The 111,555-nt window shown below is 52.0% G+C and overlaps 7 protein-coding genes, 1 long non-coding RNA gene and 6 other non-coding genes across 14 annotated transcripts in view; 4 read left to right on the forward strand and 10 right to left on the reverse strand.

Annotated features, from left to right (window-relative positions):
• The window catches only part of DEUP1 (deuterosome assembly protein 1), a 26,115-nt gene extending 3,478 nt beyond the window's left edge, over positions 1–22,637 (forward strand). Inside the window, exons 4-13 of the mRNA XM_049778025.1 lie at positions 3,426–3,560; positions 5,810–5,923; positions 9,435–9,677; positions 10,706–10,851; positions 14,834–14,939; positions 16,923–17,105; positions 18,628–18,714; positions 19,549–19,748; positions 21,377–21,479; positions 22,461–22,637. Of these exons, the coding sequence (XP_049633982.1) occupies positions 3,426–3,560; positions 5,810–5,923; positions 9,435–9,677; positions 10,706–10,851; positions 14,834–14,939; positions 16,923–17,105; positions 18,628–18,714; positions 19,549–19,748; positions 21,377–21,479; positions 22,461–22,637 (1,494 nt within the window). The remainder of the gene's footprint in view (positions 1–3,425; positions 3,561–5,809; positions 5,924–9,434; positions 9,678–10,705; positions 10,852–14,833; positions 14,940–16,922; positions 17,106–18,627; positions 18,715–19,548; positions 19,749–21,376; positions 21,480–22,460) is intronic.
• A 6,115-nt stretch (positions 22,638–28,752) lies between these two features.
• On the reverse strand, positions 28,753–29,371 carry SMCO4 (single-pass membrane protein with coiled-coil domains 4). The gene has a single exon (XM_049778084.1). The coding sequence runs from the start codon at positions 29,174–29,176 to the stop codon at positions 28,997–28,999; it is 180 nt and encodes a 59-aa protein (XP_049634041.1). The 5' UTR covers positions 29,177–29,371; the 3' UTR covers positions 28,753–28,996.
• Positions 29,372–38,104: 8,733 nt separating this feature from the next.
• Positions 38,105–64,531, forward strand: CEP295 (centrosomal protein 295). Its single transcript, XM_049779015.1, has 27 exons — positions 38,105–38,198; positions 39,910–40,043; positions 40,657–40,857; positions 44,179–44,303; positions 44,802–44,895; positions 47,672–47,767; positions 48,921–49,061; positions 49,190–49,373; positions 49,521–49,694; positions 50,861–51,037; positions 51,310–51,408; positions 51,524–51,633; positions 52,897–53,002; positions 53,775–53,874; positions 53,972–56,000; positions 56,471–56,714; positions 56,921–57,055; positions 57,787–57,860; positions 58,439–58,538; positions 59,029–59,252; positions 60,052–60,225; positions 60,422–60,639; positions 61,347–61,851; positions 61,999–62,133; positions 62,556–62,604; positions 62,683–62,844; positions 64,467–64,531. Exons 1-27 carry the CDS (start codon positions 38,105–38,107, stop codon positions 64,529–64,531), a joined length of 5,949 nt encoding a protein of 1,982 aa, XP_049634972.1.
• LOC126016477 (small nucleolar RNA SNORA32) lies at positions 63,890–64,007 on the reverse strand. The gene has a single exon (XR_007498274.1). It is a non-coding gene; the product is annotated as a small nucleolar RNA SNORA32 (small nucleolar RNA).
• On the reverse strand, positions 64,161–64,229 carry LOC126017228 (small nucleolar RNA Z40). The gene has a single exon (XR_007498863.1). It is a non-coding gene; the product is annotated as a small nucleolar RNA Z40 (small nucleolar RNA).
• On the reverse strand, positions 64,486–64,619 carry LOC126017236 (small nucleolar RNA SNORA1). Its single transcript, XR_007498870.1, has one exon. It is a non-coding gene; the product is annotated as a small nucleolar RNA SNORA1 (small nucleolar RNA).
• Positions 64,620–64,800: 181 nt separating this feature from the next.
• Positions 64,801–64,936, reverse strand: LOC126017230 (small nucleolar RNA SNORA8). The gene has a single exon (XR_007498864.1). It is a non-coding gene; the product is annotated as a small nucleolar RNA SNORA8 (small nucleolar RNA).
• A 591-nt stretch (positions 64,937–65,527) lies between these two features.
• TAF1D (TATA-box binding protein associated factor, RNA polymerase I subunit D) lies at positions 65,528–70,046 on the reverse strand. Its single transcript, XM_049778068.1, has 7 exons — positions 69,996–70,046; positions 69,074–69,452; positions 67,459–67,634; positions 67,186–67,234; positions 66,951–67,099; positions 66,130–66,246; positions 65,528–65,591 (listed from the first exon to the last, which is right to left on the reverse strand). The coding sequence occupies exons 1-5, from the start codon at positions 70,043–70,045 to the stop codon at positions 66,956–66,958; spliced, it is 798 nt and encodes a 265-aa protein (XP_049634025.1). The 5' UTR covers position 70,046; the 3' UTR covers positions 65,528–65,591; positions 66,130–66,246; positions 66,951–66,955.
• On the reverse strand, positions 65,640–65,763 carry LOC126016480 (small nucleolar RNA SNORA18). Its single transcript, XR_007498277.1, has one exon. It is a non-coding gene; the product is annotated as a small nucleolar RNA SNORA18 (small nucleolar RNA).
• Positions 66,764–66,892, reverse strand: LOC126016721 (small nucleolar RNA SNORA40). The gene has a single exon (XR_007498478.1). It is a non-coding gene; the product is annotated as a small nucleolar RNA SNORA40 (small nucleolar RNA).
• Positions 70,047–76,854: 6,808 nt separating the features above from the next.
• Positions 76,855–85,315, forward strand: C8H11orf54 (chromosome 8 C11orf54 homolog). Its single transcript, XM_049778049.1, has 8 exons — positions 76,855–77,015; positions 80,496–80,594; positions 81,229–81,302; positions 81,461–81,562; positions 82,538–82,714; positions 82,805–82,954; positions 83,706–83,822; positions 85,090–85,315. The coding sequence occupies exons 1-8, from the start codon at positions 76,961–76,963 to the stop codon at positions 85,261–85,263; spliced, it is 948 nt and encodes a 315-aa protein (XP_049634006.1). The 5' UTR covers positions 76,855–76,960; the 3' UTR covers positions 85,264–85,315.
• A 2,348-nt stretch (positions 85,316–87,663) lies between these two features.
• Positions 87,664–99,676, forward strand: MED17 (mediator complex subunit 17). The gene is made up of 12 exons (XM_049778014.1): positions 87,664–87,922; positions 89,924–90,090; positions 91,308–91,518; positions 92,926–93,062; positions 93,148–93,232; positions 93,986–94,138; positions 95,396–95,526; positions 96,445–96,629; positions 97,038–97,175; positions 97,366–97,483; positions 98,443–98,602; positions 99,078–99,676. Exons 1-12 carry the CDS (start codon positions 87,673–87,675, stop codon positions 99,287–99,289), a joined length of 1,947 nt encoding a protein of 648 aa, XP_049633971.1. The 5' UTR covers positions 87,664–87,672; the 3' UTR covers positions 99,290–99,676.
• A 962-nt stretch (positions 99,677–100,638) lies between these two features.
• LOC126015549 (uncharacterized) lies at positions 100,639–102,300 on the reverse strand. The gene is made up of 3 exons (XR_007498242.1): positions 102,215–102,300; positions 101,285–101,427; positions 100,639–100,963 (listed from the first exon to the last, which is right to left on the reverse strand). It is a non-coding gene; the product is annotated as an uncharacterized LOC126015549 (long non-coding RNA).
• Positions 102,301–102,400: 100 nt separating this feature from the next.
• On the reverse strand, positions 102,401–106,569 carry VSTM5 (V-set and transmembrane domain containing 5). The gene is made up of 4 exons (XM_049779016.1): positions 106,464–106,569; positions 102,744–103,070; positions 102,535–102,666; positions 102,401–102,463 (listed from the first exon to the last, which is right to left on the reverse strand). The coding sequence occupies exons 1-4, from the start codon at positions 106,567–106,569 to the stop codon at positions 102,417–102,419; spliced, it is 612 nt and encodes a 203-aa protein (XP_049634973.1). The 3' UTR covers positions 102,401–102,416.
• Between the last annotated feature and the right edge of the window lie 4,986 nt (positions 106,570–111,555).

Genomic DNA, 111,555 nt, shown 5'->3' on the forward strand with positions numbered 1-111,555 from the left:
TGAGGGGCCAGAGAGATAGCACAGCCTTGCATTCGGCAGGTATGGGACGGACCCAGTTCAATTCCTGGCATCCCATACGGTGTCCCTGAGCTTGCCAGGAGCAAATTCTGAGCACAGAGCTAGAAGTATCCCCTGAGAATCGCCGGTTGTGGTTCAAAAACCAATCAATCAATCAATAGACTGCTTAAAAAAAAAAAAAGCTTACTGAACTAAAAGATGATTAAACCCTCGGAATAAAATTCTGGTGGGGCCATAGAGGATAGAAGGTAAGTTAGGGCTTCCCTTGCCTACCTGGTTTCTGGACACTGCAAGGCTCTGCAGCCACCAGGGCTTACCCAGAAATAGCTCCCTCCCCGCTCCAAAAAATGAGAAAATGCTAAACTAAAGTCATAATCCAAGCTCTGAAAAGTAAATGGCAAATGGCTATGAAGAATCTCTGCCCAGTGAAAGGCCTTCAGGAACAAAGGGGAAATAGAGGCATTCTCCTACTAGCAGACCTACTTCCCTGCCCAAAATAAAGTTGAAGGAAGTTCTCTTAGAAGATGAGAAAATGACATATGAGGAAATCACTTCTCTTGAGTTTTCAAATGAAGTAGCAAATGAACCTCGTTATAACATAATCTGCTGTGATTCTGTATCTTTTGAGGATATTTAAGACAAGGATGTTGTAAACAGGGCCAAGTAAACACCATAAAAAGAATTAGATTTCTACATCCAGGGGCCAAAGTGATAGCACAGCCAGGAGTAAACCCTGAGTACTTCCCGGAGTGGCCCAAAACATGCAAACCAAAAACTCAAAGAATGTATTCACAAATAGACATAATTTTTTCTAATTCAAAGACAAATGACCAGATTTTAAGATAGAAAAAGAACATTTTTCCAGTAGTAAATACAAATGATCAATTGAAGCATAGAAAAGCATTCCCATCATTAGGGAATTTCAACCAAAGCATAATGACATTCCCCTTCCCACCCGCTAGGATAACTGCTTAGAAAGGTAGTGTGGATGACAGCAGTGTGGGTCAAAAGTGTGTGTGAGAACACGGAGAAATTGGAACCTGGTATCTTGCCAGTGAGACCGGAAATGGCATAGCCACTTCAGAAAACAATCTGGCAATTTCAGAAAGTTAAATTTGCAGATTCTGCATGACCTAGTATTTCCACACTCCCCTGTAATCAAGCAAAATGAATAAGGTACATCCCGTGAGAAAACTAGTTCAAAAGGGTATCGGTACCCCTAGGCTCACAGTAGCCAAAATTCAGAATCAGCCTAAGCCCACAGGGACTGATGATATGACCTAGAAAAGCTGAGTTCTTTATACCCTACGATGCCCTCTGCCCTTAAAAAACATGAGATCTTGCCTCGTAGGACAAAACAGTTGGAACTTACGGTGGTTCTGCTCAGCAAAGTTATTCAGGAAGGAAAAGACAATAAGCAGATACTTTAACTCCTGTGGGACTTAAATCACACAAGCAATTGAGCAAAACACATTAACAAGCTCCTAGATTCTGTGAAAACTAGAGGTCACCAGCACACCAGGGGCAAGGTGTGAGGAGAAAGGAGTCAGTGAACAAGACGATCAGCAGGAGGACATGCTCCTGCTCCACTGATGTGTGAAGCCAGTAGCTCCGGGAACCAACATGTTGACTCAAACAGCAAAATCTCCTGCACACACTCTCCAGGTCACCGTCCTGATCTGAAACCATCACATCTCCAAAGGGAACCTATCTCGGTTTCCATCTGTGGTGACTGGAGAAACGGAGCATGACACTTCTATACCACGAAGTGCTCCTGAGGGGAGCAAAGTACGCTCCAGCATGAATGACCGGAAGTGAAGGGCAGCCAGGCCTTGTTTAATCCTGTGCTGTGACACCATTGAATAAGTGGATCTACAGAGTAGTGAGTTGGGTGGGGCTCTGAGGGCCAGGGAATGGCCTTCTTCAGGAGACGATGAACTTGGATTACAGAGTCATGACAACTTGGTAACAAATTTATAAAATCAATACTTTTGGGGCAGGAGAGATAGCATGGAAGCAGGGCGTTTGCCTTGCATGCAGAAGGACAGTGGTTCGAATCCGGGCATCCCATATGGTCCCCTGAGCCTGCCAGGATCGATTTCTGAGCATAGAGCCAGGATTCACCCCTGAGTGCTGCTGGGTGTGACCCAAAAACAAAAACAAAACAAAAATTCAATACATTTCAAGGGCAGTTGAATTCTGTCTCAGTCAAAAAATTCTACAAGGATAAATATAGAGAGAGAGCAGAGTGCCAGATTTCTAGCAGATAAAATAAACACAACTGTTCATCATTTTATAGTAGCCAGAAACTGGGAACTCCAAAATGCTTGAACATGTGAGTGGTTAAAGAAATGACAGTATGCTAGCCCATGGGGAGATAGAAGTGGACGGATAGCAAGGAATTAGCTATTGTTATGTGCGTGAGTTCAGGAGATTTATGCTGAAAAGGCCGATTTTAAAATGTAATTTGGGGGCCAGAGTGATAGTATAGTGGGTTAAAACTTGCCTTGTGTACAGCCGACCTGTATGTCCCTGGCACCCCTTATGGTCACCTGAGCCCTCTTGCCAGGAACAATTCCTGAGCACGGAGCCAGAAATAATCCCTGAGCACTGCCAGGTGTGGCCTAAAAACAAGTAAACAAACAAAAACAAAAACAACACAAAAAGATACTAAATAGAAAAAACAGACTTGAATTTTTTTTTTTTTTTTTTTTTGGTTTTTGGGTCACACCTGGTGGTGCTCAGGGGTTACTCCTGGCTGTCTGCTCAGAAATAGCTCCTGGCAGGCACGGGGGACCATATGGGATGCTGAGATTCAAACCAAGCACCTTTGGTCCTGGATTGGCTGCTTGCAAGGCAAACGCCGCTGTGCTATCTCTCTGGACCCAGACTTGATTTTTTTTTTTTTTGGTTTTTTTTTTTTTTTTTTTGGTTTTTGGGCCACACCCGGTGACGCTCAGGGGTTACTCCTGGCTATGCACTCAGAAGTCGCTCCTGGCTTGGGGGACCATATGGGACGCCGGGGGATCGAACCGCGGTCCGTCTCCTAGGCTAGCGCAGGTAAGGCAGGCACCTTACCTCGAGCGCCACCGCCCGGCCCCCAGACTTGATTTTTAAAACAAAATTGTTTACTTTGCTCTCTAATGGTTAAAACAAAACTGAACAAAGTTTCACATATGTGAATGATTATTCTACTATGTTGTTAATGATGTCCCAAGTTCACTTGAAAGCCAAGTGGTGTGAAAATTCATGAATTTCACTTAATAACTAGTTCTAGCCTCCCTAGTTAGAATACTTAGTTTTGCTTCTTTTGCTAATCACAGGGATACACAGAGATAAACTGTAGTAACTTTGAGTTAGAAATGACCAGTTACTGAAAATCGATTGCCTTTTTTTATTATTGACAGTTTTCCATGCTAACTAGTAGCTTTGAAAAGCTGAGGCTACACCAGGTGAGACAAGGAAGGTTTCGGAGAAGAGAGACCCTGCACCCCGCAGAAAACATGCCCTTGGAACTCAGCAACTTCAACCAGAAGTTGGAGGTGAGCTTTGTTCCCTGCCTCTCAGCAGCCACCGTCAAACCCTCTCTCACCAGCCTTCTCAGCCCATATTCCTGTGGGCCAGGAGTGAATCAAGCATTCGCTTTGATTTACACATCTTTTGTGTATATCAGCAATTTTTTTGTTTGTTTTTGGGTCATACCCAGCAGTGCTCAGGGATTCCTCCTGACTCTATGCTCAGAAATCGACCCTGGCAGGCACAGGGGACCATATGAGATGTCGGAATTCGAACCATCGTCCTTCTGCATGAAAGGCAAACGCCTTATGCTATCTCTCCAGTCCATATATCAGCAATTTTTTAAATTTATTTTGCCTTGTGATCATACCCAGTGGCGCTCAGGGGTTACTCTTGGCTCTGCACTCAGAAATCACTCCTGGCAGGGATTGAACCCTGGCCTGGCCTGGGTCGGCTGCATGCAAGGTAAACTCCCTAGTGCTGTGCTATCACTTCGGCCCCAGGTATTGTCAGTTTTTTGAGGGCAAAAAAAAAAAAAAAAAAAAAATCTCAGCCGACATCTCTGGGATCAGTTACTGAAACTTCTAATAAATCGGTTAATGACTTTTTATTAACACACACACACACACACACACACACACACACACACACACACACACAAAGTTCTATGGTCATCTTGACAACAGGGCTTGAAGTTTGGGCTTTTCTTTGCTGTCCTCTGGCTCTCAGAACCTCCCTGTCTCCAGTATGAACAAGATCCAAAAAGCTTCCTGTGTGGCAAATGCATTCATTTTAGTGTCTCGCGTCCTAGCTACCTCTTCTCTGAGCCGCTGGCCCACCCTGTGTCCCATCCCTGGGGCAGACTCAAGGCAAATCAACCCTGTAGAATTACATATTAATTATAGAGTCCTGGATGGTGATGGATGGATGGTGAGGCCTTTCTCTGCCTGCCTGGGCCACGCGCCTGCAGCCCCTACCTGCCGGCAGGTCTGTGGGTTCAGGGTAGCAGTGAGGAAATGATCCACAGCAGTCAGATTTCAGGAGACATGAAGCTTTATTACTAATAAGGCCTTAGTCAACATGTGTGGCTTCTAGCTAACCTTTTAAGCAGGCTCCATAAGCAGCCCTGCACCTAAACCTGTCCCTGATAACTCTCCATGCTGCCAGCTCCTCCAGCTGCTTCTTCCTTAATCTGTCTGACCCCCTCACACCCTTGAGGCAACCCTTTTGTAACCTTCCATAGACCCCTCCCAGAAATGGGCTGGTCTGCCTCTCCAGGTGATATCAACATTAACCTAGGGTGGGGTGATACAACCCTGTCTGTGCTCTAACCTGAGCCGAGGACCCCTCACTGCTCAGTTGACTCCAAGCTGTCTCAGGGGTTCCCCCATCTCCAGTGCTTGCCTGGTCCTCAAGCTTCTCCTCCCCAGCCCAAGATGTCCCTTCCGTCTGCATTCTTCCTGGGTCCTGAGGATTCTGGATTCTTTTCTTCTCCTGGCAGCAAGAGGAGGGCCGCCCACCCCTCATCTCTGGGGCTTTCATCTCGGACCTTTACTCTGTATTATCTTGCTTTTAAGTAAATAGTCCTGGGCCCGGAGAGATAGCACAGCGGCGTTTGCCTTGCAAGCAGCTGATTCAGGACCTAAGGTGGTTGGTTCGAATCCTGGTGTCCCATATGGTCCCCCGTGCCTGCCAGGAGCTATTTCTGAGCAGATAGCCAGGAGTAACTCCTGAGCACCGCTGGGTGTGGTCCAAAAACAAACAAACAAACAAACAAAACCAAAAAGTAAATAGTCCTTTTTTTGGGGGGGGGCCACACCCAGCAGTGCTCAGGAGTTACTCCTGGCTATCTGCTCAGAAATAGCTCCTGGCAGGCACGGGGGACCATATGGGACACCAGGATTCGAACCAACCACCTTAGGTCCTGGATAGGCTGCTTGCAAGGCAAACACCGCTGTGCTATCTCTCCAGGCCCTAAACAGTCCTTCTTAATATTTCCTTTAAAATAGATCTTGAATTGGGGCCGGAGAGATAGCACAGCGGTAGGGCATTTGCCTTGCACACAGCCAACCCAGGACTGATGGTGGTTCGAATTCTGTCACCCCATATGCCTCCTCCCCACCCCACCCCCGGCAAGCCTGCCAGGAGCGATTTCTGAGCAGAGAACCAGGAGTAACCCCTGAGCACCTGCCAGGTGTGACCCAAAAACCAAACCAAAAAAAGAGAGATCTTGAATTGAATTTCCTCATGTTTGTCCCTCTAATTTCTTTTCAAGGAATTTAGAGCAAAGTCAAGAGAATGGGATAAGCAAGAGATACTCTACCAGTCTCATCTAGTTTCTGTAGATGCACAGCAAAAATTATTATCTGAGAAGTGTGATCAATTCCAGGTACTTTAGCTAAGCTCGTCTCTGCATGAATGTTTGAGTTAAGGAGTCCTTTAGCACAGGGGACACAGGTGCCAGTTCAGGGAGTGACTCTGCAGGTCTTGCACAAGGCAACCAAGAGAGCAGAGTTGTCTCCAAATGCCCGTTACCATAAAAACTTTCAATATGGGTTTTGAGGGCCGGAGAGATAGCACAGCAGTAAGGCATTTGCCTTGCACATGGCTGACCCTGGATGGACCCAGGTTCGATTCCTGGCATTCCATATGGTCCCCCAAGCCTGCCTGGAGCAATTTCTGAGAGCAGAGTCAGGAGTGACCCCTGAGCTCCACTGAGTGTGGCCCCCCCAAAAAAACAAAACAAAAATAAAATAAAATAATGGGTTGTGCATGTCTCTGTGCCAGTCACTCAGTCTAAGACTTCTGTGCCCCACAGCCTAGACACAGAAATGATGCATCTGAGTATGTAGAGATAAGAACAAATGAAAGGATCCCAAATTCTTTTCTTCATTTTTTTTGGGGGGGGTGGCTCATCCAGTAGCATTCAGGGGTTACTCTGGCTCTGCACTCAGAAATCACTTCTGGCAGACTAGGTGGACCATATGGGATGCCAGAGATTGAACCTGGGTCGGCTGTGTGCAAGCCAAGTGCTCTACCCGCTATGCTATGGCTCTGGCCCCAAATCCTTCTAGAACTCAGAAGAGTAAAGGAAACTCTTCTTTTTTTGGATGGAGGGGGCATATCTGGTGACACTCAGGGGTTACTCCTGGCTATGAGCTCAGAAATCACTCCTGGCTTGGGGGGACTGTATGGGACGCTGGGGGAATCGAACTACGATCTGTCCTAGGTTAGCACATACAAAGCAGATGCCCTACTGCTTGTGCCACTGCTCCAGCACCAGGGAACTCTTCTGTTGGGTTAGGTCGGAACTATCCTCACGCAGGGCAGGGCCAGGTCCCTGTAGTGAAGAGCTGGAGCTGGCCCCATGTAAGTGGTAACAGATGTGAGCAAGGGGCTCTGTCAGAGACTTGGGAGGACCAGGGCAGTTGTCTGAATCATTCTGTGATAGGCCTAGTGAAGTAGACCCAAATCTGTCACGAGCTTTCAAGGCATGGCTAGGCAGAGATGGAAGGCTCTGGGTGCTGTGGCAGAGGAGTAGGATATGCACCATTAATCAAAGCCTGCATTTGGCTTCAATGCTGGTGATACCAGAAGGCCTCAGGCTGGGATAGTGGGACAGAGAAAGGAGGACTGACACTGGATCATCTCATTTCTATGAAGTGCAGGCAGATTGCACAGTGGCCAGGCTAGCCAGTTCTGGGTCTGCTGGGAGGTGGGGTGAGAAGAGAGCGAGAGGCTCAGACCATGAGAGAGGGGCATTGGGAGTCAGTGCGTGAAGTCAGGGGGTTGAAGGGAGTGACAGTCAGGAGCCTACCTGGAAGACAAAGCCACATTGTGAATCACCTACCACCAGTCTGCAGTAGAGAATGAAAAGTCTCGGAACTGTAAATTTTACTAAAACCAGGAAGAAATTGCAGTTCTGTGAGATATACTTTTATGGTTTCCGTCTTCCTTTTATTGTTTACTTGAGTTATGTTATGCATGTTTGCTGAACTAAGCACTGAAAGTAAAATTAATAGTCTGGCTCCAATCACGCTCTTTTAGCTATTTTATTTGAGCATTGTTAACAGTTAGGTGTTTGCCCTTCTGTACTTTTTCTTTTGTTTGCAAAAACATATAAACTATGTGTTCGTGTAAAAGTTGTAACTTTCCCTTTTCTTCCTTTTTTTTATTTTTCTGTTTTTGGGTCACACCCAGCAGTACTCATGGGTTACTCCTGATTCTGTGCTCAAACAGCTCCTGTGGGGGGCTCACGGGACCATCTGGGATGCTGGGGATTGAACCCGGGTCTATCCCAATAGACAGCATGCAAGGCAAACACCCTACCTCGTGCTATCACTATGGCTCCAAACTTTCTTTCTTATAAATGTATTTTTTTAAACTTAAGTCATCAAAAATCTTTCAAATCATTGTAAAGTTTTAATTCTTCAAAGAATTTTTTTTTTTTTTTGGTTTTTGGGCCACACCCAGTAACGCTCAGGGGTTACTCCTGGCTATGTGCTCAGAAGTTGCTCCTGGCTTGGGGGACCATATGGGACACCGGGGGATCGAACCGCGGTCCGTCCAAGGTTAGCGCAGGCAAGGCAGGCACCTTACCTTTAGCGCCACCGCCCGGCCCCTAAAGAATTTTTTTATACTTTATACTAGATACTAGAGTCTAGTATCTAGGAGATACATATGGCAGAATCCTTAAATCATTCATCAATGAAGATTTTATTTCTAGATCTTTGCTATTTACATATAATGAACACCCCTTTATAATAATCCTTAAAACTTAGTATTTCAAAAAGCCTAAATAGAGTCGGAGTGATGGGACAGTGGGTAGGGCATTTGCCTTGCACACAGTCGACCCAGGTTTTATTTATTTATTTATTTATTTATTTATTTATTTATTTATTTATTTATTTATTTTGGGTTTTGGGTCACACCTGGCAGCGCTCAGGGGTGACTCCTGGCTCTATGCTTAGAAATCGCCCCTGGCAGGCACAGCGGATCATATGGGATGCCGGGATTCGAACCGATGACCTTCTGCATGAAAGGCAAATGCCTTACCTCCATGCTATCTCTCCGGCCCTAAGTCCACCCAAGTTTATCCCATATGGTCCCATATGGTCCCTGAGCCTTCCAGGAGTGATTTCTGATCACAGAGTCAGGAGTAACCCCTAAGCACTGCTGGGTGTGGCACCCCCCAAATAAAGCCTGGGTAGGATTGTTGAGCCAAACGAAGGTCCCTTCAGATCTTCACACTTCCGGGTCAGAGGGAGTCACTTCCCATGACTGATTGTGACTCTGGCTAGCAGGGGTCAACCTGCCTCGACTGTCCCAGGCCAGAAACAGAACTTGTTTTCAGTGTCACCGCCTTTAACATTCTTTGATGGCTCTTCGGTGACACTTAGTCTTTTAGTTTCTTCTTCTATAAAGTGTCTGCTCATAAACTTCACTCCCTTTTCTTTGTGTTTGCTCTTTTGTCCTTACTGATGTCTTACAAAACTCATTAACAATTTTTTTCCTTGTTACATATGTTAGCAAATTTTGGACAAAATTTTTGAACTATTTTTTGGCTTATCTTTACTTTTATTTTTTTTTTTAGTCATAACAGACATTTCCAACTACGTGCTGTGAATTAACTCCATAATTTTCCGCTTGATACAGCTTCTACATTTCATTCTTGCCCAATAAAATGTTCTCACTCTACGCCTCTGTCCTGGGGTCATACAACATGTTTTCCCTTCGTGCCATTGGAAATTGAGGTTTCAGAATATATGCATAGGATGAAATTTCCTTATCCATGTAGTTAAAGATGGTTTTCATTCGTCATTCTTTTCTATCTACCCTTAACTGTGTGTGAGCATAAATGTGATCTTTTTCATTTAATCTGCAATTTTCGCCTTTCTCAGAAACAGGCCCAAAGTTTCCAGACTCAGGTGAACAGTAAGAAACAGTGCCCCGAGGACGGCAGCGCTGAAATCCCTCCTCTCATCTGTGCTCCAGAGCCCGGCGTGGAGGCCTGTGAGAGAGATGAGTTCATTATAGAGAAGCTCAAGTCGGCCGTGAGTGAAATCGCGCTGAGCAGGAGTAAACTGCAGGATGAGAATCAAAGGCTCTTGCAGGAGCTGAGAATGTGCCAGAGGCAGTGCCAGGTGAGGGTGATTCTCTTTTTAGGGGGGGCTTGGAGGAGCCTCCTTGGAGGTGCCTATGGGGTGGGAGGTCACCAAGGGTGCAGCACTCAGCTGTCACTTAAATTAGGGAAGTTTTCATGAACACACATTTGTGCGTTTACATTCTCTTTCAAATTGACAGTTTCCTTACATACAGTGTGTGTGAACCCAGGACATGACCGTATACAGTCAATAACTTGGTCTGTTTTTGCTTTTGTTTGGGGGCCCTTATCCTCTGACACTCAGGGGTTGCTCCTGGCTCTGCTCTGAGGAATCACTTCTGGTGGTGCTCAAGGAACCATATGGGATGCTGGGCATGAAACCCAGGTCAGCCATGTGCAAGGCAAACAAAACAAAACAAAACAAAACAAAAAATGATAGTACTCACTGTACTATCGTTCTGGGCCCAATGATTTGATCTTTCTTTGTCTTTGCCACTGAGGACAGATCCTATGTCTGAATCTTTAATGCTGGGGACATGACAAGAGCTCAGTAAACTTCTGCTGAGGAAATAAGTGAAGGAATAAAATTCTATAAGACGGGGTCGGAGCGATAGCCAGTGGCAGGGCGTTTACCTTGCAAACAGCTGACCCAAGACAGATCTGGGTTCGTGGCCAGCATCCCATATGGTCCCCGAGCCTGCCAGGATTGACTTCTTTTTATTGGGAGAGGGCTTGGGGGACTATATGGGACACTGGGGGATCAAACCATGGTCCGTTCTAGGCTAGCGCTGGCAAGGCAGATAAATGCCTTACCACTCTGAGCCACTGCTCTGGCCCCCAGGAGTTATTTCAGAGTGCAGAGCCAGGAGTAATCCCTGAGCACTGCCCGGTGTGACCCAAAAACCAATCAATCAATAAAGTTTTAAAAAATAAAGTCTGTAAGATGAGCTAGAGAAGGGATAATCTCACAGTTCAATACTAGTTTAAGTCAAAGTTAGATATGTGTCAGTGCATTTTATGTCATGATACCGAAATATGAACACTGAAGTGACTTGTGTCTTCGTGCAGGCCATGGAAGCAGGACTCTCAGAGGTCAAAAGCGAGTTGCAGTCACGCGATGATCTCTTGAGGATCATAGAAATGGAACGAGTGCAGCTGCACAGAGAATTATTAAAACTGGGCGAGAGTCAGACTGTGCAGGAAACTAAACGAAGGTAACTCCATGTTCCTCATTCCAGCACCTGAAACTGCAAAGCAAGATATTTCAGTAAAAGGATTACTTTAAAAAATTTATTTAAAAAAAACATTGATTTATTGGTTTTTTGAGTCACACCCAACAGCGCTCAGGGATCACTCCTGGTTTCTGTACTCAGAAATCGCCCCCTGGCAGGCTGGGGGGACCATACAGGATGCCTGGAATTGATCCAAGGCCCTCCCGGGGCCTCGGCATGCAAGTCAAATGCCCTACCGCTGTGCTATCTCTCCGGCCCCCAGGTTTAGAGTTTTATACCTGAGGATCTGTGGCAGAGCTCTGCTAGGACATTTGCCCATCTGAGACCCTGGCTCACTCCCTGGTGCCAGAAAAGAGAAGAGTTTTAGGTCTGAAATTAGAATTAAAAGTCTGTGTTGGGGCCAGAGAGATAGCATGGAGGTAAGGCGTTTGCCTTGCATGCATACGGTCTGTGGTTTGAAAATCCCGGCACCCCATATGGTCCCCTGAGCCTGCTAGGAGTGATTCCTGAGCATAGAGCCAGGAGTAATTCCTGAGCACTACCAGGTGTGACTCCCCCCCCCCAAAAAAAAAGAAAAGTTTGTGTTGGGGCCAGAGAGATTGCAGATTATGCAGTATTGCATATATGCAGATAATTGCAGATATGCAGTAGGGCATTTGCCGTGCATGTGGCCGACCCACGAGGGACCCGGGTTTCGATCCCTGGCATCCCATCTGGTCCCCAAAGCCTTCTGGGAGTGATTTCTGAGTGCAAAACCAGAAGTATCCCCTAAGCACCACCGGGTGTGACCCAAAAACAAAAGCAAACAAAACAAAAAAAAGTCTGTGTTAACATGCTGCTAATTATTAGTGTCAGATACCAATGGTTGATGATAATGAATATCTTATCTTCAAAATGAATATATTTGCTTATGGATGCTTTTATGCTTCAAGGTTTTGTAAAAAATGATAGCTCAGAGCTGATACTTAGATATGTTGATCAGATTTATCCTCTTTTTGATTGCCTGTAAACCAGCTGTTAACTTTTATTGTTGAAAATGTTGAAAATGAAAACTCCTCACATCATTAGGAAGAATTATTGTTCAGACAATCTCTTTCTCTTCTTTTATTTATATTTAGTTATTTTGGGGGTGTTTTGGGTCACATTCAGGGGTGCTCAGGGATTACTCCTGGCTCTGCCCTCAGAAATCGCTCCTGGCAGGCTGGGGGACCATTTGGGATGCTGGGGATCAAACCCAGGTCGGCTTTGTGCAAGGAAAATACCCTACTCACTGTGTTACGGCTCCAGCCTTTTCTTTTTCTTTTATTTATTTATTTATTTATTTATTTATTTATTTATTTATTTATTTATTTATTTATTTATTGGTTTTTGGGCCACACCCGGCGGTGCTCAGGGGTTCACTCCTAGCTGTCTGCTCAGAAATAGCTCCTGGCAGGCACAGGGGACCATATGGGACACCAGGATTCGAACCAACCACCTTTGGTCCTGGATCGGCTGCTTGCAAGGCAAACGCCGCTGTGCTATCTCTCCGGGCCCGGCTCCAGCCTTTTCTCTTCTTCAAAATATTTAGATGTTATATGCTCTGACCACTAAAATGTCACTGCTGAGACATTCTCCGTTCAGAAATAAACTCCTCCTCCTCCTCCTTCAACTAACAGCATTTTAACAATTGAATAAACAAGTGGTGGTGAATATTTTATTGAAAATGATTGTATAGGTTTCAGTTTTTGTTTTTCAGTTTCAGTACCGCACACATCAGTGCTTAGAAGAGGCTACTTCAGGCTCAGAGCTTGGGGTCACTCCTGGTTGTGCTTGGGGAGACCGTATGAAACCAGGGATCAAACTTGGCCTCCAAGATCCAAAACCTGATCTTGTCTCATTTATCTGTCTCCAGCACTCGTGGACTTTGGGGGCCTGGCTAGCATCTCTTGCCGCTCTGCTTTTTGCCTCAGATGAGAAATGCAGATTTCTGGGAGGGAACCTGCCCCAACTCCCCCGGGTCAGGAGGCTCTTGTCAGCCAACCTACCAGGCTGGCTCCATGGAAAGAAGTATCCCCGCAGTGACTCTAGCTCCAGTAGGTATGTGTCCTTTGCAAGGCGCCAGAGAAAACTGTGCATGGGGCATGAGGTCTGGCAGAGACACTTTAGAGAAATATCTCCAGGAAACAACCTGGAGTATGAGGTCCTTAGTCTTATTTTTTGTTGTTGTTGTTTTATTTTTTTATTTTTTGGGGGGTTCGCACCCGGCAGCGCTCAGGAGTTACTCCTGGCTCCACGCTCAGAAATCGCTCCCGGCATGCTTGGGGAACCATATGAAATGCCAGAATTTGAACCACCGTCCTTCTGCGTCTAAGGCAAACGTCCTACTGCTGTGCTATCTCTCCGGCCCCCTTTTTAAAAACATTTATTTTGGTTTTGGGGCCACACCCCGCAGCGCTCAGGGGTTACTCCTGGCTCTGCGCTCAGAAATCACTCCTGGCAGGCACAGGGGACCATATGGGATGCCAGGATTCGAACTACAGTCCATCCTAGATCGGCTGTGTGCAAGGCAAATGCCCTACTGCTGTGCTATCTCTCCGGCCCCCACGGTTGTTTTCTAGAAGTCACACTGCAGCATTCATCCTATTCTCAGAACCTTCCAGTAATGTTAAGGTTTATTTAGTTCTTACTCTTTTTTCTTCATAGAAGCTCCTTAGGCTGGTATGTCCAGAAGGTTATTAATAGAGATTTCAACATCTCTTTCCCATGTGACGAATTATAGTTTCTCGAGATCATAACAGTAGGACTTTATCCTAGCAAGATTATGTTTTGCTTTGTTTGCATGCCCTATTCCACTTTCATGTCTTTTACTTGCTAAAATTTACCAGATTTCTTGAGTTTTTTTGCCAGTCAGTTGAGCATTTCACTGCCTAAAATTGCTTAGGAAGAAGTGAATGCTAGGAAGTTGGGCTAAAGAGAGAGTATAGCAGGTAAGGTACTAGCCTCGCATACAGTCAACTCAGGTTTGGTCCCCAGCACCTCATATGGTCCCTCAAGCCCTATCAGGAGTGAGCCCTTAGCACAGAGCCAGGAGTGAGTCCTGAGCACAAATAGGTATGCCCCTCACCAAAAACAAAACAAAAACAAGGTAGGTATTTTTATTATTCTCTTCCAAATCATAGACAGTAAGAAAAACTGGGGGCTGAGTGATAGCATAACAGTAGGGTGTTGGCCTTGCACACATCCAACACAAGATGAACCCTGTTTGAGTCCCAGAATCCCATATGATCCCCGAGCCTGCCAGGAGCGACTTCTGTACAAAGAGTCAGGAGTAATCCCTGAGTACTGCTGGGTGTGACCCCACCCCCTCAAAAAAAAGTAGGAAAAACTGAAGACTGATCCTGAAATCATGTTTAGAATACTATTAAAATTCTCACACTATTTTACTGAGATGTAAATAAAAGGAAAATGGAAAAAATAATGTTCATGGCACATCTATTTAATAAGAAACATGCTTGAATTTACAAAGATTGGCATCCACCAAAAACAAGTGACTGCCAAAACTGATGAAGGATTATTCCGAGGGGCAATTTTGCAGTCACATATACTTTGATATATACTGTTTTCTATAATTAAGAAGTCCATCATTTTGGATCAGCAGTAGATGGTCCCCTCAGACTTCTAAAAATGCCCCTTTCAAAAAACGGAGCAAACCAGCTGAATTTCCCTTTTTAAACAGATTCCCAGATCTTTTATTAGGGGATGCCACCTTTTCTGCTCGCAAACTCAGTATTCTACCAATTTTAAATGTAGAATTGAAATTGCTCATTAATTGCTATCCTCCTTCTCCCTAGGGGGGAAATCTCTCTCAGTTCTTTAATCCTTTCCAACAAGGTAATGACCTATTTCTGCCACAGAGAGTGGTCTGAATTAGCAATCATAATGCATCCAGCCGAATATAATTTTTACTCATTTTAATTTGTAGATTTGAATCATCTTATTCCCCTTCTATTAAAGATCCAGAAAATAAAAGGAAAGAGCTGCTTTCAGTGATCTCAGATCAACAAAGTCATGAGAAAGAAATGAACACGGTATGGAAAATAATGGGCTGTTTTCTTCGGGTTTTTACAGATCGAAGGGATAGGAAAACTGTCTTCCAATACCTTTTTCTCTTCAGCATTTCACCCAACATTTGAAAATTGCTCAAAGAAGTGCTTTTAAGTGCTCATTAAATGTTCTAACCACACACATAAAAATAAAGAACCCCAAGATTATTTTTTTCTTTTGGTTTTAGCCATACCCAGCAGAGCCTGGAGACTACTCCAGGCTCTAAGCTTGATTTTCAGTGGGGGTCAGACCTCGGGCTCTGCAGCATAGCCCCAGGCAGCCCTGGGGCCTCTCTCAAGCTATTAAGGAAAACAAGTTTTTGTTTTGTTTTGTTTTAGGGTTTGGGACCATACCAGGTGGCGTTCAAGGGTTACCTCTGGCTCTGTGCTCAGAAATTACTCCTGGCAGTCTCGAGGGACCATGTGGGATGCCAGGGATAGAACTAGTTTGATTGCAGGCCAGATAGCACAGCGGTAAGGCATTTGCTTTAGACGCAGAAGGATGATGGTTCGAATCCAGGCATCCCATATGGTCCCCCGAGCCTGCCAGGAGCAATTTCTGAGCGTGGAGCCAGGAGTGGCCCCTGAGTGCTGCCGGGTGTGACCCAAAAACCAAAAAAAAAAAAAAGGAACCAGTTTGCTTGTAAGGCAAAGGCCCTACTTGCCGTGCAATCAAAAAACAACTTTTTTTTTTTGATTTTTGGGCCACAGCCGGTAACGCTTGGGTTACTTCTTGGTATGCCCTCAGAAATGGCTCCTGGCTTAGGGACCATATTTGTCACGGGGGGACCAAACTGTGGTCCATCCTAGGTTAGCACATACAAGGCAAATGCCCTACCAATTGTGCCACTGCTCTGGCCCCCCCCCCCAAAAAAAAAAAAACAAGTTCTTAAAGGAGCATAAGCCATTTCTGCCTAGCTTTCAGAGCTGGAGCCTTGAGGATGTTAAAGTCTAGAACTCAGGATCTGCCACCCAAAAGACCACCAGGGAGACAGGCAGTAATGTAAATGCAAGAGAGTTTATTCTAACATGCTGGGGTCCAACAACTCCTAAGAAATGAAGACCCCAAGAATGGCTCATATGTCAAATTTAAAGGGATACCAGATCCAGGCCAGATCTAGGGTGCAGTGTCATCTGGCTATCTGTGTCTATTGCTACAGACCAAGGAAGCTATCGTCATTTGACCATCAGTCAGCTGCTGTTTAGCCTTTCAGGGGTCTCAAACTCAAGGCCCGCAGGCCGCAAAAGGCCCTCCGTACAACATTTTGTGGCCCTGCCCTAGAGGAATCTTTTTTGTTTTGTTTTGTTTTAGTTGTTTGGGTCACACCCCCCAATGTTCAAGGCTTACTACTGACTTTGCACTCAAGGATCACCCCGACTTTGCCTCCTGCGGCCCCCAGGTAAATTGAGTTATAATTATTATAAGGCTTATATGGATGCAGTTCCTGGCATTTATCCCTAGGGTCTGGTTCCAGGAACTGGCTGTTCTTCTCGGCCTAGTGTTTCTACCTTAAAACTGCAGCCTGTCATGGCTGCACTTAGGCTCACAGCAAAGCCCAAAGCCAGGTTTACAGCAATTAGCTTCCTTAAGCAAGCAGAGTACAGAAGCCAAAGCAATGTTATCTCTAAGCAAAGGCACCCATATTCTAACCTCAACATGTAGGTTACAGTTAATTCTAAATCTTAGACTCAAACAAGGGCCTCTCGGCTTTGGCCAGCTGTTGCGTCTACATGATGTGCGGCTTCTGTCTGAGTCTGAACTGGGCACCGGGCTGGCTGCCGCTTCCCCCCACTTCTGCCATGGGAGCAGTAGGTGAGGAAGCACGTGAGATGAGACAGAGAGGACAGAGACTGGAAGGAGAAGGAGCAGTGAGTCTGTAGAAACAGATGTCAGATGAAGCTGCCGGTTTGGGGGTGGGAAAGGCAGAGTCTTGAGTGCCCACCCCTGCAGCTGCCCCTGTGTTGCAGCCCAGAGGCCCACTGTACCCGGAGGTGGAGCAGGAGCAGATGCGCTCAGAGATCTCCGCACTCACTGAGGAACTGCAGCATAAGGAGCAAACCATCGCGGCCGTCATGAAGAAGGCTGCCCTGCTGGAGCGGCAGCTCAAGGCTGAGCTTGAGATCAAGGAGAAGATGCTAGCCAAGCAGCAGGTGTGCAGGCCCTGCGAGCTCGGACCCAACCCTCCCACCCTCCCTCCCTGTGGGCCCAGTGCCCAGCACTGCCCCTGCCCCCTGGGTCCGTGTCTTCACTCCTTCCTCTGGAAATGCAGGAAATACGTGTGGAACTTACTATGCTGTAAGTTCTCATTTGCATTTGCTGTGATGTGGTGGAGACCAAGGTCTCTGTCTCTGTCTGTCTCTGTCTCTGTCTGTCTCTCTCTGTCTCTGTCTGTCTCTGTCTGTCTGTCTCTGTCTCTCTCTGTCTCTGTCTGTCTGTCTGTCTGTCTGTCTGTCTGTCTGTCTCTCTCTCTCTCTCTCTCTCTCTCTCTCTCTCTCACACACACACACACACACACACACACAGAGTCACAGTGCAGGCTGGGATCGCACATCAGACTGACCCTTTGTTTTGTCTTTCCTTTGGGAGTCACCCCCAGCAGTGCTCAGGGCTTTCTCCTGGTTCTGCACTCTGGGATCACCCTGGCAGAGGTCAAGGGAACAACTTACAGGTGCCAGGGGTTGAAATTAGTCAGCCACATGCAAGGCAAGCAGCGTACTTGTTGTGCTATCTTTAAGGAGAGTTTCATGATTAAATGCTCCTGAGATCTTTTAAAAGGGCAGAAACAATGGGTCCCTCAAGTAGAAGGAATCAGAAAAGAGTTGCTGTATTTTCCGGCTTATAAGACGACCCTTCAACTCATGAAAAACTTCCTAAAAATCGGGAGTCGTTTTATATGCCGGTATATGGCATGCTGAAACTTATTCCAGCTTCAGGGACGAGAGATCTGCCCCCTCTTACTTTTTATGAAGTAAGCAAGACAAATTCAAATCACACAGGAAAGGAATTTCTCCAAAATAGTAGACCAAACTACATCAGACATGAGAGTAATATTTTACATATTGTAAAATCAGTTTGTGAAGAAGTAATTAAACGAACGACAAAGTTTCAAGCATTTCCTTACAATTGTGATTCTTCTGGTAACAGTTTGCACAGAATAGAAAACAAGGGCCTGGAGAGATAGTACAGTGGTGTTTGCCTTCCAAGCAGCCGATCCAGGACCAAAGGTGGTTGGTTCGAATCCCGGTGTCCCATATGGTCCCCCGTGCCTGCCAGGAGCTATTTCTGAGCAGACAGCCAGGAGGAACCCCTGAGCACTGCTGGGTGTGGCCCAAAAACCAAAAAAAAAAAAAAAGAAAAGAAAAGAAAAGAAAACAAGATGGGGGGATGAAATTGAAAGGAACAAAATGGGCTATTAATGTGAGTATCGTTTTCAATAGTCCACCTACCCACCCCCAGCAACACCCCTGCAAAAATAGAACATGAACCTTGCATTAAGGTTGCCAACTACGATGACTTTCAGTAAGAGACCAAGGGGACCTGGTCTGTGCTGATGGCGACAAAGAAGCGTTTCTGCTTTGTACTTAGAAAGTCTGTGTTTTAACAAAACGATGAGAAAAGCTTCGAGGTTTTAGTCTGAGTCTCTGCATGTCTCACCTGTAAATCCCCTTCCAGGTCTCCGATATGCGCTACAAAGCTGTCAGGACGGAGAACTCGCACCTGAAAGGAATGATGGGTGACTTGGATCCAGGGCGGCTCATGGTAATAAGCTGCAATCTCTCCCTGGGCACTCACTAAGGCTTCAGAAAGAAAACTTAGATTTGTTATGTGGCAGAATCCCAGAGTGCAATAGTGGATCCATTCTGAAATAATTAGAATGGAAAAGCACACGTCGTTAGTGCTGAACATTTGATGTAGATAAGAAACAAAATCATGGGGCCGGGCGGTGGCGCTGGAGGTAAGGTGCCTGCCTTGCCTGCGCTAGCCTAGGACGGACCGCGGTTCGATCCCCCGGCGTCCCATATGGTCCCCCAAGCCAGGAGCGACTTCTGAGCGCATAGCCAGGAGTAACCCCTGAGCATCACTGGGTGTGGCCCAAAAACCAAAAAAAAAAAAAAAAAAAAAAAAAAAAAAGAAACAAAATCATGACATCACTGAAAAACGGTGGTTTTGGGGCAGGAGCAATAGCACAGCGGGGAGGGCATTTGCCTTGGCTAAAGCCAACCAGGTTGGATCCCCGACCGACATCCCACATGGTCAAACCCCGATCCTGCCAGGAGATGATTTCTGAGCACAAAGCCAGGAGTAAGTAACCTCTAAGCGCTGCTCAGCATGGTCCAAAAATCAAACAAACAAGAATAAGAAGCAGACTGGGGATAAAATACAAAACCCATATTTTCCCATCTAGTCTGGAAGTAGGTCAGGTTCTGGGACAATGGTCCCAGGCACACTCTGCTAGTGAGGGGTGAGGGTGGGCAGGGCAGACCAGGAGGCATGTCACTAACCCCAGGGCATCTCCACTTTTTGTCCAAACACAACACCCTCATTCTGTCCCTCAGAACCATCTTCTCACCGAGGCTTCATTTCATCCCCTAGAATGTCGACTTTTCCAACAACAATCATTTGCGGCACACATCCATTAACAAGCTGGAAAGTGAAAACGAACAGCTGCGGCACGACCTCCTAAAGCTTCGGGCCTCCGTGAACCCGACCTGGGCTTACCAGAGCGCCTTCGAGGGAGCAGGACTCGGTGGCTTCTCCGGCCACGGCCACGCAAGGGACAAGAATGAGAGCAGGTAGAGGCTGGAGCGATAGCATCACAGAGGGAGTCTTTGTTTTGCAAGTAGCTATCCCAGATTCGATCCACTGCATCCCATATGGTCCCCTGAGCCTGCCAGGAGTAATTTCTGAGCACAGAGCCGACTTTAAGCCTTTCAGCAGTGAAGTGTTTGGGGTTGGCCTGGTCTATCTAGGTGCATTGTTTGATGTGAAAGTTGTAGATGCTTTTAAAATATAAAGTGAGGTCACACCCCATAGGGTCTCAGATAGGCATTTTCTGGGCACTATTAGATGTGGCCCCCAAACCAAAATATTAAAAAAAAAAGTGAATGGGCAGAGAACCACCATAAAGTTGGAGTTGCATTCATCTCACGAGGGGGTGATGCCTGCCACATCACACAGACTTTCTAAGTACAAAGCAGAAACGCCCATTTTGTTCCTTTCAATTTCATCCCCCCCTCTTGTTTTCTGTTCTGTGCAAACTGTTACCAGAAGAATCCCAATTGTAAGGAATTGTTGTAATTAGCCACACACAGAAACCTATGCTGAGGAGGGAGCACCGGGTACCACTTCAATCTGGAGGCCTTTGCACTCACACTCTCAGCATCTGGCCTGCCACAGACTTGACCAGGGGAGCAGAACAAGTGCACAGGGACGTCTCGTGTCCACCTTGTCCAGGCTCCTTGGAGCGATGGGGAGGCCCATCTGCATACAAGAGCTTTTTTTGAGTGGAGCTTCACGTGCTCTTAAGAGCCTCAGTTCCAAGCTAAGTCAGTATTTCAGCCATAGAGTAGATGAAATTTTTAGAGTACAATAAAAATATTTATGGAGTCAAAATTATTTTTCCAGACTTGGGAGCTGCTGTGCAAACAGTGTTCTTGTGTGCTTATGAACACCCAGCACAGGTGATCACTGCATCAACTCCCCAGGCCAGGTCTGCTGACCAGTAGCTATGGGCTTGAGTAAAAGCCTAAACCATCGCAGTGACCCTGCTCTGAAGCCAGGAGCACTAAGAGAAAGAGCAGTTACCATCTCCAGCGACTGTCACACACATTTGCTAATTTGGGAAATGGAACCACACGGTTCCCTCAGTTTCTCCTGACAGATGAGGATCGTCATCAGGTTTCTCTGAGAAATATGGGGGAGCCAGTTTCAATTTCTAGCAAGCCATATGGTCCACCCCCTAGGGTATCCCGAGCACCGCCAGGAGTAACCCCTGAACGTTGCTGAGGGCGGCCCAGAAACAAAGCAAAACCAAGTGATTCTCTAAGGAAAGCGAGTGAGATGAGAACTGTGCAAGGGGCTGGGCGTCCAGAGACTCCGGCTCTTCACTGCTTGTGATATTTTTCACAATCTGGTCTTATGTGGTTTCTTTAAGCTGCAGAGGGACAAAGGGAAAGTTCAGGAAGGACACGGCAATATTAACTCAGGCAGCTGAACATCTGTACAACTATGTCCTGGGGGTCTGGGGAAGCTGTGGTTCTGGGGGTGGTGCAGGCATCGGGCACATGTCGTAGCATCTTCAAACAGACTGCAGCGATCCATCAGGAAACTGATAACTCATTATTGATAACTGGCCTATCGTTTCCCCAGCTAGCCCGTGGCTTCAGGAATTGGGCCACGGTGACCGTCTCTTCCCTTGTAGGCTCAGCCAGGACCAGGAGCCAGACAGAAGTGTCACACCTTGCCTGTCCCCCCTGCTCTTCCCGTTAAAAGAAATGACCAGGGAAGAAGCCGTCTTCTCCTTGGTAAGTGGAGGGGTGCTTTGCCTCGAGACAGAAGGCGTTGACAGAGGGACCAACAGTCACAGAGTAAGGCAGAGTGCAGCTCCCGAACTAAGTCCAAGATAGGTCTGATGTCTCAGTGGAAGCCTTCAGCCCCTTTGACTCTGGAGTGCAGGCAGGTTCTGCAGACTGGGAGAGGTGCTGTCTTCTGTCGGGCCCTCCACCATCAGTGACACTCACTGCGCCTGTTAGAACAGGCACATGTGCAGATCCAGACACACACACACACACACACACACACACACACACACACACACACACACACACGAGTGGCATATGTCCATCAGCATTGAGCAGTGTGAGATAATTCACAAAGGGTCAAGCAGGGGGCTGGAGAGATAGCATAGAGGTAGGGCATTTGCCTTGCATGCAGAAGGACGGTGGTTCCAATCCCGACATCCCATATGGTCCCCTGAGCCTGCCAGGAGCAATTTCTGAGCGTAGAGCCAGGAGTAAACACTGAGCGCTGCCAAGTGTGACCCCCCCCCCAAAAAAAAAAAGGCCAAGCAGGAATTCAATCTCTCTCTCTCTCCCTCTATTTCTTCCTCCCTCCCTCCCATCCTTCCTTCACTTTTGGGGCACACCAGGAATATTTAGGGCTTGGTCAGGGACCAAATATGATGCCAGGGAGAGAACCAGAGTAGGCTGCATGTAACACAAGAGCCTTCCCATATCCCTGGCCCCACTTCAAGCCCTTTTTGGAGTTCCCATTTCCAAATCAAATCCAATTATTGCTTTCCCAATAAACGGAGCATGTCTTAGGTCTTGGGGTCAGGAATCCCAGCCCCTGCATAGCAGCTAGTCCCGTTTTTTTGTACCATTTATTTTCATGAGCAGTGACCGGGCTCCGGACTCAGACCCTCCTGTGAGAGCTGCAGGTTTGGCAGTGAGGGGCAGGAGCCTGAAGAGCTGTGCCCCCACCTGATTTCTTTCTTTCTCTTCTAGTCTCCTTCCGACATCTCCTACCCGGCATCTCTGGCGGCACAGCAATTCCTTCAGGAGGAAGAGAGGAGAGCGAGAGAACTGGAGAGACTTCTCAACACACACATCGACGAACTGCAAAAGCACACAGAATTCACTCTTAATAAATACACCAGGCTAAAACAAAACAGACACATATGAGCTTTTCCAGGTGTTTATTTGCCCTCCCCACCCTAAGGGGAAAAAAAAGCCCTGGCCAAATATTCATAAAGCCAATTAATGAAGCAAACTTTGATGTCTTCGTGAGTAAATCGTTTCTCTAAGGCAGCTAGGAACGAGCATTTTTCCTGCATTGCCATAACAAGTCGTTCATACCTAGGGTGACCCCAAAATAAACACGACTACTCCAAAAGCAGTTGCCTCTCCCGTCTAAGGCATATTTTGGAATCGTAAGTGCAGTTTTCCTCGCTCAGATCACATACCAGAGAATCACCTTCTCGAACAGCACAGAGCAAAGGCAGTGCTGGGTCACCAGGGTCACGAGCAGCTCAGCTGACCGGTTTGAGAACTCAAGATTGAATTTCTTTTTAATGAAAAATATTCAGTATTTTAAATTATGTATATATTCTAACGTTTTTTTATGGAAAAAAATAAAGTTTCAATGCCCCCATATCTTCCTTTGTAATGTCTCTGTCTATACAATAAAGGCCATGAAAAGCTACTCATGCATGGAAAGAATCTGTGCTTGGGGGCCCGGAGAGATAGCACAGTGGCGTTTGCCTTGCAAGCAGCCGATCCAGGACCAAAGGTGGTTGGTTCGAATCCCGGTGTCCCATATGGTCCCCCGTGCCTGCCAGGAGATATTTCTGAGCAGACAGCCAGGAGTAACCCCTGAGCATCGCCAGGTGTGGCCCAAAAACCAAAAAAAAAAAAAAAAAAAAAAAATTATCAGTCCTCCTTGGCAAAAAAAAAAAAAAAGAAAATTACTTTCCAGTCCTTTAAAAAAAGAAGAAAAGGACCGGGAGAGATAGCACAGCGGCGTTTGCCTTGCAAGCAGCTGATCCAGGACCAAAGGTGGTTGGTTCAAATCCCGGTGTCCCATATGGTCCCCCGTGCCTGCCAGGAGCTATTTCTGAACAGACAGCCAGGAGTAACCCCTGAGCACCGCCAGGTGTGACCCAAAAACAAACAAACAAACAAAAAAGGATTTGTGCTTATGGCTCCTGCTCTTCTCTTGCTCCAGAACCCAGCCAAGGTGGAGAAGCTAGAAAGCATCAGCCTTGGCAACATGCTCTTGGAGTAACCTTTTGTCAGTGTGATGAAGGCTGCGATATTTTCTGGACTCGAAAGCCCAGTCTATAAAGAACAGTAATGGCAGTATTATGGTTGCTCTTGCCCGAGCACTTTGTCCTCAGTGGTGGCTGAGGAAGCCTGGCAGGGAGTCCAGGGAACCCAACAGCCCCAACTTTTCTTCCGTGAAGCACAATTCTGGGCCGGAGCTATTACACAGCAGGGAGGGTATTTGCCTAGCATGCAGCTGACTTGCGTTTGATCTCCAGCACCCCATACGGTCCCAAGAGCATTACCAGGAGTGATTCATGAGCGCAAAGCCAGGAGTAGCCCCTGAGCAGCACCGGTTGTGGGTCCAAACACACACCCACACCCACAATCTGCATTGATTGGAGTGAAACAGAGTGAGATGGACACACCATCCAAGGAAGAAGTTCAGTGCTGTTGGCAGAGCTGACAGCTGACAGCTGGGTGGTTTGACCCTGGATATCTTGGCTATGCAGCCTGGAAAGCCAGTGGGACAGGATCCTGGTTTTGCAGTGGACGCTGCTGAGTAAGTTGGGGTCCTGGCAGGCCTGGGGCAGTACCCCTGGCAGCTCCCAGCATCATGTCTGGGTATGTGTAAGGAAAGACCACCTGGGTAGCTCAGTCAGTCTCCTGCAGTGCCCTCAGCACAGCTAAATGGGACCAGGAAGAAGTCACAGCATTATCATATATCATTTTGCAATTTCGAACCCAGACATGAAGAAAACAGCATGTATTATTATCTTAGAAAAAGCATTTTTGGGCCTGGTGAGGTGGCGCTAGAGGTAAGGTGTCTGCCTTGCAAGCGCTAGCCAAGGAAGGACCTCGGTTCGATTCCCGGCATCCCATATGGTCCCCCCCCCCCCCAAGCCAGGGGCGATTTCTGAGTGCTTAGCCAGGAGTAACCCCTGAGCATCAAACGGGTGTGGCCCCAAAAACCAAGGGGGAAAAAAAAAAAAAAAGAAAGCATTTTCAGGAAACAGTAACAAGCTTCTGCAGGTAGGAACCAGGCCAGACTGTACATGAGAACCAGGCTCCGATGGGCCTGCCTGCCTGTCACTACCAGCTGCTGGGGACAAAAGGGCCCTCTAGTGGGCTGGCCTGGCTCCAACATCACCAGCTACCAGTCTGGAGCTCCACCTTGGTTCTGGTCACTTCTCTGTTGCATGCATGGCCCAGCCTGTGTTCAGTCACCTTGCCAGGCAGCAGCTCCTTTCTGGTCGCTCCTGACCTGTCCCTCAAGGCCTGTCCCCGCAGACAGGGTTCACAGAAGATGTGAGGATGCGGACTGCAGGTGTCTTCCCACCTTTTCTGCTGCTCTAACTCTCCAGCCTGGTATAATCTATTTTCTTTTGCCTGCCCTTTGGGGCTGCTCCTGCTTTAACTGGGGTCACCCAGTGCTCATGAGGCCACACACAGCCTCTCTTGAGGTGCTTACGAGGACAAGCTCACTCTGGCAGCTCTGTGGATTCCAGTAGCGGAGCCGGTTTATCCCAGGTTCAGGCCAGTGGGGACCGCAAGACACCAGTCCTGCCTTTAAATTTCATCTGACATTTCTTCTCGACTTTTCATCACCTCTGTAACTTTTGGCTTCATATTTAGCTTCTCTGCTATTTGGTTCCATTGTGGTTTAAGACCTGCAAGTGTAGGGCCAGAGCAATAGCACAGTGGTAGGACATTTGCCTTGCACATAGTCAACCCGGGATGGACCCAGCATCCCATAGTGTTCCCCAAGCCTGCCAGGAGCGATTTCTGACTGCAGAGTCAGGAGTAATCCCTGAGCACTGCTGGGTGTGGCCCAAAAACCACAAAAAAAAAAAAAAAAAGAAAAAAAAGAAAAGAAAAGAAAAAGTGCAGGTATGGGGCCGGAGTGATGCACAATTGAACCAGGGTTCAATTCCCAGCATCCCAGCTGGGCTGTCCAGGCGCTGGCTGAGGCCCAATCACGCCCATCTCTGCTGCTCTGTCCATGTGCCACAGGTCTCAAGTCTGGGCTATTGCGTGCTAACTGCGGCAGGCACAAGAGTGACTTGAGGAGGAACCTCGTCTCCTCCAAGTAGGACAAGAAATCCAAGGGCTCTCACGAGTTCTGCTCTCTTCCCCATCCCCTGCTTGACACCTCCCCCTTCTCCACCCTAATCAGAACCTTCCTGTTAGGTCCTGAGTTTCTGGAGGTCAGAAGTGAGTCGATGATCCTGGGCTTCGAGGTTTGCGCTTTCAAGTGTATGAAAGTCACCACAGGATGTGCATGTCCCAGAGCATGAAGGCCCGGATGCACCAGAATAATGTGGGTGCAAATCCACAAACTACAGTAGAGCTAAACTCTGGCTTTGGGGAGGCTGAGGAGGAAGCCTTGGACCTTACAAGCTCCCTCCTGCTGCTTGACTTGTTTTCAGCCTGGGTCTCCGTTAATTTTGGCTGCTCAGGTTCCTGCTGTTCCCTCTGTCTCAGACTTTGTGGGACTTGTCTGGGTGCTCCTTTGTGCTCACTCAGTCACGGAGCCTGATGACCGGCCGGCCGTGTGTGTAGTGTCAGCGGCAGCACTGCTCAAGTTTACGGGCTCCTCAGCGTCAGGCAGGTCCCTATAAATGGCACTAGATCCCAGCCGAGAACCTGCTTCTGTTCTAGTCCACACTCCACTTCCCAGGTCTTCCTGCTAAATGGCTCATTTCCGTAGCTGGTTGACACCTGACCTTTCCTTTCCTCTCCTTCCTGTTTGGCAGTGCCTGTGGCGACAGGAACACTGATGCGTAATAAGATAGATTCAGAATATGAGTTGCCTTTGTCAGGAATATATGTAATGCTGTGTCGTATCAGGTGTAGTCGCTAGTTACATACTCATGAAACAGGATTACAGCTGGTCTATGCAGTCACGCGATCTTAGCAATAGTCAGCAGACACCAACCTTTCCTGTATTGAGAATTTAACCCATGTACTGGCTGCCTCTTGCTCCCTAAATTGTATATTTAGGAACTTTCAAAAATGCAGCAGTTAGCAATAGTTGCCACAGGGTATAGGTGGCCTGAGGAATGTGGGAGAGGAGGCCTTGTGTAGTGGTCTGGCCTCCGAGGGATTCCTCACCTGACGGACTGGTACTTGAGAGCCTGCCCTCACCCCAACCCGACTATCCCCCAGCAGTCAGGCAAGGATGCTACTCAGTGGGAATCACTGAGGCGGAGGCCTTGACTTGAGGAGATGGAGGCCTGGCACCCCCGGACCGGTCACGTCTGAATGTGAGGCAGAGCTGATGCATGGCACACACCAGGCCTGGGGGCCCTGGGGACTGACCCAGGAGGGGCCACACCAACATCACCAGGCCCTGCAGCCCAATAGGATGGAAGCAGCTCTTTAGTCCCAGATGGATTGTTTTTGGACAAACCGCAGGCAGTACCTTGCACGCAGGAATCCTGATGGGCTCGGAAGACGATGTAAGATATTCGGGGATCAAACCCAGGTTGTACGTGTGCAAGGCAAGCACCTTCACCACTGAACTATCACTCTGGCCTGTTGATCCTGTCGGTCTTCTGTGACATATAAATTTATAAACTGTCCAATCTTGGGAACAGTGTTGACATCATGTTGGTTTGTAAGTGTGAATGTTTTTTAGGGTCACCACACCATGCCCACCAGTGTCCACTAGACCCTTCCAGTCCCTCTACCCGCTATCCCGTTACTTTCATTTGTTTCGTGTGTCCCTGCATGCCACTGTGAAAGCACGCAAGTGCTGGTTCTCTCCCTGACTTGCTGTAGTACAAGTACAAAGTCACTCCAGTCCTGCCCTATAGTAGCAGCAGGCTGAATTGACCATATTTGGGGTTGGGGGATCCTACATGGTGCTCAGGAGATCTGCCCTGTGATTCTTGGCTGAGTCATTGCTTCAGTGCAAGAATGTATAGGCGATATAGGGTGAGACAGCACAGCGGTAGGGCGTTTGCCTTTCACGCAGCCGATTCGAACAGAAGGTGGTTCAATTCTCAGCATCCCATATGGTCCCGGTGCCTGCCAGGAGCGATTTCTGAACACAGAGAGCCAGGAGTAACCCCCTGAGCACCACAGGGTGTGACCCAAAACCAAACCCAACCAAACCAAAAAGAATGTATAGGTGATGTGCAGCCTAGGCAGAGGGGGTTGGAGGGGGGAAGCTGGGATCAGCCAGATCACCTCAAAGCACTGGAGGCCTCCAGGGCTACACGATGGTGATGGGCCACAGCTGGTTGTGCACTTGGCCTGTACCATGCCTACTTTGCTGTCTCCCAGCCTTGCACTGGCTATGAGTTCCTGCTGTCATGGCGCTGAGATGGCTCCCAGACCTTGCTTTAAGTGGTACCAGGAACACGGCTCATGGTTGGTTCTGAGTGAAGGGGACATGGAAGGCCGCTGCCCTGTGGACAGTGGATTGTGGGCACGTCCACATCCTGCCCCACCCAGGCTGGAATGGAGGCCAGGAATCCCAGTGCAGGACCCCAGGCTGGACTCACTGTTTTTGCTGACAGGACCAAAGCTCCCTGGCACCTGTTAGCAGGAATGTCCTGTCCAGCCTGGCTGGAGGTGTGTCTTGGAGGCAGAGCAGAGGGAGAGGCAGCATAGACAACAGCCTCAGGACCCCAGGGATGCCTTGTTGTGTTTTAGGCTCTTACCTCAGAAGCAAAATGCAAACACCCCCACCCCCCCGCTTGCTGATCACAGGAGCCACATTTCTCAACCTGTCAGTCCGTCCTATCTGTCAAATCTAAATCTAAATGCCTATCCCCAGGGTTGGGTAAGAAACAGGCAGTTGCTGTTCCTTCTGGGAGGAGTGACCTGGGCCCACCACCTGGAGGGACATGGTAAAGCCAAGTCAGACGGACCCTGCAATGGGATCTGGTTTCTAGATGACATCCTATGTCCTCTACGGCAGCCTCCAGGTCTGAGGTGGGTAAACGGGCTGATGTCATGCCTCGACCCCCGGAAGCCAGTGATCACAGCCAAGCTACAGTCGCCCTGCGGCACAGGTGGCACTTGGTTCAAGCAGTAGCTCCTTTATTCAAAAAAATAAATATTTCCCCTCTGCACAGAGTGCTCTGGACTGCCAGGGAATAGTCCTGTGGAAGTGGGCAGGATGGGTCATGGTGCCCATGCTGAGGGCTGCGGTGGGAGGGATCCAAGTCTCAAGGCACATGAAATGACCATGGGCACAGGCCACTTGCTGACCAGGAACCCCATCTTCTCCCAGTCAACAGAAGTGCCGGCTCAGTAGGGCAGCCCAGTCACTCGTTGTTGGTGGGACGTGTGGCCATGTAGACGAAGAGCACGAGCAGCAGCACCAGGACAACCAGTGTGGGCAGCACCACTGTGCCAATCTGCCGCCGGGCTTCCTGCATGGCCTGCTTCCGTTCCTTCTTGTCCCTCGACGTCTCCTTCTTGGGCTTCCCCTTGAGCTGCCGCATCCTTCCAGGGGCGCTGGCAGGGTGTGTCCACAGGGAAGAAGCAGGGGCACCCTCTTTGTGTCTAGGAGAGAGGACAGCATGAAGAGGAGGCACTGGGTTCCCGGAAATTCTATTCCCCACTATGCAAAGGCTGGGAGGGGCCGAAGGGATATACCTGCCTCCAGACCCAGATCAGTAGCATCAGCCATTGTGAGCCATTGTGCTGCACACCTGGACCAAGTAGACTTGGCCCTCTCGGGCTCCCACCTCTACTCACCCTCATGTGCATGAAGATAGCCCACACACCAAACTCAGCTGCTCAGGACCAGGGAAACGAAAGCCTCAAACTCAGGGTTCCACTGTCCCACCCCCAGTGACCAATGGTCAGTGCTGGGATACCAGAGGGGACAGGACTGTGCATCTTTTCTGGACCTGTTCACATAAGACTATGTGCCATAGTCTCAATGCATGTTGCTGAATTGTTCTAACTCACATGGGCCCACGAATGTAGCTAGAACCAGTCTCAGGCCTGCAGAGTTTCAGCCTCTTGACAGTCCACCCCACATGACCAGTGCCTACTCCCCACTCAGGCCCAGGTAGGGGAGAAGCAGCTAAGGTCTCCTTCAGCTGCTGGCCATCAGGGGAGAGGCGACACACTCAGGGTTTTGATTTGGCCTATTCACATTTCTCAAACAAGAAATGTCAAGGAAAGTTGAAGGTATTTTGCTATCAAAAAAGGAGCTTTCTGGCAGCAAACCTCAGGTTTTAGGGAGGTTGAGCGAATTCCCCGGCTTTGGAGCACTCTACTTCTTACGGGCCTGGTGATGTTCTCCACAGACAAGCTTGGCTAAATGGGGTCTGGTCAATGGCAGGCCATGCAGTGAGCCAGAGAGGCAACAGAGAGGAACCTCTGCTTCCTGATTCTCAAGTCCTGAGCGAGGCAGCCAGAGTTGAGAAAAACTACAAGGTGAAGAAACCTACCCCATTGCAGATGGACAGAAACAAGGAACTCTTTAAGACCCTTCTGTCTCTGGAAGAAATGGCAGGAACTGCAGAGTGGGGAATGGGCAGAGCACCCAGAGAGGGGAGAGCCCCCAGGTCAAAGGCAGCCAAGCACAACAACCCTCCATACCTCTGAACCCCTCTCCAAAGGACAGTGTGGCCTGGAGGGGAAGTGAGGGGAGTCTTGGGAAGAGACCAAAAGCCTGTCTGTCTTCCTCTATCCCCAGCAGGTGTCCACCCATGCCCAGGGGCTGGTATATGCCCTGCTCCCAAGCAGAGGGTGTCCAAACACTCCCTAATTTCCTTCCACAGCAACAAAGACCATGCCAGACCAGCACACACAAGTCTACATTGCTTCCTTCCAGCAGTGACCTGGGATCATTCAACTTACATGCACACACACAGTGTGCAGTGGGGACTTGACTTGACTGTTGTGAGGCCTCGTTGGAACCTCCCACGTCAGCTCTACTTCACTGGTCACAGCTTTCCCTATACTGAGGGAAGGTCTCTGCATTGGCTGATGGCCCTGGAGAACAGGAGGGTCAGCACCGACCCCCTGGCTGCCTCTGCAAGATGCTTCCTCACACCTGACCTTTCTGTACTTTCTGCTGGCTGTCCTGCCCCACATGACTGAGGCAGGCTTGGACTCTACAATGAATCCATTTGTCCCTCCACCCCCCAACCCTGACAGCTGTTCTTCGATAAAGCATCAGTGTGTTGTACTGACCAACACCTCCCATAGGGCAGGGGAACGGACTTTCCCGTCCTCCAGATGGTGGTTCAGGGGCACCATGACTGAGTGGAGACCCAATCCCCAGCTGTGGGCAGGGGTGGCAAGGTTGTGCCATTGTACAGTGATGTGCACGATGCCCTGTCAGTAGCAGTTCGGCAAATAGTGCCTAAAAGAGAGAGTATCTGGGGCTGGAGAGATAGCATGGAGCTACGGCGTTTGCCTCGCATGCAGAAGGATGGTGGTTCGAACCCAGCATCCTATATAGTCCTGAGTTTGCCAGGAGCGATATATATTTGGTTTTTGGGTCACACCCAGCAGCACTCAGGGGTTACTCCTGGTTCTGCGCTCAGAAATTGCTCCTGGCAGGCACGGGGGTGCGGGGGATTTAAGATGCTGGGATTTGAACCACCGTCTTTCTGCATGTGAGGCAAACGTCTTACCTCCATGCCATCTCTCTGGCCCCAGGAGTGACTTCTAAGCATAGAGCCAGGTGTGACCCAAAGACCAAAAAAAAAAAAAAGAGAAAAAAAATCTATCTTTCAAGGGGCAGGAGGGAAAAGGGACACTGATGGTTGGGTGGGATTGCTGCTTGGACACTGTACCACTGAGAATCATGAATAACTTTGTATTTCACACAGAAGCAGTGAAGAGCTTGTGGCGTTTTCCTTTATTTGGGAAGTCACACATCTTTGGCTGCAGTCACACCCAAACTTTCCTGACTCACACTCAAACCTTTCTTTTTGTTTTAGTTTTTGGGTCACACCTGGCTTTGCTCAGGGGTTCCTCCTGGCTCTGTGCTCAGAAATTGCTCCTGGCAGGCTCGGGGACCATATGGGATGCCAGGGATTGAAGTTCTCTGACTCCTCGACTCCGACTCCACGGCCCTGGATGGAACCCGGGTCTGTCCCGAGTAGGCTGTGTACGAGGCAAATGCCCTACCGCTGTGCTCTCTCTCCAGCCACTCCAACCTTTCTGACTCCCACCCGTGCTACAGCAAGAAGGCGCTCCTGGGCCCTGCCCTATCCTACAGCCAGCATGACAGATGCAGGTCGGAGCTCAGGAAGCCGCCACCAGGGAGCCAGCAGACTAAGTGGCCAGCGTGTGAGACGGTGCTTCCCGAAGTAGCAAGCAGCACCTGGGCCAGCTGATGCCAGAGGGCAGCACCACCTAGTGGGGAGCCCCACCAAGCCCGTTTCCAGCACCGGGGAGCGCTGAGCCCACCCACTGCCTCGGTGCTCTGCTGGGCAGGGGTGCCTGGGGAGGAAGCTAGAATTCCCGAGTCTCTCCGCCACACGGGAAGACACCTGGCCCCGTTGTGCAGAGCCCAGGCCACGGACAGGCTGGGCCGACGGTTCCTGTGAGACCCCAGGGGAAGTGCGAGACGCGCACACATTTCTGGACCTGATTCCTGACACGCTCTGGAAGCCGCAATCCAGATGCGGGGCGGCGATCCCTTACGGGGTCAGTCCCTGGTACTCTGGGCCCTTCGGTCCCGGGCAGGCGGGGCTGAGGTGGGTGTGAGAGGGGAGGCAGGGGGGTTCTCCCTGTGTGCTGAGTACCCGAGGGGAGTAGGGGCCAGCGGGGCCCAGGGCAGCCGCAGTCCCTGGCGCCAGGGGCCACCTGCATGCCCTGGGTCTGGACTCTGCCCTTTGGCGCGGGTTCAGGCGGACACTGGTCACCCGGAGGACACGGAATGAAAGTGACAGCGGGCCCGGTGACAGGAGGCGGAGAGTGGAGGGCCTCGCCTTGGCCGAGGTGCGGGCTCCGAGGGGCCAGAGGGGACGCAGCTGCTCGGCGGTCCGAGCGAGACAGGCGCTCCCGGCCACCTGCGGGCACCCGGGAAGTTCTGGGCCGAGTCCTCCGGGGTCCCAGCCCTGCCACGGCCGCCCCGCGCCCCGAGACGCTGCACGCGCCCCCGAGGCCTGGCCCTCCGCTCCCTCGGGGGCGACTCCCCGGCCCTCCTCCGCCGCCCGCCCTCACCTCCTCGGCCTCCGCCTCCGGCCCGCTCCCGGCGCTGATCGCCGCCGCCGCCGCGCCGGGTGGACGTGGCGCCCCGCGCGCTCCCGCCTCGCGTCTCCTCCGCCGCCCGCCCGGAAGTCGCCGCGGGCCCCGCCCACTGCCCGCGCGCAGGGCGACGCTCGCCTCGGCCCCGCCCTCCAGCCCCGCCCACTCCCCCCCGCCGCGCGCTAGGCGCTCGCCACGGCCCCGCCCACTTCCTCGCCGCGCGCGACGCTCGCCTTGGCCCCGCCCACCGAGCAGGCCTGCCCCAGGGCAACCTCGAGGCGCCCAAGCCGCGCGCAACCGGACACACGCAAGCAGCACCGGGGCCACCAGCGGGCGCGCAGACAGGCGCAGACGGCCACGCCTGGCAAGTCCCCGGCCCAGCTCCAGGGCCTCGGAGGGACGGCTCAGGCCCAGCCTGCCCTCCCCGTCCGCGCCCTCCCGGCCCAGAGCCGCAGCACAGCGAGCAGCGAGCGCTGGCCCCGGTTCCATCCCCCAGTCCACCAGGGCTTACTCTGAGCGGCGTCGGGCCTCAAGCCCCCCAAAAAGGCCCAGCGCTCCTTAGCTGGGTTGCAGAGGCAGGGCTGACAGCAGCCGCACACTCTCGCCCAGGCGAGCAGGGCTCTGCAGCGGGCATCACGACAGCGCCTGCACTACAGGCAGCTCTGCGGAAGCAGAGGCTGGAGGATCCGGCCACTGGCAAATGAGCACATAGCCACCCCACAGATGGGGCCCCCTCCCTCCCTCCACACACCACCCTCCTCAGCTGCTCACCTGCTGAACACAAACTGGAGCATAAATCTCGGCCAGCAACACTGGGGAAACACTGTTCTGGAAGCGTGCGTGGAAGCCGTGGGAGTGCAGGCCCATCTGCTCACTGCCCGAGCAGGGAAACCAGCAAGAAATCTGGAGCCAACAGCAGCACCAAGTGCGATTAAAATGTCTCTTCTGGGTCTGGAGACAGAGAGCATAGTGGTAGAGCATTTGCCTTGCGCGCTGCTGACCCGGGTTCCATCCCTAGCATCCCATCTGGTCCCCCGAGCCTGCCAGAAGCGATGTCTGAGTGCACAGCCAGGAGTAACCCCTGAGTGCAGTCAGGTGTGGCCCAAAAACCAAAATGAAATGTCTTTTCTGCTGTTGTCCAAGCAATAGCACAGCAGGTCAGGCACTTGCCTTGCACTCAGCCAACCCGGTTTAATCCCCAGCATCCCATGTGGTCCCCAAACCTGCCAGATGTCATTTCTCAGTGTACAGCCAGGAGTAAACTCTGAGCACCACTGGTTGTGGCCCAAAAACCAAACAACCAATAAACAAAACAAAACGAACAAAAACGAAACAAGAAATGTTTTCCTCACTGGTAGTAAGATATTTTCCTTTCCACTTGCCAGTGACTGTAGTAGCCTCTACAGTAGAGGTGGAAACCCAGAAACAGGCCTATGCCCGGTGCTTGAGGGAAGAAGCAGGGAATGAACTCATGGTCTTTTGCCAATGAGCCACCCCCAGACCGAAAGCAAGAGTTTCTCTGGGGCTCCGGGAGCCACCACCAGTGTTTCCTAGCAACCATGTCCTTGTCCTTGATCCCAGCTGGGTCAAGGAACCGAAAGGCAAGTGTACGCGTGCATGCCAGAGAGCTGAGGGAACTAACTTCCTATTCTGGACATCGTACAGTTCTCTTTCCTGGGACACACGGTGTGGCTCAGTGATGGAGCGCATACCCTGCATGTGTGAGGCCCAGGCTCTATCCCAAACCTGCAAGAGAAAGTTCTTTCTCAGGCAGAGGGGGACATACGCAGGGAGCAGCCAGGAAACCACCCGCACACAAGTGCAGCAGACTGTGCCCTCACAAGGATGAAGCACAGCCCAAACAGGCACCCTCAGACCCAGGAGTAAATGCTACCCACAGGGGTGACAGGTCCTGCTGATGGGGAGGAGACAGCCAGACCAAGCTACCTGTGGGCTGGAGGTCAGTCCTGCATCCTGGCACGGAGAGGTCAAAGGAAGCACAGAGATGGCCATGAGGCAAGCAGGGGCGCTCAGCTAGCTTGCAGGGCAGCCTGGTGTGAGCGAGGCACAAGTCAGAGTTCAGATGCCAGGCCTTTCCCTACCTGTGGGTCACTGGATGTTTCTCCCCAGTCCACGTCCCTTCCAGAGCTCCCCGGCTTGTGGGGGATACAGAGTCACCCCAACCTCAGAGACTCTAGGCACTACCTGGAGGGATCCCAGAGCTGTGGAGGCCAGGAAACCAAGGGTGAAGTGTGTTCATGGGGAACATACACAACACCATGAATTGCATATGAAGCCATAACACATGGCCCGGAAACAAGCAGAGGGGACAGATGCCCGATTCAAGGAGGCATGCCCACAGGAACGGTCAGGGATGGTGGTAGGGGACCCCGGTGTCCCAAGAAGTTGCCAGATGCCTTCAAAGGAGTAAACTGGGCACCACCACTGCTGAGGTGCCACAATCCTGGAGGTCCCATTTTTCAGCTCATTTTTCACGCATTTTGCTTTTCAATATTTTCACAAGTTCAAGGGGGGACGAGAGGTGACACAGTGAGGAAGAGAAAGAAACAAGATGTGGCTGGTCTGGTTGTTTGTATCGATCACACAGGTGGAGGGAGTCACAGCCCTCAGCTTCTGGGGTGGAGGGTGGAACATGGGAAGAGGGCAGTGTGGAACCCTGGAGTAAAGACCAGGCCACTACGCAGAGAGAGGGAGGCTGAGCCAGGGTTGGTGACATGGGAGACAGAGGGAAGATCTAGAAGAGAGGCCGTGAATGAGGAAGACGACAGAGGGAAAAGTGTACCAGAACTATGGGAAGACCCAAAGAACCACAAAGCAAGCCCGTGTCTGGCCAGCTCTGTGGTGGATAGAATACTTGATTCAAATACCCGGCACCATACAGGGTTCCCTGAGTTCCACTGCAGTGCCCCCAGCACCAGGATGCCACAGACTGACCAATCGACCAGCTGGCTGAGCACAGCTGCTGAAAGAGCCACAGCCATTGTGCACATCCAGGCAGGCTTGGCTGGAAGCAATAAGGAACCAAAACAGACTACTGTGCACGAGCTTTGGGGGTCTCAGAGCCACAAGCAGGAGTGGTGATGCCACAACAGATATGATGTTCTATCCAAACTGAAAAATAAGTTGTCTTTGCAATCACTAAGCCACAGAATTTCTGCACAGGAAATAATAAGTTGAAGACTTGGAGCTTCCTTATTCAACCAATATTTGAGGACTGGAGCAATAGGACAACAGGGAGGGAGGGCGACTACCTTGCATACAGCCAACCCAGATTGGTCCACCACATCCCATATGGTCCCCCAAAGAGTGAGCCTGAGCATGGCGCCAGGAATAAGCCTTGAGCACAGGAGGGTATGGCCCATAAACCAAAAACAACAACATATTTGGGCAGTTCTGTGTGGCAGGTGACAGAGCAAGAGGACTCCAGTCTAATCCAAGGCCAAGCAGCTTGCTTCAAGATTTACTTTATGCAACAGCACAGCAGTAGGACACTGGCTGGCCTTGCACACAGCCAATCTGGGACAGATCTGGGTTTGATCCCCAGCATTTCATATGGCCCCTCGAGCCTACCAGGAGTGATTTCTAAATGTAGAGCCAGGAGTAACCCGAGTGCCGCTAGATGTGGCCAAAATGAAAACAAACCAAAAACACTTACCTTTGAAGGTCACACTCAGTCACAATGGCTTGTCCACGGTCCCTAGGGCAGGTGCTTCCCTGGTGAAGAGAGAAAAAGCTTGTTTCAATGAGAGCTACTGAGTATAGGATGTCTGGGGAAACTCACTGGGCAACCCGAAAGCCTAGTCCAGGGGTAGGCAGTGCCAAGGCACCTCTCTGTGGGGAAGGCATCTTGGGGTCGTCTGATGGGGCTGCTGGGGAATATGTTCAGCATGAAAATATCCCCCCCCCCCAATACATGCCACAGGAAGTGGGGGTAAGGAAATGGGAGTAAGAACCTAAAGGTTGAGGACAGGGACAAAACTCCCAGCGCTGGTTCCATGCTTCACTTACAAGAACTCTTGGCCATGCCATTGAGCCTCTAGCGCAGCTCCTGCCTCTGCAGGGTCCAGGCAGGCTGGGGTCATATGACTTCCTCTCCTCTCCGGTCCTGAACGGTGTCTAGGCTCCCAGCTTTCCTTCACACATGCCAATTCCAAATGTCATCACCCCCTTCTGCAGCCTCTAGGAAACCATGTGCCAGCACGAGCCCGACTGTGCCCAATTGCTCATCTCTGGTCTGACCTTCTGGGTCCTTGCAGCTCATCATTCTGAGCAGAGACGTCACTGATTGGGATGGGGGTGCAGATGTCCCGTGTCCTGTGTCTCTCCTGGCTGGAGGCACCCACCACCTTCATCCTCATCCTCTTAAGTGGCCTGCGAGGCCAAGATCACTCTCCCCTGCGTCCTTCATGGCTCTGCCCTAGATCTATCTCCTGCTGGGCTGGTGCCAAGTAGCCAAGTTGGAGGGCAAAGTGCTTCAAGTTCGTCTCCCCATCATCCCTGTTGGCTTGGAGGGGCTGTTCTGGGGTGCAGGCAGGTGCTCCCCTGCAGAACCCCCTGACCTCTGCTTTCCCTGATGCCCCCCAAAATACTCCATCCTGGCCATGCACCTGCCACCATGCACCACCCAATTCTCTCTCCCGACTCTCAGAGGCTTAGAACTGAGTCTCTACCAGGAATCCCAATGGCCGGGAAGGCCTCTCGTCCGACCGGGACACCCCCTGGGCCCCCCAAATCCACTCCCCGCCCTGACATTTGGATGCAAACTCGAGGCGAGGCTGGGAGGCCTGGCCGCCAGCACCAGCCGCACCGCAACGCACGGGGCCACGTCGGGCAGCATTTCCCCCCACCAGACAGACCCTCGCATAGCTGCGGGAATAGATCCCGCCTGTGGGTCCCCCCCAACGCGCGCCCCAGGAATCGCGCACAGAGAGCGGAGCCCCAAGCGCAGGAGAAGGCGGGCAAGCCGGACAAAGGCAGCGTCGGCGTGCGCGTGCGCGAAGAACGTGCGCGTGACAAACGGGCGCGTGTCCGCGGTAAACGTACGCGCGCGCGACGCCGTGCGTAAGAGCACGTCGGCAACACTTTCCCGATAACCCCCCGCGGCTCCAGGTCTTCCCGCGGCTCCGCCCCGCCATTGGCGGGCCGTTTGAATGGCGGAAGTGACGTAAGGCCCATCCCGCCCCCCGCGCATGCGCACGAACGGCTGTTGGGACGCTGCTCCGAGGTCTCCCAGCTTTGAGCAATCCCGGGGGCATCCGGCCTCCTGCGGCCTCGCGGAGCGCGGTGAGTGTCGGGCGGAGGGGTGCAGGCAAGGGGAGCTCGGATGTCGGGGTACACAGAAGGGGTGTTGGGCGGTTGGGGTACAGGGAAAGGTTGATCAGGGTGCAGGGAAGGGGTGCTGGAATTTTGGGGTACAGGGAAGGGGGCTGGATGTCTGGTTGCAGAAAAAGGGGGCTGGAGGATTAGGGTGCAGGGAAGGAGAGCTCAGAGTTAAGGGTGCTTGGATGTCTGGCTGCAGAGAAAGGGTGCTGGAAGATTGGGGTGTAGGGAAGGGGTGCTCGGATGCCTGGCTGCAGAGAAGAGGGCTGGATTCGCTAGAAGATTGGGATACAGGGAAGGGATTCTCAGAGTTAAGGGTGCAGGGAAGGGGTACTTGGATGTCTGGCTGCAGAGAAGAGGGGCTGGAAGATTGGGGTGCAGAAAAGGGGTGCTCGGATGTCTGTCTGCAGAGAAGGGGTGCTAGGAGATTGGGGTGCAGGGAAAGGGGTGTTCAGAGTTCAGGATGCAGGGAAGAGGTGCTCGGATGGCAGGGTCCAAGGAAGGGATTCTCGGAGGAAGGGTGCTGAGGTTTGGGTGTTGGGAAGCACCTCCAGTGTGAAAGGTGCTGGGGACCTCTGCTGCACAGTTGGCAGGTGGAGGTTCTGGGGCGCTTTGCTCACTGAGCTCTGGCCCCAAGCCTGTCTCTTTGGTGGTGGCCTGGATCCCTGCCTTGCACCATCCTTGGTACATGAAAGTTTGGCCTGGCTCTGCCATCCCAAAACTGAGCTCTGCACATTGCGGGGACACTCCAGGGCTTAGCTGCAGTTCGCACATCCTTTGCATATCCTCCGATGTCCTCCCATCCCCAGCTGTCACACTGCATCTCACAGGCCTGTGAGGACTGAGACGGGCCAGAATGGGGAGCTGTGCCAGTCAGGAGGGCAAAGTGTGCAAGCCCAGAGTTCCTAGTCACAGTTGCCAAGTGGCCTTTGTTTCTCTGGACGAAACAAAGGCTGGTACGCAGCCTTGTCCCTATAGCTGGGCGTTTGGTCATATGATGCAGAGATTTCTCCGTCCCCCTGAAGACAAATAGTCCATGAATAAAGGGATTCAATGCTGGTGATTTCCCGGAGTCCCAGAGTTTGAAGACGAGAGTTTTCTGTTGACCTACATCATTTGGGCTCAATGTGTCATTAGAGATGGCTGCATAGAAACAAGTTGGGCATTGTTTATGTGAAATAATCTTTATTCACTTCTATGCACTTCCTCAAATGTGAAGTGCACTTGAAACTTCTTTTCTTTTTTGTTTGTTTTTGGGCCACACTTGGTGGCGCTTAGGGGTTACTCCTGGCTCTGTGCTCAGAAATTGCTCCTGACAGGCTGGGGGACTGTATGGGATGCCAGGAATCAAACCAGAGTCTGTCCGGGGTCAGCCTTGTGCAAGGCAAACAAAACGCTGGACCACTATGCTGTCTCGCCAGTCGGAAGCTTCTTTTCTAATCCTTGCTACCCTACTTTTGTTTTTGTTTTGTTTTGGGGCCACACCTGGCGATGCCCAGTGGTTACTTCTGGCTCTGTGCTAAGGAATCACTGCTGGTTGTGCTCAGGGATTATACAGGATGCTGGGGATTAATACGGGTCCACCTCATGCAAGAAAAGCACTGTATCAGCAGTACTATCGCTCTAGCTCCTGCTTCCCTACTTTGATGGACTCGTTTCCTCTTTGAAAACTTAGAACCTTTATCTTTGCAGTGCCCAGAAATGAAAAGGAAGGTGGTGAGTGCCGGCAGGCTGAAGCTGAGTCCGAATGAGGAAGCCTTCATTCTAAAGGAAGATTATGAAAGACGACGAAAATTGAGGCTGCTGCAGGTAGGGTTTATTTTACCTGCTTTTTCTTGTCTGACTGAGCCTCCTTGTCGTTGGCCATTAGTGTTCTGACACTAGAGACCATAAGAACCAGCTTACCTTTAAAGTTCTTCTCACCTGCCTAGCACCCTGCTTTCTGCATCTCATAGAACATGTGGGAAATAGCACGAAATGGTGACTAGATGGAGGAGTTTGTGGTGGGCTTATCTGACCCAGAAATCACTGGGAAAGAGTAAAAGATGATGAGAATTAGAGGGGAGGACTTCCCGGAAAAGTTGTTAGTGTAGAAGAATGATTCGTTTCTAGGAGCCTTTTAGGAAGAAATGGTGAGGTTTTGGGGAGCCTGTTGATAAGGGCTGTTATACCCTAGAGCTTCCGATAGGGGCTCTGGGGGAAAAGATAGCAGTCAATGTGTCAGGGAGCTTGAGAAGTCAGGTTCAAGTTTTCGTTCTTTCTACATCACTCAGATTTCTGCTCCACACACCTGCCTTGTCCGATGTGAATATTTCTAGGAAACGGAGGAGCTTAAGAGGATGCTGAGAATTCCTGTTTCTAAAATGTTTTCTCAAAAAGATTGAAGGAAGCCTCCTTTCATATCATGACCTTGATTCTGCAGGTTCGAGAACAAGAAAGGAGCATCGCTTTCCAGATAAGAGAAGATATAAAGCGGAGGAGAAACCAGCAGTTAGTTCATTTGGCAGAAGAGCTGAAGACAGAATGGGAAGAGTCGCAGACTCAGAAAATAAAGAAGCTGGAAAAGCTGTATTTGGCGAGCCTAAGGACGATGGGAGAGGGACATCAGCAAGCCAAGGAAAATGTAAGTGATGCCTCTTTGGCCATGTATGTGGGAGGAATATTAGTTCAAAGTAAATCATGGGCTGGACAGATAGTATAGTGGACAGATAGGACAGGGTGTTTTTATTTGTTTGTTTTTGTTTTTAAAGTTTCTTTTATTGTTTTGTGAAGCAAGATAGGTTTTGTTTTGTTTTACTTTTTTGGGGGGGCCCACATCCAGACGCTCAGGGGTTATTTCTGGCTATGCACTCAGAAATTGTTCCTGGCTTGGGGGACTATATGGGATACTGGTGGATTAAACCATGGTCTATCCTAGGTCAGCTGTGTGCAAGACAAAAGCCCTACCACTATGCCATTGCTCCGGTCCCAGGACAGGGTGTTTTTTTCTTTTGGATTTTGGGTCACACCTGGCTGCACTCAGGGGTTCCTCCTGGCTCTATGCTCAGAAATTGCTCCTGGCAGGCTTCGGGGACCATATGGGATACCGGGATTCGAACCACTGACCTTCAGCGTGCAAGACAAATGCCTTGCCTCCAGCCCCAGGACAGAGTGTTTTTGCCTTGTATGTGGCTGACCTGGATTTAGTCCTTGACATCTCATATGGTCCTCTGAGCACCATGAGGAGTGATTCCTGAGAGCAAAGGCTGGAGAAAGCTCTGAGCAGCACTGTATATGGCTTCAAAAGGGGTTGGGGGAACAGAGGCCAGAGTGATAGATAGCTTAGTGGGTGTTTGCCTTGCATGTGACCTACCCAGGTTCGATCCCCAGCATCCCATATGATTTCCTGAGCCTGCCAGGAGTGGTTTCTGAGTACAGAGCCAGGAATAACCCTGAGCACTGCTGGATGTAGCCCAAAAATGGATGGATGGATGGATGGATGGGTGGGTGGGTGGAAGGAAGGAAGGAAGGAAGGAAGGAAGGAAGGAAGGAAGGAAGGAAGGAAGGAAGGAAAAGAAAGAGAAGAGAGAAGAGAAGAGAAAGAAGTGGGCCAGTGCTATAGAGTTGTAGGTAGGGGTAGGGTATTTGCATTGCATGTGGGTGGCTGACCGAGTTTCAGTTCCTGGCATCCCATCTGATTCCCTTGAACCCACTAGGAGTAACTCCTGAGCACTGCCAGGTGTGGCCCAAAAAGAAAATAAACAAGCAAACAACATGCATAGTTGTACCTGGCCTAGGATGATGCAACACCCATCTTTTCCCAGTCACCAGGGAGAGTGGCCCCTAAGTAGTGAACTGGAATTAGGCTCTGAGCACCAGGAGATGCTAGCTCCACTCCCCACCACTAAGGCGGGGGGGGGGGGGGGGGGAACAGCAGTTGCAGAACTCATACAGCACATACACAGGGCCTGGACTCACTCTGAGCTCCCAAGAGGGGTGACCTCGATCTTAGGAGGGCCGGAGAGATAGCATGGAGGTAAGGTGTTTTGCCTTGCATGCAGAAGATCAGTAGTTCGAATCCTGGCATCCCATATGGTCCACCGAGCCTACCAGGAGCGATTTCTGAGCATAGAGCCAGGAGTAACCCCTGAGTGCTGCCGGATATGACCCAAAATACAAAAACAAAAACAAAAAAAGGCTCATCTGAGAAAAATGCATTCACACGTTGGCCAGTCTGAGTGCTTCGTAGATTTAGTAAGATTGGGGAGGCAGTTGAGTCACATGACGAGTATTATTTCCTCCCAGTTCTTCACTCTCTGGGAAGTAAGACCTGGCCCCCTCCCCAGTCCTCACCCACTCACCACCACCTCATCAGATGCAGCCACATCACACAGTATGGCCAAGTCCCCGCCTCACAGCATCGTGGTTCTCACTCCCGAGTGTGTGGGATTGTGCTGGTGTCCGGTCTACTTTGTTGCTTTTGATTCATGGCTGGAAAAAGACAAGATTATAGGCCCTGGGTCGAGCTCAGCTGGCAGAAAAGCCGGCCTCAAAGAAGGTGAGATCTTAGCTGTGAGTTGCCAGTGAGGCAAAGAACAGAATGTGCCAGTCGGGCCTTTCCCTGAGCCCTGGCTTAGTCTGTCGAGAATGGTCTGTGTGAGCATTGGCCCAGACCCCGGAGCTCATTCTCTGAAGTTTCTGAAAGATTCTCCCTGCCGGGACCACTGGATGATCATGTCTGACGTTTTTTTCTTTTTTTAATTGGTTTTGGTTTTTGGGCCACATCCAGTAGCACTCAGGGTTTACGCCTGGCTCTGTGCTTAGAAATCGCTCCTGGAAGGCTCAAGTGACCATATGGGAGGCCGGGAATTGAACCCAGGTGCAAGGCAAATGACCCTCCACTGGGCTATCTCTCTGGCCCCTGAAGCTTTCTTCTTGGTTAATAAGGACACCTGATGGTCTCAGGTGCATTGGCAGGGAAATAAATAAGGACAGAACTAAATATCCAAGCCAAAGTCAGCAACAGTAGAATCAAGGGACCTAAACTTTAATAATCTAAACTCAAAGGGGCCTGTTACTCTGGCAGGCCAGGGGGCAAAGGGTGGTGGGATAGGACGCACTCTGGGTCCATGGGTGGAAGGAGGTTGACACTGTTGGTGGGAAGGGCCCTGACTCATTATATACCTCAAATTCAGCTAAGAAGGATTTTGTTGTTAGAGATAAAACAGAAACAAACAAAGAAAAACAGAAAAAAATAAAAAAGGATTCTTTTGGGGCTGGAGCAGTGGCACAAGTGGTAGGGCATTTGCCTTACACAACGCCGGTTCAGGACAGACCGAGGTTCAATCCCCCAGCATCCCATATGGTCCCCCAAGCCAGGAGTGATTTCTGAGCACATAGCCAGGAGTAACCCCTGAGCGTTAACGGATGTGGCCCAAAAACAAAAACAAAAACAAAAAAAGATTCTGTTGATCATGATTGTTTCAGTAAAATTAAATTAAATTAAAAAATACCAATCATTGGGGCCAGCGAGATAGCATGGAGGTAAGGTGTTTGCCTTCCATGCAAAAGGATGGCGGTTCGAATCCCATTATCCCATATGGTCCCCCAAGCCTGCTAGGGGCATTTTCTTTTTTCTTTTTCTTTTTGGTTTTTGGGCCACACCCAGCAATGCTCAGGGGTTACTCCTGGCTATCTGCTCAGAAATAGCTCCTGGCAGGCACGGGGGACCAGGGACACCAGGATTCGAACCAACCACCTTTGGTCCAGGATTGGCTGCTTGTAAGGCAAACGCCGCTGTGCTATCTCTCCGGGCCCAAGAGGCATTTTCTAAGCATAGAGCCAGGAGTAACCCCTGCGCACTGCCGGGTGTGACCCAAAAAACAAATATATATATATATATATATATATATATATATATATATATATATATAGCAATCACCTGAAGTGATACATGTATTTCTAGGAACCTGACTTGGATGCTCTGGAACAGCAAGCAGTAGAAAGGAAAAGGAAAGCGGAGATCAGGCATAAAGAGGCCCTGAAAGTGCAGAAAAGTCAAAAAGAGCAGTTGAAGAAACAGCAGACCAGGTGAGCAGTGAGGATCTCTGCTGTGTCTGCCCATGAAGTTGGCTTGGTGAGAGGCCGAGAGACTTGGGATATCGATGACCAGACAACAAGGTCATGTGTTGGGGCCACTAGGAACCAGCGAATGGGGTGGTCGGGCAGAGCGGGGTTGGGGAGAGAGAATAGGCCAGAGAGGCGGGAGTGGGGGGAAAGGAGTGCTCAGGGCCAGGGTCCTGCCTCCAGGGTCTGGCATTTCTGCAGGTTCATGTGTCCCCACACTGTAGCGCATAGATCTTTTGCGGGTGCCTCTCCCAACCGCTGTGGGTGCAGTTGTGGGCTTCAGAGACAGCTGAGCAGCCACACTGGTCCCTGCCCCATGAGGGCACCTCAAACTAGCCTTTGGTGCAACCACAGAACAGACCAGCAGCACCAAGAAAGCGGCCTTGTGCCTTGTTAGCCCCAGGGTGGGCCTGAGGCTCCGGCCCATTTGTGGGTACACAGTCTCTGTCCCCCTGTTCACAGGCACCTGCAGGCCCGCCAGGACGCACTGCTCGTGGAGAAGGAGAGATCAGCCAGAATGACACGCCTGCCACCACCGCCACCTTCTCTGTTCGAGGTGTGTGGCCTGAAGAAAGTACAGGAGTGTCACCAATGAGGCTTCAGTGCAGATCGCCCCTTTCCCGTGCTCACATAGGACTGTTGGCAGAGGGGTTTGACAGCCCGTGTGTATCGGGGACGTGTCAGGACTGAATTTCACACCTTTCGAACCAAGATAGTAGTAGCATCACTCAGTGTCCAGTTCGGGTTCAGTTGGCCCAGTCATCTCGAACCACTGTTTGAAAAACTAAAATGCTTTAATTTTGTTCGTTTTGTTTGGGAGTCATTCCTGTCGGTGCTCAGAGCTTACTTTTGGTGAGCTCAGGGAACCTTTTGGGGTGCTGGAAATCATAGAATCCAGGTCAGCCATACGCAAGGCAACGCCCTTCCTGCTGTTGTCATCCCTCCAGCCCCAAGCTTGTTTGTTTTGGTTTTAAGGCCATATCCAGCAGCGCTCAGATGTTACTACTGGCTCTGCACTCAGGAATTACTCCTCGCAGGCCTGGGGGACTCTATGGGATACTGGGGATCGAACCTGGAATGGCTGCTTGCAAGGCAAGCACCCTCCTTGCTGTGCCATCACTCCTACCCCACATTTCTTTCTTTTTTTTTTTTTTTTTTTATTTTTTATTTTTTATTTTTTATTTTTGGGCCACACCCGGTAATGCTCAGGGGTTACTCCTGGCTATGTGCTCAGAAGTAGCTCCTGGCTTGGGGGACCATATGGGACACCGGGGGATCGAACCACGGTCCGTCCAAGGCTAGCGCAGGCAAGGCAGGCACCTTACCTTTAGCGCCACCGCCCAGCCCCACATTTCTTTCTTTACGGGACTGAAATTGAGGAGGTCTCTTGGCATTTCTCTTGCTGTGCTTGGTGAGTGGCTCTGTTTTTTTTTTTTTTTTTTGAGGGGGGGTTGGTTTTTGAGTCACACCCAACAGCGCTCAGGGGTTACTCCTGGCTCTGTGCTCAAAAATTGCCCCTGGCAGGCACGGGGGACCATATTGGATGCCGGGATTCAAACCACCGATCTTCTGCATGAAAGGCAAACACCCTACCTCCATTCTATCTCTCCAGCCTCAAGGCTTTGTTTTTAAGAGGTCTTGGTTACCTCCTTCACATCAGCCTCTTGGGGCAGTGATTGAGGTGGCTGTCACCATTCTCTTCAGAAAAGCCACTTCGGGGACACAGGGGCTTAGTGTGTGTCTGCACGTTTTTCCCTTGGGCTGTGTCTGTCATTCGGGCACCCTGTAAGCTGATGCTCTCACCACTTGCTTCCTTGCTGCACCATCTGCCGTGCGACACTTGATCCCTGGGATCCAGGAGGAAGACTTGGATTTCAGTTGCACTGGAAGGCACAGTGGAGTCTGACCCTTTTCTTTCTTTATATTTTTTTTATTTTTTATTTTATTTATTTATTTTGGTTTTTGGGCTATATCCGGTGGTGCCCAGGGGTTACTCCTGGCTGTCTGCTCAGAAATAGCTCCTGGCAGGCACAGGGGACCCTATGGGACACCGGGATTCGAACCAACCACCTTTGGTCCTGGATCGGCTACTTGCAAGGCAAACGCCATTCTTTTCTTTTAATATCTATTTAAGCACCAGGATTACAAACATGATTGTGTTTTGGTTTCTCCCCTACACCAGTGCAACTTTCCCACTACCAATGCCCCCATCTTCTTCCTCCACCCCCTGCCTTATTCGAAACAGGCATTCTATTTCTCTCACTCACTACCATTGTCATGATAGTTGTTGGTGTCTAAAGAATATAATGACTCGGGCTGGGAGAGATAGCACAGTGGCGTTTGCCTTGCAAGCAGCCGATCCAGGACCAAAGGTGGTTGGTTCGAATCCCGGTTTCCCATATGGTCCCCTGTGCCTGCCAGGAGCTATTTCTGAGCAGACAGCCAGGAGTAACACCTGAGCACTGCTGGGTGTGGCCCAAAAACCAAAAAAAAAAAAAAAAAAAATATATATATATATATATAATGACTCATATTTTTATGGAATATTTACTTACATATATATATATTTGTGTGTGTGTGTGTGTGTGTGTGTGTGTGTGTGTGTTTTGGGTCACACCTGGCAGTGCTCAGGGGCTACTCCTGGCTCTACGCTTAGAAATTGCTCCCAGCAGGCTCGGGGACCATATGGGATACGAACCACCATCCTTCTGCATGCAAGGCAAATGCCTTACCGCTGTGCAATCTCTCTGGCCCCAGAACTTTTTTTTCTTTTTCTTTTTTTTTGTTTAGGCTAGTCAAGTGAAGCAGTGGGAGTGGAGAAGGAACAAAGAAATCTGTAACTGGCTGTGACCAATTAATTGTAAACACCACTGCACTTGGGCCAGCCAGAACTTATTTTTCTTAATGACAGTTCATGCCTCTTTTTTTGTGCCTGTTTTTGTTTTTATTTGGGGGCCACAGCTGGCAGCACTCAGGGTTCAGTCCTTCCTCTGAGCTCAGAAATCACTCGTGGTAGGTTTGGAGGACCCTATGGGATGCCGGGGATCGAATCCAGGTCTGGGAGCAAGAGAAACCTCTCTACCCATTGGGCTATCACTCCAGCCTTGAATCGATGCTTAAAAAAAATGAACCGCCCTGGGCCCGGAGAGATAGCAAATCGGCGTTTGCCTTGCAAGCAGCCGATCCAGGACCAAAGGTGGTTGGTTCGAATCCCGGTGTCCCATAGGACAGCCAGAAGTAACCCCTGAGCACCGCCGGGTGTGACCCAAAAACCAAAAACCAAAAAAAAAAAAAAAAAAAAAAGAACTGCCTTTGTGTCTTCTGGTTTTCAGAACATCGATGTCAGTAGGATTTCTTCGGTGAAACCCAGCCGTGCCTCCTACCATCATCTCTGCAGCCTGGTGAGCCGGGAAGCTGACACAGAGCAGGTGAGCGGTTGGTGAACTTACCCACGCCTCTGCCCTTTGTGGTTCGTGGACTCATTGAGTATGGGGACCCCAATGACAGGGCTGCCCTCTCTCTGTCCTACTTACCTGGAATTGCTACATCAGGAGTAGTGTGAGTGATTCTGAAACAGGAAGGAAGTTTGCTGGCTGTGGAGGTGGCTGCATGTTTAGGACACTTTCAGGGTCCTTCAGGTCTCGTGTTGGCTTGGCGGTGCTTGGGAGACATGGTGCCGAGAGTCAGATCGGCCTCTGGTGGGCTAAACAGAGTCTGGGCTCCAGCCTTTGAGCACCTCCTGGCTGTCTATAAACAAGTCCGAGAAGCCTAACTAATGTCACAAGCTGCTAACCTGGCCCCATAGACTCAGCGGACTTGAAAGGTTTGGAGTCCCTTGTTCCCTGTGTGTTGTGGGGAGACTCCTACACCATGTTACCAGCTCTGCAGCTGTTTACCTTTCATCGTCATCTTCAGTTCTCTGCAACTGTTTGTTTTGTTTTGTTGGCCGGCTCGGGGACCATATGGGATGCCGGTATTCGAATCGCTGTCCTTCTGCATGCAAGGCAAATGCCTTACCTCCATGCTATCTCTCTGGCCCTCCCTGCAACTTCTTTATGTAGCCAATCGTGACATGGCAAATGTGCCGGGTAGAGCACATCCTTGGGCCTGAGGAGTGTGGCTGACAAACCATCAGAGCTCTCATTATCTTTTTCTCCTGGTGTGTGTGGAGATGTTTGTGGAACAGTTAAAATCACTCTTACACTTAAGTGTTTGTGCCTGTTTTTGTTTGTTTGGGGCCACACCCAGCAGAGCTTAGGGGTTACTCTGGCTCTGCTCTCAGAAATCGCTTCTGGCAGGTTCAGGGGACCACATGGGATGCTGGAATTCGAACCAGGGTCAAATTGTGTTGCCCGCGTGCAAGGCAAACACCTTACCACTGTGCTATCGCTCCAGCCCTGGATGCCAGGAATCAAACTGGGGTCGGTTCAGGGTTGGACCCCTGCAAGGCAAATGCCCTACCGCTGTGCCATCACTCCAGCCCCTAGATACCTTATTTTTAAGTTGATTAGCTAGTCCTTTGGTTGGGTTGCTTGATGTTCTTAACTTCTTTTGATATGCCATGGATTGACCGACCGCTAGCCAGACCCTCATCTGGCTGCCGAAGAAGAAGTGGAACGATTGGCTGAAGCCCAGAAGAAGTTGTCCCAGACGCAAGCCGAGCACAGCGAGAAGGCCCACAAACGTGGCTGCCAAGCGCTGAGGAAGATCCACTTGGCTCAGGTTCAAGCTGGGGCGGGGTGGTGGACACCAGGTTGTGCAGAACACTCAGAGGGAAGGAGGCCCTGGCCTCCTGGCTCTCATGGCTCTGTCCCTGCCCTGCTCACTGAGTCGCTTGTTTTACCCCCAAGAACCAAGAGAAGCTGCTGCAAGAGCTCCAGCGGCTGCAGCAGGAGGACCTGGCACGCAAGAGGCAGCTGGTAGCCCAGATGCCAACCCAGCTGGCTGAACTGCCTTACCGGCGCACCGAGGCACAGGAGGACCGGCAGCGAGAGCTGGAGTTCGCCTTCGAAGACTTATACAACGCTGACCACAGTGAGGGCCCGAGGGGTGTTTCTAGCATGGCTTTGGGGGGCTGGGCTGGAGGGTACCGCTGAGCCAGGTGGTGCTGGATATGGGCACATGAGAACTTGCGACCAGAGGACCCTTGGGATGACCTCTCATATGACTGTGCTTTGGCAGAGGCGAAAGGAAACCTGGTATTGCACCTGGAGCCGGAGCCTCTGCCCACTGCGGCCAACCAGGTCCGAGACGAAGAGCTGGACCTTTCCATGGAGCAGGAGATGCCGATACCCGAGGAAGCTTCAGGCCCTTCAGCGGTGGACGAGGAGCCCACGAGTTCCAGCGACACTGATGGTGAGAGCTGCTGCGGGCTCAGTGGGAGAGGCCTGGCCGCGCCTCAGAGCTGCATTCTCTCCCCGGAACTTCCATCCTGGCCCAGGGTCCCAGTTGCTTCTCCTGTGTGCTGTGGAAAGAAGCTTAAGCAGCAGTTTGTAGGATTGGTTTTGTTTTCAGGCACACCAGGTGATGCTCAGGCTTAACCCTTATTCTGCACTCCTGGCAGAGCCTGGGGAACCTTATGAAATGCAGTAGGTCAGATTTGGGTCAGCTTTTGGGCAAAGCAAGTGCCCTCTCCATTATAATATTGCTCCAGCCCCACAGCTTGTGTTGTTGTTGGTTTTTTTTTTTTTTTTTTTTTTTTGAGGGGGGCACACTTGGTGACACTCAGGGGTTACTCCTGGCCATGCGCTCAGAAATCGCTCCTGTCTTGGGGGGGAGCATATGGGATGCCAGATATCGAACCAAGTTCTGTCCTGGATCAGCCTCGTGAAAGGCAAACGCCCTAACGCTGCGCTGTTGCTCCGGCCCCCGACTTGTGTTTTTTTAAAAGTGAAGTCTCAGGGCTGGAGTGATAGCACATTGGCAGAGAGTTTGTCTTGCATGCAGCTAACTGAGGACAGACCCAGGTTTGATCCCCGGCATCCCATATGGCCCCCCAAGCCAGGAATGATTTCTGAGCGCATGGCCAGAAGGAACCCCTGAGCGTCAACGGGTATGACCCAAAAAATAAACAAAACAAACAAAAATCCACCTGGATCTCACTCCACTGGCCCCTTCCTGGTTGGTAATTAAAAGAGGTTTCAGTTTGGGTTGGCCTGGAGTGGGACCATGAGGTGAGAAGCCCAGCCAACTCCATGATTCTCTCCTGACTGGCTTGGTTTATTAATCCGTGTGACCCTGCTTCAGACCTGTTCACTTGGGGTTGGAAAGAGGGCACGAGGGCTGATTTCACACCATTTGGCAAGAAGGAATATTTGTTCCTGTCAGCGTGGAGCCTTGAAGTTTATGCTGTGTGCAACCTCTTGGATTTACTTCATTTGAAGTTGAACAGTAACTCTTGCTGGTCATATTCCTGTGATCGGGGCTGACTAGCTTTGTACGTGAAGTCGTGCTTCTGTGTTGCCGCATGGCTCGGTCTTGGAGGTGCTCACAGCGCTCGCTCTTGTCCTTCACTCCCACAGCAGTGAAGAGCCACCCAGTGCCTTCGAAGGTGCTTTTCAAGAAGCTGCTGAATAAGATCCGAACTCAGAAGTCCCTGTGGACGCTTCAGCCTGGGTCTGAGGAGGAGAGCGGCCTGCCCACGAGTGCCAGGGACAGCAGCAGCCGGGATCCCATGGCTGGAACAGAGACGTCCGCAGGTGAGGGGTCGGGGGCGGGGGGCAGTCAGGGTTGAGACCCCCTCAGTCCAGGCAGATCCTGAGTGTTGGGGATTGGACAGAGGGTGTGAGTGGGGGTGCTGCTGTTCCTGTGACTGCTTGTGTGTTTGTTTATACGTGGGCAGGTGCATTTGTTCCATGACTGGGAACTAGATGTAGGTGTGTGGACAGGAACATATTTGTGCGTGGCTTCATGCGTGGGTCCAGGCACACTACTTGAAAACCGGCAACACTGCCAGCTTCCTCTGTTTTAGCCACCCAGAGTGAGGTCCCAACGAGTGACTCGGAGCCCCCAGTTGTGGAGTTCAGCCTGCCTTCCCGTGAGCCTGAGACCGGGCCTGCAGTGGGGGTAGGTGCGTGTCATGGCCCCATAGCCCTGGCCTTTTTGAGTGGGTGAGCAGGGCTCTGCCTTGATGAAGGCCTCAAGTGAGGGCCCCAGGTGATGACAGCTTTTTGGGGGGCTCTCAGAGCAACAGGAGACGCTGCCTAGCCCTGCTGTGGATGCCAGCATGGACTCAGTGCTGCTTCACCCGCAGGAGGCGGCCGCCCGGATCCGCATGGCTGCACGGCAGAAGAAGGTACAAGGTCGCAGGGTCCCATGCCCATCTCAGGGTGGCCTCCAGGTTTTTGTGGGCACAAAGCCCTTCCTGCTGCTGCTACTGGTTTCCAGATGTGCCGGGGCTCCTGGTAATGGAACCGGGAAGGGCTTAGAGGGCCTTTCAGAGGTGTTTCCCATGTAACTCAACAGCCCTCCAAAATCCTGGTGTCTCCTTTTTTTTTTTTTTTTTGCTTTTTGGGCCACACCCGGCGTTGCTCAGGGGTTATTCCTGGCTGTCTGCTCAGAAATAGCTCCTGGCGGGCACAGGGGACCATATGGGACACCGGGATTCGAACCAACCACCTTTGGTCCTGGATCGGCTGCTTGCAAGGCAAACGCCGCTGTGCTATCTCTCCGGGCCCATCCTGGTGTCTCTTGCCTGAAGAGGGTCTGCCAGAGCCCACATGGCTGGGATCTTAAGGACTGTTGTCTGAGTTCTAGCATACTGAGCCCACAGCTCCACAGGCCCCTGAGAAAGTCTTTCTTTCAAAAGGACACATTTGAGGGGCTGGAGCGATAGCACAGCGGTAAGGCATTTGCCTTGCATGCAGCCAACACAGGACAGACCCTGGTTCGAATCCCAGTATCCCATATGGTCCCCCAAGCCTTCCAGGAGTAACTGACTTCTGAGCGCCTCCGGGTGTGACCCACCCCCCAATAAAAAAGGACACATTTGAATTCCATCTCCTAAACTACTTTAGGCCTGGACTCAGTGCAGAGGTTGGAGGGTGGCTTTGTGCCCAACGGGCTTGGGGCCATTGGTTCCCAGGGTTGAACCCGGATCACACCCCCCCTCTGTCCCCAGCCCCCACAACTTCACACGACACTTTGTTGTTGATATAATTAGTTTGCCTGTAAAGAGTGGTCAGAGCGCCTATGTTGGCTCCCTCTGCTTCTGTGAGTCGATGCTGTTCTGCTGCCTCCTCAGATGGGCCACAGCAGGGCCAGGTGGCAGAACCTTCTGGAGCCGTGGAAGATGCCTTGAAAGCTGCCTGAGGGGTTGTGTTAAGCACCAGCCACTGACTGATTCTGTCCCCATGTGGGAGTCCCTGTGGCCTCCCTGGGATGGGACCTGTGGTTGCTGGTCCTGGTCTGGCCGAGTGTGAGGCCTTCTCAGACCTTCCAGTGAGGCAGTGTTGGAGGCCAGTGCTCCAGTCAGCGTAGGGTCGAGCTCGGTGGAAACTAGACATGCCGCTGAGCTGAGCCTAGGCCGCTGGATAAGTCTCAGCTTCCCATCACCCAGATCCTGGAAATCGAAGAGCAGAAACAAAGGCAGCTGGAACTGCTGGAGCAAATCGCGCTGCAAAAGCTCAGACTGGAGCATGAAGGCCTGAGAGCCCAGCGGGAGGAAGAGAGGACGGTAGCCCAGCAGGAGGAGGTGGGTGGCAGCACTGGGCCTGGGGACACCTCAGTCTGGAGGGAGTGAATCTGTTTCTACGTGTGGATAGTGTGTGTGGCTGTCTCTGCATCTATCTATGTATGTTTCTATGCATGTATAGTATTTACATGGCTGTATGCATGTGTCCATCTGAGTATCTCTGTATATCTGTGTGGATGAATGTGTCTTTGCGTGTGGATGTGTCTTAGTACCTGTGTGTGTATTTCTGTATAGTGTATGAAAGGTGGGGAATGTCTCTGTCGATAGTGGCCCAGTGGCTTTTGTTTTCTTTTTTTTGTTTTGTTTTTTGTTTTTTGGGCCACACCTGGTAACGCTCAGGGGTTACTCCTGGCTATGTGCTCAGAAGTTGCTCCTGGCTTGGGGGACCATATGGGACACCGGGGGATCGAACCGCAGTCCGTCCAAGGCTAGCGCAGGGAAGGCAGGCACCTTACCTTTAGCGCCACCGCCTGGCCCTGTTTTCTTTTTCTTAAGACGTTATTTTTCTTGTGGTGTAATGATGTTTGGGCCTCCCCTGACTGTGCTAGAGCTTATTCCTCGCTCTGTGCTCAAGGATCTCTGGCGGGGACCATATGTGGTGCCTGAAATTGCATCCTGGCCAGCTGTATGAGAGGCCAGAGACCTCCCTACTGTGCTCTGGCCCCAGGACTCCCTGGGAACTTCTGGCAGAGCAGGGTCCTTGGGAAAGAGTAGGTGTGACGGCAGCTTTGTCTCTCAGGTCAGCTCCTCATCCTCCTCGTCGCCGTTGGGACCCGGGGCTGCTGAGGATGACCACCGGCAGAAGATCCGCTCCTACCAACATCATCTGCTGCGGCAGAACAGGTGCCCATGGGTGCCTATGTGTGTTAGGAGGGGGCTCGTGCTGCCATGTCTTCAGCCCCTGAGCTGACTGACAGGCCGTGCCATGTCTTCATGCCAGGCTCCACCAGCAGTCAGTGCAGATGGCCAGGAAGCGGCTGCTGGACTTCCAGAGCGTGCTGAGAGGAAAGCATGCGTCCACAGCTAGCGCATCACTGAGCTCCAGTTGCCACACGCTACCATCCCTGGTACCTGGCACCCCATTCCCCCTGCCCAGGTCTAGGAGCACAGGCCAGAGCACCAGTGACTCTGTCCCAACCCGTGGCCTGGAGCCAGGTCCCTTGGCTGCACCCAGCCAGGCTCACTTAGTGCTGAGCAGGGCAGAGCCCAGCCTGGGGCTTCCTGGGGCCCTGGCCCACCCCACACTGCCCGCAACATGCAGTGCCAGTGAGGACAGGTCTTCTGGGCTAACGCTGGCATCCTCCATGCCCACGTGCCACTCGCTGCCTACCACCTTGGTCGGTACAAGCCTGGCCAAGTCCTTGCCTTCAGACACTCTGGCCGTCCAGTGGGACCATCTGAAGCTGTTGCAAGAGCAGTTGGACCAGCGGAGGGCACAGCTGAATAGGCAGACAGGCAGTGGAGGGCAGCCAGGGGACCTCCTTCTCCTGCCACAGGCCCCCCTTCCTCCTGCTGCGGCCCCACCCTCTGCCCTCCACAGTGGCCTCTCTGGGGGCCCCCAATCTCAGGAGACAGAGCATGGGAGGAAGGCCCCAGAGGTGCCTCCCATGGACACTTCACATGTGGAGCTCCGCCAGGAACCCAGCTCATCTCTTCCTCCTCCACCTTCTTTTCCTCTTCCTCCTCCACCTCCTCCTTTTCATTCTTCTCTTCTTCCACCTCCACTTCCTCCTCCAGCCCCTCCACAGCCTGGGGCCAGCCCTCTGAGCATCCAGCATCAGTTTCAGCCCCTGCACAAGTGCCTCAAGCTACTCCAGGCCCAGCTGGAGAGGCAGCAGATCGCCCTGCAGACCCGACACCGTGCCCAGGCCCAGCTCCTCGCTCAGAGACCCTGGGACCCTGGGCACATTGGTGCCCGACTCCCGTCCAGCCTACCCATCCCTACTGAGGAGCTGCATCTCCCTTCTGGCCCCCTGGATGAGTTTCTCCGTTTGCCAGAGGAGATACACCTGACGCATCGCCAACAGTTGCCCGTGCTGGAGGGGGTCTCGGAGACCAAACCAGAAACCCAGGAACCTGCGCGTGAGCCCAGCCTAGCCCCAGTCCAGGCAGCAGCATCTGAAGAGCCCCTGGAGCATGTGTCAGCCCCTTTCAGCCACACCACGTCGCCCCCAGGACTGGAAGAGCTTGAGAAGCGATCCCAGAATGAGGTCCTTGCACAGAGCAGTGTGAAGGGCGATCCCAAGAGGCCAGACACAAGCGACATCCTCCTCCGGGACCATGAAGTTCTGCCCTCTGCACCCGCCGGGGCCTCATCTGTGCCTACAGACCTACCCTCTCAGGCCACAGATTTCCGAGACCCTCGGGAGTTGCCTCCTGTCCCACTGGACCCTGGCCCCAACCCCAGGCGGGTCTCCGAGCTGCAGGACCGGCTCCAGGCACTGTCATGGCTCCTGCAGCCTCAGCAGGGCCAGCTCCGAGCCCTCCAGGAACGGCTGGCGGCCCAGAGGGAAGACCTGACCGGGACCATGGGAACAGAACCGGAGGATGGGGCTGTGTCCAGTGCATCACTGTCATCAGAATCTCTGTCCCTCAGCCTCAGTGGTCTGGCGACTCTGCAGGAGCAGCTGGGTAGGCAGAGCAAGGCCGTTGGTGCTCAGCAGGCAGATCAGCAAGGCCTGCAGACAGAGCAGGTGCTAAGAGCAGTGGGGGCTGAGTGTACCCCTGACTCTGGCCCCCTGAGTGGGTCTGAGCTTATGGCACTGCAGGAGACCAGCGAGCCCGTCCTGGCCACTTCTGTGCCTTCCCCATTCCTCCCTCCAGTCTTGGCTGGAGTCAGGCTTATGGACCCCTACGACTCAGGCCTATTCAGCAGCGAGCATACAGGTCAACTCTGGGGGCTGCAGAGAGAAGCCCCAGGACAAGGGCAGAGGCCTTCAGCAGCCCCGCAGGATCCACCCAGCACCCAGGTGAGTAGCTAGCTGTGTGGTCGCCTGGCCTCCTATAGGCCCTGGGGGTCCAGGTTGTGCTTCGGTGGCTTTTCTTGGACCTGACGGTCACGGTTTCACCTACATCCACTGGGATTCTGCATTTTGACTTGTGCCTTGGGACCCCATCAGAGGTGCTAGTTCTGTGATGGTTTCGTCACCCCCTCCAAGCATGCCCAGCACATTTTTTTAGTGGGGATGTCACATCTGACAGTGCTCAGGGGTTACTCCAGGCTCTGTGCTCAGGAATCACTCCTGCCTGGCAGGCTGGATTGAACCTGGGATTGAACCTGGGTTGGCCACATACCAGACAAAAGCCTTCCCCACTGTGTTGTCACTCCCACCCTGATACACGTTTGTGGCCTTTAATCATCTCACCCAGAGTGACGGATGACCTGTCACTGGGGGCCGGCTGTCCCTGTGACCTGCCGCCCCTGCCTTCACCTTTGCAGATGTGCACGCCCCTGCAGTGGGCTGGGGTGCTCTCCAACCCATCGTCGTTCTCTGCTCCCACCATGGGGCCCTTCCCAGGCCTGTGCCAAGCCCCACAGCTGGCCCAGCCGCCCCCGGTGCCCCCGCCCAGGACCCTGCATCGAACACTCCCCAAACCGCCCCTGTCCCGAGTGCAGGGTGGGCTGGAGCTGCAGCAGCACGAGCTCAGCGCCATCCAGGAGGCCGAGTCCTCCATGCTGCCAGGTACCACAGGAGGGACTGGCTCGGCTATGCGGTGGGAGGGCGCTTTTGGGGTGAGAGAGTGTCAGGGTTCATTCCTGGCTGGGCTTGAGGGGCCAATATGGGTACTGGGTGACCTAACCTGGCTGGGCCATGTGCGAGGCAAGTGCCTCAATCCTCCTATCTCCAGCCCATGTGCGGAAGTTGATGATTCCTCCTTTGCCTCCCAGCTAACCTGGATTCTGACCAGGACAGAGACCCCCTGAGAGTGTCCATTAGCCGAGAACACAGCGTCCTGGGCGGTGCCCAAGCCGAGCCTCCGTCTCTACTACTACTGCCGCCAGCCTTCGAGGCTGCTGAGGCAGGTGAGGAGAGCAGCCAACCTGTCGGTATCATCCAAGCTGGGAAACCCACACTTGATGCTCTCTTCCTGATTATTCAGGGGCCCTCCTGCCTCAGTGCTCAGGGCCCTTCCTGACAGTCTTCTGCAGGCCGTGAGCTCTGCAGGCCTGGGAGTCTCTTCCCCTCCACAGAGCCAGGCTAGGTTGTTTTGTTGTTTTCTTTTTTTATTATTTTCTATGTTTGTTTCTTTGGTGTATGGGGTGCCGGGGATTGAGCCCTACTGCTGTGCTATCACTCTGGCCCCATTGTTTTGTATTTCGATTTTTGCCCATTACCCAGTTGTGCTCAGGGCTCACTCCTTTATGACCCCCTGAGCCCACCATATGGGATGCCAGAGATCAAACCCAGGTCAGCCATGTGCCAGAGGTGCCCTTCCTGCTGCCCTATATCATTCAACCCAGCGAGACGCAGCTCTATTACCAGAAGCTGAGGGAAGAAGCAGCGTCTGAGGATGAGGGGTTTTGTCCTTTTATATTGATTCACTAGGTAAATGCTGCTTAATTCCCAGGTGGACGCTAATGCTTGGTCCAGGTCTTGTCTTCATTCCGGTAGTCATGATCCCTTCTGACCTGAAATGAGGTGGTAAAGGAAAATTAACTCCCCGTAGAGCGGGCCCCAGGCCCCACGCTGCACAGAGGCTGTCGCGATACTCTCCCTTCCGCCCCGCTGAACGAGAAAATTGTTGATTTTTCAGGGAAAGGAGCAGAAGCCCAGCGGCCCGGTGCGGTTCCCAGCTGTATCGTGGGGGATGCCGTGGAGTTACAGGAGGTGCGTTGTGGGTGTGAAGTTTGAGGAGTGTGGGGTGGATGTGAGATGCTTGAGTGTTCGTCTTCATCCTTCACATGCACAACCCGAGCCTGTTCCGGTGGTGCCCAGATCTGAGTCTGCCTGAAGTCTGTGTGTGTGTCTGTGTGTGTCTGTGTGTTTGAAAGAGAGAGAGAGAGAGAGAGAGAGAGAGAGAGAGAGAGAGAGAGAGAGAGAGAGAGAGAGAGAGAGAGAGAGAGAGAGAGAGAGAGAAGGAAAAGGAAGAAGGAGGGGAGGGAGGAAGAAGGAGGGAAGGAAGGAGGGACGGCGAGATAGCACGGAGGTAAGGTGTTTGCCTTCCATGCAGAAGGATAGTGGTTCAAATCTCGGCATCCCATATGGTCCCCCGTGCCTGCCAGGGGTGATTTCTGAGCGTAGAGCCAGGAGTAACCCCTGAGCACTGTTGGGTGTGACCCAAAAACAAACAAACAAACAAACAGAAAGAAAGAAAGAAAGGAGGGAAGGAGAGAGGGTAGGAAGGCAAACTCACTCTACACGCTGGTTCCTACCCTGTGGTCTACTAATACCTTCCTGCATTTTAGACTGAAGCTCAGGAGACACATCACGGGCCACTGTCAGTCTCTATTTCTACTGGGAGCTTCTTCAGTTCCGAAGACACAGACTTGAGCCTTACAGATTCAGGTAAAAATGTCATTGTGTGTTGTAAGTGCCCGGAGGGCTGCTGGCACCCGAGAAAGCAGACAGTGCCTGGGAGACCTTGAGCAGTGCTATGTTTCAGTGTCCTGGCAGTGCCTGGAAACATTGGCCTGTGGATGCCAGGGGTGCTGGCCTCCCCGCACCCTTAGAAGCTGCTTCTGCCCCTCCCCCATGTGGCAAGAACTCCGGCAGGCCCAGGGATGCACCAGAGCAAACAGCTTTTCTTTTCTTCTTGGGTTTTTGGGCCACAGGTTACTCCTAGTTCTGCACTTGGAAATCGCTCCTGGCAGGCTTGGTGGACCATGTGGGATGCCAGGGAGAGAACCCAGGTTCGTCCCGGGTTGGCTACATACAAGGCAAACACCTTACCGGTGTACTATTATTACTCAGGCCCCCAAACAGATTTTCTGCATCTCTGAACATCACCGAGCAGTTGCCAGCCATGCTGACCCTGTGCACTTATCTCGGATTTCAGAGCCTTTTCCCCAGCTTGTGGACTCTGGGCCGCTGAACGAGGCATTAGAGCATGTTTTCCGCCCGAGACCTGACCTGCTGGATGTGGCCACACTCCTGCCACAGAGAGCACATGCACACGGGGACACCAGACACTCAGCGGCGGCTGAGACGCCGGCCATGCTGGGTAACGTGGCCCTGTGCATCTCAGCAGTGTCCCGGGAAGTGGTTGCTGCTGCCCATGCAGCAGAGCGGAGGGAGCCCCCACACACACACACATGTCCAGCAGGACTGGGATCAGAATAACTACCAGCGGGGTGGGACGTCTCTAGCCACGATCTTAGAGCACCAGCAGCACTGCGGTGACTGTAATGACCTCTGAAGTCAGGCCAGAGACTGGACAGGGCTTAGGGCCCTTCCGTCGTGTGCAGCCACTTCTGGTTCCATCCTGGGCACCTTTTGTGTCCCCTGAGGTCCACTGGAATGGGCCAAAGTCCCCTCTGCTCTCCGATAAAGAGTTTAGGGTGCCGGTGAGATAGCATGGAAGCATGGAGGTAGGGCATTTGCCTTGCATGCAGGACAGTGGTTCGAATCCCGGCATCCCATATGGTCTCCTGAGCCTGCCAGCCAGGAGCGATTTCTGGACTTAGAGCCAGGAGTAACCCCTGAGCGCCACCAGGTGTGACCCAAAAAACAAACAAACAAACAAACAAAAATTTTAGGTCAGATGAAATGGAAATTTAGTCTGGCAGAAATGTGATTCCGTGAGAGCATCTTCGTCAGAAATGTGGATCCAGAGCAATAACCACAGGGCGGAAATCATTTGCCTTGCATGCACTTGACTTGGGTTTGAACCCTGGCATCCCGTATGGTCCCTGGACCTGCCAGGAGATATTCATGAGTGCAGTCAGGAGTAATACCTGAATGCTGATAGGGGTGTCCCAAAAGAAAAAAAAAGAAACAGCGGTGGGTCTTTTGAAAGTAATAGGATTTGGTTGGTCACCTAACAGCCCACGTGTGGATGTTCCCGGCCTTGGTTTTCTAGGCTGGAAACATCTTACTTCTCTTTTCCCTCAAAATCCCAGAAGTTGACTTCGCAGACTTGGAGCTGACTTTCCCAAACCTCCACCAGCAGTTCTTCGCTCCCCTAGAGCCACACCCAGATTTTGACGTGTCACTGTCCTGTGGGATGTTCCGAGACAGCCCGGAGCTGTCCCAGGTACTGGGGTGTCTGCCCGCAGCACTGCACACTTGACTGAGTGCTGGAGTCCAGCTGCTTCCCTGTAGTGCCAGGCACTGCACTGAGGTGGGCTGCCCGGGGACGGCCCAGCCCCTCTCCCCAGAAACACTGTCAGAGCAGGAGCTGGCACTTGAGTACCAAGGGAGAGGTCTCAGCCTTTGCCCTGTCTTGCCAGGACTCGGAGTGTTCCCCTGCCAGCTGTTCCAGCCTGCCTTTGTCCACCAGCTCGGACTCCCAGACGGCACTGAGGCTCCACCCTCCACACCTCCCCACAGCTCCACACTTGGCTGCCGACCACTGTGAGGGTGTGTATGATGCAGAGAAGGGGCCCCGGAGGCTGGGTGACGCCTTAGCTCCTGCTGTGCCCTGCTGCCCTCTGCAGCGTGCCCAGTTGTGCTGCCTTGTGAATTTAAAGAATAGTTCCTGTGGGAGCCACAGCTATAGTACAGCAAATAGAGTGTTTGCCTTGCATGCTGCTAACCCGGGACAAACTCAGGTTCGATCCCCAGCATCCCATATGTATGGCCCCCTAGCCTGACAGGAGCCATTTCTGAGCACAGAGCCAGGAGTCACTTCTGAGCAGCGGTGGCTGTGGCCGAAAACCAAAAAGGAATAGCTTCTGTGAGCCAGAGTGATAGCACAGGGCATTTGCTTAGACACCGACAACCCTGGACGGACCTGGATTCAAGCTTCAGCATCCCTTATCCCCCAAACCTGCAGGAGTGATTTCTGAGCAGAGCCAGGGTGTGGCCCAGAAAACAAAAACAAAAGAATAGCATCTATATCTAGTGGAAGTCTTTTGTGGAAGTCAATAAGTTTCAATGCTTTCTAAATCCGTGTGAGATCCGCACCTTTTCTTCTAAGTCTTCTAACCCGAGAGCAGGGACCTTCCAGCTCACATTATCTGTCAAGTTTTACAGCTTGTATTGATGACCTCAACGTTTTGGGGAGGGGGTGGCATGCCTGTTTGTGCTCAGGGCTTACTACTAACTGCTAGAAATGTTTCAAGGGACCATATGAGATGTCGGGGACTGAACCCAGGTCAGCTGCAAGCAAGGCAAGTGCCTTCTCTACCCGCTGCTCCTAACTTCTTCATACAGGTTTGGAAGCTTTTCTTTAAATCTCCTTCCAGAACAGTCCTCACTGGAAAGGCAGCAGCACGCAGACCTGCCCAGTGTTCTCAGCATTGAGGCAGGATTCAACTCCCAACTCCTGGGCATTCTGAAACACGGCTCTGAAGAGTTGGAAGCACCACAGAGTATTCACGGTCAGCACCCCACAGGAACCCTGCCGAGTCTGGCCTTGCTGGGCGGATTCCATCAGCTCCTGTCCCCACTGGGTGAGGACCACACAGGAACCCAGCTGTCGGGAGAATCGGTCGACCACCTTGGGGCCCACACAGGAACCTCGGGAGAACTGGGTGACCACCTCGGAGGAGGCAAAAGCCAGCTCTGTGAAGCCTGGGAGCTGCTTAAAAGAGCCGAGGCCTCGACGCCACCCACTTTGAGCCACATCAGCTCTGCTGAGGGTCCAGGGCAGCTGGCAGGGCCAGAGGTCTCAGTGAGCTCTGGCTCCTTGTGCTTCCAGAGCCACATTCCAGTCTGGGTGAGTGAGGCTGGCCCTGTCACTGCTGGGCCACTCAGCCTCCTGCATCCCGGGCTGGCCAAGTATTAGCTTGACATGGGGTGGGAGCCTGGCTCTCCATTACACTGTCAAGTTAGGTCTCACCCTGACACTGCTTTAATGACTCAGGAGACAGACTCTGGCCAAGGCATAATGGAAGAGCCTGAGCTCACCCTGGTGAGCATCAGTGACACCAGCATCAGCGAAAAAGACTTTGGGGCCTTAAAGCTTGAAGAGGATGAAATTGAGGCCCAAAGCATTCGGGTAAGCAGCATCCTCTTAATCTTACACCATACTTTTTTGTTTGTGGGCCACATCTGGCAGTGCCCAGGGATTACTCGTGCTTAGGAAATCACTCCTGACAGGCTTGGGGACCTATGATCAAACCTAGGTTGGCCATGTGCAAGTCAGAGGCCTCTCCCACCCTCTCCTGCCACATGAACTGGGCAGACTCTCTGTGCAGCCCCTTGAGCTCCCAGTAGCAGGTGGAAGAAAAGCTTAAAGTTCTTCCAGTGTAAGGTAAACCAGTGACTCATCCTGAAAGTGCCCATACCCCTCCCCAACACTGCATTCTAGAAGGTAACAATGCGCCCATGACACCACCACCCAAGTCCCCTTAACAGAGCAGCCATATAAAGTATGAGTACCAGGGCTGGTGACTGCAAAGGATTCTGCATCCCCTACAGGACACTCACCTAGGGGCAGGACACAGGCACCACAGAGCAGAGCGTTCAGGTGAGTGCCTTCCCTCCATCATCCCCATTCAGTGAAATGGGCACAGCAGCCTGAACAGCTGAGCTTTTTTCCCAATAGCTACTTCCCCACAGCTCCCAGTTTTGCCAGGGAGCTTGCAGGAAGCGTTCCTGACCAGAAACAAGGCGTTCATAGAGAGGTCTGCCCAGCGCCAGAAGGAACTGCGACTGCGGAGTAAAACTCGGTCCTGGGAGAACTCAAAGAGCAAAGCTCTCAAGCCAGGTTTTTTTTTTTTTTGTTTTTGGGCCACACCCGTTTGACGCTCAGGGGTTACTCCTGGCTATGTGCTCAGAAATCACCCCTGGCTTGGGAGGACCATATGGGACACCGGGGGATCGGTCCATCCGCTTGCAAGGCAGACACCTAACCTGTAGCGCCACCTTCCCGGGCCCCTAGCCAGGAGGTTTGAGTGGGGTTTGCTCATGGACTCCCCCACCCACCCTGCTCAGCAGTCTTCTTTATCTTACACTGGGGGTTTCCTACTCAGGATCTGAGAATTGCCTCAAGGGCACATGCAAGATGGGAGCTTCACCTCCACTAGAGGCAAGGGCCTCCTCGCACCAGAGGGCCTTAAGGTATGTCTGTGAACCTGCGCCTCTTCCCCCAAGCGAGTTGAGACTGTCACCCAGTTGAAACCATACACCTCCATGTTTTTGCAGGTCATATAATCAGATAGCTCAAGTCAAACAGCAAAGGGAAGACAAGGCCAGGCAAGATGGTTATTCCAGAAACAGAGCAAAAGAATTTCACAAAGTACGGCGAGGCCCTCCTAAAGACTCGGGCTCACTGGGGAGGATAAACTACTAAATTCTATTTTTTATCTCCTCCACAGAAAGCCCTAGAGAAACTACGAGCCAAAAACACATACTGACATGAAAGTATAAATAAAGTTTTATTTAAGTCGCCACCCTGCGTGCAGTTTTCATCATCCTTCACTCTGGGATGCCTAGAGAGAGCAGAGCAGGTTTTCAGGCAGGGGTGGAGATGTGGGGAGGGCAGCATGTAGCCCCGCAGAACAAACAGCTGCTCCCTGAGCAGCTGCCGCGTCCTGAGGTCTGTTACTCTTTGGTCACAGCGTGAAGAGCTCCTGGTCTTGTCCAAGAACTCTCTTTGAAATGACCAGTCTGAAGGCTCAGCTCGGGTGTATACATACCTCCTCTCTGACCACCTTCTGCCTCCCCGCTGAGTCTCAGCCCTGTAAGGAACAAAAGCAATCATCACCCTAGGGACTGGCCAGTGCCAGACCAGTTCCACAGAATGCTGAAGAGAATGTCCCCCTCTGACTGAATGCTACAAGGTAGCAGAGACAAGCCAGCAGGTGTTTTCTCTCAGGTCATGTCCACAGCAATCCAGAAACTGCATTCTAAAAGCCTTGGTAATGACCTTAACCTTTTTTTCATCAGATTGTCTGAAGCAAGGGAACTAACTCACCAAGGAAGGTGGTTGGCTTCTGGGAGTCTGGAACAGAAACAAAACAGCGGATTTAGGGTCACACTGCTGGTCGCTGGTACTGGGGAGCAGGCTTGCCTCAGCCTGGAGGACGTTCAGAAAGGCCGTTTCACTCAGCTCCTTCAGAGCAGTTGAACATTGTGTTCATCATAACATCTGTCGCACAGCATTAGAGCCAGACCACATGGTGGCGGGTTCCACCGTGGGTTATTAGATGCTGATAACCACACTGGTTGGGTGAAGACCGGGAAGAGGGGCTAGTGGGTACCTGTCTGCAGTGGATCTATCCGCAGTCTTCCGAGGATCTACTGTCCTAGAAGTAGAAGCAGCATATTAGTAACTGTTACCATCTCTTTACTATGCTCCTGTTTCCTCCTCCTCCCCTCTTTCTACAGCGCCCAGGCCGCATATCATTCATGTCACAGGTCCCATTGTCACCACAGCAACACGCCTACTGTGATGGAAGCATGACCTGTGGGTCAATGTGGCCACATTCACTTGTCTGGGCGGCAGTAGCAGCCGGGCCCACACCTACTGAGAATGAGGCACAGGCCACCAGATCTGCCCTGGAGGAAAGGGAGAGGACAGAAGCCTTACATTATCTTCAGGGTCATGTGGCCTGGGCAGCTGCTGCTCATTCAGGCACCCTGGGAAGAGAACAGAGCTCCATTACTACTTCTTCAAGGCTCCACTGTCCCTTTCCAGACCCACTGCAGGGAAGGAAGCCAAGGGTGTCTCAGTAAAAATACCAGGTTTACTAGCACAAAGCTGAGAAAACCAACGATGCCAGACACTGAATTTCTGTTGCACTGTCCTTTGAACACCCAGCAGGATGTGCTGCTGGCTGCAGATACCATACAGTGCCCCGTGCATCCACCCTGTCTGGACCCCCAAGGCAGTCCAAGGACCAATGCTGAACAGTCAGGATGTCACTTCTCTTTCCCTGATTCGATACCAGGATCCAGAGCAGAGCACTGGGTTTCTACACTTCTATGGATTTTTTCCTACAAATCATGAGCGCACTCCTGCTGGTACGCTGAAGTGTAACAGACAATAGAGGTGAGGCACTGGACTTGCATGTGGCAAGTTTGATCAGTATGGACTCAAACAAAGCAAAACACAGCAGTCCCCGTATTCCTCCCCCAGCCTCCCTGGTCAGCCAAAGAAGGCAACAATGCCAAGACCACCCTTCTCCATCTCCAAATGCCAGCCGTCCACTCACCTCAAAGCAAGCTGAGGTCCAATCATTGCCACCTAGAGAACAAACCAGAGTCGAGTGAAGCAGAGGATTCCCAGCTGGTTGGTGTGCTGCGCAACCCTGCAACGCTATGCTCAGCTTGGTCAGAGGGAGTCTCGCGTTCACAGCTTATCACCCAGCAGTTGAACAGAACATTCATCATGTGAACTGAGCTAATTCTGCCCACCGTCACTCACCACGTGACTGGGAATGGCCAATTCAACCTACCTGGCTATCGGGCCCCATACTCTATCCAGCAGAGCTTTCTGGAAGGTCCCAGCACCTAGAGAAAGAAACCCTGACATCAGCCCTCCTTCCTGCTTGGGCAGCTGCCTGTCGGGCAGCCATCTCCCAGGCCCAACAGGTGGGCTGAGCATCAGGCGAGCCACAATTCTCTCTGAGGCGTTTCCAACGACAAGGGCTTACAGGGAAGCCCCATCGGGATAGACCTCAACCACAAGTACAAGGGTGCAGAGGGAAGACTAGTAGGTCCCAATCCTTTGCTCGGAACGGCCTCGCTATCTAGCCCAGTATGGCAGAAGAACAGCACTGACCGGGAGTTGCCCAAGTTTATTTAGAAACAAATCATTTGCCAAGTGTCAGCTGGCGATGAAGCCGAGGAATTAAATTCAGTGCAAATAAAAAACACGCAACTGTTCCCAGATCACTATGTGATTTTTGGGGGGGGTTCTGCCCCAAGATTTTCAGGACTCTGACATATAAAGTACAGAGGTCTAAGGGCACATGGCAAGGAAATGAGGGTCCTCTCTGGTGTTAGAAAACGAGCCATCCAGGGCAGGTGCTAGCATGGAATGACATACCTGATGATTGCGTCTTTCTCAGATGGAACATCACCCAGGATTCTGAGAACTCACTCAAGTCGTGGAGCCTCATGTCTGAACTATGCTGGCAGAATGGTCAGATGTCTGTGCAAAGATCTAGAAGAAAGTTTCAGAGTGTTTGGCACTCATAATCACCAATCCACCAGCTGAATTTCCCAAAGAACCTCTAAGACAATTGTTTGGGACACTTGCTTCATATCCTACTACCCTGACCAGTTTTGGATTCATAGAATCTCATAATGTAAGATTCAAAACACAACGGCACAGTAGGTAGGGAATTTACTTGCCTTGCACAGGACCAACCAGGCTCAATTCTTGGCATCCCATATGGTCCCCCACGCCTGCCAGGAGTGACCTAAGTGCTGCTAGGTGTGGTCCCAAAACAAAAAATATAATTCAATCCTAAAGGAACAGCACAGCAAGCAGCCCCCACCCAGGTATAGCCCCAAGCATCCCACAGGGTCCTAGAGTCCACCAGGAGAGTCCCTTGAACACAGATTTTTCATCCTGAACCCATCTGTCCACAAACCCACTTCACATTCCAATTTTGGGGCCAGATTGCCAAGTTCCGTGCCTGCTACCTGCCAGCACTCTAGGGTTCAGGATGGCATACCATGTTCCTTCTCATCTGTATCAGGACTCATACCGAACAATGAGTTCTGGGTTGCAAAAGAGGATTTAGTTTTTGCACCTGTCTCAAAGTCTCTGTCCATGAGTCAAGACAAAAACACATACAGGTGCTAGGCAGTTGAGGTGGGCAGGCCCAAAGCTTGGGGGGGGGGGTTTGTCCTGCCCCTTACCAGATTCACATCTCCTTTGGCCTCTCTGGCCGCAATGGGAGGGCTTTGGATTTAGCAGTCCTTTTTTTAGACACAGATGCTGCTTCCGTCCACCCCTCTTGTACCATCTTCGTTGGTAATTCAGAACTTATTATGAAAGACTCCTTTTCCTGCAAAGACACCAGGATTCAGACTGCGCTGGTCATCGAAGCCCTAGTCTTCAGATAAACCTGGAGACAGTCAAAATGCCACTCACCACCAGCTTAATGTCACATTCATCTTGTTCAAGATGTGCTGGATCTTCCCTGTTAACAAAGTTTAAATTTAGTGGCAGTTACAGGAAAACTGTCCTAGCTAACAAACAAGTATGTCCCGCACATCCTTCTGTCCAGATCATAAGCTTAAATGTATCCTAAATGGACCACTGTGTGCCCACAATTTAGCAAATTGGGATAAACAAACTTAACATATGGACAAGCATCACAATACTGAACTGGACTTGTACAACTGAAGAAAAGTACCAACTCACTCTGGGTCTTCAATAGGAGAAATGGACCCATCGTCGTCCAAGTACTTGTAGTGACGACTGTCAAAATCCTCCTTTTCTAAATCTTCACCGACATTCATTTGCTTCAGGGACTCTTTAAGATGGTATTCATATTTGAGTTTTCCAAGGTAGTTGAAAAATCCTCTTGCCACTGCTTGCTGTTAAATGGAGAAAGTAAGACATTTTTAAGTCATGACCTTACAAAACATTTTCTCTTCTTTCAAATGTTTCAAAACAGCAAGGACAAGAATTCTGAAATACTGGTTTTGATTTAAAGGCTGTCGTGGGACTGGATAGCACAACAGTTAGTATTTGCCTTGCATGTGGCTGACCCAGGTTTGATTCCTAGCACCACATATAGTCCCTTAAGCCTTCCAGGAGCGATTTCTGTGAACACTCAGGAGTAACCCCTGAGCACAGCCTAGTATGGCGCAAAAACCATATAAACCTATAAGGAAATGTAGGGAAAAAGCAAGACTGACATACTCCGGCTGGAGGACAGCAGGCAGGATATTTGCCTTGCACACAGCCAACGTGGATCCAATCCCTGGGTATTCCATATGGTTCCCAAACCATACTAGGAGTGACTCCAGAGCAGAGGCAAGAATAAGTCCCTGAGCACTGTAGACCCCCCAAAAGCTGGGCAGATAAGCAAAATAAATCAAACATTTGTTATATACATGCTACCAAACTTCAAAAAAGGAACAGAAATTCCTGGCCCTGTTTGGCAAATAAACCTGGGTTGACTTGAGTGCAAGACAAGCAAGCACCCTACCCCATCCAGCACTATCTCAAGTCCCTATGATCAAAATAGCATTTAAAATAAACTCAGTATTCACTAAAATCACCTTAATACTTGAAAGAGAATTTCGATCCTCAAACCAATCATAGGAATGAATCTGAATAGGAACTATAACCTCTCACTTAATATTTTTTTTGGCTTTTGGGTCATAGGCCGGAGACAGCAGGTCACACAACTAGAAGTGCTCAGGGGTTACTCCTGGCTTTGCATTCAGAAATCATTCTGGCCCCCTTTATAATTTTCTGGTCACACCTGGAGGTGTTCTGCTCTGTAATTACTCTGTACAGTTGTTCTAGAGAACATCTGGGATGCAGGGATCCAAACCCAGATCAGTCATGTGCAAAGCAAGCCCCTACACTTCCCACTGCCACTGGACTATTGCTCAGGCAATTCCATTTCAAGCATTCAGGCTCTGAGCATTATCAGATTATTGGATCAGACTCAATGTTCAACTTCCCTAAGGAATCTGGGCTGCTAGAAGTGGGGTGGGAACCTGGACACAGGGCACCCCAGATCTGCACTGAAGAGCCATGGGTGGCTGGAAACAGGTGGGGCCCACCAGAGGATGCAACTGCTGGCCCTGTGAGGCAGTATCTAAGGAACACAGGACCACAAGGGTTTGTTAGAGAGAATCAAATCAAAGCCCAGACAGGTTGTGGACATCAGCATCTCCAGGGGGTAAATGCCCACACCCCAGGACTCAGTGGAGGTGGAGCTTCTGCAGCAAGACGAACCTAAGTCTAAGACAAAAATGTTCAGAGACCATGAACCCTTGACTGTGAACCACGGACCCACCTCAAAGGATAAAATTTTTCGCCACGGTAAAGATTTCCCATCAGTCTCTGATTCTCCAAGAGGAAGCCCAAATTCTTTGTCTTTAATTTGTTTCCTTTTGATCTGAGAAGCTCTTCTGTTTCTGCTTCCTTCTGGTCTTCCCCTGGGTCTTCCTGTTGGCTGGTACTTCCTTCGCTTCCTACGTTTCTTTCTTTCTTTCAATCTTTGGAAATATGCTGTTATACTCAAAGGTCTAGGCTCTAAAGAGTCACTCGATGAATCTTGTGTTTGAGCATCTCCAAGTGAGGGGACAAACTTACTAGTGGGGTTTCTTCGTTTTTGTCCAGGAGAGGAAGAAACACACTGGGTTTTAAATAAGCTGCTCCCCGAGGAGTTAACACTAGGAACAAAGGAAAGTGCATCTTGAATTACTAGCAACATCTATTTCCTCTTTTCCCACACCCTGGCAGGAACTAGATAGGAATTACCTACATTCTTACCAGAGAAATACAGATTTTTGGGGGGTCACACCCAGCAGCGCACAGGGGTTACTCCTGGCTTTATACTCAGAAATCGCTCCTAGCAGGCTCAGGGGACCTTATGGGATGCCGGGATTCGAACCACCATCCTACCCACTGTTCCAGAAATAGATTTCAAGTGTTCCTATTGTCCAACTATATTGGAGTAGTTTGCTAACAAATCTAACACTTGCAACAATAACCATTTTCCTTTCCCACTTCCTTCCAAGTGTTACCACCCAACTTGCCTGATGTTTCCCTTCGTACAAAAAATTGTGGGGCCGGAGAGATAGCACAGCGGTAAAGCCTTTGCCTTAGATGCAGGACGGTGGTTCGAATCCCGGCATCCCATAGGGTCCGAGTCTGCCAGGAGCGATTTCTGAGCACAAAAAAATTTGTTCTGGGTTCTAAAACTATGTACTTACCTTTCATTCTCATCTGAATCAGATGCTGACGCAGAGCCAGGGATATTCATTCCTGTTAAGTCTTCAAATTCATCTCAAAATTGCTCATTCCTGAAAGAGACATCAATAAATGCACTTTTCAGGGGTGGGAGATGGCCAAGCAGGGAGGGAGTTGGAATTTGCGTTGCATGCAGCCCAGCCAGTTCCATCACGGGCATCCCACTGGGTCCCCCAGAGTCCACCATGCATATTTCCTGAGCACAGAACCAGGAGTAACCCGGGAGCGCTGCCGAGTATGGCTCCCCAAACCTGGTAGATGGATCACTAACAGGACCAGACATGACTGTGCCAGATCTACACGGCCAAACGCTTTGGAAACCAAGGGGAGATAGCAGCGAGTAGGCCCTGCAGGCCAGAGTTCAGCCCAGCCGCCTAGTTCCTACCCTGAGCCTCTCTAGACCACGCGTTCCTGGCCCCATCGCGCCCCGGGTCCACCTTGGGGCCTCGCTCGTCCCCGCAAGCCGCCCGAGCGCAGAGCGTGGAGGAGCCCGGAAGCACAACACGCACCTGCAACGCGGGGCGAAGAAAGGACGACGGCAACCGCGCGGGCCTCTTATAGGCCGCCCAAATCTCGCGATGCTTCCAGGTAAGCGCCCGGAAGCAAATGAGGCGGGACTTCCGGGATGGGCGGGGCCATCTCGGGAGGCGGGGAGTGTATGGGCGGGCGTGACCAATCGGGCAGCGGAAGGGCGCAAGGTTCAGGAGGTGCGGCCATATAAGGCGCGGGGCGGACGTTCGGGGCGTGGCCAACCGGCCGCGGAAAAGCGCGCGACTCTTTAGGAGGTGTGGCTAATGGAGGGCGTGGCCCTCTCGGGGCGTAGCCAATCAGGCTCGGTGTTCAGAGTGTGGTCCGTCCTATTTGGGCGGGGCTATCGCGGGTGGGCGGGGTTTTGGGCGTGGTCGACCGACAGCTGAAAGACCTCGTGCTCTAGAGGTGCGGCCAATTGAGGGTCGTGGTCATCTAGGGCGGGACGCTCTTTGGGGGTGTGGCCAATAAGGCCGCTGGAAGGCGCCGTTTCGGGGCGTGGCCATCTCGGGGCATGGCCAATCAGGAGCGGTGTTAAGGTGTGTGACGTCATATGTGGGCGGGCTTTACGGCGTGGCCAACCGGCAGTAGAAAGCGCTCCTGCTCAGGAGGTGTGGCCAATTTGGGGTGGCCATCTCGAGGAGGGGCGGGTACTTGGGGCGCAGCCAATCAGAAGGCGCCTCATCCGGGGGGGGGGGTGGTGTTCATCTTGGGGCGTGGCCCTCGCGTGTGGGCGGAGCTTGGGGCATGGCCAGCTCGGCAGTTAAAGGTCCCTGGCGGAGCCGAGTGCTGCAGGGTCCGGCGGAGACTCGGCTCCTCCCCTCCGGTGAGTCCTAGGCGCGCCGAGCTGGGCGCAGACTTGCGAACAAGCACCGCGGGGCTCGGGACGGCCCTGGGCTGGGCGGGCTGGGCGGTTCTTCGGCTGCGATCGCTCCGGCTCAGCATGCCACGCTGCCCCAAGCCCTGCGCTCTGAGAGCCAGCCCCGCACCCCTGACCCCAACCACCGGGGATGACGCTGCCGCCGGGGTGGGCTGTGCCCTGCAAGGCTCTAGATCGCGCTTCCTTCCTCCTTGGAGCTCTGCATCTCCCAGACACTGGAAGCTTCTGCACCCTGTGGCCCATGCCAGTGGGTGACAGTGGAAGGGCCTGGCATATGAGGCATGGGCATCTGGGTAGGCCCAGTCCAAAAGGCTGCACCAGGGCCAGGGTCACAGTCCAGCGGGGAGGGAGGGAATCTGCCTTGCATGTGACCCACCCGGGCTGGGGGGTTCCATCCCTGCACCCTGAGCATCTCCGGGCATGAGGCCCTGAGCACAGAAGTCAGGAGTAAGGCCTGAACACCACCACGAGGTGTGGCCCCAAGACTAAAAGAGAAAAACTCTGGACCAGGGGGCAGAGCGATAGTGTATGTAGGGTGTTTGCCTTGCACACGAACAACTCGGATTTGATCCCCAACACCCCATAGGTTCCCCGGACCCTACCTGGAGTAAGCTCTGAGCACAGAGCCAGGCGTAAAACCCCTGAGCGCAGATCGGTGTGACCCAAAACAAAACAAAAGGCTGGATGAGAGAGTTCCAACTAAGGCACTAGGCTCCAATAGGCCCTAATCTCCGAGACAGATGGTTCCTGAGCACAAAGTCGTGGGTACCCCCTCCCCAAGAAAACAAGCAGATGAAAAGGCTGGGCCCTGTTTACAGTGTGAAAATACAGTACTCTCTTTTGGTCCTGTCTCTCTGACCTAGGGTGATCCTTCCTTTCAAACGCCCCTCGGAATTGGGGCTGGAGAGAGCCAGCTAGGTATGGCCATGCCTTGCCTGTACTAACCAGATTTTCCTCGCTGGAATCACATGGCCCCTGATCACAGCTGGGGGCAATCCTAAACTAGAAGCAGTGTGGTATACCCACTACCCCTTCTCAAAGACTGAACTTCACTCAGTCAGAAGGATCTGACAAGTACTCAGGGCTTACTCCTGACTCCACTCAGGGGACATTCCCAGTGCTGCCCAGGGCGACCATATATGGTACCAAGATGAGCCCACTGTATTATCTTTGGGACTAAAGAGTGCTGTTTTATTTGTGTTTGTTTGCTTTGTATTTGGACCACACCTGGCGGTGCTTGGCATACTCCTGGTTCTGCACTCAGAAATCACTCCTGGCAGACTCAGAGGACCACATGGGATGCTGGAGATCAAATCCGGGTCCATCCTGGGTTGACTGCATGCAAGGCAATGCCCTACCGTTATGCTATCACTCCGGCCGGCCCCACGCATGCTATTTTAAACCATTCATTATATTGTGCAGTAATAATCCTAAATAGGAACATAAAGATTGCATTCACACAGAATCAGATATGTCTGGACTTATACTTGGCCATGTGTTTCTTGTTCTAGTAGATCAGAAGAAATGCCAGCGCCTTACAAAACTAACCATGCAGTCCGCGTCTCCATGTACTTCCATCTGGGGCAGGAGAGACAAGTCAGCATGCAGGACACTTATCCTATATGGGGCCAACCCCCGTCCAATCCCTGGCAGCCATATGGTCCCCTGAACCCTTCCAGAAGTGATACCCAAGCAGAGAGCCAGGAGCAAATCCTAAACCAAAAGTCACAATGAACAAGTTTTACTTGTTCTGTTCAGGATCCCACACATATAGGTCTTGCTGTGGATGGTGCCAGGGATCTCGTCTCTAAGCACTTAATTGTTTCTTGTTGCTACTGCGCAGTCAATGAAACGTGAATGTACTTGTGGAGGCAGGAGTTACTCCATACCTTGTGGTGATCAGAGTTGACTCCTGGCTCTGCACTCAGGAATCACTCCTGACTTGGAGAACCTGATGAGATGCCAAGGTTCGAACCCAGCAGCAGATTGGCTGCAGGTAAGGAAAGTGCCTATCCATTTGTACTATCATTCTGATAGTACTGATCCTGTTCGGGATCTTTTTTGTTGTTTTTGTTTTGGGGCCACATCCGTCAGTGCTCAGGATTTTCTCCTGGCTCTGCACTCAGAAATTACTCCTAGCAAGTTGCTGTGCTATCTCACTGGGACTTGTTCAGAATCGCTAACATAGTACAGTGGGTAGGTGCTTTCATTAAAAACATCTGACCTGGGACCAGAGAGATAGCATGGAGGTAGTGTATTTGCCTTGCATGCAAAAGGACAATGGTTCGAATCCCAGCATCCTATGATTCCCCCAAGCCTGCCAGGAGCGGTTTCTGAGCGTAGAGCCACGTGTGACCCAAAACCAAAAATAAATAAATAAATAAATAAATAAAAAACATCTGATCCAGGGGCCAGAGAGGAGAGAGAGCACAGTGTTAGGGCATTTATTTGCCTCATACATGGCCAACCCAGGATGGAACCAGGTTTGATCCTGGCATTCCTTATGGTCCCTGAGCCTGCCAGGAGCGATTTCTGAGTGCAGAGCCAGGTGTGCTCCCCCCAAAAAAAACCCACAAAAACATCTGACCTGACTTTGATCCCCAGCACCCGCAATCCCCTAACCCAGTGGTGGGCAACCTTATTTTTTTCAACTGAGCCAAATCCCACCAAAACCACGATTGAAATGTATTTTGAGAGCCACATCGGGCGTGCACTGACAGAGGCTAGGAGCAGAGTCCTGACTCCTGGAGCGGCTGCTCGGCACACAAAAGAGCCAAATTAAAAAGTGGAAAGAGCCGCATGTGGCTCGTGAATCGAAGGTTGCCGACCACTGCCCTAGCCCACTGGGAATGGTCCCTGAATACTGTGAGGTGTGGCCCAAAATGGAAGAAAACTTGCATGTTAAGGGTAAAATCTTTCAGTGCTCCTGAAGTCTCACCTACTACTGATTCAGTGTGAGGAGGTATTCATTAACAATTTAATAGGAGCTTAGAAGCACCTCTCTGAGGAGGGCTGCTTTGCCTCTTGGGCATTGGCAGTGCTCACTTCCTGCCCCTCCTACCACTTTTATTTGGGGATTTTGTGCCGTCCTCGTATTTCTCTTCCTGTGCTTGCTCCCTCCTCACCTGGATATTTGAGGTAAACTACTAATCACAGTGTAAATTGCTTAGTATAAAATGTATTTGGCATAGTTTGGTGAAATATAAATCATAGTTAATTTTTGAGAATAACTGGATATTCAAGGACTGAACTATTTTTTTTCCTTGTTGCTTCTTTTTTTTTTTTTTTTTTTTTTTTTTTGATTCTTTCTTTGCCTGGCTCTGGTCAGTACTTACTATTTTCTCTGGGCTTAGGAATCACTCCAGGAGGACTTAGAGAACTGTATGGGATTCTGGGGACTGAACCTGGATTAGCTGTATGCAAGATAAGGGACCTACCCACTGTATTATCTCTCCAGCCCTGGAACTGAACATATTAATGTGATCATTTGTACCAACGAAATATGTTTGCTTTTAAAAGTGAACATTTGATTTTAAAAGCTAATAATTTGGGCCCGGAGAGATAGCACAGCCACGTTTGCCTTGCAAGCAGCCAATCCGGGACCTAAGGTGGTTGGTTCGAATCCCGGTGTCCCATATGGTCCCCCGTGCCTGCCAGGAGCTATTTCTGAGCAGACAGCCAGGAGTAATCCCTGAGCACCGCCGGGTGTGGCCCCAAAACCAAAAAAAAAAAAAAAAAGCTAATAATTTGTAGGCCTTTCCAACTTTCCTATTAATTCAGAACTGTTTTAAATCGATGAAGCCTGTTAATTTTTTTCTGTTGTTTTTTAAGGGACCACACCTGGCTGTGTGTAAGGCTTACTACTGGCTCTGCATTCAGAGACCATTCCTAGAGCATTGCCTAGGGGGTCATCCTGGATGCCCGGGATCAAATCCAGGCTGGCCATGTGCAAGACACCCACCTTACTCCCCTCTGTGCTATCTCTCCAGCCCCAAATGTCATTTGTTTTGCTTTTAGTCATTTGGCTCATCTCCAGCGCGGCTTAGGCTGACTATGGCTCAGTGCTCAGGGGTCAGTCCCCGACACGGCACCAAATGCTGTGACAGGGATCACACCCAGGTTGGCAATCTGCAAGGCTAAATACCTTACCTGCTGTACTCTCTGGCCTCAGTTCAGTTCTAGCCTGATGTATAGTGATAGAGGGCTGGTGAGATAGCTCATACCCAGCACTTGCCTTGCATGTATGAGGCCTCAGGTTTGAACCCAAGCATTGACTCCTAAGTCTGCATTTTGGAGAGGTGAGGGGCAGGATTTGAATCACACTCAGAAGTGCTCAGGATGCTCTGGCTGTGTGACCAGGAGTGGCCCTTGAACCCTGGCTGTGCATGCAAAGTAAGCACCTTGGTCCTTGGACTCTCTTGACCTCAGTCCTTCGTCATAAATCTTTTTTTTGTTTTGTTTTGTGGGTCACACCCGGTGACGCTCTGGGGTTACTCCTAGCTATGTGCTCAGAAATCGCTCCTGACTTGGGGGACTGACCATATGGGATGCCGGGGGTTTGCATCGTGGTCTGTCCTAGGCTAGCGCGGGCACCGCTCGCACCACTGCTCCGGCCCCTCATAAATATTTTTTATTTTATTTTATTTTGGTTTTTGGCACTGGAAGTGCTCAGGGTCCTGTCTCTGTGCTCAGAAATTGCTTCTGGCAGGCTCTGGGGACCATATGGGATTCTGGGAATCAAACCCAGGTCTGTCCTGGATCGGCCGCATGCAAGGCAAACATCTTACTGCTGTGCTATCTCTCAGGCCCCAGCCTTTAGTCACAAATCTTAATGACCATCTTTTCTATCAGGACCACTGAAACTAATGATTAGAAGGCTATTGAGTCAGATTTGGGTGTTCAGCTGCTTATTTTGCAAGGAGTGAGCTGGCCTGGTGTTTTGTTTTGTTTTTGGATCACACCAGCAGTGCTGAGGGATTGAGTGCTCCTGGCTCTGCGCTCAGGAATCACTCCTAGCAGGCTGGAGGGACCATATGGGATGCCAGGGATCAATCTTGGGTCAGCCACATGCAAGGCAGATGCCTTCCCCACTATGCTATTGCTCTGTCTGCCTGGGTTGCGCTGGTTGGGCCCCTGTACTGCCAGAACTGCGAACAGGGCACAGGGCCCAGAGGAGCTCCAGAGCACTGCTGGTGGGGCCTAGCTCCCTTTAATAACTGAAGAAAGCAAGAACATTATTCGGGATAGATCTACATTCAAGGCAAGGGCTCCTGGGGCTCCTGGTTGGGCCTTTCCTCTGCCAACTTTAATGGGGAGAGTCGGTAGGCAGGGCTGGCGTCACTCGGGTCACTGGAGCTAGAAGCTGTGGCTGTTTTTCTCTGCACTCGGCTAGCTGACTGCCCTTTGCCCCTGACACCTGGACTCTGACTGTTCCCATCCAGGCGGGGAGCACTGCGTGGGCTCGTGATAATCCCTCCGCAAGAGCTTCACTGGCAGGCCTGGCAGCGACAGAGGGGAAAAATGTCTTGTGCCGAGTATTCTTTCCACGTGCCAGATCTCCAGGAACTTGGTGGAGGTAAACACAAGAACCGAACTTTGTGCTTTCGTGCTGGGCTGGGGAGAGAGCTGAGGGGCAGAGAATATGCCTAGCACATATCCCAACACATACATCTTGCCATTCACTAGCATAAATACATGCGCAGCACATGTTCCTAACACACATCTAGCTCAGCATTTTGTCTCTGGCTTAATAATGTTCCAAATTGGCTATGCCTGGAGATGCTCAGGGGTTCTGCACTTAGGGATTATCGTATATTTCTTACCGTAGACGCATTTACCCTCCCCCCCCCCAAATGATGCATTTTATGGAGCGAATGGTGCCTGGAGCTGAGGCCTGAGTGCAGGGGAGAAGAGCATCTAAAAGCTATGCATCTTGGGACCAGAGAGATAGCGTGGAGGTAGGGCGTTGCCTTGCATGTAGAAGGATGGTAGTTCGAAACCCTGCATCCCATATAGTCCCCTGAGCCTGCCAGGAGTGGTTTCTGAGCATAGAGCTAGGAATAATTCCTGAGCACTGCCAGGTGTGACCCAAAACAAAACAAAACAAAACAAAACCCCCAAACTATGCATCTTATGATCAGGAGCATCTCTTAGAGCAAAAAATACGGTACTCCTAGTAGTGTTCAGGATACCATATGGGATGCCGGGGATTGAACTTAGGTCGGCTGCATGTAAGACACGTGCTCTCCCCACTGTGCTATTGCTCTGGCCCTTGAGAGCCTTTCCTTTTTTGTTTTTTTTTTTGTTTTTTTTTTTTTTTTGGGGGGGGGGCCACACCCAGCGGTGCTCAGGGGTTCCTCCTGGCTGTCTGATCAGAAATAGCTCCTGGCAGGCACGGGGGACCATATGGGACATCGGGATTCGAACCAACCACCTTAGGTCCTGGATCGGCTGCTTGCAAGGCAAACGCCACTGTGCTATCTCTCCGGGCCCTGGTGTGTATTTGTTTTGGGGCCATACCCAGAGGTGTTCAGGGCTTACTCCTGACTTTGTGCTCAGAAATTACTTGAGTACAAAATACAAGTGTCATCTAAATTCTAGCTTACTGGGGAGTCTGTCTGTACCTAATGCTGTTTGGATTCATCCCTGGATCTTGTGCTGGGGGACTGGCTGGATGGGGATCAAACTCAGGCCTCTCACTTACAAAGCATGTGCTCATCCTACAAACTCTCCCTTGTCTTGTTATTAATTTTCACACCCTATCTAGGAGGAAGTAGTAAAACAGAACTGTAGTAGTTCTACCTCTAAGTTTTAACTATGCTTGTGCACGCCTGCAGTCCCCCATGCATGCCACCCAGCATGGCTACTGCCCACAAGAAGGACTTAATGTGCACTGCCTATGTTCCTGGGTTTGGTTTTTGTTTTTGTTTTTGCTTTTTCGGCCACACCCGTTTGATGCTCAGGGGTTACTCCTGGCTAAGCGCTCAGAAATTGCCCCTGGCTTGGGGGGACCATATGGGATGCCGGGGGATCGAACCATGGTCCTTCCTTGGCTACCGCTTGCAAGGCAGACACCGTACCTCTAGCTCCACCTCACAGGCCCCTGTGCCTGGGTTTGGGATCACTTCATGAGCCTGGAGAGCATGACCTGACAGACCAGTGGCTAGCCGTGTGTTCTGGGTCATTCAGTCTACAGAACATGCAGTGATCCTTGGGGTGTCCTTGATTTGGTTTGCACATATGTCCCTTGCATGAAGGTGAAGGAGAAGATTCCAGCCCCTCAGAGCCCTTCAGAACTCGCCCGTGCCTTCCCTAGCCCATATCTCAATCCCAAAGAAAGCCTCATGCTACCTTGAAGACTAGTGCTGGGAACACACGTGATACCTACAGTGTTCTTGTGTGTCCTGTTCTCAAGGACGCTGTTGTGTGTAGTGGTCACTTTCATACCACCTGATTGTCTGCTCTGAGGGCTGGAGAGAAAATACGGGGTTTAGCTACTTGTGTTGATTGCGGCCGACCCCAGTTCAATCCCTGACACTGAATATGGTCCCCCAGCACCACCAAGGGTGATCCCTAAGCAAAGCCAGAAATAAGATCCAAGCCCTGGGGCTGGCGAGGTGGCGCTAGAGGTAAGGTGTCTGCCTTGCAAGCTCTAGCCAAGGAAGGACCACGGTTCAATTCCCCGGAGTCCCATATGGTCCCCCAAACCAGGAGCAATTTCTTTTTCTTTCTTCTTTTTTTAAATTATCTTTATTTAAACACCGTGATTACAAATATGATTGTAGTTGTATGATTACAGTCATGTAAATAACAGCCCCTTTCACCAGTGCAAGATTCCCACCACCAGTTTCCCAGATCTCCCTCCTCCCCACCCCACCCACACCTGTACTCGAGACAGGCTTTCTATTTCCCTCATTCATTCACATTGTTATGATAGTTTTCAGTGTAGTTATTTCTCTAACTGCACTCATCACTCTATGTGGTGAGCTTCATGTCATGAGCTGCACCTACATAGGTAGATGGGGAGAAATAAGGTTTGGGACTGAGGCAGTAAAAGATTAGAAATGAGCCTTGTAGGGCAGTATCAAGGTCACAATACAAGATGGATATTATGCATACATAAACTATATGCATACAATACTATCAATAGGAAACTAAGGAGAAAAAATTCCCAGTGACTATCCCAACATAAACCAGTGCTAGAATGGCCCACCCTCCTCCCAAAGCACATTCCCATTAGTGTAGGGAGAGGTAGGGGGAAAGCCTGATGACCCCTATAGAGTCCACCTGGACCAGCACCCAGGAAGGCCTGGAGTCCAGGGGAGAAAGGGGGACGGTTGGGGGCCTGCCAAGGATCCCAGTACTCCCCAGGCTAGGGAGAAGGCCTCCGGCATGGGGACTCCCCAAACCCCATACCTGGCAAGAGCTGGCCTCCAGAATCAATGGAGAAACCGGAAACCAGATATCTGCCCGCCCTCCTCCCCATGCACCTCCCCCCTGGAGTACGGAGGGAGGGGGAAAGCCTGAGGACCCCTAAGAGTCCACCTGAACCCATTTCTGGCCATCTGAGCTGGCACCCAGGGAAGGCTTAGAGTCAGGGGAGAAAGAGGGGGATGGCTAGGGGCCTGCCAAGCCTCCCAGCACTCCCCAGGCTAGGAAGAATTGCCAGGGGCAATTTCTGAGAGCTTAGCCAGGAGTAACCCCTGAGCATCAAATGAGTGGCCCGAAAAAAAAAAAAAAAAAAAAAAAAAAAAAAAAAAAAAGATCCAAGCCCTACCAGGTGTGGTCTGGAAACAAAAAATAAATAAAGTAAATACTTCTGTTTAGCTGACATCTGAAATTCTCTCATATTCAAGCAACTAAAGTTATTAACATCAAAGCTTTGAGAATTTTAAGGGGGCACCTGTGGTTTCTGAGCTAAACTGCTTTTTGGATTTTATGTCTCATGTCTAATGATCTCATTAAAAAGACCATTCTCCCTCCTTTGTTAGGTCTAAAAACATGTGTCGGTAGTCTTGACCCACTGCTAACTGGCCCTGTTCCTTGTCTCCCTTAGTTCTGCAGAAGGGACTAAAAGCTAACTTTGCTGACGTCCAGGTGTCTGTGGTTGACTGCCCTGATCTGACCAAGGAGCCTTTTACCTTTCCCGTAAAAGGTAAGGAAGTTTTTCAGTTAGCTCTTGTTTTTAAGTCTTAACCTTTTTCTCAAAGTGTTTAAGAATGATTATTCTTTCAGGGCCAGAAAGATAGCCATCAGACTAGCTACTCTTTTTTTTTTTGGATGGGGGGTTGGTTTTGTTTTTTGGGCCACACCACAGTGCTCAGGGGGGTTACTCCTGTCCAAGTCGGTTGCCTGAAAGTCAAGCATCCTACCCACTGTACTATCGCTCCAGTCCTGAGACTGGCTCAGGGGAACATACAGGATTCAGGGAATCTACAACACAAAGCTATTTTTATGTTTAGAATATCAAGATGTGGGGCTGGCACGGTGACGCTAGAGTAAGGTGCCTATCTTGCCAGCGCTAGCCTAGGACGGACGGCAGTTCAATGCCCCAGTGTCCCATATGGTCCCCCAAGCCAGGAGTGACTTCTGAGCGCTTAGCCAGCAGTAATCCCTGAACATCAATGGGTGTGGCCCAAAAACCAAAAAAAGAATACCAAGATGTTTTCAAAGTGAACAATATTTTAATTTAAAAAATCAAGAAGTGTTATCAGGCATTTCATACTGAAGTTAGTTAGTTGCCTTATTTTAAGAGGTATTTTAAGAGGGTTTTTTTGTTTTTATTTAAGGCATCTGTGGGAAAACTCGAATAGTAGAAGTCGGAGGCGTCCCTTACTTATTGCCACTTGTCAATAAGGAAAAGGTATTTCTTACTCTTTACATCCTCATGAAGACCACAGAATCCTGATTCCTCTTCTATCACTGTCCACTGCAGCAAGACAATGTTTGCAGACTCAGGAATACAACGTGTAACGAGAAACCTGTGGAAGTTACAACCTAAATATTTTTCTTTTTGTTTAGGTTTACGATGTAAATAAGATCGCAAAAGAAGTCAAGCTTCCTGGAGCATTTATTCTGGGAGCAGGGGCAGGCCCCTTCCACATCCTTGGTTTCAACTCTGAGGTCAGCATGCATCTGTAGCTCCTTATTGAGCTTCATACTTGGTTCGCCTCTTTCCCTTTCTTTCCCTGTCAGAACACGGAGGGGAGGGGGGAACGATAGCACAGCGGTAGGGCATTTGCCTTGCAAGCGGCCAACCCAGGACGGATGGGGTTTGATCCATGGCATCCCATACGATCCCCCAAGCCTGTCAGGAGCTATTTCTGAGTGTGGAGCCAGGAGTAACCCCTGAGTACCGCCAGATGTGGCCCCAAAACAAAACTAAGAGGTACAATAAAAAATGTAATTTGGGGCCGGAGAGATAGCATGGAAGTGTTTGCCTTGCATGCAGAAGGTTGGTTGTTTGAATCCGGGCATCTCATATGGTCCCCCGAGCCTGCCAGGAGCAATTTCTTAGTGTAGATCCAGGAGTAACCCCCTGAGTGCTGCTGGGTGTGACCCCCCCCCCAATGTAATTTAAGGGCCGAGCAATAGCACAGCAGTAGGGCTTTTGCCTTGCACACGGCACAGGATGGACCCTGGTTAGAACCCCGACATCCCATATAGTCTCCCAAGCCTGTCTGGGGTGACTTCTGAGTGCAGAGCCAGGAGTAACCCTTGAGTGTCACCAGGTGTGACCCAAAAACCAAACAAATTTTTTAAATTATTTCTAAATATTTAATATTTGCATCTAAAATACTTAATGTTTTCTTGGTTTTTGGGTTACACCCGCAGCGCTCAGGGGTTACTCCTGACTCTACACTCAGAAATCGCTCCTGGCAGGCTCAGGGAATATGGAATGCTGGGATTCGAACCACCATCCTTCTGCATGCAAGGCAAACACCTTACCTCCATGCTATCTCTCCAGCCCCACTTGATGTTTTCTTATTAGGTCTTGATATAAAATGTTGAATAAAATAAATACTGGTTCTTCAAGATGGACAATCCAAGCCTGGATCCACTCCTATTAACTAAATACCATATTTCCTTTCTTTGCAGTTTATGCCAATTATCCTGACAGAAAGTGAGAACAACCCTCCGATAAACGGGAGCTACATTGCTCGGATTAACCCAGAGGACAGGGGATGCCTCCTAGAGAAATACAGTGACAAGTATCCTGGTTTCGGTTGTGCGTTACTGGCTAATCTTTTTGCCAGTGAGGGAAAACCTGGAAAGGTAAATTAGAGGGCAGCAGTAAATAATTTGGACTCTGTTTCCTGAAGGTACAGCCTAGAGCAATGGCAGGTGCACCTGTCTCCTCTCTAGGTCATTGAGGTGAAAGTCAGACGAAGAACTGGGAAACTGAACTTTGTGACCTGTCTGCGGCAGACCATAGAAGAACACTACGGGGAGAAGCCAGTGGGGATGGGAGGGACTTTCGTGGTCCAAAAGGGAAAAGTGAAGACCCACATCATGGTAAGGGGTCAGGGCGGCAGGGGGGAAGGGGCACACACTTTGCTTCTGAAGGTTCTTAAGACATGGGGACTGGGGCCCGGAGAGATAGCACAGCGGCGTTTGCCTTGCAAGCAGCCGATCCAGGACCAAAGGTGGTTGGTTCGAATCTCGGTGTCCCATAGGGTCCCCCGTGCCTGCCAGGAGCTATTTCTGAGCAGACAGCCAGGAGTAACCCCTGAGCAATGCTGAGTGTGGCCCCAAAACAAAACAAACAAAAAACAAAACAAACAAAAAAAAAGACAAGGGGACTGGAGCCATAGGCAACAGGGAAGGTACTTGCTCTGCACACAGCCAACCCAGGTTCGGTCTCCGGCACCCCGTCGGATTTTCTGGGCACCACCAGGAGTGATTCCCAAGGGCAGAGTTAGGTGTAACCCCTGAGCATCACCCAAGAGCAAAACAAAACAAAATAATATATTTTCAAATCATAGAAGAACAGAAACTCATCAGATAATCAGTAGAATGTATGAGAGGGTTTCATGTCCGTTCAGTGCTAATGTGGGGTCGTAGCCCACAGTCTCAAGGTTCTCCCAGCTGGCTTGGGGCTTGGGGCTTGCTTTTGGCAGTGCCATGTTAGCCAGTTGGAAAGTCTCCTGTGTGCAAAGTGTGTGCTCTAGCATACTTGGCTATCTCACTGGCACTAACAAAATCAGACGGAATCTTAAGCCCCAGCAATGGCAGACATTTTTCTCTTTCCCCATCTCTTCTGTAGCCAGCAGAGTTTTCCTCTTGCCCGCTGAAGTCTGATGAAGATGTGAACCAGTGGCTGCATTTCTATGAGATGACCGCACCTCTGGTCTGCTTGCCAGTGTTCGTCTCCAGAGACCCAGTAAGTCTGTTTCCTTCATGCTCCAGTATAGAACCAGTAAAACAATAATGCTCAGTCTCTCAGGTATCCCATTAGCATCAGGCATGTTACTACTTGAGAACAAGAGTAGTCTCCAGAATTACCTTGAAAGGTGAGGGAGTAGGTAGCTAGAGTCAAGGCCAGGGAAGACATTTAACAGTGAAGAAATGAGTGCACAGGCTTTTACACAACATCCCATGTCATGTTGTTAAACAGTGGATTGGTGCCGGAGCAAAGCAGGGAGGGAAGGCATTTATTTGCCTTGCATGCAGCTGACCAGAGTTGGATCCTGGGCATCCCATCTGGTCCCCTAAGCACCACCAGGAGTAATGCACTCCCGTAATCAGCTATACTTTAGCTATACAGCTAAAAAAGGGGGGGAGGGCAGAGCGGCGGCGAAGCGGTAAGCCGTCTACCTTGCCTGCACTAGGAGGGACCATGGTCTATCTCTGGTGTCTCATATGGTCCCCCAAGCCAGGAGTGATTTATTTTTTTATTTGTTTGTTTGTTTTTGGTTTTTGGATTACACCCAGCAGTGCTCAGGGGTTACTCCTGGCTTCATGCTCAGAAATCACTCCTGGCAGGCTCGGGGACCATATGGGATGCTGGGATTCGAATGGATGACCTTCTGCATGAAAGGCAAATGCCTTACCTCCATGCTATCTCTCCGGCCCCTTCTTTTCTTTTCTTTTGGTTTTTGGTTCACACCTATAGAGCTCAGGGATTACTCCTGGCTCTAGGCTCAGAAATCGCCCCTGGCTGGCACAGGGGACCATGTCGAATGCTGGGATTTGAACCACCGTCCTTCTGCATACAAGGCAAATGCCTTACCTCCATGCTATCTCTCCGGCCCCAAGGGAGCATTTTCTTTTCTTTTTTTTTTTTCTTTTTTTTTGTTTTTGTTTTTGGGTCTCTCCTGACTCCATGCTCAGGGGTCACTCCTGGCTCCATGCTCAGAAATTGCTCCTGGCAGGCTTGAGAGACCATATGGGATGCCAGGATTTGAACCACCATCCTTCTGCATGAAAGGCAAATGCCTTACCTCCAAGCTATCTCTCCGGCCCCAACACAGGAGCATTTTCAAGAAGAAACTTCTTACACTGTTTGCCTGGGTGAAAGGTAGCAATTATTGAATGTTCTTTTCATCACCTGAAATTTAAACCTTGGGATTATCTACTTAGAACATAAATTAAGAGGTTTTCTCCTCCCTGAGAACATGAGCTTTCTGACAAGGGGTCCTTTGTCCTAGGGCTTTGACCTGCGACTGGAGCACACTCACTGCTTTAGCCACCACGGTGAAGGTGGGCACTATCACTATGACACCACGCCCGACACGGTGGAGTACGTAGGCTACTTCTCGCCTGCCGAACTCCTCTACCGCATCGATCAGCCCAAAGAGACCCATTCCATTGGGCGGGATTAAGCCAGCTCAGACTTGTTTAGCAAAAGAAATAATTAACCGAGATGGAGTAACATCAATACTAACATAAGACCCACTAGACATGATTTTACTAATCTCACTACTTAATTTTTTTTCTGGATTTTGGGCCACATTTGGAGGTGTTCAGGGGTTACTCCTGGCTCTGCAACTCAGAAATCGCTCCTGGTAAACTCAGAGGACCATATGGGATGCCTGAGATCAAACTGAGATCTGTCCTGGGTTAATGGACTGCAGGGCAAAAGTAGTCCTAGTGCTGTGCTATCACTCTGGCCCCTAATCTCACTTTTTTTTTTTTTTTTTGGCTCACACCTAGCAGCACTCAGAGGCCACTCTTGGCTCCTTGCTCAGAAATTGCTCCTGGCAAGCTTGGGAGACCATATGGGATGCGAGAATCAAACCTGGGTCCATCCTGAGTTGGCCATGTGCAAGGCAAATGTCCCACCACAGTGCCATCTTTCTGCCCCCTGAATCTCACTACTAAAACCCCATTTCTCTTTTGAATTTTTGGGTCCCATCCGGGGTTACTCCTGGCTATGCGTTCAGAAATCACTCTTGGCTTGGGGATCATATGGGATGTCAGGGAATCAAACCACTGTCCATCCTGGGTCAGCCACGTGCAAGGCAAATGCCCCACCGCATTTCCATCGCTCTGGTCCCTAAACCCCATTTATGTTACCCTTTTTGGGGGCCCAAATCAGATGGACCTGAGGAATCTATGCTCAGGGATCACTTATGATTGGGCTCAAAGGACCATACGGGGTTGCTAGGGATTGAATTTGGGTCAGAAAGCACCCTACAAATTGTACTACAGCTCCAGCTCCCTTTTGCTTTTTTGTTTTTGTTTTTGGGCCATACCCGGCGGCACTTGGGTTACTCTGATTCTGTGCTCAGAAATCACTCCTGGCAGGCTCAGGCCCAAGTCGGCAGTGTGCAAAGCAAACGCCCTACCATGGTATTATCACTCCAGCCTCTATTTCTGAGTATTGTGAAAACAGTTTTGAAAAATGTTGATTTTCTTTAGGATTTTTTTCTTTTGCCTAAACTAGCAGTGCTGGGAGACCATGTGGAACTAAGGCTGAACCCAGTGACCCTATGTGGGAATCACATATTCTATGTATCCCTCGGAGCTAGCTTAATGTTTAATGTGTTCTTACAGTCACATTCTTAAGATATTTTTTAAATCAGAGCCTCTTTTAGTATTTTTTAATGGAATAAAGTAGTGAGAAGGAATAACTTTATTCCTCTTAGTGACACTGACCCACACTTGAAAGTTTGCCATTTGCCTTTCACAGACATTAGTGCCTAGATGTCTAGCTTCAATCTCTAATGGATGCACTTGGGTGATTATTTTGCAAGAAGAGAAAAAATAAAATCGCATCAAAATGCAGCGCTGATGCTTGTTTTACCAAATAAGTGAGATCAAACATAGCCACTGCCTTACTGAGACAGAAATCTATAGTTTTACTGATTATAAGGTAGAAAATTTCCTTGATGATCTTGTGCTACTCTTTAGCCAAAACTCTCACCTCTCACCTTGCCGAATGTCCCAAGCATGCAAATTAGTCATTCTTTAGCACTCTGCTCATAAGCAACCCACAAAACATGGTCTTCTGGTTGCACTGACTGTACATGCCCTAGCAATCAAAATCCAAAGATTTTTAGTAAAAGCATTAGGCTGAAGCAAACTACTTGTCCAAAATATTTGCAATGAACCCTGAATCTGCGCTCAGGGACCCTCCTAGGGCCTCCTCCATGGCCCGCCTCTCGAAGCGAGCCAGGCCCACTCTTAGAGGAGGGAAAGTGGAGCGAGCGCTAGGGAGGCTCAGACCTTTGACGGCGCCTCCCGTGAACCTCTGCGCAGTCGGCAGAGTGGCGGAAGTGTTGGGTGCCACCCTGTTTTGGGCCTCTGCGCGACCCGTAGGCCGGCCGGAAGTGCGTCCTGTGCTGCTGCTTTGTGAGTCTGCGCGACCCGTAGACCGGCCGGAAGTGCGTTCGCTACCGCTCCCATAGCGTAGACTGACCGGAAGTGTGATCGGTGCCGCCCCCGAATCATGGACTGCCGGAAGTGTGTTTTGTGCCTCCCTCCCCTGAACCTCTTCGCGGTCCGTGGGCCTGCCGGAAGTGACGTACCGTGAGCCGCCTCGCGGCCCGCAGGCATGCCGGAAGTGACGCCATGCGGGCCTCCTCGCGGCCGAGAGGCCGGCCGGAAGTGTGGTCCGGCGCGTGCCCCTCTTCCCGTGAGCCTCTGCGCCCGTCCCCGCGTTGCGTCACTTCCGCTCTTCTGTTTCCTGGTACCGTTCCCCGGCCCGTCCGTCCTCCGCGGCCCGTCCGTCCGCGCCTCCCGGTCTCCGCGTCTCCGTCTCCCCGCATCCGCCGCCATCCGCCGCCGCCATGTCGGGGGTGCGCGCGGTGCGCATCAGCATCGAGTCCGCGTGCGAGAAGCAGGTGCAGGAGGTGGGCCTGGACGGCACGGAGACCTACCTGCAGCCGCTGTCCATGTCGCAGAACCTGGCGCGCCTGGCGCAGCGCATCGACTTCAGCCAGGCGTCGGGCTCGGGCTCGGACGACGACGACGCGGACGGCGCCGACCGCGACGCGCACGACTGGGCCGGGGCCGGCGCCGAGCCTGACGACGACGAAGGTGGTGGACGAGGGGCCTGGCGCCGTCCAGGGTTGTGTTGGGGGCCCAGGAAGCCAAAGGAGGGGGCCAGGGGGCGTGTCCGCCTGGTCCATGGACTTTTGGGGGACTGGGCAGGACAGTGGAAGGAAGTGGGCGTGGGGATGATGATGCCAGTTGCCAACCCTGGGAAATGTCCGCGATTCGGAATGAATGGGAAGGGCCCTGGGGGGCCTGCGTGGAGCCCCCGATCGAGGGTATGCACCTAGGGATTGGCACACACTCAGAAATCGCTCCTGGCAGGCTCAAGGGGGCACCCTATGGGATGCCATGTGAGATTCGAACCACCTTCTTCATGCAGTGGCATGCCAGGCAAACGCCCACCCTCCGTGGTATCTCTCTGCCCCCCTTCCCCAGACACCTCTTTTGACTCCCTGGCAGTGCTCAGGGCTTACTCTCTTTGGCTCTGAGCTCAGGGATCACTCATCCAGGGTTACTGGGCCCAATTGTGGTGCCTGGTATCAAACCCAGGTTCGCCGCACACAAAGCAAGTGCTTACCTGCTCTGCTGCCTCTCTCTCTCTCTGCTTGTCTCCCCAGGGTTATCAGAAATGTTATGTCAGCTTCGCTGCCTTAGGGGAAGGCCTTTGATTGTTTGGAGGCTCACCGCAGAGAAGGCTGCCACAGAGATGTGGCTTGTATGTCCAACACGCTTGGTGTTGTTGCTCCAAGTACGGGAGGAGAGCAGGAGGCGGTCACACTGCAGCCTTGGGGACCCAGAGTGATAACACTGATAGTAGGGCATTTGCCTTGCACGCTTCTGACTTTGGGAAGGACCTGGGTTTGAATCCCAGCATCCTATATAGTCCCCGAGCCTGCCAGGAGTGGGCTCTGAGCACAGAGCCAGGAGTAACACACACCACCCCCCCAGCGCTACAGGGTGTGACCCAAAAACAACAAAGGAAAAAAAAAAACACTGTAGCCCTGGAATATCTCTGGCACAGTGATTGGGGATGCCACTTAGCCCCTGGGGCCACATGTTGGAAGTGTAGTCCAGGTTTACATCACTGTTAGCACTCACCTGTGCTGGGTGAGGACTAAAGGAAAACTCTTTATTATTTACGTTTCTATTTCTTAAGCTCTATGAGGAGAACGTGAATTCAAGAAATTCAGTGTAAAAGGTGATGTTCTTAAAGCTATTTGAAGATGCATTATTTGTTATCTGAGTGCTAGTGCAGGTTTTATCTTTTGGATTTTTTTTTCTTTAGTGTGTTTCTGTAGTTTGGAAATTTACAGTCATTGTTTTAAGAGCTAAGGTGAACTTCTGGAGAAGGGCACAGGGCATTTCTATCATACACTGTCTACCTGGGTTTGATTCCCAGCATCCCATATGGTCTCCCGAATCTGCCAGGTGGAGGGACCCCTGACCACAGAGCCAGGAGTACACCCTGAGCACCACAAGGTGTGGCCTAAAAACTAAAAGAAAAAGCTAGTAAAGGGGCTGGAGCAATAGCACGCCGTAGGGCATTTGCCTTGCATGCAGCCAACCTGGGACGGATCCGGGTTCAATCCCTGGCATCCCATATCGTCCCCCGAGCTTGCAGGAGCGATTTTTGAGGGTAGAGCCAGGAATAACTTCTTGAGTGCTGCCAGGTGTGGCCCAAAAACCAAAACAATCAAACAAACAAACAAACAAAAAAGCTACTAGGAAAAGATTACTGGAGAGGCATAAAGTGTGGATGAGATGACATTATCATCCCATGCATAGCCTGTGGAAATCGGACTTGAGATTTGTTTGCACCAAGGAATGCTAAGTAAATGGTTTCCAAGATTTGAGATGGGTTGGCCAGGATGAAAAAAGGGGCCAAATATTGTGGACAGTCCTTGAGCCCAGCTCTGTGACACCCCAGCGCCACCCAAGCAGCAGGTGTCACCAGGCGGAGACCCGGGCCCCTGAAACACCTCCAGGCCCGAGCCCACTGCTGTCTCTTGCTCCTGACCAGGTTCTTGTCACTGTCACCCCCAGGCTTGGTCCGACTGCAGCCCTCCCTGTGGCCCTGGGACTCGGTGAGGAACAGTCTGCGGAGCGCCCTCACCGAGGTGTGTGTGCTCTACGATGTGCTCAGTGTCGTCAGGGACAGGAAATTCATGACCTTGGACCCTGTCTCCCAGGATGCACTTCCTCCCAAGCAGGTATGGGGCTCCCCAGTCTTCTCGTGCCAAGTCCAAGGAAGGGCGGGCTTTGCCCTCAGACTCATGCATGAAACCATCTCCTCTGCTTCGTCCTCCACACGTCCCGCCAGATCCCCATTCATGAGGGGCCTACTGGACAGGCCGACTCCCAGCGCTATGGGTCCTGGGCTCTGTATTCAAAACTGCTTCTGTCCCGCTGCTAGCTGCATGTTTTATTTAGAAGCATTAATCACCGATTCCTGGCAGTAGTGAATGTAGGTAAGAAATACCTTTCGGGGCCATAGAGATAGCACAGTGGTAGGGCATTTGCCTAGACTGGACCAATCCAGTACGGACCCAGGTTTGATCCTCAGCATCCCATATGGTCCCCTGGGCCTGCCAGGGGGCAATTTCTGAGTGCAGAGCCAGAAGTAACCCCTGAATGCCACCAGGTGTGCCCCTCCCCCCCAAAAAAGGAAAGAAATACCTACTGGGCTGGAGCGATAGTGATAGGAAAAAGGATATTTTCCTTGTATGTGGCTGACCCGGGATGAGCTTGGGTTCAAGCCTCAGCATCCCATATAGTCTCCTGAGCCAGGGATGATTTCTGAGCACAGAGCTTTGGGATGTGGCCCAAAAACCAAAGGAAAAAAATAAAATACCTTCCGTTTCCGAGCAAAAGGTTAAAGAAGGTCAGAGAAGGCCCCTCTGAAATTGGGTGACAGCTGCCCTCCCCTCCCGGAGGTCAGAAGGAAATGGTGCCTACACTAGTGGATGAAGAAGTCTGGACAGTGCATGTTCATCTGTCCATCTTCCAGGAGACAGTGTGAGGGCTCCCAAGAAACGGCCATAGGGACAGCACAGCGGGGAGGCTCTGGTCTCTCGTGCAGGCACTTTATAATCTCTCAAACACTGCCAAGAAGGGTCCCAGCAGAGAACTAGGAGTCATTCCTGAGCACTGTTCGGTGTTACCCAACCCCTACGTGCTCAGGGGACCAGGTGCTGTGTGGATCCAGCCCCGTCCGCCCCCTTCAGGCATGCATGGGGTCTCGCTGTGGACTCCGCAGCCCTGGCATCATCAGGAAGCTCTGGCAGGTGTGCCCTTGCCCCTTTCTCCGCCTTCCCTGTAATGCCCACATTTTCTCTCGAGTAGGCGCTGTGTTGGTCAGACAGCGTCCGTTTCTGAGGTCGCTCACGCACACCAGCACACAAGCACACTCTGGGTGGTTTTGCCTCAGACGTTGCAGCTGATCTCCAAGAAGAAGTCGCTGGCCGGAGCAGCCCAGATCCTGCTGAAGGGCGCCGAGAGGCTGACCAAGTCCGTCACAGAGAACCAAGAGAACAAGCTGCAAAGGGACTTCAACTCAGAGCTCCTGCGGCTGAGGCAACACTGGAAGCTGAGGAAAGTGGGCGATAAGATCCTAGGGGATCTGAGCTACCGCAGCGCAGGTACGGGGAACTCTTCGAACTCTTCGGTGCCTCTCAGAGCTGCACGCACATCTTAATCCCGGGGAAAGGCCACAGCCGTTCCTCTATCCCATGATCAGGGCTGCGGCAGGGAAACTGGCCAATACTCTATCCTGCCTACTGGTGTGTCAGGATGACCCGGTCCTTTGTGTAAGCTGCTGAAGGCCAGTCAGAGGCGCTGCATGGGAACTAAGAACACGTGATCAATACTCATGGCTCCTCGGGTGGGATCTTGTGGAGAGACAGGAGATGGCTCATTTCTGATCCTGGGAGTACTCTGTTCTCCTGGTCAGACTGCTGTTCAACAAAATCAGAATAGTCTGAGCACTTTGCCTGTTTCTGTCTGTCTTTCACCCATGATCATAAAAGATTTGATTATGGCTAGAGCGATAGCACAGCAATAGGGCGTTTGCCTTGCATGCAGACAACCCAGGACAGACCCGGATTTGATCCCTAGCATCCCACATGGTCCCCCAGCCTGCCAGGAGTAATCCCTGAGTTAGCTGCCGAGTATGGCCCTCCAAAAAAAATTTTTTTTATTATATTCTGGTTTTATCAAAAATTTCATTTAGGGCCCGGAGAGATAGCACAGCAGCGTTTGCCTTGCAAGCAGCCGATCCAGGACCAAAGGTGGTTGGTTCGAATCCCGGTGTCCCATATGGTCCCCCATGCCTGCCAGGAGCTATTTCTGAGCAGATAGCCAGGAGTAACCCCTGAGCACCGCCGGGTGTGGCCCAAAAAACCAAAAAAAAATTTTTTTTTTATTTAACTGGGCAACCAAGAGCTCTTTTTTGTTTTGTTTTGTTTTTTGGGGATTACATCCAGCAGCACTCGGGTTACTCCTGGCTCTGCTCAGAAATGGCTCCTGACAGACACATATGGGATACCAGGGTTCAAACCACCATCCATCCTGGATTGGCTGCATGCAAGACAAATGCTCTACCACTGTGCTATCCCTCCGCCACCAGGAGCATCTTTTTCTTTTTTGGGGGGGAGGGTGCCAGACCCAGCAGCGCTCAGGGGTTACTCCTGGCTCTGTTCTCAGAAATCGCTCCTGGCAGGCTCGGGGCACCACATGGGATGCCGGGATTCGAATCACCATTCTCTGTATGCAAGGCAAACGCCCTACCTTCATGCTATCTCTCTGGCCCAAGAGCATCTTTTTTATTTGTTTGGTTTGGAACCATACCCGGTAGTATTCAGGAATTACGCCTGCCTCTGCACTCCGATAACTCCTAGCAGGACTTGGGACTGTATGGGGTAATGGGAATTGAACACAGGTGGGCTGTGTGCAAGGCAAGCCCAAGAGAAAGCTCCGTGTGTAGTGCGTGTGCAGTGCTGGTGCTGGTCAGCGTGTAGGCCATTGCCCTGTATTTCTCGCCCCACTAGGCTCTCTCTTTCCCCATCACGGTACGTTCGAGGTCATCAAGAATACGGACATCGACCTGGACAAGAAGATCCCCGAAGACCACTGTCCCCTGGACGTCCAGATCCCCAGCGATTTGGAGGGCTCCGCGTATATCAAGGTATTTATTCACCAGGTGGCTTTGAGCTGCATCCTCTCCGGGCCCAGCTGACACTCTCACAGCCCCATGTTTCTCACTTGCTCAGGTTTCAATTCAGAAACAGGCTCCAGACGTGGGTGACTTGGGCACAGCGACCCTGTTCAGGCAGCCCGCGCCGAAGGCCAAGCCAGGTACTATTGGGTTCTGCCCTTGACTGGTCTCTGGTATGGGGATGGGGGCTGAGTGTTGGGGCCACACTCAGCACTGCTTCGTGGCTGCTCCAGCTTGGGGGACCAGACTGGATTTGGCCCCATGTGGGCTGTGTGCCTTAACCACTAGGCTGTTTCTCTAGCCCCTGCTGCTAGAGAAATAAATAGAAGTGGGTGGCCTGGAATAAGGGCTGTTGGAAATGTTCTCTGGGTGCTGTGAGAGCAGAGCAGAAATCTCTGTGCAGCTAGCTGTCATGATGCAAGAAATAGGTCACATTCACTCGCTCCCAAGCCTGCAGAAGTGCCTGCTGGAATATTATCAGGAACACATGAAAGCCGAGGTTACAAGGGCTGGAGAGAGCGCACAGGGTTAAGGTGCTTATCTTGTACACATCAGCTCAGGGTCTGATCCTCGGCAACCCCATAGTGTTCCTTGAGCCTGGCCAGGAGTAAGCCCTGAGCACCACTGATTGTGGTCCGAAAAAAACAAAAGAAAACTCAAGAAGGCAAAACAAAGAAAGTTGCCAAGTGGGAATGTATGTACTCTGAGGAATAGAAATGTAGGTTGCTCCCCCACGATTCAGGAGACTGGTCCCTGAGAACCCAGCGCTGCTACGCATGCGTGTGAGTGAGCATGAGCTTCTGGGCCTTCCAAGTTAGCACAGAGGCTGTTGAAGGAGGAGGAGGAGAGATGCAGCATGGCCACAGACTCAGATGGGGGCCTCTGTCTTTCAGGCTCCCCACACTGGCAGGCCAAGTTAGAAGCAGCACAGAACGTTCTGCTGTGCAAGGAGATCTTTGCGCAGCTCTCCCGAGAGGCCGTGCAAATCAAGTCCCAGATCCCTCACATCGTGGTGAAGAACCAGATCCTCTCCCAGCCCTTCCCAAGTAAGAGACTCCTAAGGGGAGCACTGGTCGGGTGAGCTGGGCAGATGCCATCCCTGTGTGCATGACAGTGTGCGGGTCTCAGCGGATTAGATGTAGCACTACCAAGCTACGTTCCGTAGGGCTCATACTCAACTGTCCCAGGATTCCATGCAGGGGCTCAGGCTTCCAGGCTGCTTTGTCTCTCCCTAGCAGGGTTCCAGGCTCCTGCCTTCCCTTCCACCCAAGAAAGACATCAGAAAATTCTGTTTAGGGGCCGGAGAGATAGCATGGAGGTAGGGTATTTGCCTTGCATGCATAAGGACGGTGGTTAGAATCCCGGCATCCCAGGTGGTCCCCTGAGCTCTGCTGGTGTGACCCAAAAACCAAAAGGAAAGAAAAAAAAATTCTGTTTAGGGGTTGTTGGGCGTTTGCCTTGCATGCGGCTGACCTGGTACGAATCTATTTCGATTCCTGGCACCCTGTATCGTCCCGAGTGTGCCAGAAGCGATTTCTGAGTGCAGAGCCAGGAGTAACTCGAGTGCTGTGGGGCATGCCCAAAAAAGAGAGAGGGAGGGAGGAAGGAAGGTAGATAGATCTCTTTAGTGTCTTGAAAGCTCATTATCCTAAATTTGCTGGCATGGGATTTTTTTGTTTTTGGTTTTGGTTTTGGTTTTTGGGTCACACCCAGCAGCGCTCAGGGGTTACTCCTGGCTTTACGCTCAGAAATCGCCCCTGGCAGGCTCAGGGGACCTTATGGGATGTCAGGATCTGAACCACCGTCCTTCTGCATGAAAGGCAAACACCTTACCTCCATGCTATCTCTCCAGCCCCATGACATGGAATTCTAAGAGTTTAAAAGCTGCCTGATTTCACTCAGAAATTGACTGCACTTAGTCCTGTTCATGCCTCGTAAATGAACTGTGAGGAACCCTGCCTGCTCTGCCATGTTCAAGGCAAATGCTGTAGATGTGATATCTGTCTGGCCCCAGGAGTTCCTCTCAGGGTTCGTCAGAGGAAGAGGGATTTGGAGTAGACCAGTGTCCCAGTCCTCCCGGGAGTGAGCAGCTCCGTGTACATGCAGGCGTGTTCAGGGGAGGTAGAAACAGTACGTGGCTTCTGTTGGTGGGTCTGTGAGCTGAGCCAGCAGCCTCCTTAGACAGGCGGGTCCCCAAGATGGACTGACAGCAGCTCAAAGGTGCTCCCCAAGGCCTGGGCTATTACTTCTCCACGAAAACCCTTCATGTTCTCTGTGCTTTCTTCCTGCCTTCATTTGGGCAGACCTGCAGTTGTCGATTTCCTTATGCCACTCCTTGAACGACAAGAAGTCCCAGAAGGCTGCTGCTGACAAGCCGATTCCGGAGGACCATCTGCATGTCCTAGAGCATAATTTGCATCTGATGATCCGAGAGGTAGGTAATGTGGTGTGCCAGGGCCTTGGGGATGTTAGGAGCCACCGTGCCGGCTGTGGGGGCCAGGGGAGGGCTGGACCACCCTGTCCCCATCCTTCTCCTCTGTAGGCCCTGCTCGAGGAGGCATTAGCGGGCCCAGTTTTGCACTGGTCCAGTGAGGGTAGGTCCTCTGAGACTCCTCCCTCGCCCCTCCCGCCTGTGCAGGAGAGAGTGGTGGGGTGCTCACTGAGCTGGCTTGTTGGGAGGCCATGCCCTGTCCAGCATGTGTGTCTGGCATAGCAGACTCCCTGTAAAGGTCACTGAGCAGCTCAGTAGAACTCCAAGTCCCACCTTCCCTGCTGGACTGGGCCCGAGTTCTGGCAGAGCTGCAGCTCACAGACTCTGAGGCTCTCAGGGTTGCTGTCACAGGCCTGGGATGGGAGTGACCGAGCAGCACTTTCCCCGGCTGTGTGTCTCTGTGCTGCTTCACTTAAATGTGAGAAGGCCAGTATAGTAGACCCTTTATGTGTGTGTGTATGTGCGTGCGTGTGAGAAGGCCAGTATAGTAGACCCTTTATGTGTGTGTGTATGTGCGTGCGTGCGTGTGTGTGTGTGTGTGCGTGCGTGCGTGCGTGTGTGCGTGCGTGCGTGCGTGTGTGTGTGTGTGTGTGTGTGTGTGTGTGTGTGTGTGTGTTGCCACACCTGGCCAGTGCTCAGGGGTTACTCCTGACTCTGCACTTATAATCACTCTGGTAAGCTCAGAGGGCCCTATATGATGCTGGGGATTGTACTCAAGTCAGCTGTGTGTGTAAGGCGAATGCCCCCCCACTGAGCTGTCTTATCGCTCCGGCTCCAGGGAGCTGCGACCCCAGTGGGATGGGCAGGCAGGGCTGGCCGGGCTGGACTCGTGACTCACGCTGCCCCCCCCCCCCCCTGCAGTTCCACAAGCAGACCGTGAGCTCCATCACAATGCCTCACCCTGCCAGCGCTCCTTTCGGCCACAAGAGAATGAGACTTTCGGGCCCTCAGGCTTATGACAAGAACGAGATCAGCTCCTTACAGTCCAGCGAGGGCCTTCTGGAGAAAGTCATCAAGCAAGCGAAGCACATCTTCCTGAGAAGCAGGTGAGGCAGCAAGGTGGTGGTGGCTGGCCGCCACTAGTCCCCTGTGTTAGCTTCTGCGCTCGGTTCTCTCCAGGAAAGTGGAGAGAGAACTTCTTGCTTCATGGGGTCGCTGAAAGACCGGGCACTCTCGCAAGTGAATTGGCTGGTGTTGGATCTGGGGATGGGCTTCTCTCGGCTCCTCTTCCTTGGCCTGGCCAGGGCAGCAACCCAAGGCCTCTGGCCGGGAGCAGGAGTCCTTGTGGGTCTAGCTGGTACCTTGGTCTGGTCTGTCGTGACAAGCCAATCTGAGTGAGAAGTGGCACAGAGGTGGGCTGGGCCTCAGGGTGCTGCCCTCCTCCCAACACCCGTCTGAGTGTGGCCTGCTTCCCCAACCCGTGATGGCCACCGTGGCTATCTTGTCCCCCACAGAGCGGCTGCGACCATCGACAGCCTGGCTAGCCACATTGATGACCCCCAGATCCAGGCGCACTGGTCGAACATCAATGATGCCTGCGAGTCCAGCGTCAAAGTGCTCATCACGTCCCAGGGCTACGAGCAGATCTGCAAGTGAGTGAGCATCACCCGAGCCAGCTGGGCCAGTGGGGGCTTCCCAGGGCAGGGCTGGTGTTGAGGGTAGCGCACAAGGTCTCCAGACTTTCTGCTACTGCCCAGAGAGCTTGGAACAGGGTGGGGTTCGTGCGGGGCCAGTGTCTCACCTCACCCACTTGCATAAACCACCTCTCACTGCCCCACCAAGGTCGATCCAGTTGCAGTTGAACATCGGGGCTGACCACATCCGTGTGGTGCACCGAGACGGTCGGGTTATCACGCTGTCCCACCAGGAGCAGGAACTTCGGGACTTCCTCCTGTCTCAGGTGACATGATCCGGCCTAGGTGTCTTCTGCCCATGGGTTTACCTGGACATGCCGAGAGGGAGGACCAGGTTCGAGAGGAGCTGCTCCAGGTGTCAGCCCTTCCCTGGGCCACAGCTTGGGCAAGTAGACCTGTGGCCGAGAATAGAGGGAATCCTGCCCTCTGGAGCAGCCAGGACAAGCTCCCATGAATGACCTTGTGCTGAGTTCTGTCTGGGTCCAGGTCAGCTGCCCTGCAGTTCTGGGCAGACATCTGGACTTTTCCTTCCTCTGATGAGTTGAGGCAATGTTTCTGCCATCTGCTCCCTGGTTTCGGGCAGGGGGTCACTCTGACATGCTGGTGTGTGTATGTATCTCACACCACCAAGCAGGACGTCTTGTTCCCACTTGCTTCCTGGTGCCAGGTAGCTGACATGCTTGGAGGAGGCGTGGCTTCTGCTCTTCTTACCCGCTGATAGCCGAGGTGGACCAGGAAGTGTGTGGGCTGCTCCACCCCAGCTGGCATCTTGGGATTGGGAGTCTGGGGAGTGGGGTCCACACCCGGTAGGCAAGAAAAGGGTCCCAGGTTCTTGCAGGGCCTTTGCCTGTAAGGGATACATAGGAACACCCAACACTACTATAAGAGTGTGTCCACCCAGCCGCTGTACTGGGCATGGGATGATACTGATGACCAGACCCTTGGACCTCCGCAGTCACCACCCTAAGACACAGTTGAGGAAGAGCACTAGTCCCTGAAGCTCTTCCTAGACTTGAGCCCAGGAGAGGCAGAGGGCTGCAGAGTGATATCTGCATGGGGCCACTTCAATTGGGCCTGTCAGTGAGATCCGCATCAGTGGGCTGGGGCCTCACTCCCAGGCCAGAGTGCCCAGGGAAGCACGAGTCAGGCTGAGCTACCGATGGGTCAGCAGCAGGCCCTGATCTCAGTCATACCCGTCCCAATCAGCCTGTTCTGCTGCCCACAGATGTCCCAGCACCAGGTCCACGCGGTACAGCAGCTGGCCAAGGTCATGGGCTGGCAGGTCCTGAGCTTCAGCAGCCACGTAGGCCTCGGGCCCATCGAGAGCGTCGGCAACGCCTCAGCCATCACCGTGGCCTCCCCGAGTGGTGACTACGCCATCTCAGGTACGTCCAGCCCTTTGCCTGTCCTGTGGGGGTCAGTCAGGCGCACGTGGCCTTCAGGTACCTGGGGTGGATCAGTGACCCCTGGCTCAGCCGCTGTCAGGTTCTTCCCAGCGGAGTGCAGGGCCTGTTTCTTCCTCCCAAGTCACAGCCCAGTTCTTTCGTGGCTTGGTCTGGCGCCCCTCACTCCCTCATCACTTATGCCGCATTCTCTTCTTACTGGCTAGTCTAGGGACCGGACCATGTGGTGGACATCTGGGGTCCCCGAGCCTTCTTCCTTTTATTAATCTCCTTTCTGTTTGGGGAGCACCAAGCCCTCCTTGGCCATTCCGCAGCACCTTACTCCAGCGGTGACTGTGCCTGAGAATTCCCAGCTGGCCTCGCCAACACTTAGCGGCCTGACTCAGGCACGTTGGTCCACAGTGGTGGGACTGTCCAGCCTGGAACTTAGCATGTCGCTGATTGGTTTGCTCCACAGTTCGGAATGGCCCTGAAAGTGGCAGCAAGATCATGGTGCAGCTTCCCCGGAGCCAATGCAAAGACCTGCCGAAGAGCGATGTCCTTCAGGACAGCAAGTGGAACCACCTGCGAGGCCCCTTCAGGGAGGTGCAGTGGAGTAAGATGGAAGGGCGCAACTTCGTCTACAAAATGGAGCTGCTCATGTCTGCACTCAGCCCCTGTCTGCTCTGACGCTGCTGCTTCCCAGTCAGGGTGATGGAAACTCGGGACTTGAAGATGCCCATCACCCAGAAGCACAAGGGAGAGAGATCTTCCAGAGAAACTATCCTAAAGAGGAATGAGCCAGTGTTTTGCATTTTGGTTTTCTTTTTTGTTTTTTTGGGCCATACCCAGCGGCACTCGGGTTACTCCTGGCAGGCTCAGGGGACCGTATCTAATGCCGGGAATTGAACCCAGGTCTGTTTTGTGCTAGCTGCGTGTAAGGCAAATGCCTACCACTGTGCTGTATCTCCAGCCCCAGTGTTTTGCATTTTGGAACTCTCACTTTGTAAGTGGCGAAATGCTTTGAATGCAGGAGATTAAATACAGTGATTCCCTTTAGTTTGGAGACCACCCAGGTGCTACTCTGGGGATCAGAAGGCAGTGCCCTCCCCGCCATACTATTGCTCCAGCCCCAAATACTGTACAGTGTAGAGAGTCAAGTATAGGAATAAATAAAAATGCCTTTTTAAAATGAGGGTTTTGGTTTATGGATCACACCCGGCAACGCTCAGGGCTTACTCCTGGCTCTGCACTTAGAAATTGCTCCTGGCAGGTTCGGGGGACCCTATGGGATGCCAGGATTCAAACCACTGTCCTTCTGCATGCAAGGCAAACGCCCTACTGCTCTGCTATCTCTCTGGCCCCTTAAAATAAGGTTAACCTGAAGTGTTACTAGCTTCAAATGGGCTTCTGTTTGGTAAACACAGCATCTGGGTGAATAGCCAGCCTTAGGTCCCTGATGAGGTGTCTGCTACCTGCTGGTCTCATTCTGTTTTGGGGGGGTCTAGAAACTCTCAGTGGAAGAGCTAGTGAGTGGGGGTGGACCCACATGCTGCACCCACCCTAGCACCTCAGCCATGGCCCTGGGAGGGCTGGGGAAGGCAGTGAGCAGTGGTTAGCACACCAGGCCTCAGACCCCTCCCCAGCACTGGGTGTGGCTCCAATATGCCTGTTAGGTCACAGTAGCTTGGGGTCCTGCCAGCGCCAGCTGCTATCCTGTCCACAGAAACGCACCACCCACCACCACCTCTCCACGGGCCAGAGTGATTATCCCACCAGGCCGCCTTGTTTGAGGGGCTAAACTGCATTCTGGAAACAAGTTTCCTAAGATGGTGTGAGCTCCCTTCAACGGGAAGCACTTCCGGCCTCGTCTTGACTGCGAGGGACTGTGTTTTCATAAGTGAAGCTTCTTTCTCTTCCATAAGAAACCCCATAAGGAATTTCTACTGTGATTGGAAGACAAGTTTTTACAAGGACTTGTATTTTTTTTCTTTAAGGAAAATGGCTGGTAAGCCTTAAAGTAATCCCTTAACATCCATGTGCCTGTGTTGCTTCCTGTCCACTAGAGAGATGGTGCTTCCTCTGTGGATGTCAGAGTTGCTCGGAGGCTGTCACTGTTCAGGCCACCTCTGCTGGGGCCAAGAGGTGCTTCTGAGTGTTCATGAACTCTGCCTGCACGAGCTCAGAGGGTCCTCTGAGCATCCTAAGGAGTCGTCCCCCAAAAAAGAATCTGTGGCATTTCCTCAGGGTGGTTTCGGGCACCTCTGGTCGTTGAGCCCGTGGTTGGGCCACAGCAATGTGGTGAGTCCTGGTGTCTCTGGGTCAGACCCGTCTGCCGCTGGCTAATGGCTGCTCAGGAGAAACCTAAGAAAGGAATCCCCAGGAAAATCAGAACTTGCCCCGCAGGAAGGGGGAGTCACTCCAAGGCTGGGGACCATGTGCTTCTCTGGCACAGATGCCCACGTGCCATCCCCCTTCCCCCTTCAGTGTTCTGTTTGGGGACCGTGTATGCCAGGACTGGCCCAAGACCCATCTGCAGCCAGCTGCATGTTTGGCCCAAGTCTTTTTCTCCATCTGAGACACTTCAGAGCCCGACTCTGTAACAGTTGCAGGAGCCAACACAGCACAATCACCTTCTGGCAGCTGCACCTCCCCCCCCCCCTATGAGAGACATGGTCTGCTCACCTCTGGGTAGTCTTGTGTCCCTGTAGTTTTCAGGAGCCATGTGCCAGGCACATGGGAGCATCAGCAACTGTGTGCAGGGTTCCGGAAGGGTTCTGAGCACTAGGCCACTGTCTTCTGCCATACTCTTGGTGCTGACGCCGACACTTGGGAAGTGGAGAAGTTTTCATGTGAAGCTTGAGGTTGGACTCACGGGGACATGGAAAGAGCAGGTCCAAGAGATGCAGCCAGGCCCTTCTCTCACTGCCCCCCACCCCTGTCAAGGCCTTTCACTCCAGGGGGGGGGTCCCTGGGCCCAGTGAGAGACCATGAACCCCCAGTCACATAGCCATAGTGTGCCATCTGCACCGCAGGTGCCACCAGCACCCAGACTCCATCATCAGGACTGACTCCATCACTGGCACTCAGACTCCCACCATCATTACCCAGATTCCATCATCAGTCCCCAGTACCCGGGGACCTGGATTCCTGACTGCAGGTAGGCTGGGTGCTCACAAGGCGATCTAGTAGTGGCTGAGCTTGTCAAATCCTCCACATGTCCCTGCAGGTAATATCCCCTGAGAAGCCAGGATCAGAGCTGCCCACACAACCCTGCCTATGTGAACCTTCCTTGAGGCAGCCACAAAGTGGGCGGGATACCAACTGGCTTCCCAGACAGACACCCAGCCCTGCATGGAAGGCGGAGTCTGAAGAGAGCTTGGGTTCCAGCAGGGTCCGCCCGTAAGGCATCACGGTAATGCATTCGAAGATGCAACTGGTGAAGGAGCAGGGAAAGGACAGGCACCACCAGAAGGGGGTCTGCCAGCTGGGGAACACTAGTAGAGGGGCTAGCGAGAATTCCAGCCCTGGGCACATCTGGGAGGGAGAAAGGGAAGGACGGAGCTGAGTGCCTCACAGTCAGCCCAGCACCAAGACTCAAGGAGGCCAGCAGACCTGCTTCCTGCCCTTGCGGAAAGGCAGAGCTGCAGCCCACCCTGTGCCCCACCAGTCTTGGACAGCGAAGCTCCACACCAGTCTGGCGAGAGGGATGGCCTAATGGCTTCTGCTCCCATCCAGGGCACCGATCCAGCAATGATCTACTGTGGCCTGACTATCCTGGCGAGACCAGAGTACCAGGATGTCGCATTCGGTCGAGCTAGTAAGCCATGTCCTGCAGCTCCACCCGCTCTGTGCTGCTGCCACCTGCAAAGTGCATGGCTATGAGCGTGGCTGGACATGGGTGGGGGGCTCCCCTCCCCAGGCCCAGGCCTCACCTGTCAGCAGGCGCTGCTTCCAGAGCCGGCCACACCTGTTACACACCCAGAGGAGGCCCGCCAGCACAGCACCCACAGCAGTCAGGAAGGCCAGCACCACGGCTACGAAGTGCAGGTCTTCATACAGGACTTCTGTGGGGAAACCATGGCTTACCTGGGCCCAGCCCCCAGGGCACCCCTCATCCTGGTCCTCATCCACAGCCACTCACCAGACACATGCAGTGCGACGGTGCCCAGGCTGCTGCCTAGCAGCTGCTCAGAGACAGTGACCACGTAGACACCAGCGTCGTGGGGACCCACCCGCAGCAGCTGCAGGGAACCGTTGTCAAAGGTGCAGACGCGGTGCTGATGGCTGGGTGCCACGTGGGCCTGCGTGCCCGGCTGCCAGGCCACGATGCGCTGGGCGCCCTTGTGGGACGCATATCTCCACTCGATGGTGGGCACGCCAGGGCAGGAGAAAGCCACGGACAGTAGCACGTCCTCGGCCACGGTGGCGTTGATGGCCACCTGGGCCACGTACAGGGCCACCCCTGGGCCTGCGGGGGACGTGCTGGTGAGAAGCCATGCTCAGGTGGATGGTCACTCCCCCCCACACACACACATATATACACAGACACCAAGGAGGCCTTGGGGCCTTGGTCTAACGGAATGGATGGGGCAAAGCTGTCCTCTCCAAAATCGGCCTTGGGACCAACAGGCAGCGTGGACTGAGGGAAGGGGACACAGGTTACAGCTGCCACCTGCAGGGACACAGGGTCTATAGCTCGACCTTTCTGGACAGAGACTGGCCTTGAGAGCTGATAATGGTGAATTTTCTCTAGGTGGTGGGAGGAGCTGTGGCTCAGCCTTGCCAGGATTTCTTGGACTCCACAGTGTCAGCAGCTGGTCCCACAGCCCTGCTGGGACATCTCTGCTGTGTCTACAAACATGATGGTTCTCTGCACATGTGTAACCCTGTCCCCAATTCCTGTTTCCCTAACCTCGTTTTTTGAGATGTTAATCCCACCTGGATGATCAGACCCGCCCACATCTGGGTGGGAAGTCCAATAAAGAAAAAATGCCGGCTAGCGAAGCAGCAGAGAGCTCGAAAGGGAGACATGGAATAAAGGGAGAAGCAGTAAAAGGACAGAAAGCCATGGCAGAGAAAAATCTGTGAAGATGGCCCGGAGAGATAGCACAGCGGCGTTTGCCTTGCAAGCAGCCGATCCAGGACCAAAGGTGGTTGGTTCGAATCCCGGTGTCTCATATGGTCCCCCGTGCCTGCCAGGAGCTATTTCTGAGCAGACAGCCAGGAGTAACCCCTGAGCAACGCTGGATGTGGCCCAAAAACCAAAAAAAAAAAAAAAAAAAATCTGTGAAGAATAAAAGTAAGCTTACTCTGATGGAACTTTGACTGCTTGTGAATTATTTCTCTGCTGTTACCCCATGTCTTCAGACCCATTGCCTGAGAGATTAGAAACACCTGGGGCAGCCTCACCCAACACGTGGACTGTATACTTCGTATTTGGGGGGTGTCACATCCAGTGGCACTCGGGGGGCTGCTACTGGCTCTGTGCTCAGAAATCACTCCTGGCAGGCTCCGGGACCCTATGGGATGCCAGGGATTGAACCTGGATCCATCTCAGGTTGGCTGCATACAAGGCAAACATTCTACTGCTGTGCCCCCATATACTTTGTATTTTCTATTTGAATCTACACACATGCAGAAGTGGGCCCCAGCAAACAGCTGCACCAGAGATCCAGCCACACCCCATTCACTGGTGCCCCCTTTGACCTGTCCCTATTTCTCATGCTTCTCCCCATGAGTGCCCCTCTCCCAGAGACCAGCCTGGTGACTGGCAAGAATACAGAGATGCAAGGCCAGAAAGATCGCATGGAGGTAGACCGTTTGCCTTTCATGCAGAAGAATGGTGGTTCGAATCCTGGCATCACATACCTGAGCCTGCCAGGAGCGATTTCTGAGCATAGAGCCAGGAGTAACCCCTGAGCACTGCCGGGTGTGACCCAAAAACCAAAAATATAAAATAAAATAAAAGAAAGAAAGAATACAGAGATGTCTGCTGCAGGCAGAAGGCCACAGATGGATCAGGGCAGGCGGGAGGGAGTGTGAGTCCCAGCTCAGTCCCTGCACCAGCAGAGAGATATCCACAGTGTGTCTCCTCCCGATTCGGCATTTCCTAAAATTGCAAAACGGGGGGACTGGAGAGATGGCCTGATCAGCTGTGCTCAACCTTACTCCACCATGACCCTAAATACCTCTAGGAGCCAGGCCTAAGAGCACAGCTTAAGGCCAGAGCACTACCAGGTGTGTCCCAAACACCAAAACAAAAAGTCAAATTCTATGGGGCTAGAGTGATAGCATAGCAGGAAGAGAATTTGGTCTCTGGCATCCCATAGGGTCCCCTGAGCCTGCCAGGAGTAATTTCTGAGCATAGAGCCAGGAGTAACCCAAGTGCTGCTGGGTACGGCCAAGTACCTGTGTTGCTTGTTTTTATTCACTTGGGGGCCACATCTGATGATGCTCAAGGGTTACTCCTGGCTATGTACTTAGGAACCACTCCTGGTAGGCTTGGGGGACCCTATGGGATGCCATTGTTACAAAGCAAGCACACACCCACCCCACCCCTCAAGCTGTACTATGGCTCCAGGCCCGAAGAGCCAGTGCTTGTTGTATGCAGGAGGCCCCAAGGTGCTTCCAGGCTCCCCAGGGAGACTCCAGACTATCAGGCTGGCCCAAGGCAGCTGCTGAACCCCAGTGACTGAGGGAAAATGGCTCAAGAGGCAAAGCTCGTGCCAGCCTGCATCCAGCCAAAGCATTGCCAGGGTGGCCATGCCTGAGCACGATAGCCCCTACTGTCAGCCCCACCGACTGGGCTAAACGCAGCGAACTTGAAAGGGGAAAAAATAAGATTGAAAAAAAATGTTCAACTCCAGAAAATTTCAAGCCAAGTCTGAGGACCCACCTCACTCCTGGCCCGGCCCTGCCTGTCCTCACCTCATGGGGCGAGGCAGATCCAACCCTCATGGTTAAATGAATGGGGCAGCCACTCCTGCTCCCAGGCCAGTCTCTATCCCTGCCAAGAGCCCAGAGGCACTGGGGCTCAGCTGGGCTACCTCCTGGAAGCTTGCCGGCCCTGCCCACCGCCCAGGGCCTCCTCCTTCGGACCAGCTAAGTGGCCAGTGAAGTGTGTTTGAGAACAGAGGCTGCGCCTGCTGTCAACCATCAGGAATAACCGGTCCGAGGCACAGGCAGAAAAGGAGCTGATCCAAGAGCGGCAAACAGCTCCTCAGCCACAAACTGCCGAGTGGACAGGAAACCATTTGTGCCTCAGATAGCACAGAGAGGCAGATGCAGGCGAAGCCCAGGTCCCAAGATCTCCCTGACACAACCTGGGGTGCCAGCGCCCATGACGCCTGGACGTCTCTACATGGGCAATGCTGTGTCGCTGCTGATCTCTGGCAGAGGGTGGTGCCCGAGGCTGCCAGGCAGGATAAACAGAGATTCAATTCAGATTTCTCAGTCACTCCCTGAGATGAAATATTTTTATTTTTATCGCCGGAGCAGTGGGAACCCTCTGAGGTGTGGACAGGTGCATTTTGTTGTGTAGAATGGGGCAGAGGAGCCCAAATGGGGAGCAGGGCACAGGAATAGGGATGACAAAGCATCTGCCCCACATTCCCACAGTGGCAGCTCAGGTCCCTGGTCACAAGCGTCCGGGGCCCTCAGCGCCCTCTGGTGGGCCAGGCCAGGCGGGACCACGGTGCTAGTAGCCCTGGGGTCCACAGAACCAGGACTGCAATGGGCAGATGTGGGTAAGGCCTGGGCTGAGCTGACTGTGCAGGGTGTGGCCCCCAGCTCCCACAGCAATCTCTTCCCAGGGGCGAGGGGAGGGTGAGGAGAGGCACCCCCCAGGACCCCCTGAGCTTACCTTGCAGGCCACAGGCCGCCCCCAGGCAGAGCCCCAGTGGGCTGAGCCAGACTCCGCAGCCGCCAAGCCAGTGCCGCCAGTGCCCCGGGCTCCTCACCAGCCTCATGAGCCCGGCGCAGCCCTGCGCTTCTCCAGTGTGCACTTCCCAGCTGCAGTTCCTCCTGTGGCTCCTCCTTCCCCTTCTCCTCCCCTGCGGTCATCCCCTGGCCCTCCTCCTCCTCCCCCACTCTGGTCCTCCAGGGCACTAAATGCAAATGTCGTGCTGTTGTTTGGTTGAGCCAGTTCCCAGAAAGTGAGCAGGGCAAGAGAGGCAGTAGACAGACAGACAGACAGACAGACAGACAGAGATGGGATGGAAAGATGCCCCACAAGGGCAGAGTGGCATCCCTCCACGCCAGGCCCTGGTGCAAACTCACTGGGTGAGAGGAAGCAAACAGAGGGCTCCAGTGACCCTGAGAGACAAGAGGGACCATCATGATCCCTCCGTCATTTGGGGACTGCCTGTCACACCCACTGGAATTCAGGGATTCTGCCAGGCAGTGCTTGGGGGACATAAACAAGTCGGGCGCCTTAACCCCTATAGCATCTCCCTGGCCAAAGAAGGCCTGGAAGGAAGGAAGGAAGGAAGGAAGGAAGGAAGGAAGGAAGGAAGGAAGGAAGGAAGGAAGGAAGGAAGGAAGGAAGGAGGAGGGAGGGAGGGAGGGAGGGAGGGAGGGAGGGAGGGAGGGAGGGAGGGAGGGAGGGAGGGAGGGAGGGAGGGAGGGAGGGAGGGAGGGAGGGAGGGAGGGAGGGAGGAAGGGAGGAAGGAAGGAAGGAAGGCTTGAAGAGGAAGATGTGAGCAGAGGGGGACGAGAAAAACTTACTTAGTGACCTCTCAGTGCAGCTCTCGGACAGGCTAGGGGTGTCCACAACTTGTCTCTAAACCCACCTTCTTTCCACCCACCCAGTCCATCCACTAGTCTGTCCCTCTCATGCACCCACAATCCATCCATTATTTTTTTTTTTTTTTTGGTTTTTGGGCCACACCCTGTGACGTTCAGGGGTTACTCCTGGCTATGCCCTCAGAAGTTGCTCCTGGCTTCTTGGGGGACCATATGGGACACCGGGGGATCGAACCGCGGTCTGTCCTAGGCTAGCGCAGGCACCTTACCTCCAGCGCCACCGCCCGGCCCCAATCCATCCATTATTGATCACTCACCTCTCAAATGCACTATGCACCACCCACCGACCCCCCTCAGTCCACCCATCCAAGCTCACTGAAGCAAGCTCGAATGGGTGTCAGTGATCCTGTTATGAGTTTGGAGGGCCCTGGCAGACCAAGAGGAAGGTGCTCTGTATCGGGGCAGCAGTGGGGTGGGGTGGGGACCTGGACCAGTCTCTGCCCTCCCGAAGACTCTTCCACCTACTGTTTTTCCTTTTCTTTTTTTTTTCTTGGTTTTTGGGCCACACCCGGCGTTGCTCAGGGGTCACTCCTGGCTGTCCGCTCAGAAATAGCTCCTGGCAGGCACGGGGGACCATATGGGACACCGGGATTTGAACCAACCACCTTTGGTCCTGGATTGGCTGCTTGCAAGGCAAACGCCGCTGTGCTATCTCTCCGGGCCCTTTTTTTCCTTTCCTTTTCTTTTTTTATCTTTGTTTTGTTTTTGTTTTTGTTTTGTTTTTGTTTTGGGGTCACACCCGGCAACGCTCAGGGGTTCCTCCTGGCTCTACGCTCAGAAATCGCTCCTGGCAGGCTCGGGGGACCATATGGGATGCCAGGATTCAAACCGCTGTCCCTTTGCTTGCAGAAAAACGCCTTACCTCCACGCTATCTCTCCGGCCCCTTCTTTTTTTGGGGGGCCACACCTAGAGGCGATCAGAAGGGGTTACCTCTAGTTCTACACTCAGAAATCACTCCTGGCAGGGTCTGGGGACCATATGGGATGTCGAGGTTTGAACCCAGGTGGGCCACATGCAAGGCAAACACCCTACCAGCTATTGCTCCAGCCCCCACCTACCTGTTTGGTCGCCCTGGGTGGCTCTTCACTCCTCCTGTGAAACTGTGTGCTCATCATCCATCTTCCCTCCTGATCCAGCCTCCCCTTCTCCACACAGGGATGTTGCAGCCAATGCCCCTACCCCCATCTTTAGGATGAGCTAAACCAGAGTAGGACAAGTGGGGGACCTGATCAGCTGTGCTACTCTGGCCCTGAACCCCCATTCACAGGGCCCTGCTGGTTTGTTGTCAGGAGGCCCCACGGCCTCATGACCCGGAGATCCAGTCTCATTCCACAGGGCAGGGGACATACTTTTTCCCCACTGTTGTGTATGTAAACATTTCAATGGGATTATTATGTTACTGACCCTATCCTGGTTGGTAATTGTGCCCTACCCTAGGGTGTGACCTGGCATTCTGCTCCCACCCCAGAGTGGTACCTGATTCTCCTCCCACCACTGGGTGGTACCTGATCCTGCTCCCATCATGGGGTGGTACCTGATTCTGGGGTATAAAAGCAAGGGTCTGTGGAAGGTGAGGGGCTTTTTGGCTGAAACTGATGCTGAGGCTTTTGGCTTCAGTCTTGTCCTCCCAATAAAGCTGATATTTTCACAAGCCTGTCTGCCTGCTAGCCTTTTACCCGACGCATTCACCTCAGAACCGCCGGCTGAACAGGGTAGCAGACGCGTGCTCCGAGCTGGAGGAGAAAGACCTCATCCTCCATCCCTCCATCAGTCAACCCCATCAAGGGCAGTATTGCAACACCCACAATGACCTGTGACCGCCCGACGAGGGACCTTTGCTGAGTTGCTGTGGCAGGGAGACAGACTGTCCTGGAACCTCAGGGCAAGAACTCACCCATGGTTCCAACCCGGCCACACACATCTGCAGCTTTGTAGATGCTATCGTACCCATGCCTCAAAGCAACCCCATGAAAATCCAGCAGAATACACTGGTCCTGGGTGTCCAGCACTCAGGTTCTCTCTATTCTGAGCCGTCCAGGCCAGGCCCGGTGAGCCGTTTGCTTCAGGCCGGCGCCTGCCCTGAGCTCAGCATCAGGCTTTGGAGGCTTCGTGTCAACTCTAGGTCCTTCTAGGATGAGCCAGGCAGGGTGACTGGGGGCTGATCTTTGGGCTCTGACTCCTCCCAGACGGGTCAGTCTGCTCCTCCCAGAAAATGGAGCCATTCCCTAGATGGCCGCTAGAGGAGGCACCAATAGTGTGCCACAGAAAAAAGTGGCAGGCACTGGAAGGGTTGCTCAGAGCTCCTTGTCCTTTGAGAGGGTTAAGGGCCAGGGTCATGCACATGGCTGGGCCAACCCAAGGGGTGAGTTCGGGGGCTGCGGTCACCTGCACCCGGAAAGCCCGTCCCACTGCAGATAGGAGGCAGGCACTGGCAGACTTTGCAAAGGGCCCTGTCCCCAGTGGCAGTTCTCTGCATGCAGGGACCAGGACAGGCTCCACCAGGAAGGCTCCAGAGGACTTCTCCTTCCCTGGTGACCCCAGGGTCCTGTCCAGCCCTATCTGGGGGACACCTGGAAGGAACTACCTGGTGCTGGCCCTGGTAATGGCAGGGTGGGAGGAGCCGTACCTTGACAGGGCCAACCCCGGCACAGATGGCAACCTCTGACTTCCTTCCTCCCTCCTGACAGGTCTGGGTGCTGGGGCACGAATGAGGCCCCAGAGGGAACTGGAAGCGGTGGAGACGGCCACCCCTGGGTTGGTTGATGTGCAGAAAGGAGCAAGTGCAAAGGAGAAGTCATGGAAACCGTTTATTACATCCAAGGTTAAGGCACAAGGAAGCAGCAAAGTCTGGGGACTCTTTGGCTAATCGATATCATCAACAACTGTGGAGGGGACAGCAATCCCCGCAGGAAACACAGACCAGCCCTCGGTGCTAGCTGCCTGGCACCGAAGCCCCCTTAGGACAGACAGTGCCTTGGCAAGACACTGGTCATGGGGTCCAGGGCTGTCCCTGCTTGTGGACAGTCCCCACAGTAGGGCCTTGGCAATGCTCCAGCTCCCTCCTGCCCAACAAATAGTCAGTCCCGCTCACATGGTGTTGAGTGGTGGCAGGGACAGTCCCTGGGCGGCCAATCCTTCCCCACAAAAACATTGCCAAGAAGGGGCCTGTGCTAAAGCTCGAAGGTAGCCCTAATGTCTTGATACACACACACACATACATGGACATATGCACACACAAATGTACACACGTGTGTAATTGACACTGGTGTGGCACCCGCAGGCCCTGTCCTCCCCACTGGGATCCTTCTGAGAGGGGTTGGGGTCCCAGCACCAGCCACAGGGGGCCTCGGAGACAGTAGGCTGACCCAGAGCCCAGCTGAGAGAAGGGGAATTTTCGGGGTGATGCCCTGGGGCAAGTCTGGGAGTCATCTGACACTGGGACATGCCATCCATATGATGGGCACAGACATCAGCTACCACGTTTCTATCACCATCCTGGCCCCTGCCGGAGGAATGAATGTGGCAGAGGGAGTTGGGGGTTTTCAGTTCTAGCAAACAACCTTTTACTTAGCACCAGCCTTTGCCTGCTCTCAGCTCCTCAGCTTCAGGAAATTTCATAATTATGATCTTCCTCAGGGCCATCCAGGGGGCAAACAGGTAGAATAAAGCCCCTGAACAACCGCTGAGACAGGGAGGAAAAACAAAATGCAGTGGTGGGTGTTTGCAGTGCCCAAGGTCAGTGGGTGGCTGGGTGTGCCCACACAAGGCCCTGCCCTTCCCAGCCTGCACCTTGGCAGGAGGGAATCGAAGCCTTTGCCCCTGCCCCAGAGAGGCAGGACCCCAGCTGCCGGGTACTTGCAAACCCACCCAGTGAGCTCCCTCAGTCCAAGTTCGGCTCCCTGTGATCCACGTCGCTGTTTCTGTTCCAAGTCCAGACCTCACTGTGGCTTCCTCACAATTCCGCGTCCCCCAGAGCAAGACTTGCCCACCAAGAGCACCCTGAAGGTTCCGATGAACTGAATCTAGACCCCTCCCCACTCTAGACTCTCCCTCCTGTCATGGATTTCCACCAGTGCAGCCAGAAACACATCCAGGGTGGGCAGACTGACTGCACTTGGAGCAGCCTCTCACACTGCGGTGAGACAGCCTC

This window comes from Suncus etruscus, chromosome 8 (genome assembly GCF_024139225.1).
Source record: "Suncus etruscus isolate mSunEtr1 chromosome 8, mSunEtr1.pri.cur, whole genome shotgun sequence".
Lineage (NCBI taxonomy): Eukaryota > Metazoa > Chordata > Mammalia > Eulipotyphla > Soricidae > Suncus > Suncus etruscus.

Bases quoted from the DNA above. Each gene is read 5' to 3' on its own strand.
- C8H11orf54 (XM_049778049.1), top strand. From the start codon at position 76,961: ATGTCTTGTGCCGAGTATTCTTTCCACGTGCCAGATCTCCAGGAACTT. The intron at 81,303-81,460 runs GTATTTCTTACT...CTTTTTGTTTAG, and splicing joins CACTTGTCAATAAGGAAAAG to GTTTACGATGTAAATAAGAT. The intron at 82,955-83,705 runs GTAAGGGGTCAG...TCTCTTCTGTAG, and splicing joins AAGTGAAGACCCACATCATG to CCAGCAGAGTTTTCCTCTTG.
- SMCO4 (XM_049778084.1), bottom strand. From the start codon at position 29,176: ATGCGGCAGCTCAAGGGGAAGCCCAAGAAGGAGACGTCGAGGGACAAG.
- CEP295 (XM_049779015.1), top strand. From the start codon at position 38,105: ATGCGCACGAACGGCTGTTGGGACGCTGCTCCGAGGTCTCCCAGCTTT. The intron at 49,695-50,860 runs GTGAGAGCTGCT...TCACTCCCACAG, and splicing joins GAGTTCCAGCGACACTGATG to CAGTGAAGAGCCACCCAGTG. The intron at 62,134-62,555 runs GTAAGCAGCATC...CATCCCCTACAG, and splicing joins TTGAGGCCCAAAGCATTCGG to GACACTCACCTAGGGGCAGG.
- VSTM5 (XM_049779016.1), bottom strand. From the start codon at position 106,569: ATGAGGCTGGTGAGGAGCCCGGGGCACTGGCGGCACTGGCTTGGCGGC. The intron at 103,071-106,463 runs GTAAGCTCAGGG...CGTCCCCCGCAG, and splicing joins GGCGGCCTGTGGCCTGCAAG to GCCCAGGGGTGGCCCTGTAC. The intron at 102,667-102,743 runs GTGAGTGGCTGT...GTTTCCCCACAG, and splicing joins CGTCGCACTGCATGTGTCTG to AAGTCCTGTATGAAGACCTG.
- TAF1D (XM_049778068.1), bottom strand. From the start codon at position 70,045: ATGAATATCCCTGGCTCTGCGTCAGCATCTGATTCAGATGAGAATGAA. The intron at 67,635-69,073 runs GTGGGTCCGTGG...TCCATTTAACAG, and splicing joins GAAAAATTTTATCCTTTGAG to CAAGCAGTGGCAAGAGGATT. The intron at 67,235-67,458 runs GTGAGTTGGTAC...CTTTGTTAACAG, and splicing joins TCTCCTATTGAAGACCCAGA to GGAAGATCCAGCACATCTTG.
- MED17 (XM_049778014.1), top strand. From the start codon at position 87,673: ATGTCGGGGGTGCGCGCGGTGCGCATCAGCATCGAGTCCGCGTGCGAG. The intron at 93,233-93,985 runs GTACTATTGGGT...TCTGTCTTTCAG, and splicing joins CGCGCCGAAGGCCAAGCCAG to GCTCCCCACACTGGCAGGCC. The intron at 97,176-97,365 runs GTGAGTGAGCAT...TGCCCCACCAAG, and splicing joins GGCTACGAGCAGATCTGCAA to GTCGATCCAGTTGCAGTTGA.